This window comes from Pan paniscus, chromosome 1 (assembly GCF_029289425.2).
Source record: "Pan paniscus chromosome 1, NHGRI_mPanPan1-v2.0_pri, whole genome shotgun sequence".
NCBI classification, from domain to species: Eukaryota; Metazoa; Chordata; class Mammalia; order Primates; family Hominidae; genus Pan; species Pan paniscus.
This window is the reverse complement of record NC_073249.2, coordinates 199,889,165-199,998,673: the sequence shown is the minus strand read 5'-3', so window position 1 is coordinate 199,998,673 and position 109,509 is coordinate 199,889,165. Positions and strand designations below refer to the sequence as shown.

At 49.0% G+C, this 109,509-nt stretch overlaps 5 protein-coding genes and 1 long non-coding RNA gene across 9 annotated transcripts; 2 read left to right on the top strand and 4 right to left on the bottom strand.

Moving 5' to 3' along the window:
* Window positions 1-7,942: 7,942 nt before the first annotated feature.
* Window positions 7,943-18,933, bottom strand: GPN2 (GPN-loop GTPase 2). Its single transcript, XM_003809428.5, has 5 exons — window positions 18,261-18,933; window positions 17,540-17,696; window positions 14,547-14,707; window positions 12,731-12,861; window positions 7,943-8,314 (listed from the first exon to the last, which is right to left on the bottom strand). Exons 1-5 carry the CDS (start codon window positions 18,669-18,671, stop codon window positions 8,242-8,244), a joined length of 933 nt encoding a protein of 310 aa, XP_003809476.1. The 5' UTR covers window positions 18,672-18,933; the 3' UTR covers window positions 7,943-8,241.
* A 129-nt stretch (window positions 18,934-19,062) lies between these two features.
* GPATCH3 (G-patch domain containing 3) lies at window positions 19,063-29,171 on the bottom strand. The gene is made up of 7 exons (XM_003809427.6): window positions 28,576-29,171; window positions 25,883-26,307; window positions 22,810-22,984; window positions 21,964-22,023; window positions 21,245-21,366; window positions 20,986-21,113; window positions 19,063-19,801 (listed from the first exon to the last, which is right to left on the bottom strand). The coding sequence occupies exons 1-7, from the start codon at window positions 29,024-29,026 to the stop codon at window positions 19,585-19,587; spliced, it is 1,578 nt and encodes a 525-aa protein (XP_003809475.2). The 5' UTR covers window positions 29,027-29,171; the 3' UTR covers window positions 19,063-19,584.
* LOC134728507 (uncharacterized) lies at window positions 29,108-39,785 on the top strand. Its single transcript, XR_010108975.1, has 3 exons — window positions 29,108-29,305; window positions 30,859-30,943; window positions 39,678-39,785. It is a non-coding gene; the product is annotated as an uncharacterized LOC134728507 (long non-coding RNA).
* Window positions 39,786-40,212: 427 nt separating this feature from the next.
* NR0B2 (nuclear receptor subfamily 0 group B member 2) lies at window positions 40,213-42,673 on the bottom strand. Its single transcript, XM_003809429.5, has 2 exons — window positions 41,959-42,673; window positions 40,213-40,636 (listed from the first exon to the last, which is right to left on the bottom strand). The coding sequence occupies exons 1-2, from the start codon at window positions 42,488-42,490 to the stop codon at window positions 40,395-40,397; spliced, it is 774 nt and encodes a 257-aa protein (XP_003809477.1). The 5' UTR covers window positions 42,491-42,673; the 3' UTR covers window positions 40,213-40,394.
* A 5,084-nt stretch (window positions 42,674-47,757) lies between these two features.
* Window positions 47,758-73,397, top strand: NUDC (nuclear distribution C, dynein complex regulator). 2 transcript variants are annotated; one of them, XM_003809426.5, is made up of 9 exons: window positions 47,758-50,421; window positions 52,592-52,669; window positions 68,459-68,662; window positions 68,754-68,819; window positions 69,655-69,774; window positions 69,869-70,063; window positions 72,387-72,470; window positions 72,565-72,683; window positions 73,130-73,397. In XM_003809426.5, the coding sequence occupies exons 1-9, from the start codon at window positions 50,341-50,343 to the stop codon at window positions 73,179-73,181; spliced, it is 999 nt and encodes a 332-aa protein (XP_003809474.1). In that variant the 5' UTR covers window positions 47,758-50,340; the 3' UTR covers window positions 73,182-73,397. The 2 variants fall into 2 exon arrangements, with proteins under 2 accessions (XP_003809474.1, XP_034814971.1); XM_034959080.3 differs by lacking the exon at window positions 47,758-50,421 and adding an exon at window positions 50,930-50,984.
* A 3,339-nt stretch (window positions 73,398-76,736) lies between these two features.
* KDF1 (keratinocyte differentiation factor 1) lies at window positions 76,737-87,947 on the bottom strand. Of its 3 annotated transcripts, XM_063593748.1 has the most exons (5): window positions 87,539-87,947; window positions 80,799-80,900; window positions 78,336-79,406; window positions 77,676-77,750; window positions 76,737-77,145 (listed from the first exon to the last, which is right to left on the bottom strand). In XM_063593748.1, the coding sequence occupies exons 3-5, from the start codon at window positions 79,372-79,374 to the stop codon at window positions 77,063-77,065; spliced, it is 1,197 nt and encodes a 398-aa protein (XP_063449818.1). In that variant the 5' UTR covers window positions 79,375-79,406; window positions 80,799-80,900; window positions 87,539-87,947; the 3' UTR covers window positions 76,737-77,062. The 3 variants fall into 3 exon arrangements, with proteins under 3 accessions (XP_063449818.1, XP_003809473.1, XP_008959899.1); XM_003809425.6 differs by lacking the exon at window positions 80,799-80,900 and having other exon boundaries at window positions 87,480-87,947; XM_008961651.4 differs by lacking the exon at window positions 80,799-80,900.
* Window positions 87,948-109,509: the final 21,562 nt, after the last annotated feature.

Sequence of the window (109,509 nt, the reverse complement as noted above, 5' to 3'; positions counted from 1 at the left end):
ATTTTTTTTTTTTAGAGACGGGGTTTCACCATATTGATCAGGCTGGTCTCAACCTACTGACGTCAGGTGATCCGCCTGCCTCAGCCTCCCAAAGTGCTGCGATTACAGGCATGAGACCGCGCCCAGCCATTCCCATGATTTTTAAACTACAATAGCTGTTTTCAAACTGTGTTCAGGTGGTTTCCCAGAAGCTGCCATGGGGCAGGAGCCGAGTGGTCAGTTTCCCGTTTCTGTATACTTTGGCCAAAACAGCCACACATATGTCAGTTTCGTATATTAGAGTTTCACCAGTTAAAAAATATCTACATTTGGCCAGGTGCTGTGGCTCACACCTGTAATCCCAACACTTTGGGGGCCGAGGTATGTGGATCACCTGAAGTCAGGAGTTCGAGACCAGCCTGGCCAACATGGTGAAACCCCATCTTTACTAAAAAATTCAAAAAATGGCGGCCGGGCGCAGTGGCTCACACCTGCAATCCCAGCTACTTGGGAGGCTGAGGCAGGAGAATCCCCTGAACCCAGGAGGCGGAGGTTGTAGTGAGCCGAGATTGTGCCATTGCACTCCAGTCTGAGCAACGAGAGCAAAACTCCGTGTAAAAAAATAATAATAATACAAAAAATTAGCTGAGTGTGATGGTGGGCACCTGTAATCCCAGCTACTCGGGAGGCTGAGGCAGGAGAGTCGCTTGAACCCGAGAGGCAGAGGTTGCAGTGAGCCGAGATTGCACCATTGCACTCCAGCCTGGGCAACAAGAGCAAGACTCTGTCTCAAAACAAAACAAAACAAACAAAAAAACCCAAACTAACTACATTATGTTATGGTGCCCTGCTCCTATCTTAGACTTTCTAAGAATCAAGAAAGCCTTTTTCTGGCTGGGTGTGGTGGCTCACGCCTGTAATCCCAGCACTTTGGGAGGCTGAGGCGGGCAGATCACTTAAGGTTAGGAATTCGAGACCAGCATGGCCAACATGGTGAAATCCCATCTCTACTAAAAATACAAAAATTAGCTAGGCATGGTGGCATGCACCTGTAGTGCCAGCTACTTGGGAAGCTGAGGCAGGAGAATCTCTTGAACCAGAAGGCAGAGGTTGCAGTGAGCTGAGATTGCACCACTGTACTCCAGCCTGGGCAACAGAGCAAGACTCTTGTCTCCAAAAAATAAATAAAATTAAAAGAAAGCCGCCTTGCTCTCCTGTCAATCTAATTCCACCCTAGTCTCTGGCAGAAAATAATTGTCTTAAATGAGAAGACTGTGAGCTGGACCAATTTCCAGGCTCATTCACCAAGTTTAGGTTCTCTTAACCTGATTCCACTCTTAGTTCCTTTAAATTCGTCACCCTGTTCACAGGGTCCACCTCATCCCTGCTGTGTGGGGAGTGGAAAAGGCAGGTTTCTACAAGGAAGGTCCCCCTCCTCTCAGAATCCCCCTAGTCCCACCTACCGAGTCAGGAGCCAGGAATGTCTGTGGGGGCAGCAGACAGGTATGTCACTCTGGGGGTGTCAGAGGCTGATTCATCTCTCATCTCCACCCAATCTTCTTACAGCTCTCTGGGAAATTTAACCCTTTGTCTAGAAATAAAAGAGTAAGGGCCCGGCGTGGTGGCTCACGCCTGTAATCCCAGCACTTTGGGAGGCCGAGGTGGGCAGATCACGAGGTCAGGAGATCGAGACCATCCTGGTCAACATGGTGAAATCCTGTCTCTACTAAAAATACAAAAAAAAAAAAATTAGCTGGGTGTGGTAGCGGGCGCCTGTAGTCTCAGCTACTCGGGAGGCTGAGGCAGGAGAACGGCATGAACCTGGGAGACGGAGCTTGCAGTGAGCCGAGATCTCGCCACTGCACTACTCCAGCCTGGGCGACAGAGCAAGACTCCGTCTTGGAAAAAAAAAAAAGAAATAAAAGAGTAAAATCCAGGACTCTGGGCTGGGCACAGTGGCTCACGCCTGTAATCCCAGCACTTTGGGAGGCCGAGGCAGGTGGATCACGAGGTCAGGAGTTCAAGAACAACCTGGCCAAGATGGTGAAACCTGGTCTCTACTAAAAATACAAAAATTTGCCAGGTGTGGTGGCAGGTGCCTGTAATCCCAGCTACTAGGGAGGCTGAGGCAGGAGAATTGCTTGAATCTGGGAGGCAGAGGTTGCAGTGAGCTGAGATAGATAGCATCACAGCACTCCAGCCTGGGTGACACAGCACAACTTGGCCTAAAAAAAAAAAAAAAAAAAATCCAGGACTCGAAAAGCATCAAGTCTTCAAATCGGTGGGGCTAGATACAGCATATTATGGTATTAAAGAAATATTTGTTGAAAGAAGGAAGGCAGGGAGACATTCTCTCCCTTTTCTCCTCTAGAGTAAAGCTAATCTGAGATTTCCTTGTCTGACTGTAGAGAGGAATGACTTTTAGCTCAAAAAAAATTATGTGAAACTTTCATCTCAAAAAAGATTATGTGACCAGGTGAGGTGGCTCATGCCTGTAATCCCAGCACTTTGGGAGGCCAAGGCAGGCAGATTGCTGGAGCCCAGGAATTGGAGACTAGAATGGGCAACATAGCGAGACCCCGTCTCTACTAAAAAGAAATTATGTGACCTCTGAGATTACTGAGATTATATGATTTATGAGTTGAGGGAAATCTTAACCCATGTCCCAGTCTCCGTTCTTTGCTGTTTCTGTGACTCCACAATGTGGAGGCTCCAGGATTAAATATAGGAAGAACTTGGAGGTGACAATTCAGTGCAAAGGGAGGCACTAGGGGACATTCCTGGAAGCTACATTGACATGGCAAGCACACTGCATTAGACTTCACATTTGGCCGGGTGCTCATGCCTGTAATCCCAGCACTCTGGGAGGCTGAGGCAGGAGGATAGCTTGAGCTCAGGAGTTCGAGACCAGCCTGGGCAAGATGACGAAACCCCATCTCTACAAAAAATACAAAAATTAGTCAGGCATGGTGGCATGGGCCTACAGTCCCAGCTACACAGTAGGCTGAGGTGGGAGATGGCTTGAGCCTGGAAGGCGGAGGTTGCAGTGAGCTTGGGCAACAGTGCAAGATTCTGTCTCAAAAAAAAAAAAATTCACGTTTATTTGGCATGGCTGTGAAGGGGCCTCTCATGTCCCTCCTCCACAACTGCTTCAGAGTTTTAGAATGAGGAGAAAAAAACAACCTTCGCTGTGCATTCTCATCCAGAGCAATTTACCAATACTGTCTTTTTTTACTTTTTTTCACTCTTTTTTCCACCTCAATTGGCCCCTAAATCCCCACCCCATCTTGTCACAGCCCCTGTCTTGGCCCATCTAGACACCTGGGCTTCTGGGGCTGCCTGGAGTTAGCTCCCTGGCTGGAAAAGGTCACACTGGGCTTGAAATGAGGGACACAGGTTTCCACATCTTTAGCAGGCCTGATGCCATGGAGGTATGTGCTGCAACTCCTTCTAAACGGGACAAGAAAAGAGAGTGAATGGCCCAGATCAGGCTGGGTAAGTAAAGACTCAAAAGCCAGAGACAAGAGAAGAGAGAGAGGAGGGGACTAGTGTTTTGCTAGAGAATTTCCCTCTAGGATTCCGGGATAATTGGGCCTCTTCACTGCTTTCAAAATTGGCGAGGACCTTAATAGTGCTTGGGTGGGTCTGAAGCCACTCCCCTCCCCCCTCAGGATTCTTGAGAAAGGGACAGAGAATTCCTCAAATCGGCCTTCCCTTTCTCTTTCCCACAGATCCTAATGGGACCATACTTCCTAGATTCTCAGCCACCAGCGGGTGAGCATTTTGCTAATCCAGGCAGACTGGATGTGCTTCAGCTCTGTGGGCTTTAGGGCCTCACCCTCATGCCTAAGCCTCTTTGTCAGGCTGGAAACCTTTCCAATTACCTGTGGTCCCTGCTAAGTTCTTCCAATTCTACACTGTCTTCTAATTGTTGAGGTTCCCAGTTCAGAGCCAAGAAATGCATATAACCTAATGTCAGTGGTTAGTAGGGATGACCAGGAAGGTCCCTTCTAAGACACTCAGAGAGGGCTTCCTCCCTCCCGAAGTTGTAGAGAATTGTCAAGGGAGGTCTGGAGATGAGAAGAGCAATTTCAGACACTATCAGTGAGATGTAAAGTGGCACATTTTTTGGAAAGCATTTTGGCGACATGAATCCAGAACCTGGAATATGTCAGTTATTTCATTTCCAGGACTACCTCACAAGTTAAAAATCAGAGACTCAGACAATGATTTGGGTACGAGGATATTAATCACACTATTTACAAAAGTAAAAGTTGGTGATGACTTGTAGGCTAGTAGTAGGCTAACCACGGGAGTATGGATAGGTAAACAATGTTATAGCCAAACCATGGACTATTACCAAAGTGACATTAAAAAGGTTATTTACTTGATTGTTTGAGACAGGGTCTCACTCTGTTGCCCAAGCTAGAGTGCAGTGACACAATCATAGTTCACTGCAGCCTCCACCTCCTGGCTCAAGTGATCCTCCCACTTCAGCCTCCCAGAGTCCTGGAATTACAGGAATTGTATCTATTTTTTATTACATGGAATGGTGTTAACTGAAAAAGGCAGGATACAACACAATTATAAAATATCCCACTTATGTAAATGCAATATCCACCCCAGGTATAAAAATAAGGCTGAAAGAATACATAAAATATCTCCAGGTATTTACAGAGATGAGAAAAAAAGAGAATACACAAAATATACATTTGAATATAGAATTTATTTTTCTCTTAAACAGATGACCCCATAGAAAGTTTCCGTTATGGGATTCTGGGTGACTCATTTTCTCATTTTCGTTTTTTTTTTTTGAGATGTACTTTCCATCTTGTTACCCAGGCTGGAGTGCAATGGCGCGATCTCCGCTCACTGAAACTTCCGCCTCCCAGGTTCAAGCGATTCTCCTGCCTCAGTCTCCTAAGTAGCTGGAATTACAGGCGCATGCCACCATGCCCTGCTCATTTTTTTGTATTTTTAGCAGAGACAGGTTTTCACCATGTTGGTCAGGCTTGTCTTACACTCCTGACCTCAGGTGATCAGCCCGCCTTGGCCTCCCAAAGTGCTGGGATTACAGGCGTGAGCCACCGTGCTCGGCCTTCTCTTTCATTTTCTAAGTTTTTTACTTTCCTATATTTATTAGGAAATTTAAAAATAATCTTAAGGATGACTGCCACATGCCAGCCATAATGGAGGATTGTCTTTCTTCTACCCTAGACATTTCACACTGAACAGGCCTCACTTGGATCTCGGACATCTTCCTTTCTGCACTGTGCAGATCCCCTCAGTATATGCAGAGAACAGAAAATCATTTTGCTGCCAGTGGAAGGTAGACAGAAGCTACGTTTATTGGGGAAGAAAATACCCTTGCTGTCAAACCATGGCCTGAAAATAAAGGCCTTGGATTATTCCCACCCATCTCCACTCCATGGGTGCAGAGAATGCTGAGGGTGCTTGCATACGAGGCCATAAAGTTGTAAAGGATGCCTTCCGGCCCCCATTTGGTTTGTTTTGGTGAGAGCTGGGGCCTCTGTGAGTGGCAAGCATCAAAACCCACGACCACAGCCGTTGGTACTGCTTTCAAAAGCATAGCACCCACCCTAACGCCCTGATAAAGGATTTGTCCAGTAGCCTGGGCGTCAGGATTCCTGGGCTCTAGGCCCCACAGGTGATTCACAGCTAGCCCCAGGCTGTGCCTCCTGGCCTCAGTTTTCCTGGCTTGCTCTATTGGTACTTCCTACCTACTCTGTGGGGTGTTAATAGGGGTGAGGTGCTTTGAACTTCTCAGATGAAAGAGGCTGGGAAGCAGCACCCAGTTATTATCCCCTTTACAGCCAGGCGTGGGAGCTGAGGTTGCTTTCATACTGTTCCAGCCACAGTAGCCTCCTCATAGCCCCTCATTCATCTGCCTTTGGCTCTGGCTGCCACAACCAGAAAGCAAAGCAGTCAGTCCTATTTCAATGCTGTTTCAGAACAGATGTCCCTAAATTAATTTGCCAACTGCCCAAACCACTGGTGAACTATCTATGATTCAGTAATACTTTACAGGTGCCTAATTTCTTTCTCCTGATTGGCTGCAAAACCTGTGGGACAAGGGCTGTGACTTCTCACCAATAAATATACCAAAGGAGGGATACTCGCAATTTAGTCAGCAAAATGGGTTATGAGAAAGCCAGGCTGACCAAAGTTCAAACTTCTCATCTTTCTGCTTCCTCACTGTAACACGGGCAATGGCTTATTAATTCTCCCCATCCTGTCTATCTCTAATGAAGATTGTGTGTGTGGAAGCACTCTAAAATACCAAGCACTTCATATGTGTTAATAAGTCCAAATGTGGCCGGGTGCAGTGGCTCACGCCTGTAATCCCAGCACTTTGGGAGGCCAAGGCGGGTAAATCATGAGGTCAGTAGTTCAAGACCAGCCTGAACAACATGGTGAAACCCCGTCTTTACTAAAAATACAAAAATTAGCCAGGCATGTGGTGGGCGCCTGTAATCCCAGCTACTCGGGAGGCTGAGGCAGAGAATTGCTTGAACCTGGGAGGCGGAGGTTGCAGTGAGCCGAGATTGCGCCACTGGACTCCAGCCTGGGCGACAGAGAGAGACTTTGTCTCCAAAAAAAGAAAGTCCAAATACATGCAAATAAAACTTGGCATAACAGTCTTGCCCAAGCCATCAGTCCTGCCCCTTCTGCCACCAGGTTACAACTGCAAAAAATTAGGTTGGGGTGCCACCTACTGGTTGAAAAATATATGAACTGCATCCAGCCAGTTGCAAGAGCAAAGAAAAAACTTCCAAGCCCTCTTGATTTTTGCCACACTCTCATAGGAACTGCCATATTATATAATTAATATTTTTCTTTACACAACTTACTATTTTTTTTGAGACAGAGTCTTGCTCTGTCGCCCAGGTTGGAATGTAGGCACAATCTTGGCTCACTGCAACCTCTGCCTCCTGGGTTTTCAAGCAATTCTTCTGCCTCAGCCTCCCCAATACCTGGGATTATAGGCATGCAACACCATGCCCAGCTAATTTTTATGTTTTTAGTAGAGAGGGGTTTCACCATGTTGGCCAGGCTGGTCTCGAACTCCTGACCTCAGGTGATCCGCCCGCCTCAGCCTCCCAAAGTGCTGGGCTTACAGGCATGAGTCAACACGCCCAGCCTTGTATTTCATTTTTGAAGTACACCTTTTTTTTGAGACAAAGTCTCGCTCTGTCACCAGGCTGGAGTGCAGTGGTGCAATCTCAGCTCACTGTAACCTCTGACTCCTGGGTTCAAACGATTCTCCTGCCTCAGCCTCCCAAGTAGCTGGAACTACAGGCTCGCGCCACCTATGCCCAGCTAATTAAAAAAATTTTTTGGTAGAGATGGGGTTTCACCATGTTGGCCAGGATGGTCTCGATCTCTTGACCTTGGGATCCGCCTGCCTCGGCCTCCCAAAGTGCTGGGATTACAGGCGTGAGCCACCGCACCCGGCCTTGAAGTAAACTTTTAACCACTACTGTAAATGGAAAACTAGTTAACACTTGTCAACAATAGAATAAAACCATAAAACAAATACAGTGAATATAAAACATTAACAAAGTTCTAGTTAGGAAGTGTTGCCTGTGAAAGCTGAAGCTTGAGGCTCTGTTAAAACTGAAAATTGTGGGACATGGTGGCTCACACCTGTAGTCCCAGTTACTGAGGCGTCTGAGGCGGGAAGATCGCTTGAGCCCAGGAGTTTGAGTCCAGCCTGGGCCATATAGCAAGACCCCATCTTTTAAAAAACAAACCTCAGAACCAAAAACTGAAGATTAATAAAAACACATGACTGGAGACTGAATGTAAATCCTATGTGACTGAATGTGAATTATATGCTTTGGGGAAATACTGATTATTCCAAGGCTAGGTGACACTCCCTCATTCTTCCCCAAACCCCTGGGCCCGGAAGACTGAAGAAAAGTTTGGAAGTCACAAAAAGTAGAAAATAAACTCTTGTATTGTAGCACATTTCATCACAGCCTGACTAGGACCAGTGCTCGACTTTCTGGTGGCAGGGCCCAGAGCTCACGGACACCACTGACAGTATGGGGGGTGTTCTGCTTGGCACCATGTCTGGCTTTTTGGCCAGAAGTCCTTTGCAGAGCTGAATATCCCCTTGCCAGCCCGCCAGCTCTGGCTGGGAGGACTTGCTCTTGGGTCTGCAGCCTGCATCAGCAGGAGCCTCCACTTTCCCCAGTGCTGGATTATGCATCCTGCTCTCCAGGGTCCACCTTGTTGCTACAGCTGCATGGCTTCCTGCTCCACTGACTGGTTCGAGGGTGCCAGGTACTTCTCCTGGATGCCCAGTGTGCTGAGGAAGGGTGCGTCAAGGCTGATAGCATAGGCAGAGGATGGGGAGCTGGTCTGGGCAGGATCTGACTTCCGCTGATGCCTACACTCCAACCATGTCCATCCCTCTCTTCCTCATAATTATAGGGACCAATCAGGTATGAGAAGCCTCCAAAAACACCCAGACTCAAATGCTCCTCTATCTGCCTCTTCCACACACTGCTGCGGATCAAAGGACTGGAGAGTGCTAACCTTGCAATTTTGCGGTATGGCACATGCTCTGGAGCCAGACTAAGGGAGTTCAAATCCTGATGATGTCTGGGTCTGGGGTCTGACGAGGACATGGAGGTTAGCCATGGCTAGGTTGGCTATGTTAGGACACCACGGCTGTTGTACTATCAAATGGCTCCAAAGTAAGAAACAGATTCTACACCCACCAAAACCAAGGTTTGAACTGTTCTTCCAAAACATCCCGGGAGAGGGACCTTGGGCCTGTCGCCTCAATTATAAAAGGGGTTGAAATGAGAATTAAATGACCCTGCAAGTAAAGCACTTAGCCCACCAAATGATGTTCGAGTTACAGACCTTTCTTTTTCTTTTTTTTGAGATGGAGTCTCACTCTGTCACCAAGCTGGAGTGCAGTGGCGCGATCTCGGCTCACCGCAACCTCCAACTCCCTGGTTCAAGCAATTCTCCTGCCTCAGCCTCCAGAGTAGCTGGGACTACAGTACATGCCACCACACCCAGCTAATTTTTCTATTTTTAGTAGAGACAGGGTTTCACCATGTTGACAGAAATGGTCTCGATCTCCTGACCTCGTGATCCGCCCGCCTCGGCCTCCCAAAGTGCTGGGATCACAGGCGTAAGCCACCACGCCTGGCCAAAAATAAATTTTTATACTTTAAAAAAAAAAAGAGAGAGAGATGGGGTCTCACTATGTTACCCAGTCTGGTCTCAAACTCCTGGCCTTGAGCAATCCTCCCACCTTTAACTCCCAAAGTGTTGGAATTACAGGCATGAAGCCATTACACTTGGCCCATGCCATCTTATTTGCAACCCTTGAAACCTGTCTCAACTTTGAACCCCTATGCCTTTGCATATACTGTTCTCTTAACTTGAATTCCCTTTTCTTCTTCATTAGACTGGCTAACCCTCACCTTGAAATGACACAACTCACGTGTCATGCCTCCATAAAGCTTTCCTTACCCACCTACCCTTCAGCAAAGCTGACCACTCCCTTATTTGTATCAGTCCCTACTCTCTTACAGAGAGCTGCTGAATCTTAAGGGGGTTAGGGTCAGGGCAGAATCTAAAATCAGCACAAATGTATATGGTTAAAAATACTCTTTAAAATTCCTCAAATTATTTGTTAAATGCAGCATACATGGTTTTGTGAATAGAATCCTTTATATATACGAATACATAAAGTAACGTACAGATGCTCCTTGACTTATGATGGGGTTACATCCTGATAAACCCATCCTAAATCAAAAATATCTTAAGTCGAAAATGCATTTAATACACATAACCTACCACACATCATAGCTTAGTCTCGCCTACCTTAAATATTCTTAGAACACTTACGTTAGCTGCATTTGGGCAAAATTATCTAACACAAAGCCTATTTTACAATAAAGTATTGAATATCTCATGTAATTTATTGAATACTGTACTGAAAGTGAAAGAATGATTGATAGGTACCCAAAGTATGATTTCTACTGAATGCATATAGCTTTCACACCATCATAAAGTTGAGCCATCATAAGTTGGGAACCATCTGTACGGTGTACAAAATACTACATTATTTAAATTGCTTCTCCCAGCCTAGGCTGTATGGTGAAACCCCATCTCTACAAAAATTAGCTGGCCACAGTGGCACACGCCCATAGTCCTAGCTATTCAGGAGGCTGAGGTGGGAGGATCACTTGAGCCCAGGGAGGTCAAGGCTGCAGTGAGCTGAGATCGCGCCACTGCACTCCAGCCTGGGCAACAGAGTGAGACTCTGCCTCACAAAATAAACAAACATAAACTGCCCTTCCCAGCTGGGGACGATGGCTCATGCCTGTGATCCCAGCACTTTGGGAGGCTGAGGTGGGAGGGTAACGAGCCCAGGAGTTCAAGGTCGCAGTGAGCTATGATTGCATCACTGCACTCCAGCCTGGGCAAAGGAGCAAGACCCTGCCTCTAAGAAATAAATATAAAAGTTGCAGGCCGGGCATGGTGGCTCACGCCTATAATCCCAGCACTTTGGGAGGCCAAGGCAGGTGGATCACCTGAGTTCAGGAGTTCGAAACCAGCCTGGCCAACATGGTAAAACGCTGTCTCTACTAAAAATACAAAAAATTAGCTGAGCGTGGTGGTGGGCGCCTATTATCCCACTTACTCGGGAGGCTGAGGCAGGAGAATTGCTTGAACGTGGGAGATGGAGGTTGCAGTGAGTTGAGATTGCACCATTGCACTCCAACTGGGGCAACAAGATTGACAGTCCGTCTCCAAAAAAAAAAAAAAAAAAAGGGCCAGGTGTGGTGGAGCATGCCTGTAATCCCAGCTACTTAGGAGGCTGAGGGAGGAGAATCACTTGAACCCTGGAGTTGGAGATTGCATTCCAGCCTGGGCAACAACAGCAAAAGAAAGTCCTTCTTAAATTAAAAAAAAAAATTGCTCCTCCCCTCTTTTGCTGAGCACATGCAGTCCAATTGGCCTACATTAACTGCAGGTGTGACGCAGCTCCTTAGTACCTTCATCAGGGACTGCACACTCTACTGCCATCATTTATAAGTCATTCCTCCAACCCCCACCCCATGAGCTTTGTTTCCCACATATGGCTCGAGAAACATCAGTAAGTGTTGGCTGGAATTATTTTCCTCTATACCCTAAGACTCCTGAGTCCCCCTTGTCTCCAGCATGCTGCATAGATGCTGAATCTGTGAGAGCATCAGCCTAGAGGGCCTGGACTTTTCTGTCCTGCTTCACGCATGGCCTCTGTGACCTGATGGACACCTACCCATGACCTTGGCTCCAGCCTCATTAGTCACTAACCAAGCTCCAAAAGTCTGGCTGCCTCTTGGACAGCTCTGGATGTCCCATGGACCCCTGAACACAGCACATCTGCCAGCTCTTGTCCCTTTCATCCATGTGACAAACCTACTCCCTCCTCCTTTTCCTGCCTCAGTGATTAGTACAACCACCCACCGTCTAAGCCAGAGATCCGGGAAGCTAAGTTCTGCTCCAGCTCCATCTATCCCATTCAGTCACTGACTCTTACAGTCTATCTCCTTAGTATTTTTCCATTCTACACCTTTCTTTCTATTCTCACTACAAATCTTTCAACCCTTCTCACCTAGCAAGACTGTAAAACTCTTTTGCCCCCAATCACGTCCCTTAAATGCATTTTCCACAATTGCAGGGGCTTTTCTAAAATGTACATCTGATTGTGTCACATCCTGTTCAACAGTATTGCTTGAATACTTGCTCCCACTGCCCACCCATGAACTGAAGTCCACATTCCTTAGTAGGGCACTCAGGCCCCTCCCTCGGCAGCCCTGCCTGTACCCCTGCAACGCCCTTTCCTCTTCACATGCAACACACCAGGCAACTGGACTCCTGCATCTCTCCCGAATGACTAATGCCCTCTCATTTCTGGGCCTCTGTATTTGTTACTCCTATTGATCAATATCCTCTCTTGTCCTCAGTACAACCAACTCTGAAGCCAAGGGACCACCTTTGCACATGAGAGACAGTCATCAGGAAGCCCAACTGATCAATATGAAATCAGTCATCCACGGCTGGGCGCAGTGGCTCATGCCTGTAATCCCAGCACTTTGGGAGGCTGAGGCAGGTGGATCACCTGAGGTCAAGAGTTCCAGACCAGCCTGGCCAACATGGTGAAACCCCGTCTCTACTAAAAATATAAAAACTAACTGGGCACAGTGGCGCACACTAATCCCAGCTACTTGGGAGGCTGAGGCAGGAGAATTGCTTGAATATGGGAGGCAGAGGTTACACAGAGCCAAGATTGCGCCATTGTGCAATCCAGCCTGGGCAACAAGAGCGAAACTCCCTTTCAAAAAAAAAAAGAAAAAAGAAATTGGGTGGATCACAAGGTCAGGAGATCAAGACCATCCTGGCCAACACAGTGAAACCCCGTCTCTACTAAAAATACAAAAAATTAGCTGGGCGTGGTGGTGGGTGGCTGTAGTCCCAGCTACTCAGAAGGCTGGGGCAGGAGAGTGGCGTGAACCCGGAAGGCAGAGCTTGCAGTGAGCTGAGATCGTGCCACTGCACTCCAGCCTGGGCAACAGAGCAAGACTCCATCTCAAAAAAAAAAAAAAAAGAAAGAAATTGGTCATCCACAAGGTTGATGACTGCACCTCCTGTGGCCATTCTTGAGTCCCATGTCTCACCCTCTCTGCTATGGCCAGGAAGCTGGCAAGGATACGAAGAGAAATGGAAGTCGGCTCCCATTGCGGCAGACATCATGGCTTCCAGGCTTCGCTGCTCTTGGGCTCCGAAACAGTATCCATTGGCTTTATCCACAGCCTGCAGGACTCGCTGGATGCTCTCCTTGTCCTGAGCAGGGAGGAGAGAAACAGTTCTGTGAGTGAAACAGAAGTATGTAAAACTGCTTGCAATCTCTAAATACACCTTCCTCCATCTCGCCTCTGTACCTGTAGCTTTCTTGGCCTGGAGTAGTTCTACATGTCCCCAAAGGCTGGATAAATCTCATGTTTCCTGACCACCAACTCACTCAGATTAGAACAGATAAGCTCCCCTATGCATATCCACAGTCCCCTGGGTTTACACCTATTGTACATGGTATCCCTGCCATGTAATAAACGCCTATTAACTCACCTGCCTCCCCTACTCAACTAAACACCCCTTAGGGCCAGGTCATCTGTCGCAGTATTCCCAGTGCCTGGCACAGTACTTCTCTTAAGTAGACATCCAATGAATATGCATGTTTTAAATCTATAACTGGGCCAGGCACGGTGGTTCACGCCTGTAAAGCCCAGCACTTTGGGAGGCCAAGGCAGGTAGATCACTTAAGGTCAGGAGTTCGAGAGCAGCCTGGCCAACATGGTGAAACCCTGTCTCTACTAAAAATACAAAAATTAGTTGGGCATGGTGACGGATGCCTGTAATCCCAGTTACTTGGGAAGCTGAGGCAGGAGAATCGGTTGAACCCAGGAGGCAGAGGTTGCAGTGAGCCAAGATAACGCACTGCACTCCAGCCTGGGTGACAGAGTGAGACTCCGTCACAAAAAACAAAACAAAACAAAACAAAACTATAACTGTTTCCTCATCCACATACAGTGATAAGAACAATCTATATATCACATGGTGGGAAGGACAAAGCAAAATTATGTATGTGTAGTCCTTAGCACAGTGCCCAGCACAGAAAGCCATAAATAAGAGGTAATTGTTGTGATTGATATTATAGAGTTCATCTCCTCATATCAGAAAAGTGTGGCATTAGAAGGGAGGAGACAAGTTAGCTCAAGTCCACCCACTGCAGAAAGGAATCTAACATGCACCTGCGTCTCCCAGGTTATCTCTGCAGGGTAAAGGTGAGAGGCACAGGGGTTGGGTACCACTTTGCAAAGTCAACAGACAGTTGCCCAGTTGAAAGGGCTTAAGAGACTTGTCCCTGGTCCTGGTGAACTTTCTTGCTGATGACTTTCTGAACTCACCCATTTTCACAGAGGACAGAACATGTGAAGAGAGGATCCAGCAACACAAAATAGACAGGGCAAAAGTTTGGTCCACTCTCTTTACTGGAATTCTGCCCCTACAGCAGCCCCGGTCCTGAAACTAAGGTTACTCTCAGTGATACTCAACCCAGGGCAAAGACCACTCTTTTTTTTTTTTTTTTTTTTTTTGAGATGGAGTCTCACTCTGTCGCCCAGGCTGGAGAGCAATGGCGTGGTCTCGGCTCACTGCAAGCTCTGCCTCACGGGTTCACGCCATTCTCCTGCCTCAGCCTCCTGAGTAGCTGGGACTACAGGCACCCGCTACCACGCCCAGCTAATTTTTTGTATTTTTAGTAGAGACGGGGTTTCACTGGGTTAGCCAGGATGGTCTCGATCTCCTGACCTCATGATCTGCCCGCCTCGGCCTCCCAAAGTGCTAGGATTACAGGCTTGAGCCACCGCGCCCAGCCGGCAAAGACCATTCTTTAAGCCCTGAAAGCTTCCTGTACTTTTCGCTTGGTGAATCCCATGCACTGTCAAGAGTCCCATCTTAGCCCCTAGTACCTGGATGTTCAGAGGGATAAAGGAGACAAGGCTATAGTCTTCGATGAGCTGCACTAGCTTCTCATTGAGCTGGCGGTAGTGGCGGAAGAAAGGGTCAGAAGCCAGGTGGTCAAGCAGGTAGGAGAGGTCCAGAACCTCTGTGTAGTAGTCCAGGTTGAAGGCTAAAGAGAGAAACCAGTGTTCAGGAGCAATCAGTATCAGGCTAAAGACCTGAGGAGGAGGTTCCTTTTTCCTTTTTTCCTTTGTGCACTCATGCACTCAAATATTTCTTGACACAGTAAAATGAAGTTACTAAGAAAAAAAGCATTTGGTTTTACCTGCTGGCTCTGCTATTTACTAGCTATATAGGCAGGTACCTACTTCATAGGACTGTTATGAAAATTAAATGCTATAAACCCCAGTGTCTGGTACAGAGAAGTGCTTAATCAATAACCGCAAACAGGCTGGGCACGGTGGCTCATGCCTGTAATCCCAGCACTTTGGGAAGCCGAGGTGGGTGATTACCTGAGGTCAGGAGTTCAAGACCAGCCAACATGGTGAAACTCCATTTCTCCTAAAAATACAAAATTAGGCCAGGCGCGGTGGCTCAAGCCTGTAATCCCAGCACTTTGGGAGGTGGACGGATCACAAGGTCAGGAGATCGAGACCATCCTGGCTAACACGATGAAACACTGTTTCTACTAAAAATACAAAAAATTAGCCGGGCGTGGTGGCGGGTGCCTGTAGTCCCAGCTACTCAGGAGGCTGAGGCAGGAGAATGGCGTGAACCCAGGAGGGGGAGCTTGCAGTGAGCCGAGATCGCGCCACTGCACTCCAGCCTGGGCGACACAGCAAGACTCCGTCTCAAAAAAAAAGAAAAAAAAAATACAAAATTAGCCGGACGTGGTGGCACATGCCTGTAATCCCAGCTACATGGGAGGCTGAGGCAGGAGAATCGCTTGAATCCAGGAGGCGGAGGATGCAGTGAGCCGAGATTACACCATTGCACTCCAGCCTGGGCAACAAGAGCGAAACTCTGTCTCAAAAAAAAAAAAAAAAAAAAAAGTTGCAAATAATGATAACAAGTATGTACCAAGAACTGTGCATGGTCGTCCTCACCTCACAGAGCTCATAGTCAGGTCATACCCTCAGGACCTGGCACATACACTGCAAAGACTCTGTAAATGGTTAAACTGAATAAATGCTACATTCTAGCAGGGTAGCCTCCTGGGTAAATCACTTTCCTTTTCTTAACCAGTTATTTCTTAATGTAAAATAAGGACTAGATGATGCTGAGGTCCCTGATTCAGTTTTATAAATCATTTCTCACTAAAAGAAGTAAGTTGGACTTCCCCCTAGTGGCCTGTTTCTGCCCAGAAAACTTAAGTATCTGGGCTCCCTGGCAGCTCTATCCTAAAGTAAGCTGAGGACTCTACATCACTCCATGTCCAGACTAGAAGCTAAATGGCCTCCCTGGACAAGGTCCCGACACCTCCCTTTCCCAACAACCTCCCTATTGCTCATGTGCTGGTCATTTTATCTGTCTTCTCTAGGTTCCTTTGTTGCTAGAGATGCTATTTAGGGAACAATGTCCCCAGTTCAGGAGAGTACTAATTTTTTTTTTTTTTGAGACAGAGTCTTGCTCTGTCGCCCAGGCTGGAGTGCAGTGGCGTGATCTCAGCTCACTGCAAACTCCCTCTCCTGGGTTCACGCCATTCTCCTGCCTCAGCCTCCTGAGTAGCTGGGACTACAGGTGCCCGCCACCATGCCCAGCTAATTTTTTGTATTTTTAGTAGAGATGGGGTTTCACCGTGTTAGCCAGGATGTTCTCAATCTCCTGACCTCGTGATCCACCTGCCTCGGCCTCCCAAAGTGCTGGGATTACAGGCGTCAGCCACTGCGCCTGGCCTAATTTTTTTTTTTGAGACGGAGTTTCACTCTTATTGCCCAGGCTGGAGTGCAATGGCGAGATCTCGGCTCACTACAACCTCCGCCTCCCAGGTTCAAGCGATTCTCCTGCCTCAGCCTCCCGAGTAGCTGGGATTACAGGCATGCACCACCATGCCTGGCTACTTTTTTGTATTTTTAGTAGAGATGTGGTTTCTCCATGTTGGTCAAGCTGGTCTTGAACTCCTGACCTCAGGTGATCCGCCCACCTCGGCCTCCCAAACTGCTGGGATTACAGGCGTGAGCCACCACGCCCAGCCGAGAGTACTAATTTATCAAGAAAAAAAAGCTGGCCACTGGGACTCTAGCCAACTCCCCTGCCTCATACCAGCCTGCTTCTACCTCAATCTTCCCTATTTTGTCCCTGGCCTCCCACCCCTTCTCTGTCTCTCTGCCAGGTGAGAATATAGCCTCCTTCTGTGAGGACAGAAGGAGGCTGTCTAGGAGCCAGGAAGCAGACTCTCACCAGACACCAGATCGGCTTGTGTCTTGATCTTGGACTTACCAGCCTCCAGAACTGTGAGAAATAAATATTTATTGGCTAAGCCATCTGGTCTATGGTATTTTTGTGATGGCAGCACAAACTGACTAAGACAAGGCCTTTATTCCTACTAGTGCCTCTGCATAGAACAGTCCTCCCTTGGCTGGCTCCTTCTCACCATTCATCTCAGCTCAGATGCCACTGCCTCAGAGCAGAAGTGAGAAACTGAGGTCCAGAGAGATGAACTGACTTACCCAGACCACACGATGATTCAGTGGCAGATCCAGAATTTAAACTCATGCTTGTTTTACTCCAAAGCTCACTCACTTCACTCCCAAATATTCACTGTCGTATCACTTTAATTCCTTTGTAACACCTAACACCATCTGTAGCTCTCTTGTCTCCAAAATCTACAACGGTAACTAGCACAGAGTGGCACAAAATAAATGGGCAGGAGTTAGAACCTGCCTGTGGCTACTATCACCAGACCACGCAAGGCACCAGAGGCAGCTACCTTCAGCTGAGATGTCTGCTTCATTCTAGCCCAGCTGCTGCCCTGCTCTTCGCCTGGAACAGAAGCTCTTACCCAGCTTCCCATAATGCTCAATGAGGTCCATCTTGGAAAGGAGGTTGATGTGGGGCAGTTCCACGTGCAGCATGGTGGCCAGGGAGGTACACAGTACTGAAATGAACTTGGCAGGGTCTGTGCAGTAGTGAGAATCCACGAGGTGGACGGCAGTCAGCTGGGAGGGAATAGACAGGGTGAGAGTGGCCTGGAGAAACAGGGATCAGCATTCCCTCATGAGAATGAGGGCTTGAGGACAGAGGGGAAGCTTTCCCCATTAGTCTCCTGCCTCTGTTTCTTTCTAATAACCACCCTGGTTTCCTTCTCCCAGGAAATAGGAGTCATTTTTTTTTTCTTACAAGAGGTCTTGCACTGAGCCTCCCAGTGGGCAAGGGGTTTAAATCCCATGGCATCTGACTCCACTCTTTCATTTACTTTTGCCCACCAATTTACAACAATCTCCATGCCACTTTCGACATTAACCCCTTCCATACTTCCAAAATCGCCAAGTTGGCTACTAACACATCCATTTTACACGTGAGGAAACTGAGGTTCAGAGTGATGAACTGACTTATCAACACCACACAGCCAGTCAGTAGCAGAGCCAGATTCTGAACTCATGCCTGTTTTACTCCAAAGCGACTCAGCCCCTACCTCCCTGTGTGACATGGGGGCGTGGCGTCTGTCCTCCCTGTCTCAGTTACTCCATCCGCAAAATGGGCCTCCCCGCCCTGAGACGCACCCTGAGGTCCCACTGCGCCATTTGGGAGAAGATGCTGCGCAAGGCGCCGTGATGCGTGCAGAGCTCCACCTGGCCCGGGCAGTCGAAGAGGAAGTAGTGGCCGCGGAGGGGGTCGAGCTTGGCACGCAGCCAGTCCAGGTTGGCTTCCAGGTACTCCATGCAGTAGAGCAGGCCGCCGTTGGGCCCCAGGCGCAGCGCGTCCATCACGTCGCCCAGCCCCACCAGCTCGCCCACGTCCACGGCACACTCGTACGGCAGCCCCTCGTTGGCCGGGTCCAGGTTCACCACCGCCACGCGCCGGCCCAGCGCGCGCAGGAACTCACTCATGCCCAGGCAGTACGTGGTCTTCCCTGAGCCCGGCGGGCCGATCACCGCCTGCCCGAAGGCCGTGGTCGGAGCGGCCCCTGCCATTGGCGGCCCGCGGCCCGGAGCAGGTCAACTCACAGGGAAAACGGGGCAGGTAGCCGCGCCGGAGACGAGACTGAGGGCGAGGGTCCCAGTACGTATACCTCGTTGGCGGCCAGCGTCACTCGCCTCAGGCGGAACAGCTGGGACCGTGTCGCGCAAAAGGAGATAACAGGCCGGTACTAACTAGACTAACTCGACTTCCGGACAGCGTCGGAAACGGCGAGCCAACGAGAGGAAGTCCCGCCCTCACGGCGGGGACGAAGCTAGACGCCGAGGGGCGGGCGGCGCAGCCGCATTTCTCTCGCGGGTAGTGGGTCGAATGTGGGGTCTTTGCGGGAAAATCGCTCTCGGAATTTCTCTAACCTTCAGACTCGAATTAGAAAAGTAAGGGAGCTCCAGTAGTAAACGTCTTTATTCTTCCGTGACGTCGCACACCCAAGCCACCTCCCGCGGACTCTCTGCTGGCAGTCCCACCCAGTGAGGGTAGAGGCGGTGGAGGGCCCACCCAAGGCCGGCTCTTCCAAGCACCACAAATCCTCTCCTCGCCCAGGTCCCTTTCCCCCTTTCTGGCCTTCGTGGGGACACCTTCAGAGTCCCCAAGGAAGGCTGCGCTGATAGCCTCACTCAACCCAGCTTTTTAAAGTTCTGCAGGAGGCAAAGGGCAAGCCCAGAGATTAGGGTTAGAGACCAAAGACAAGCGGTCGTTACCCCTAATATCCAAGGGGAGGGGACGGGAGGGGGCTTTTTGTAGAACTGCCTCTGAGGTATAGAACCGGCAGGCAGGCAGGCTCGGAACAAAACACCCTGAACCAGCCACGAAGACTGCTGCTCCCAGACTCCTTTCTGCTTCAGTGGTAGATGAGGCCAGGGCAGAGGGTTTTCATCATGTAGCTATGAAAGGAAGCCCCCAACCCGGTCAGTCAGGCAATGAGGGGCTGTCTGAAGCACAACTGGAACCCCTCACAAAGGCCATGTCTGTCCGAAACTTCATGCTGGTGGGTGGCTGGCGGCGGAGCAGTGACTCCGTCTGGTCTTGGGGTAGAGGCTCATCATAGATGGTGGAGATGAGCCCCAAGCCATTTCTACGGGGCCTCTTCAGTTGCCCAAATGGCTGTAGCTTCTCTCCATGGTACCTGGATAAAAACGGGCTCTCAGTGAGAAGGCTGCTCTCAAACTCCAGTTAAAGGGGTTGGGAGAGGACGGGGAAGTAGTTACTACATATCTGGTTTGTCCAAAGACAGAGGCTTTAAATCTGGGTCTTTGTTCTCCAGCCCTCTTATCTATCCATTGACAGTGCCAGCAAGAAGGGGCCTCATATAAAATTTTCATTCTGTCACTACAGACTTCCTAATAGTAACCATCAAGTCCAAACTCCTCCAACAAACGGTATGAATGATCTTGTTAAGCCTTAGGGCTTAGTCTTTAAAAAAAAAAAAAAAAGTCAGATTTACTTTATTTATTTATTTATTTCTGAGATGGGGTCTCACTATGTCACCCAGGCTGGATTGTAATGGCGTGATCTCGGCTCACTGCAACCTCCACCTCCTGGGTTCAAGCGATTCTCCTGCCTCAGCCTCCAGAGTAGCTGGGACTACAGGCGCATGCCACCATGCCCAGCTAATTTTTTTTTTTTGTGACAGAGTCTTGCTCTGTCGCCCAGGCTAGAGTGCAGTGGCGCCATCTTGGCTCACTGCAACCTCTGCCTCCTGGGTTCAAGCGATTTTCCTGCCTCAGCCTCCTGAGTAGCGGGGATTACAGGCACCCATTACCGTGCCCAGCTAATTTTTTGTATTTTTAGTAGACACAGGGTTTCACCATCTTGATCAGGCTGGTCTGAAACTCCTGACCTCGTGATCCACCCGCCTCAGCCTCCCAAAGTGTTGGGATTACAGGCATGAGCCACCGCGCCCGGCTAATTTTTGTATTTTTAGTAGAGACGGGGATTTCACCATGTTGGCCAGGCTGGTCTCTAACTCCTGACCTCAAATGATCTGCCCACCTGGGCCTCCCAAAGTGTTGGGATTACAGGCGTGAGCTACCACGCCCGGACTTTTTATTTTTCTAACAGAGACAGTCTCATATGTTGCCGGCTGGTTTCAAACTGGGCTCAAGGAATCCTACCACTTCAGCCTCCCAAAGCGCTAGGATTACAGGCTTGAGCCACCGTGCCTGGCCCAGATCCACTTTTTCCTCTTAACTGTTTTGAATTTCATCCCGCACGAGTACCCAGCAGCCATGCCAAAACCAGTGGGAAGAGGGAAACCAGGGCATAGCTGAAAGGCTTGGGCCCCCAGGCAAGTCCCTCAGTCACACTTACCCCAATCCACGCTTGCATCTGGGGTGTTGGCCATCACTATCCAGGGCCTCAGGCACCCCTGAGCACCTGCAGCCCAGGCCCTGGCCCTCAGCCCAGCCCTGCCGCTCCATCACCTTCCGCCCAATGCCCTGCAGAGTGAAGGGACAAGACTCAAGAAATGGGGCTCTTGCTGGGAGCAGGGAGAATGGGGATGGGAGAAGGAATTAAAGTAGAGAAGGAAAAGAGAGGGGTCCATGGGGTGGGCACAGTGCTAACTCACCTTGGTGTGGCGCTCAAAGGTGCCCACCTGGCGTTCGATCACAGAGCCATCTTCCTGTCCATCTCGGAGTCTCTGTTCCAGACGCATTTGGACAGAGTCTCGGGCATCCTTGTCTCCACCATCTGAGGAAACAGAGCTCAGTTTATGGAAGCGTCCCTCTCAAAGAAGGGGGAAGAATCAGGTTTCTAGGACCCCCTCGTAAGATTGACTTATTCATTTTAATAGTGTTCTGTATCTCTCTCATTAGACTGGGAGCTCCCCAAAAGTAGGAACCATGGCTCTCCCCAATCATACAGATGAGAAGATTGTGGTGCAGAAAAGTAACAGAGCCAACAAATGACAAAGAGAGGATTAGAACCCAGGTCTTCCCTCCCCTACTTGGCTATTTCCCCCACCCGGGTCATTTCCTCTTCTAAAATCTAAACCCTTACTAGAGCCTGAGCTTCTGACAAGCCCACCCTACCAGGGCCTGACCATCAGACCCAGAGCCCCTGAGGGCTATCTATCCCTCCTCCTCCTCCAAGAAAGGATGAAGGCTCTGTCCAAAACTAGCACTTAATGTACACAACCAAAGATGTTTTAAGAGGAACCCTCTCAGTGGGCTACCCCAAGGGAACGGGAACGGTACCCTGTCTCAGCCTTTGCTAGCTCTGGTAAAGTGTCACTGCAAGGCCAGGGCACCTGTTTCACCTCTAGTATTGCCACTCCTTGCCCAGTACCTCTGTCATAGTACACACTCATGTCCACATCCCAGTCATCGGCTGTCTGTTCATCAAAATCTGTAGGGACAGAAAAGCATCCAACAGAGTGCATTAAGGACTCTCAGTTCTATTAAGAGTTAAACCTAGAGTTTTTTTGGCTTTTTTTTTTTTTCTTTTTTGAGACAGAATCTCATTCTGGAGTGCAGTGGCACGACGTTGGCTCACTCCAACCTCTGCCTCCCGGGTTCAAGTGATTCTCCTGCCTCAGCCTCCCAAGTAGCTGGGACTACAGGTGCGTGCCACCATACCCAGCTAATTTTTGTATTTTTCATAGAGACGAGGTTTCACCATGTTGGCCAGGACGGTCTCGATCTCTTGACCTCATGATCTGCCCGCCTCAGCCTCCCAAAGTGCTGGGATTACAGGCGTGAGCCACTGCACCCAGCGGGGCATTTGTTTGTTTTAGAGAAGGTCTCACTCTGTCCCCCAGGCTGGAGTAAAGTGGTGGGATCATAGCTCACTGCAACCTTGAACTCCTGGGCTCAAGTGATCCTCCTGCCTCAGTCTCTTAAGTAGTTCGGACTACAGGCATGAGCCACTGCACCCAGCTTGTTTGTATTTTAAGATCCTTCCTCTGGGAGGGTTATTCAGAATTTGTGGGGGGCGGGGCGGGGGGCATTTTCTCTCCATCTCACTGATCCCCACTCTTAAAAAGGATGATTGGTCTCTCGTATACAATAAAGGTCAGCCTGTTCCCTAGCCTTTTGTTTGGGCTCACCACTACAGAATCTACCGTGTGGAACAGGGAACCCCAAGAGAATGCAGCAGGGGTCACCCCTGCCTTTGCCTGGGTACCAGCATTACCTCCTTCTTCCTCCTGCCAGAACTGGGCATCAGTATAAAACACCAGGCCAGAGCCACCCTTCTCCCACTTGAGCTCAATCTCCTCCTCAAAGAGCTGCTCAGTGGTCCGCTCCTGCCCGGTCACGTCCTCATGCAGCGCTTCATGCCGTTCCCATTCCTCACCCCGGTCATCGTCCTAAAAGGCAGGGAGAGGTGATCTGCCTGAGCTTCCTGACCTCATGCCCCGAGGGAGGGAAGCTCAGGGCACAGGAGGCATGTGTGGCTAGCCTCAGCGCCATTCCTTCAGATTTCTCCAAGAAGCAGCACATATTTGGCCCCTGACCAACACATCTCCAGCCTGATAATTCTCAACAGTTTGCTCCTGTCCCCACAAGCCTGACTCACCTCTGCGCGTTTGGCCATGTTGTTCCCTGCCTGAAATACCCACTTTCCTCTCCCACACCCTTCTCTTCTCCACTTGATTAAATCCTCCTCATCCCTGAAGTCATACAGCCTACATGAAGCCCCCCACATTTAGGCCCACAGCTCTCACACCAGTCTCTGAACTCCCAATGCTAATCAGTACACACTGGTTAGGCCTTTTTATGTCATATCACAAAGAAAGAATGGACAATAACGCTTATTGTCTCTGGTGTGTCAGGCCCTTCCCATAGCTTAGCTCCTTTAACCACTGCAACAACCCTGTGACGTAAGTACCATTATTCCCATTCTACAGATGACAAAACCTAGGTTCAGGGGAGTAAAAATTTATTTGTCCAAAAGAGTACACTGAGGGAGCAGCAGAGCCAGCAATGCAAACCCAGGTGGCCACATCCAGGTGCAGCATCTCCAGATGCTGGTTCTTTCTCTTCAGGGAGATTTTAGGCTCTTTGAGGGCAGGAAATGGGTCTTAGAATGCCTTTGGAATCCCACACTAGCCCTTGGCTTGACGGGACTTGTGGAATGATAGAATGACTCCTAGCTTGAAACCCTGCAGGCCTTCAAGTGCTGAAGAAAAGTCAGGATGGGGCCAGACGCAGTGGCTCACGCCTGTAATCCCAGCACTTTGGGAGGCCAAGGTGGGAGGATCCCTTGAGCTCAGAGGTTCAAGACCAGTCTAGGCAACAAGTCAAAACCCTATCTCTACAAAAAATACAAAAATTAGCCAAGTGTGGTGATGTGTGAGTGTAGTCCTAGCTACTAGGGAAGCTGAGGTGAGAGGATGGCTTGAGCCCAGGGAGTTGGAGGTTGCAATGAGCCGAGATTGCACTACTGCATTCCAGCCAGGACAATAGAACCGGAGCCTGCTTAAAAAAAAAAAAAAAAAAAGGAAAGGAAGGAAGGAATGGGAGAGAAGAGGAGAGGGGAAGTCAGGATGGTACCACACTAAGGATGTGGTCCAGATGTCTTAGCAATCTTGGCTGGGAGCTTTTTTTTTTTGAGACAGAGTCTCACTCTATCGCCCAGGCTGGAGTGCAGTGGTGCGATCTCAGCTCACTGCAACCTCCACCTCCTGGCTTCAAGTGATTCTCCTGCCTCAGCCTCCCAGTAGCTAGGACTACAGGCACCACGCCTGGCTAATTTTTGTATTTTTAGTAAAGGCGGGGTTTCACCATGTTGGCCAGGCTGGTCTCGAACTCCTGACCTCAAATGATCCACCCATCTTGGCCTCCCAAAGTGCTGGGATTACAGGTGTGAGCCACTGCACCCAGCTGGCTGGAAGCTTTGAAACATGGGTGAATTACTTTTTACCCGGAGTACACATTTTTAAAAAAGTTTTCCCAACAAATCACACCTTACTTGATTTTATGGATGTGCAACCAAGTTTGGAGAAAGGAACCAAAGAAATGTCTATGTCACTAATGAAGTGAGAATGGAGGCTACTGTTCAATCTGCTGACTCTAGGTCAGAAAATAGAGATGACTGTTCAGCCACATTATGACAGCACGCACAGGTTAGAGAAGAGGCAAGAACTGGGTTCATATCCCAGCTCTACCTCTATTTCCTGAGATGATCTTAGACAAGTCACTGCACATGTCTTGGTCAGCACATTTTCATCTATAAAAATGAACTCTCCTTATCTGGTCTTTCATGTGGAATTTTTTTTTTTTTTTTCTCAGCTCACTGCAACCTCCGCCTCCCGGGTTCAAGAGCTTCTGTGCCTGGCTGGAAATAATTTTTAAAAAAGAAAAAATGGGCCTGGCGCAGTGGGTCATGCCTGTAATCCCAGCACTTTGGCAGGCCGAGGCAGGTGGGTCACGAGGTCAGGAGATTGAGACTATCCTGGTTAACATGGTGAAACCCCGTCTGTACTAAAAATACAAAAAAAAAAAAAAAAAAAAAAAAATTAGCCGGGTGTGGTGGCACATGCCTGAAGTCCCAGCTTACTCGGGAGGCTGAGGCAGGAGAATCACTTAAACCCAGGAGGTGGAGGTTGCAGTGAGCCGAGATCGCACCACTTCACTCCAGCCTGGGTGACACAGTGAGACTCTGTCTCAAAAAAAAAAAGAAAAAAATGAATAAAGAGGAACCATCCTGGCCAGGCGCAGTGGCTCACGCCTATAATCCCAGCACTTTGGGAGGCTGAGGCAGGCGGGTCACGAGGTCAGGAGATTGAGACCATCCTGGCTAACACAGTGAAACCCCGTCTCTACTAAAAATACAAAAAATTAGCCGGGTATGGTGGTGGCCGCCTGTAGTCCCAGCTACTTGGGAGGCTGAGGCAGGAGAATGGCGTGAACCCGGGAGGCGGAGCTTGCAGTGAGCCGAGATCGTGCCACTGCACTCCAGCCTGGACGACAGAGCAAGACTCCATCTCAAAAAAAAAAAAGGAACCATCCTTATATATCCCTTCCAAGGGAATGAAAAATAAGACCCACTTACGAATCTTCTGGTAAAAGCTCTGGACCATCTCCCTAGAGAAATACAGAAACACACATGCAAATATAGTTTTACATTCCTTCTTGGACTCCTTGGAACCCTCCTGAGGACCCCAGGTTAAGAACCCTTGTAATAGACAATTGAAGAGTGGTATTATTAATGCCTTCGGCCTCTTTCAGCTGCCAGCAAGGACAGGGTAGCACACTGTACTCACCTCATCTGAGTGAGACTCTTCTTCCTCTTCCTTCCCCACTTCTTCCTCAGGCTCTCCACAGGGGCTGGCTGGTATATCTGCCAGGTAGGTTCCTTGGGGTATTTCTTCACCCTCTGCTGTATACACAAGCTCTTCCTGCTCCACAGTCTCTGAGTCCTCATACTCAAAAGGCACATTGCCATAGCGCCGGGAGGAACCTGTCTTGGGGAACTGGAGCTGCAGCTGGGTGATGATCCGAGGGGGTAGGCGGCAGGCCCGGATCAACTCCAAAAAGACCCGCAGGGGAGTCCCCACATTCCCACTGGGCATCAGCACTGGTGGGTTCAGCTCTGGCAGTTGCTTCAGGTCAGCCAGGGTGAAGGCTTCATTCTCTGCCTTCCAACTCTGCAGTTCCTTCCGGGTCTTGAAGGGAAAGGATCCCAGATCTTGGAAAGGAGGGAGAATAGATCTTGAAACCCAGAAGCCTCCAGCAACACTTGAGCCAGAAATTGGCCAATGTTTAAATCTGTTACCCTTTCCCTAGTAAACATCTAGTAAATCCCTAGTAAAAATCTAGGCCGACACAGTGGCTCACGCTTGTGATCCCAGCACTTTGGGAGGCTGAGGCAGGAGGATTGCTTGAGCTCAGGAGTTCAAGACCAGCCTGGGCAAAATGGTGAGACCCTTATCTCTACAAAATATAAAAAAATTAGCTGGGAGTGGTGGTGCACCCTGTGATCCCAGCTCCTTGGGAGGCTGAAGCAGGAGGATTGCTTGAGCCTGGGAGGTGAGGCTGTAGTGAGCCGAGATTGCACCACTGCACTTCATCTCGGGCGACAGAGTACCCTGTCTCAAAAATAAATAAATAAATAATAAAATAAATCCATTAGCCTCATGCTGTTCCTCCCTCTCAAACTTCTCCAGGTCTTTTCATCTCTCCCCAAGCGGAACTACAGAACTACCTAGTAGTTTCATGTCACTTCTCATCACCTTGGCTGGGCATACAAGTTTCTTCCAGCTCTGGCTCCTGATGAACTTTTTTTTTCTTTTTTTTGAGACAGATTCTCACTCTGTCACCCAGACTGGCGTATGCAGTGGTGCGATCTCAGCTCACTGCAACCTCCGCCTCCCGGGTTCAAGTGATTCTCATACTTCAGCTTCCCAAGTAGCTGGGATTACAGGCATGTGCCACCATGCCTGGCTGATTTTTGTATTTCTAGTACAGACAGGGTTACGCCATGTTGTCCAGGCTGGTCCTGGCCTCAAGTGATATCTACCCACCTGATGACCTTTTGATTCTCGGCTGTCACCAACTCCCACCTCCTGCATGTCTTCATACGATGTGTTCCAGCCACACCAAACAATTTTTCTCCTAATTTCTTTTTTTCTTCTTTTTTTTTTTTTTGAGATGGGGTCTCGTTCTGTCACCCAGGCTGGAGTACAGTGGCGCGATCTTGACTCATTGCAACCTCCACCTCCTGGGCTCAAGTGATCCCCCCACCTCAACCTCACAAGTAGCTGGGACTACAGGCATGCGCCACCACAACCGGCTAATTTGTATTTTTGGTAGAGACAGGGTTTCACCATGTTGCCCAGGCTGGTATGGAACTCCTGAGCTCAAGAGATCCGCCCACCTGTGCCTCCCAAAGTGCTGGGATTACAGGCACGAGCCATTGCAACCCAGCCCACAATGAACAATTTAACATGCCCTGAAAGTTTTTCACGGGCTTTCAAAGCTGTGTCTTTGCAAACGCCATTTACCCTGAAACCCAGAAACACCATTCTCTCCTATCAACTCCTATTTATTTTTCAAGACCCAGATGGAAAGTCACATTTCATGATCCGTCTAGGAAGTTAGTTTCTCCCTTCTCTGTCATCTCACAGCACTTGGTGATAAACAGTATAGGCTCTGGAACAGATGCCTAGGTTTGTTGTAGCTCTGACACTAACTAACTCTGTAACCTCAGGCAAGTCACATAACTTCGGCTTCCCTCAGTTTCTTCACCTATGAAATGGGAGAAACAATAGCTCCTATCTCATAGGACTGTTGAGAGGGGTAAGAAAACAAAAGGCTTAGAACAGTGCCTACTAAATACACAGAGTACTCAGTGAATGCTAACAATTAGAATGACATCTCTGTGGCAATTACCTTTTTCCAAATCTCTTCCTTTGTGGATTCTGAGCACACACTATGTCCAACTGTTCTCTGCATACCCAGCTAGTCACACTAGGTCTAGCAATGTAAGCATTTGTTGAATGTGTGAACTGGAGGGCTCTGCACTGTCCTGTTTCCCCATCAAACTGATTTCCCATGAAAGTGGGAGCTGTCCAGAGAAAAGATTGTCTCTTCATTTGTATCTTACTGAAAGGACTGGGTAGGAAGCACAGAGAGAGCAGGAGAGAAAGACAGTAAGAGGGTTAGAGACTGGATTTCCTTTTTTCTTTCTGTGTTAGTGCAAAATCAACCCCTTGGATAGAAAAAGGGTCTCAAAAGGGACCTAACAAAATGAAGGCTCTTCCGAAAAAGCCTCTCCGGTTTATTTTTCTCCATGTATTGGACTAACTCCCTGCAAGTTGAGCCTGAGGCTCTGTCTAGAATATGAACTAAACTCATAGAGTCCTAACCAGAGGCCTGACTTATCCTCACCACTTCTCTGAAAAGGTGCCTCTGTTCCAGGCCCGTAGGCCCAGTCTATTAACTTTCTCACTCTTACCTGATGCCTCCGTAGGTAGCCGAAGTCTGCGGATGCGACAGCGACCCGGTAGCCAAGTCCCGTGAGAATCCAGCCACCGGCGGCCCGAGTACATGCGAATAAGCCTCTGAGCTTGAGCCAACCCCCTTACCGAGATGACGCAGCAGCAGGTGCGGGTCTGGATTGGAGTAGAGTCTCGAGTGGAGAGAGGCCGGACATCGGTGGCCGAAGTCTGAGAGAGAAGCTGGCCCTCAGCGGCTGGGTCGGTAGGAATTAGGGCAGAGTTAGGAGCGGCCTGCGGAGGGGCCCGCTCAGGCCGATGCCGGTAGTGGAAACAGAGGAAGCCACCGCCGCGCTCTTCTCGGAACTGGCTAAAGTAGCTCCGTAAATGGGCCGAGCGCAACACGGAGGGGATACCGCTCACTACCAGGTAAACTGTCGCCTCCTCCTCCGCCTCGCCGGGCACCGCCATCTTGGATTGTCACATGATCGGCTAGAACCAAGTCTCGCGAGAACACCGCGAGCAACGCTCCAGCGCCTGCGTCGCGAGATTGTGAAAATTCTAACTAGTCCTTTGGGGTTGGGGTTGTGGAACCCGGAGCTGGAAGATCCGAAGTCTTCTGTGTTCCTTTCCCACAGAGGGAAGCCGGCGATGATGGAAAAACTCACCTGGAAAATGAGGTCATAGAGTTCTTTCATAAAGCTCTCATGAGGACCAAATAAGAAGCCTGCGGGAGGGGTCATTTTTGAGGTATTTAGTTGTGGATATTGCACACCTAATCTCAACCTTCCTCAGTTCTGAACCTTTAGTCGTTCTTCCATTTATTTTTCCAAAATGTGTTGATGAACTCCCACAAATCGGTAAGAAAAAGATAACCCGGTAGAAAAATGGGCCGCAGATACTTCGCAAAAGAGGAAACGCAGGTCCAATTTACAATGAAAGTGCTATGAGTTGCTAGAGGCTTACGTTAAAGAAAAGATGCGCAACTCAATAATAAAAGAAATGCAGCGAGACCCACTTTGCATCCACTATGTTGGCAAACTTTAAGACCTTCAGTCGATGACAACATGGTGGAACTGGAGCTCTCATACACTGTTGGTGGAAATGTAAGTTGATACAACCACTTTGGGAAACAATTGGCGTTATCTAGTAAAAGCAAAGCTACGCATCATTTGACTCAGCACTTGTAGGTAATATTTTATTTATTTTTGAGTTGGGGTCTCGCTCTGTCGCCCAGGCTGGAGTGCTGGGACCACAGATGCAACCCACTATGCCTGGCTAATTTTTTAAACTATTTGTAGAGATGGGGTCTCACTGCATTGCCCAGGCTGATATTGAACTCCAGGGCTCAAGTGATCCACTGGCCTCAGCCTCCCAAAGTGTTAGGATTACAGGTGTGAGCCACGGTCCCCGGCTTTTTGTCTTTTTTTTTTTTTTTTTTTTTGAGATGGAGCCTCGCTCTGTCATCCAGGCTGGAATGCGATGGTGCGATCTCGGCTCACTGCAACCTCCGCCTCCCGGGTTCAAGCAATTCTCCTGTCTCAGCCTCCCGAGTAGCTGGGACTACAGGTGCGTGCCACCACGCCCGGCTAATTTTTATATTTTTAGTAGAGACGGGGTTTCACCATATTGGTCAGGCTGGTCTCGAACTCCTGACCTCAGGTGATCCACCCGCCTTGGCCTCCCAAAGTGCTGAGATTACAGATGTAAGCCACCGCACCCGGCCCTCTTTGTCCGTTTTTTAATTGGGTTATTTGATTACTATTGATTCATTGATTCATAATTCAGACAAAGTCTACACATTATACTGGGTGATAGGAGGAACCTGTAGATTGAGAGACCTCAAACAAAAGCAAAAAATAAAGGGCCAAGCTCAGTGGTTCACGCCTGTAATCCCAGCACTTTGGCAAGCTGGTGTAGGAGGATCCCTTGAGCTTAGAAGTTTGAGACCAGCCTGGCCAAGTTGGCAAGACCCTTGTCTAAACAATAAAAAAAATGACTGCACATGTTTATCAGAAGACTTACTGATAATGTTGACTTTTACCCAAGCCCTGTGATCCTGGAAAACTAAAGCTTAAGAAATGCCTTCCCACTGTTTTGTGTTCTGGAACACAGCATATTGCAAAAAAACATCCTTCCCCAAGTGAGTTAGGTAAGACTGGTGTATGCCCCTCTGGTTCACCAATGACAAAGCCAGACACAGACTCCATATTCCAAATCTCCTCATGAAAGCTTTGAGGAACTTCTTGTCCCCACTGATGAGTTGGAACAAACTTTGGTTAAAACTTCTCTCCTTCCCCCAGCTTCCCGAACTTTGGCTTACCCTCAGCTTGAGCCAGCGCACATCTCCTCCTTAACAGCCTCTCTTGAGAATAGGCTGGCTTCAAGGTAAAGCATTATCTGATCTACTGTCCCATCATGCCACTCCTGATCATCCCACTTCCTCCCACCCAGTTCTGCCCTGTTTACTCCTCTCTATGAGAGAAGAACCCTTTTTGCCTAACCCTTGAGTCACTTGCAGATATTATGGTCAGAGGGTCCTCCCTGCTGCAATATTCTTCCTCCTTCTATTGCAATAGTTCCTTTCTTCCCTTGTAATAATCCTTTCAAATAAAATCTCTCCTGGCAGGGTGTGGTAACTCACACCTGTAATCTTAGCACGTCGGGAGGTTGAGGTGGGAGGATCACTTGAGCCCAAGAGAGCAAGGCTGCAGTGCGCCATGATTGTGCCATGCATTCGGTGGGCAGCAGAATGAGAATCTGTCTCAAAAAAAAAAAAAAAAATTATAATGGCTGGGCGCAGTGGCTAATGCCTGTAATCCCAGCACTTTGGGAGGCTGAGGTGGGCGGATCACTTGAGGTCCGGAGTTCGAGACCAGCCTGGGCAACATGGTGAAACCCCGTCTCTACTAAAAATACAAAAATTAGCCACTCATGGTGGTATGCGCCTGTAATCTCAGCTCCTCAGGGAAGCTGAGGCACGAGAATCGCTTGAACCCAGGAGGCGGAGGTTGCAGTGAGCTGAGATCACACCACTGCACACTCCATCCTGGGCAATAGAGCGAGACTCTGTCTCAAAAAAAAAAAAAAAAATTATAATAAAATCTCTCCTTACCAAGCCTGGATTTGTTTTTTATTTCACAGTATATATAAATATTCATAGCTACAGTCTTTTTAAGTGCAAAAAGCTGGCTTTTTGTACTAATAATCTCAGGTAAAGCCAGTCAGAAAACACAGAATTGTTTTATTTATGCAAAGTTCCCAAAATGCAAACTAAAAAATATTCTTAGGGCTACATAAATAAATAAGCTTTAAAATCAGGAAGAAAAGCAAATAAATGATTAACATAAAATCCAGGGTAGTTGTTACCTTTGGAGGGAAATGATAGATTTAGAAAGGGACTTCAGAGTTCATTCTGTTATTCTTTATACTTTACACATATTTATTAATATTATTTTGTTTTACTCAATGTTTAAAATGTAAAAATATTAAAAGTGAAAATAACTCATTTCAGAAAGCAATAGTTACCTTGTAATAGCAAATATACAGCTATATGATGAATTTTAAAAATTGAAAAACGTGGCCAGGCATGGTGGCTCATGCTTATAATCCCATCGCTTTGAGAGGCCGAGGCAGAAGGATTGCTTGAGGCCAGGAGTTGGAGACCAGCCTGGGCAACATAGTGAGACCCTGTCTCTACAAAAAATAATAAAAATAAAAAATAAGCCGGGCGCGGTGGCTCACACCTGTAATTCCAGCACTTTGGGAGGCCGAGGTGGGTGGATCACAAGGTCAGGAGATTGAGACCATCCTGGCTAACACGGTGAAACCCCATCTCTACTAAAAATACAAAAAAATTAGCTGGGCGTGGTGGCGGGCACCTGTAGTCCTAGCTACTCGGGAGGCTGAGGCAGGAGAATGGTGTGAACCCGGGAGGCGGAGCTTGCAGTGAGCCGAGATCGCGCCACTGCACTCCAGCGGGTGACAGAGCAAGACTCCGTCTCAAAATAAATAAATAAATAAATAAATTAATTAATTAATTAATAAAAATACAAAAATAAAAATAACGAAGTCTTCTAATGAGTGAGAAATTGTAGATAGGACCATTATATCTAGGTTTAAACCCACATCATATCTGGATTTTATTTATTTTTTATTTTATTACATACTTTTTTTTTTTTTTTGTCACCCAGGCTGGAGTGCATGCAGTGATGCAATCTTGGCTCACTGCAACCTCTGCCTGCCGGGTTCAGGCCATTCTCCTGCCTCAGCCTCCTATCCTAAGTAACTGGGACTACAGGCAAGCACCACACCCAGCTAATTTTTGTATTTTTAGTAGAGATGGGGTTTCATCATGTTGACCAGGCTGATCTTGAACTCCTGGCCTCAAGTGATCCACCCAACTCATTATTACACACATATTTTTTAGAGATAGTGTCTCAGTCTGTCGCCTAGCCTAGAGTCCATTGGCGCAATCATAGCTCACTGCAGCCTTGAACTGCTGGCCTCAAGCCATCCCCCTGCCTCAGCCTCCCCAGTAGCTGGGATAACAGACTTGAAACACTGCACCTGGCTCACCCCTGACTTTTAAAGACACAAGTATAGTGTTTAAGAGCATGGGCCCTGAAGACAGATCATCTAAGTTCAAATCCTGATTCTGTCACTTATTAACTGTGTAACCTCGAGCACTTTACTTAATCTCTCTGTACCTCTACAGGAGAGTGAGAGATCACCTCCAACCCCCCTTAGCTCTTATGGGAATTCTTCTGCTGGATATAGAAACTAAGTTCACACATGGTAAATTAACAGGAGAAAATCATACATTATTATTATATAATTTTTTTTTTTTTCTGAGACAGAGTCTTGCTCTGTCGCCCAGGCAGATCTTGGCTCACTACAACCTCCGCCTCCTGGGTTCAAGTGATTCTCCTGCATCAGCCTCCTGAGTAGCTGGGCTTACAGGCATGCGCCACCACGCCCAGCTAATTTTTGTATTTTTAGTAGAGATGGGGTTTCACCATGTTGGCCAGGCTGATCTCGAACTCCTGACCCTTAGATGATCTGCCCACCTCGGCCTCCCAAAGTGCTGGGATTACAGGCGTGAGCGACTGAGCCTGGCCTATTATTATTATTATTATTATTATTTTTTTTTTTTTTTTTGAGACAGAGTCTCACTCTGTTGCCTAGGCTGGAGTGCAATGGCACAATCTCGGCTCACTGCAACCTCCGCCTCCTGGGTTCAGGCGATTCTCCTGCCTCAGCTTCCCAAGTAGCTGGGATTACAGGAACCTGCCAACACGCCTGGCTAATTTTTGTATTTTTAGTAGAGACGGGGTTTCACCATGCTGGCCAGGCTGGTCTCGAACTCCAGACCTCAGGTGATCCTCCCGCCTCAGCCTCCCAAAGTGTTGGGATTACAGGCGTGAGCCCAGCCACAAGATGCTTTTATACTTTTTAGACAACAATAAATTTGAGAAGTCACAGGACAAGGGACATCTGGCTAGGGGCAGTAAATTTCTAGGTGAGTGATGAGGATATATTTGAGGTGGAAGTGTAAAACTAGTGGAAGATAAGGGTTACTTTGAAAAGTATATTTATTCAGGTCCGTTGCAGCCCCGAGTTCCCAGTCTCTGGTAATCAGGGGTAATTTTTTGCCCTGGTATAGGGAGGGTATCCCTCACAGAGGAATCTTGATGGCTTGCTGCATGCAGGAAGAGGCAGGTCAGCTCACCCTTTCTGAAACTACAATTTCTCCAAGATTTTCAACCCAAAATGATCAAGATACCAGTTTGGCACATTGGCACATCCTTCACTCCTTGAGTTTCTTTGTCTATAAAATGGATGGAGGCCGGGCATAGTGGCTCATGCCTATAATCTCAGCACCTTGGGAGGTGGAGGTGGGTGGATCACCTGAGGTCAGGACTTTGAGACCAACCTGGCTAACATGGTGAAACCCCGCCTTTACTAAAAAATACATAAAAGGCCGAGCGCAGTGGCTCACGCCTGTAATCCCAGCACTTTGGGAGGGCGAGGCGGGCGGATCACCTGAGGTTGGGAGCTTGAGACCAGCCTGACCAAATGTAGAAACCCCGTCTCTACTAAAAATACACAATTAGCAGGGCGTGGTGGCGCATGCCTGTAATCCCAGCTACTTGGGAGGTTAGGCAGGAGAATCATTTGAATCTGGGAGGTGGAGGTTGCGGTGAGCTGAGATCGCGCCACTGAACTCCACCCTGGGCAAGAGAGTGAGACTCTGTCTCAATAAAAACGAAAAAATACAAAAAGCATTAGCTGGGTGTGGTGGCGCATGCCTGTAATCCCAGCTACTCGGGAGGCTGAGGCACGAGAACCGCTTGAACCCAGGAGGTTGCAGTGAGCTGAGATCGCACCACAGCACTCCACCCTGGGCAACAGAATGAGACTGTGTCTCAAAAAGAAAGATAAAGCGGTTGGAGATAATGATAGTACTTCCAGCACAGAGTTGTGAGAGTGAAATACCATAATCCAGGAAATGTGTTTAGAGCACAGCTCTCAATAAATGTTACGTGGGCCGGGCGTGGTGGCTCACACCCGTAATCCCAGCACTTTGGGAGGCCAAGGCAGGCGGATCATGAGGTCAGGAGATCAAGACCATCCTGGCTAACATGGTGAAACCCTGTCTCTACTAAAAATACAAAAAATTGGCCGGGCATGGTGGCGGGCGCCTGTAGTCCCAGCTACTCGGGAAGCTGAGGCAGGAGAATGGTGTGAACCCAGGAAGCGGAGCTTGCAGTGAGCCGAGATTGCACCACTGCACTCCAGCCTGGGCGAATGAGCAAGACTCCGTCTCAAAATAATAATAATAATAAAAATAAATAAATACATAAATAAATAAATGTTAATGTGGTTATAGTTTAGTAGCTACCCAGAGTGAGCACCCACAGCCTGGGGTTTCTTCTGGCCATACCCTGCCAGAAAGAGGAGGTCTCCTTTGTTAACTCTGATTCCCCTGAGATCTTAGCATTGTCACCTCTACCAGTTTCATTGGGATTTCCTTTCTTTGCTGTCTTGTTCTGTGAGGTGGTCCCTGTCATCTCTCCAGGCCCATTTCCTCCTACCCTGGGCCCCATACATCACTTGCAGTTAACTAAGCACCTCTTGCTCTCTGACATCTCTGTGCCTTTGCATATATCTGTTTGGAATGCCCATCCCTTGGGTTGCCTAGCAAAACCCTGTTCATTCTCTTTAGCTCAAACCAGTCACCACTTGGGTAAAGCATTTTTCCCACCTTCAGGCAGATTTAATCTCTCCTGTTGCCTGTTGTATGTACCCCTATCACAGCTCAGATCACTCTGCATTACAATTACTTACGTGTCTTCCTCTGCCACAGACAAGATGTTTCATGAGAGTAAGAAATGTATCTTATTTATTCTGTGCCCCCTACCCCAGCATCTAGCACAGGGGTTGGTACAAATGGAGGTTGAGAGACATTGAGTGATAGAATGAATTAATGGATGGATGGATAGTGGGTGTTGGCTTTTTGCCAGCATCACGGGTTCTAGGATATTTGAATGCCCCAAGGACAGGGTGGGGTTAATGGGGGACACAGCATGCGTCAGCTGTCTGACTACTTAATAGGCAGTCAACGATTTGGCTAATGAAGATAGAGATAATGATGACAATAAAATGGTACTCTAGGCTGACCCAGAGCCACAGCCACTCTCCTGCTTTCCAGTGAGTCATTCCTGGCTGGGCCTGAGGACAGGAATCATGGCTCAGAGGTAGATGGTCAGTCAACAGTGGCTGAGCTGGTTCCAGACGGCTTGATCCTGGCCATGACTCACTCCAGCTTGTGCAGCTGACAAGAACCCTCCAGAACTTCACAGGTTTGAGTACAAGTCTCAGCACAGGCCAGGTGCGGTGGCTCATGCCTGTAATCCCAGCACTTTGGAAGGCCAAGGCAGGTGGATCACCTGAGGTCAGGAGTTTGAGACTAGCCTGGCCAACATCGTGAAACTCTGTCTCTACTAAAAATACAAAAATTAGCCAGGCGTGGTGGTGGGTGCCTGTAATCCCAGCTACTCGGGAGGCTGAAGCAAGGGAATTGCTTGAACCCGGGAGGCGGAGGTTGCAGTGAGCCGAGATGGCGCCACTGCACTCCAGCCTGGGCAGCAAGAGTGAAACTCCATCTGAAAAAAAAAAAAAGTCTTAGCACAGACAGTGATCAGCCCAGACCTTAAGTTACATACGCCATCTGAGCCTGTTTCCTCCTCTTCCCTCACTGGCAATGAGACACAGATCCCAACCCAGGATGCTGATCATGGAGACATACTTCCCCACTTTTGGAAAGCCTACAGTCTCATGGAGAAAGCACGATTCCCCTTACCACATTGTACCGTAATTATCTCTTTAGTTTTGCCATATTTGTCTTTATGTTCTTTGCTCAAGGCAAGGAAATAGGGCACGGGGAATGACTCAAGAAACGCAGACAAGAAACAGAAGTGTAGCTCCCCAACCATGTGGATTGGTAGGGAAGAAATTTGAAAAGGATCAAGGTAGAGATTTTTCTTGTTGTTGTTTTTTTATTTGTTTTGAGACAGGGTCTTGCTCTGTCACCCAGGCTGGAGTGCAGTGATGCTCCCATGCTCACTGCAGCCTCCAACTCCCAGCTCAAGTGATCCTCCCACTTCAGCCTCTCGAGTGGCTGGGACTACAGACATAAGCCACCATACCTAGCTTACTTTATTTTATTTTACTATTATTTATTTATTTTTTGAGATGGAGTCTCACTTTGTCGCCCAGGCTGGAGTGCAGTGGTGCAATCTCGATTCACTGCAACCTCTGCCGCCTGGGTTCAAGTGATTTTCGTGCCTCGGCCTCCCGAGTAGCTGGGAGCCACCGCACCTGGCTAATTTTTGTTTTAGTAGAGACGGTGTTTCACCATCTTGGCCAGGCTGGTCTTGAACTCCGACCTCGTGATCCGCCTGGCCTTATTTTTTAATTTTTTTGAGACAGAGTTTCACTCTGTCGCCCAGGCTGGAGTGCAGTGGTGCGATCTCGGCTCACTGCAACCTCCACCTCCCGGGTTCAACTGATTCTCCTGTCTCAGCCTCCCAAGTAGCTGCGATTACAGGCGAGTGCTGCCATGCCTGGCTAATTTTTGTATTTTTAGTAGAGACAGGGTTTCACCATGTTGGCCAGGCTGGTCTTGAACTCCTAACCTCAGGTGATCCACCTGGCTTGGCCTCCAAAAGTGCTGGGATTACAGGTGTGAGCCACTGAGCCCGGCCCCTAGCTAATTTTATAATTTTTTGTAGAGGCAGGAGTCTCATTACATTGCCCAGGCTGATCTTGAACTCCTGGGCTCAAGCGATCCTATCACCTCAGCCTCCCAAAGTGCTGGGATTACAGGCATGAGCCATCAGTGGTGCCTGGCAAGGTAGAGTTAATAAGGGAAGCTGTTTGGATGATGGAAAAAATTAAATAAGTTGAGGGAAAAAGCCTAGGGTGGGGCATAGAGAGGAATGCTTCCTAACGGTTGTTCAGGGCCGGAGAAGGAGAAGGGTAAGAGGTGGGAAGACCCAGCTTGAGGATTCAGAGAGATGTGGCAATTAACTAATAGAGGCAGAAACTGGTAGGGCATAAAAGATGTAGAATGACCCTAAATCCCTGAATCTTCTGGATTTGGGTCCTATGTGGGAAACAGGGCTTCTGCTCTTGAAAGAGTGGTCTCATGCGTCTACAAGGTTACACGGGGTGGTATGTGCCAGAGGGATGGGGAGGGCAGGTCAGAGAGAGTCCTGGGGGCCTGAGGTCTGAGTTTGGGGCATCTGGTGGGAGGTGGGGGGATACAGGCCTTGTTCTGGGCCCTGAAGGATGCCTTTATTGGGGATTTGATTAGGTCCTGGTGGGGACAGTTGTTGAGCTGAGAGGAGGAGGGACATTGAAGTCACCAGGGGGAAAGAGGATGAATGGCTAGTTGGGGTCCCAAATGCCAGGCAGAGCAGTTTGGCCTGGGCTCACAGACTCCAAGAGGATCCTGAAGATGCACAGACACAGGTCTGCCTACTTAGGGGGCCACTTTTCCCTTTACTATGACGCAGGGAAGATGAACACACTCTGGCATGGGGGTGTCTCCCCACTGTGTGCCCCACCCTCAGGTGCAAGGGTGCGTGCTTCTGCTGTGTGACTGTGTGGGAGTCTGCAGTACATTGCTGAGTGACTGTATCTGGGCAGTGCTTTTCTGGGCTATAAGTGGGTGGTTGGAGAGTCTGTTTTATGGGTCTGTGTAGGTGTGCCTGAGTTGTACATCTTAGTATGTGTGTGTTGGGGGGTGTCCAAGTTGTGTTGTTTGTATTTGTGTGAGATCTCAGCTGTGTTTTTGTCTCTATCTGGTGTCTTACTTGTGAGTGAGAGGCTGGGTAAGGGACAGGGTTCCCCTTGCTGCTGGCACTGGGTCACCATAATGGGTACGAGGCTAATTAGCTATAGTCCTAACCTGGGGGGCTTAGAGAAAGGCCTGAATGATGACGCCTAGACTGTTATCCCCAAGTGAATGGCCTCTTATTGAGCAATCATTAACTTGGCCCCTGTGAGAAGAATCCAAACTGTTATGGTGAAGAGGGTGGGGACTGGTCAGGGCAGGACTTACTGCGGGTGAAAGGGGGAGGCCGGAAAATCCTATAGGCATGTGTGTTGTTATCACTCCTTCCTGCCCACCCTTCAGGTCACTCACCCTGACCCATGGCAACTGGGTCAAAATATTTAACAAACAGTGAGGCACAGATATTGACCAGTCAGAATAGACACAAGTCATATTCTGAATGGAGCAGTCAGGGAGGTCATGGCTATGCCAAGAGTTGCCTCTTTAGTTGCTAGACAGCGGGAATGTCTGGGAGGAGAATCCCAGGAGAGGGGCTGGGGCAGAGGGGCAGGGAAGGAAACTGGGGAGGCCTCAGGGCGGTGGCTGTGAGCCAAGTGTCATGGAAGGGTTTCAGACTTAAACAACTGATGTAGTCAAATCCTGGTGGTCCAGCTAAACCTTGGTCTGCCTTGGCCTTCAAGCAGTTGCCAGGCCAGCCCTGGGTACCCTTTTCCCTTCCCTTTGGGAAAATAATGGACCACTCTCTTTTGTCATCTGCAGGAATGGGGGAAGTGAATGATCTCAAACTACAGAAATGGCAGTGAACTTGTCTGTTTCAATTTGGGAGTGGGCTGCTTCCTGATTGGCTGTGATTGGGCTTTCACTGTGGTAAGAGGGCGCCTGAAGTGGGTAGGAGCCAGGGGAGCGGTTAGTGAAGGGTTTGGGAATGGGAGAGCAACCTCCTTCCCCTGAGGATAAAGACAATGAGGTGATGGGATTGTGAACTGATACTGTTCCCTGGAAAATTAGCTCCAGCAACCCTGTGGATTTTTTCCCTTGGGCTACCTCTGATAGCAGCAGGGTAGGCCCTGGAGGTGAGACAGTCCCTTCCATATGCACAAATGACAGTATCAGGCTCCAAGTGTTTCATACCTTTTATTACAAAAATCAATAACTTAATTCAGTTCTGTATAAAGTCGGTAGGACTTCTGGTCCAATAAGCAGCTTAAGCTTCCATTCCCATCCCAAGAAGGGACAGGAGTCTTGGCCCAGAGGCTGTGGGGACCACCAAAAGCCTCCCAGGCAGCTGGAGCACTGTGTCCAAACCAAGGAAGTCCAATGTGGGGTGTGGCTGAGTGAAGGGCTGTTCCTAAGGAGCCAAGTGCTGTCTATACAGCCTTGCCCCCTCCAGGAGCATTGGGTCACCTCTGGGGATGGCCAGGCTGAATCAGCACTGCCAGCCTCTGCCCACCTGATCTCTGCCTGGGCTGGAACAGGTCACCTGAGCAAAAGCATGTCCCCAAGAAGGCCAGCGATGTCAACATCTCCAATGATAGGGCGAAAGAAGAGGTCCCCAAGCAGGCTGGTCGGAATGGACTTGAGGGTGGAGGCCGTGAGGAGGACACGGGTCAGGCGGCCTTGGGCTGCTGGGCACCAGGGTTCCAGGACTTCACACAGCGCCCAGTGAGCCTCCTGCTGCAGGTGCCCAATGTGGGAGGCGGCTTGGAGGCCTGGCACATCTGTGGGCAGAGAGGGAGAAGAGGGCTGGTGAGCACCCTACTCCCAGCCACCAAAGGACAAGACTGGCCCAAGATCTGGGCCATCAGAGACACCCCTCTGCCTCCTTTGCTCGGCCTTTGAGGTCCCACTACTACCTCCTCCTTTAGAGGAGGTAATTTATTTATCAATTTTCAATGTATTCATCCATCCATTTATGAAGAGGCAGTGTGGAGTAATGGTTAAGAATTAGGCTTCCTGGGTATGAATCCCAGCACTGTCACTTATTAGCTGGGTGACCTTGGGCAAGTCACTTAATCTCTGGGCTTCAGTTTCTTTATCTGTAAAACGGGAATAATAATATTAATAGGACCTGTCTCCTAGGCTTTTATGAGATTTAAATGAACTAGTATATGTAAAACCCTTAGAATAGGGCCTAACATATGGTAAGTGTGATATGAGTATTTGCTACTATTATTACAATTAATTACTACGATTTATGCGTGCCACAAGGGACTCCTGGGGAACTCTCATCTCAGATGCTCTCCAGATTACAAACAGCACTGTCTCCATCTGCCGCTCTCCTGGCCGAATTCCATAAAGACTCCTTTCCTGTCCTCCCTACACCCCTTTCAGTCATCTCTTCTATGTGATCTTTCTGAACCCACAGAGGAGTTTTAGCTCTAGAGCTTCACCATGCAGCCTTCCTTTGAGGATGTGACTGAGACACAGCTGTGTCTGCCCACCCCATCTCCCCACAGCCTTCTGTAAAGGTCAGAGCAAATTTCTCAGGCAGAGTGGCAAGGGCCAGTCTCTGGAGTGAATAGACCTGAGTTGCCATCCTGGTCTGTCCCTACCTGGCTGTGTTACCTTTAGCTAGTCACTTAGCTTCTCTGTGCCTCTTCTGTGAGATGGCTATTTGATGAAAATGAGGACTGGCCAAGCACGGTGACTCACGCCTGTAATCCCAGCACTTTGGGAGGCCAAGGTGGGTGGATCACCTGAGGGGTTAGGAGTTCAAGACCAGCTTGATCAACATGGTGAAAGCCCATCTCTACTAAAAAGTACAAAAATTAGCCGGGAGTGGTGGCGGCCATCTGTAATCCCAGCTACTCGGGAGGCTGAGGCAGAGAAAATTGCTTGAACCCAGGAGGCAGAGGTTGCAGTGAGCCAAGATCGCACCACTGCACTCCAGACTGGGTGACAGAGTGAGACTCTGTCTCAGAAAAATAAAAAGAAAATGAGGACCCAATGAGATAACAGATATCAAACCCTTAGAAGCTACCTTCCCTGGCTGGCCCCTGCTTCGGCCTTGCCCCCCACCCAGGAGTGTCTGGGAGCTCACCGGGGTTGAAGAGGATGGTCCCTTTCAGGCAGGCATATTCCTTGGGGCTAAGCTCCAGGCTCCAGAAGGACTCCAGACAGCATTGAAGCCACTGCACCGCAGCCAGGGAGGGCTGGGGTCTGTCCGGCAGTTGGCCACTGCCTCCACTGCTGCTGGGCTCCTCCAGCAGAATCTTCTTGAGTATGCTGGGCACCGGGGCCTCAGCCACCTCAAAGGTCACAGCATCTTGGGCCAACCCAAGCAGGAAGAGGGGGCCCCAGCAACCCTGCAGCAGCCGCCGCTGGTCCTGGGGAGGCAGCTGCCAGAAGGATGGCAGGTTCCTGAGGAAGGCCACTGTCTTGGCCAGAACATCCAAGGCCTCCCGGCAGGTGCGATGAGGTGCACATAGCTGGACGGGCCGGTGCTGCCTACACAGGCAGCGGCTACGGGGTCGGGGGACAGCCCTGAGGCTGGAGCTCAGAAGTGCGTAGAGAATGGCGGGGCGGCTTGCAGCTCCCTGGCATGGGCAGGCCCCTGGTTGGCTGGTGCTCATGGTTAGGGATCTGCTCTCACTTCCAGCTCTCTGGCTCTCTGTTCTGCGCTGTGGGTGCTATTTATATTCCCAGTGGGTGGAACGGGGGGAATGGCCCAACAACCTTGACTCCAGAAGTCATGTTCATTGAAAAAAACACACAGACATTGCCCCTGGCAGGAATGGTGGGGAAGTGGTGGGGGAGGCGGCATTGGGAACCCCACGTGGCGCTGATATCACCTCAGTCAATGAAGTGGCCGGTGCAGGGCACAGGGCCACCTGCCGCTCACTCAGCTGCCCCTTATCAGATGACTCAAGTGGATAAACAAGGTCATTAACTCAGGCTGTACCAGGGCACCAAGGCCCCAGGTGCACAATCAGCAGGTGTCCCCATTGGTGCCCGCTCTTGTGTGCACAAAAGACTAGGGCTTTTGCTAAGCCAGGAAGCCAGCCCCAGTGCTGGGTGGGCCTTGAATGCAAGGCCCAACCTGGAAGTGCCTTATCACTAGCTTGTTTGCCTAACCTTGGGGCCCTGCTTCTGTTGTCAGCCAGAAGCAGGCTACAGGGAAGGGAGCCAGGACCCTGGGGGCTGGGAGGACTTTGCCCACTGTCCAGTCTAGGAGGCCTCCTCCTCTGATTCCAGTTCTGGGCCCCCTGCAGGAATAAGGTCCTTCAGAATCCTTATCCCCAGCCAGATTCCTACCACTCCTGAAAGGCCAGGTCTGCTGAGAACTCACAGAATTATAATAAAAGATAGTTGCCGGCCAGGCACGGTGGCTCATGCCTGTAATCCCAGCACTTTGGGAGGCTGAGGAAGGGGGATCATTTGAGGTCAGGAGTTCGAGACCAGCCTGGCCAACATGGCAAAATCCCGTCTCTACTAAAAATACAAAAATTAGCCGGGCATGGTGGCATGTGCCTGTAGTCCCAGCTACTCTAGAGGCTGAGGCAAAAGAATCACTCGAAACTGGGAGGCAGAGGTTACAGTGAGCTGAGATCATGCCACTGCTCTCCAGCCTGGGCAACAGAGCAAGATCCTGTCTCAAAAAATATATATATGTATATGTATATGTGTATATATATACATATATATATATATATATATGGTTGCCATTCTCTAAGCACTTATTATGTGTCAGGCCCTTCCCACTCTAATATTGGCAGCCTCTTCCTAAGGCTAGATTCTTACTTTATGAGACTAAAAAAGCTAAAGTGACTTGCCCAAGGTCATCCCACCAGGAAGACAAAGCCCAGATCTTGCCTGACTCCAAAGTCCTTGTTTGTTTCCCTGGACCCACTGGCCCAATTGCACAGCCAGAGCCTGAGATTCTCAGAGCTTGTGGCTAGCTGCCCCCACCTTGCTGCTGCCTGCTTTGCAGACGTTGCCCACTTGTGATCTGGGCAGAAATGTTGCTCTGCTGCCACGTGGCTCCTCTGTCCCGGGCATCTTTCTCAGATGGTGGAGCACAGGGGATGAGAGAAGGTGGAGAGGCCCTTGGTTGTGTCATGTTCCTGGACCTTGGCCAGTCCAGTGTGGCAAGCCTTCTGCTGCATGCTGTTGGGCAGCCTGGTGCCCTGGATGGGGAGAGAGAGGCTCTGGCATCACTAGCCCTGGCATCTGCTCCAGAATCCATCACTTTTCGGTTATGTGACTTGGGTTGATCCTTGAACCTCGATAAGCCTCCCTGGGACAATAATGCCTGGCTGTAGGGCTGCCATGGGGACAAAATGAGGTCCTGGTTGTTAAATTCCAAGTGGTTTCTGGCATACGGTAGGAGGATTTTTCTGCCCCTTTCCTCTGTGGAGCTGAGCACCAGTGGACAAACAGGCACACCTCTTTCATTTGATTATTATTCTTAATCCTTAAATTTATAAAGTTCCTTTCATGTCTTTAAATCTCACTGAATTCTCACAGTGTCCCCTTGAAGCAGACTCTGGAGTCAGACTGGCTGGGTTCAAATCCTGCTTCACTTAGCTGAGTGACCTTGGGCAAATCACTTTCTCTTTCTGTGCCTCAGTTTCCTCATTTTTAAAACGGTGACAAGAATGTCTGGAGGTGGATATTGGTTTTATGGGGCCTGAAGGTTACGATTTGGAGGACCCTCTTTAAGAATAGAATACACACTTGGTTACGGTGGCTCACGCCTGTAATCACAGCACTTTGGGAAGTTGAGGTGGGAGGATCACTTGAGGCTTCAGGAGTTCAAGATCAGCCTGGTCAACACAGTGAGACCTCATCTCTACCAAAAAAAAAAAATTAGCCAGTGTGGTGGGGCATATCTGTAGTCCCAACTACTTGAGAGGCTGAGGCAAGAGGATGGTTTGAGCCCAGGACTTCAAGGCTACAGTGAGTTATGACTGTGTTACTGCCCTCCTGCCTTGCTCTAGACAGAGCAAGACTCTGTCTAAAAAAAAACAAAAAAACCCCACACACAAAACCTCCCCTTAGACCCTGAATATTTATATTTATTTGATCAATGTGGTCAATGGGAACCCTTTCAAGCTGGTGTCTGTGTCATTTTGGCCTGCTTCCATAATTCCTGGAACACTTGCTTTCTGATATAGCAAGATATCAACTTTTCCAGCCCCTGGAATCAACCAATACTCCAAAGAGCTCTGATTCAATCTTTTAGTGGAAAATAATATTTAGAAAGCATGAAGTAGGCACTAGAATCATACTAAAAAACCAAGAACTGGCCGGGCACGGTGGCTCACACCTGTAATCTGGACTTTGGGGGCTGCAGTGGGTGAGCTGCTTGAGCCCAGGAGCTCAAGACCAGCTTGGAAACATGGTGAAACCCCATCTCTACAGAAAAATACAAAAATTAGCTAGGTAGGTAGTGCACACCTGTAGTTCCAGCTACTTGAAAGACTAAGGTGGGAGGATTCCTTGAATCCAGGAGGGCAAGGCTGCAGTGAGCTGTGATCATGCCACTGCACTCTAGCCTGGGCAACAGAGTGAGACCCTGACTAAAAATAGATAAATAAATAAAAATCAGGCGTGGTGGCTCACGCCTGTAATCCCCAGCACTTTGGGAGACCAAGGCAGGCAGAACACCTGAGGTCAGGAGTTCGAGACCATCCTGGCCAACATGGTGAAATCTTGTTTCTTCTAAAAATACAAAAATGAGTCAGACATGGTGGCATGCCCCTGTAGTCCCAGCTACTAGAGAGGCTGAAGCGGGAGGATAGCTTGAACCTGGGAGGCAGAGGTTGCAGGGAGCCAAGATAGTGCCACTGCACTCCAGACTGGGCAACGGAGTGAGACCCTGTCTCAAAATAATAATAATAATAATAGGGCTGGATGTGGGGGTTCACACCTGTAATCCCAGCACTTTGGGAGGCTGAGGCGGATGGATCACCTGAGGTCAGGAGTTCGAGACCAGCCTGGCCAACATGGCAAAACTCCATCTCTACTAAACATACAAAAATCAGCCGGGTATGGTGGTGCACACCTGTAGTCCCAGCTTTTCGGGAGGCTGAGGTAGGAGAATCGCTTGAACCCAGGAGGCAGAGGTTTCAGTGAGCTGAGATCATGCCACTGCAGCCTAGACTGGGTGAGACACAGTGAGACTCTTTCTAAAAATACTAATAATAAATAAAAATAAATAAATAAAAGAAACCATCTGGGCATGGTGGCTCACGCCTGTAATCTCAGCACTTTGGGAAGCTGAGGTGGCCGGATCACTTGAGGCCAGGAATTTGAGACCGGCCTGGCCAACATGGCAAAACTGTCTCTACTAAAAATACAAAAATTAGCCAGACATGGTGGTGCATACCTGTAATCCCAGCTACTTGGGAGGCTGAGGCAGGAGAATCGCTTGAACCTGGGAAGCGGAAGTTGCAGTGAGCCAAGATCCCACCACTGCACTCCAGCCTAGGCGACAAGAGTGAGACTGCGTCTCAAAAAAAAAAAAAAAAAAAGAAGAAACCAGAACTGTTCATTGTTATGAGGGTCACTACTCCCAGTCCTTCCTAGAGCTAATGAATGTGTACACACACACACACACACACACATTTACAATTATATTTATTTCTATAATTATACATACTAAACAACATGAATTCAGACTATCATCTCCAATTCCAAGCTCATATCATGGGGTTCATTCTAGTTTTTGCCCCTTGTGTATTTATACTTCCTGTCTTTCACACTGAGGAATCTGGTGTCCATTATTCTTGATTTATCTTTTTTTTTTTTTTTTTTTGAGACAGGGTCATGCTCTATCCCCCAGTTGCTGGAGTGCAGTGGAGTGATCTTGACTCACTGCAACCTCTGCCTCAGGGTTCAAGTGATTCTTTTTTTTTTTTTTTTTTTGAGACGGAGTCTCACTGTCACCCAGGCCCAGAGGCCCAATCTCGGCTCACTGCAACCTCCGCCTCCCGGGTTCAAACAATTCTCCTGCCTCAGCCTCCTGAGTAGCTGGGACTACAGGCGCCTGCCACCACGCCCAGCTGATTTTTCGTATTTTTTAGTAGAGATGGGGTTTTACCATTTTGGCCAGGCTGGTCTCGAACTCCTGACCTCATGATCTGCCCGCCTTGGCCTCCCAAAGTGCTGAGATTACAGGCATAAGCCACCGCACCCAGCTTTTTTTTTTTTTTTTTTTTTTTGAGATGGAGTTTTGCTCTTCTTGCCCAGGCTGGCATGCAATGGCACAATCTCGGCTCACTACAACTTCCACCTCCCAGATTCAAGAGATTCTCCTGCCTCGGCCTCCCAAGTAGCTGGGATTACAGGTTCCCACCACTATGCCTGGCTAAGTTTTTGTATTTTTAGTAGAGATGGGGTTTCACCATGTTAGGCAGGCTGGTCTCGAACTCCCGACCTCAGGTGATCCACCTGCCTCAGCCTCCCAAAGTGATAAGATTACAGGCGTGAGCCACTGCACCCGGCCTAAGTGATTCTTCTACCTCAGCCTCCCGTGTAGCTGGGATTACAGGCGCACACCACCACACCCAACTAATCTTTGTATTTTTAGTAGAGATGGGGTTTCACCATGTTGGCCGGGCTGCTCTTGAACTCTGGGCCTCAAGTGATCCACTTGCCTCGGCCTCCTAAAGTGCTGGGATTACAGGCATGAAATACCACATCCAGCTACTTTTTTTTTTTTCTTTGTTTGAGACAGGGTCTGGCTTTGTCACCCACGCTGAAGTGCAGTGGCGTGATCACAGCTCACTGCAGCCTTGACCTCCCAGGCTCAAGTGATTCTCCCATCTCAGCCTTCTGAGTAGCTGGGATTACAGGCTCCCACTGCCATGCCCCGCTAATTTTTTTTTTTTATACTTTAAGTTCTAGGGTACATGTGCACAATGTGCAGGTTTGTTACATATGTATACATGTGCCATGTTGGTGTGCTGCACCCATCAACTCGTTATTTAACTCCGCTAATTTTTAAATTGTTTTGTAGAGACAGGGTTTTGCTGTGTTGCTATGTTTTGCTAAGTGTTGGGATTACAGGCATGAGCCTCCGCAGTTGGCCTGGATCTGCTTCTTGTTCCACACATAAACTTGTTTCTTTCACTGCTCACATACTTCCAGTTGTCTTGGGAATCATTTATATTGGGATAAGACTTCTGATCCTGTACAGCAAGGGTCATGAGGTACAGCAAATGGTAGGAATATTCCTGGAAGCCCTTTCCACACACCAGGACAGCTCACAATGACTTAACTATACACAAAAGTGACTGCCAGCCACCCAGCTATATCCCACCAAATCAATCCAAACTGAGTGTATTTCCAACTCAACTTCACCTTAGCTGGATCACCAAATCCTCATGGCATCTCTGATATCACCTGATTCAAGGGAAAGTGAGATAGAGTGGGAAGAAATAGTAGTCTTAACCAATTGCAATTTTAGAATTTTGCTTTTGCACGTTAAAAGAAAAAAAAATATGTATTTGACGCTATGAAGACATTGCTGGGGTTGCTCCCAGTGCCTAGGATGGGCCCGTGCAAGTGCAAGGCCCTGCCCTCAAGAGCCCTCAGTCTGAGGGAGAAGACACAGATCAACTCCAGGAATCTCTAATCTAAAGGGAGAAGTCTCTAGTCTGAAGTGGGGAACACGCAATTCCAACCAAAAGAGAAACCTAAAGGAAAAAAGGAAAGAAGAAGGCGTCAACTGTGTCAAATGCACCTGAGAAGTTGAGTAAGATAATAGTGGTTCACTGGCTTTGGCAATATGTAGCACTGTAACCATATCAGAGCCTTTAAAAAATAGACTAGAATAGGCCGGGCGCAGTGGCTCATGCCTGTAATCCTAGCGCGTTGCGAGGCCGAGGCAGGTGGATCACTTGAGGTCAGGAGTTTGAAACGAGCCTGGCCAACATGGTGAAAACCCCTCTACTAAAAATACAAAAAAAAATTAGTTAGGCATAGTGGTGCCTGTAATCCCAGCTACTTGGGAGGCTGAGAATCACTTAAACCTGGGAGGCAGAGGTTGCAGTGAGCTGAGATCGTGTCACTGCACTCCAGCCTGGGCAACAGAGTGAGACTTGGTCTAAAAAAAAAAAAGAAGAATAGATAGACTAGAATATACTGTAGAGAGATGGAAGGTGAGGGAGTAGAAAAACAAGCAAACAAGTTTGCTGCAAATGAGAGCTGAAAATTGGAGAGGTAGCAGCAGAAGAAAGTGGGGCCATGGAATAATAATATAAAAACAGGGCTGGGCATGGTGGCTCACACCTGTAATCCCAGCACTTTGAGTGGCTGAGGCAGGAGGAGTGCTTGAGACCAGGAGTTTGAGACTTAGCCTGGGCAACACAGACTCCATCTCTACCAAAAAAAAACAAAAAACAAACAAACAAAAAAAAACAGCAGGGCGTGGTGATGTGAGCCTGTAGTCCCAGCTACTCTGGAGGCTGAAGTGGGGAGGATGGCTTGAGTCCAGGAGTTCAAGGCTGCCGTAAGCCATGATGGTGCCACTGCACTCCAGCTTGGGTGACAATGCAAGAACCCCATCTCTAAAAACACACAAAAAGATATTAAAGCGTGTTTGTAAATTGAAGGGAAGAAGAAAGATATTTGTGATGCAGAAGCTAAAAAAAGGGATAATTAACAGGGATAGAGTTCCTGAAAAGACTAAGATGATGAGATTCATTGCACAAGTGGAGGGATTAGCTTGGATGGCTGGGTCCTGTCCCCGCATTAACAGAAGTGAAAGTCAATTTCAGCACCTGTCATAATTTCCTGGGCCCAGTGCAAAATGAAAATGTGGGTCTCCTTATTCCAAAATTATTAAGAATTTCAAGACTATAACAGAAGGCCATGAAATCAAGCGTGGAGCCTTTCTAAGCCTGGGTGCTGTGCGACTGCAATTTGTACTCCCATGAAGCTGGCCCTAGTCAAGTACGCAATGAGGTCGATGAGGAGGAGGCTGTCCTGTGGTAAGTCCCTTCTAGGATTGGAAGAGATGAGTAAGGCTACTTTCAGCTTCACTGCTCTACAAGCTGGGGGGTCACTAGCAAGGGAGAGGAGCAAAACTTGTCCCTTTTTAACTTCCAACCCTGCCAGATTTGAGTCCAGGGCTTTCTAGAAGTCTCCACGGCATCGGGTGACCATAGCAACTCATGCCAAACTCTCCGGCCCACGGCTCCGCCTACCGCTTCGTGGACGCGCTTGTTGATTGGCTCCGAATGTCGACCAATGGTCGGCGAAGCGGGTTGCTTGCCGCACGGTCAATGGCCGCAAACCGGGAGGAAGGCGGGAAGAGAGGAGGTGGAGGCGGGCCTGGGCAGCCGCGCGCGTGCGTGTTTCCGGCTCCGCTGCGGAAGGCGGACGACTAGAGTCGTTGGGCCCGGCGCGACCCGCGGGAGCGTAGAGAGCGCGGGACTAGAGTGCAGAGCTCGGGACGTGGATCGGAGTCGGCGCGATGGGCGGAGAGCAGGAGGAGGAGCGGTTCGACGGCATGTTGCTGGCCATGGCTCAGCAGCACGAGGGCGGCGTGCAGGAGGTAACGGCCCGCGCGGCGTCGGCCCACCCGGCGGCCTTGGCCACGCTCCTTCCGCCCTTCTCTGCCTTCGAGGGCTGAGACCCACCCCAGCGGCTCGCGGGCTTCTGGGATGCCCCCACATTCTCACTGCGCCCAGCTTCCGGCCTGGCCACCTGCCAGCGGGTCTCACCCGGTTCGCATCAGTCCCGGGCCCCCGGCGCCCCTAAGTAGTAGCAAATTATCGCGTCCTTGAGCTTAGGATCCCCCTTTAGTTTCACATATGCCCCCACCCCCGTTTCCACTTTGATGGCGGCTTCCGAGGAGCATCCCTTAGTAAGAACCGTCGCAAATATCGTGATTTGGATCCACCAAGGCTTGGGGCGAGCCGTCGAATGTGTGTGGTAGGGGAGCGGGCTGATGTTAGCACGTGGTCTTGTTAGGCCTTGAATGGCGGAATAGGAGGCCTGTGTTCACGATTAGTTTCCACCACCTACCAACTTGGAACCTTTACATCTCTCCAAGCCTGAGTTTCCTTATCTGTGAGACAGCTGCGAATACCGGTTTCCGGAGAGTAGTTAAGAACCGTAAGTTCTCAGTAATAAGGCTTTTTCATTCAACAAATATTTGTCGTGTAATTGATGTGTGTCCCACACTCAACAATAAGGGCCAACTGTTACAGATTCTGGAGTTGGTTTTTTTGGAACAAACACAAAGTTAGAGGTAGAAAAGTCTGTCAGGATCAGAACTCTCATTCTCAGAGCCAGAGAAGTGGCAAGGATTTGCCTAGATCATGCAACATGGTTCTCACCTAGACAGGTCAATGTGCTTCCCAGAGTCCATGGCTGATTGTGTCTTACTGGAGGTAGGTTTCCATTGAACTTTCTATTCCTATGTAACCTAGGTGTCTGGTGACCAAGGACTTCTAAGCCCTTTGTGGTGGGGAGAGTGTTTCTCATTTGCAAGTGTGAAAAGCCTTCCTGTCTCCATTCCTCTAAACTGTTGGCACAAAACTGGATTTGGGAGCGAGTTCATTTTTGAGCAAATTGAAAAAGTGTCTAGAAGCAAGAATGGAAACCATTGAGATATGTTCTAGCATCAGATTTAATCAGATTTAGACCCACTCTTGGGCAAATAAAGGGTTTGTGTGTGCTGACCTTGAGTCACCACAAGATTGTTTCATTCAGCAAGAATTTTACTGAGCATGTACCTTTAGCCATATCTGGTGCCCAGCATTGCAGGTGGCAGACAGACTAAGCCATGGTTCATGGTTCCTATTTGTAAGGTGTTTACCCTCTGCCAGTGGGTCTCTTGCTCTGTGCCATACATTGCTAAAGGCCTCACCTCCATGACCTCATGATCCTCACCAGGTCCCTAGAAATAGGTACTGCATCTTATTCCTGTTGTACAGAGTTAAGAAACTTCTGCAAAGTCAAAAGGTAATATATGTCCATCTGATACTCAAACCGTTGGCTACACTTGTACTCCAGCCAGAATTAATCCATCTTATCCTCCTTTGAAGTGGCTTCATTTGCTCTCCTCCTTCTTGCTTTGAGCCAGTAACTTAGCCAGTGTCTTTTTTTTGTTTAGACAAGAGTTTCACTCTCACCCAGGCTGGAGTGCGGTGGCACGATCTTGGCTCACTGCAACCTCTGCTTCCCGGGTTCAAGCGATTCTCTGCCTCAGCCTCCCAAGTAGCTGGGATTACAGGTGCCTACCACCTGTAATCTAGCTAATTTTTGTGTTTTTAGTAGAGACGGGGTTTCACCATGTTGGCCAGGCTGGTCTTGAACTCCTGACCTCAAGTGACCCGCCCACCTGAGCCTCCTGAAGTACTGGGATTACAGGTGTGAGCCAGTGTCTTGATGGGCTTTTTACTTTCTGGAGAGGAAAGCTGGGCCCAGGCTTTTCATGCCCTGGATGCAGAGGAGTGTTCCATACGCTTAGGCTGCTTCTAGCATCACAAGGAAAGTGAAAGGCACACACACGCACACACACACAGGATATGAGAAATCTGCTTCATGGTGGAAGTGACTAAGAGAACCTGCTGGGGAGATAATCTCCTCAGTTGGGAAGCTCAGAGGAAAAATAGTCAAGTCCCAAGTTCCCTCCTAGACAAAACAAGTTGACTTGTGTGCAGTTGAAGGGCTCCCAAATGCAGCTCTACAACTTTAATCTTCTCCCCCTCTTTCAGCTTGTGAACACCTTCTTCAGCTTCCTTCGACGCAAAACAGACTTTTTCATTGGAGGAGAAGAAGGGATGGCAGAGAAGGTAAGTGTTGGAAACCACTGTCCTTTGGGCGGCTCTGTCTCTTCAGAAGAAAAGCTCACCTGGCCTTTCTTTGGCATAATAGTAACTTTCAGCAGAAGCGAAATGCCAAAGGTGAGGAATTGGGGAAGGGAAGGAAGCTGTCATTTCTTCAAGCTCCATTCCTTGCTCAGCCCTCTATCTACCTTATTTCCCATGACTTTTGCAGTTCTACAAGAGGGGCAGGTGTTAACTATCCCCATTGAGGAAATTGGCTCAAGAGAATTTTGCACCTTATCCAAAGTCTTGAGCTGAGCTGTGGGAGAACCAGGGTTGAAACCAGTCTGTTGTAAACCTGTCCTCTGCCCCGACACAGTGCCTCTCAGTTCCTTTTCCAATGAGGAGGTTTTATTTATTTATTTATTTTCTGAGACAGAGTCTTGCTTTGTCACCCAAGCTGAAGCGCAGTGGCGCAATGTCGGCTCACTGCAACTTTCGGCTCCCGGGTTCAAGCAGTTCTCCTGCCTCAGCCTCCCGAGTAAGTGGGATTACAGGCGCCTGCCACCACACCTGGCTAATTTTTGTATTTTGATAGAGACGAGGTTTCACCATATTGGCCAGGCTGGTCTCGAACTCCTGACCTCATGATCCACCCGCCTCGGCCTCCCAAAGTGCTGGGATTACAGGTATAAACCACTGTGCCTGGCCAGGAGGTTTTATTTTTACTTTTATTTATTTTATTTTATTTTATTTTTTGAAATGGAGTCTCATTCTGTTGCGCAGGCTGGAGTGCAGTGGCATAATGTAGGCTCACTGCAACCTCCGCCTCCTGGGTTTAAGTGATTCTTGTGCCTCAGCCTCCCAAGTAGCTGGGATTACAGGCAGGCGCTACCATGCCTGGCTAATTTTTGTATTTTTAGTAGAGATGAGGTTTCACCATGTTGGCCAGGCTGGTCTCGAACCCCTGACCTCAAGTGATCCACCCACCTCGGCCTTCTAAAGCGCTGGGAGTACAGGTGTGAGCCACTGCACCCGGCCTGAGGAGGTTTTAACTAATTACCTAGGAGATGAGACTGGGCAAATATTAGAAACTGATGCTTAGAAATAAATTTAGAAGGCCGGGCGCGGTGGCTCACGCCTGTAATCCCAGCACTTTGGGAGGCCGAGGCTGGCGGATCACGAGGTCAGGAGATCGAGACCATGCTGGCTAACACGGTGAAACCCCGTCTCTACTAAAAACACAAAAAATTAGCCAGGCGAGGTGGCGGGCGCCTGTAGTCCCGGCTACTCTGGAGGCTGAGGCAGGAGAATGGCGTGAACCCCGGGGGGCGGAGCTTGCAGTGAGCCGAGATCGCGCCACTGCACCCCAGCCTGGGCAACAGTGAGACTCCGTCTCAAAAAAAAAAAAAAAAGAAAGAAAGAAATTTAGAAATACTCAGAGGCATGTCTTCCCAGATGCTGTGACTCAGAGTTTAAGGATTTCTGTTTTGTAGTATTGATTCTGAGACGTTGAACTTCTTTCTGATTCCTTAAGGTTGTAATTATACTTTTGAAAATTGTTATATCATGAGGAATTTTTTTTTTTTTTTTTTTTTGAGACAGAGTTTCACTCTGTTGCCCAGGCTGCAGTGCAATGGCACGATCTCGGCTCACCACAACCTCCGCCTTGCGAGTTCAAGCAATTCTCCTGCCTCAGCCTCCCGAGTAGCTGGGATTACAGGCATGCACCACCACGCCTGGATAATATTTGTATTTTTAGTAGAGATGGGGTTTCACCATGTTGGCCAGGCTGGTCTTGAACTCCCAACCTCAGGTGATCCGCCTGCCTCGGCCTCCCAAAGTGCCGGGATTACAGGTGTGAGCCACCATGCCCAGCCTTTTTTTTTTTTTCTTTTTTTTTTTTGAGACGGAGTCCCGCTCTTTTCATCCAGGCTGGAGTACAATGGTGCGATCTTGGCTCACTGCAATGTCTGCCTCTTGGGTTCAAGCAATTATTGTGCTCAACCTCCTGAGTAGCTGAGATTACAGGCGTGAGCCACCACGCCCGACGCCATTATCTTTATAATAGACATAAACAAGAGACATAATAAGAAGGAGACGTAGACGTTCTTTGCAAACCGTTTTCTGTGGCTTCAGGATTCTAACAAGTTGGTAAACTCTTTAATGTGTCCTGAAGGTCTGAGGCCGCTCTGTCATAGACACATTACCTAAGAGTAGGAGTCCCAGGTTCTTGGTCTAGCTTTGTCACCTAGTCGAGTTCCCAGCAATGCTCTGGTTTTTTCCATCTTTCCATCTGTAAAATGGGAGAAAGTAGACCCCTTCTAGCTCAGATATTTTTTCTGTATTGTCACTAACACCTCTGGCCTTTCTGTGGGTCAGACTACCTGTAAAACCTCATGCCGCAAACTTACAAAAAAATACAAAAGCACTTTTAGTTTTTATAGCTTTTGGGACTAGTCATTTATTTTTTCTTTCTTTTTTTTTTTTTGACACGGAGTTTCATGCTTGTTGCCCAGTCTGGAGTGCAATGGCACGATCTCAGCCCACTGCAACTTCTGCCTCCCAGGTTGTAAGTGATTCTCCTGCCTCAGCCTCCTAAGTAGGTGGGATTACAGGCATGCACCACCATGCCTGGCTAATTTTGTATTTTTAGTAGAGACGGGTTTCACCATGTTGGTTAGGCTGTTCTCAAACTCCTGACCTCAGGTGATCCCCCAGCCTCAGCCTCCCAAAGTGCTGGGATTACAGGCGTGAGCCACTGCACCCGGCCTACTTTTTTCAATGAATGTTTATTGAACACTTAACACTTTGGATTATGTTAGGTGCTATATCAAACCTTTTGGGATTGCAGAGGTGAATACAGATTTGTTCTTTGTTTTCATGGATCTCACAGTGTAGCCAAAATAAAAAAAACAAGCAGTGAAAAAGTAGTGGGTGTTGGGGCAGAATCCCTGGGAACATAAAACTAACCTAGGTTCAGGGCTCAGAGAAGACTTTGTGAGGAAGTGACGCTTCAGATATGAAGGATGAATAGCTGTAAGAAGGGAGAGAGATGAACCGTGTGTGTGTGTGTGTGTGTGTGTGTGTGTGTGTGTGTGTGTGTGTGTGTCAGGGTCTTGCTCTGTTGTCCCAGCTGGAGCACAGTGGCTGTAAGAAGGGAGAGAGATGAACCGTGTGTGTGTGTGTGTGTGTGTGTGTGTGTGTGTGTCAGGGTCTTGCTCTGTTGTCCCAGCTGGAGCACAGTGGCGTGATCCAGCCGCCTTAGCCTCCCAAAGTGCTGGGACTACCTAATTTTTCTTTTTCTTTTTTTTTTTTTTTGAGACGGAATCTTGCTCTATGACCTAGGCAGGAGAGCAGTGGAGCGATCTCAGCTCACTGCAATCCCCGCCTCCCAGGTTCAAGCGATTCTTCTGCCTCAGCCTCCTGAGTAGCTGGGATTACAGGCGCCCGCCACTATGCCTGGCTAATTTTCGTATTTTTAGTAGAGCCGGGGTTTCACCATGTTGGTCAGGTTGGTCTCGAACTCCTGAGCTCGTGATCTGCCCGCTTTGGCCCCTCAAAGTGCTGGGATTACAGTCATGAGCCACCGCGCCCAGCCCCTAATTTTTCTTAACTGTAAGAGGGAGCAGTCCTTACCTTACAAGGATGTTACGAGGATTTAAAAAAAGGCAAAGACCACAGTCCACTTCAGAATCCCTTGGGGCCACATGTGTTTTGGTATTTAAAATTATTTGGATTTCAGAAAGGCAATACAGTGCATATAATGTGCATTACATACAATAATCTAATCCCAGGCCAGGAGCTGCATCCTGCAACAAAACACATTAATATTTCTGCAGAGATATATATATCAATATACATACCAAGTAGAAGAAATGAAGGCTGTAAATACCTCATGCCACGAACTTACAAAAAAATACAAAAGCACTTTAGTTTTTATAGCTTTTGGGGCTAGGAATTGTAGACTTGAATACAGCCATAGTGATCTAATCAATATGGTATTGATAGAAGAAGAGAAAAATGGACCAGTGAAGCAGAATAGAGAATCCTGAAATAAAGTCTAGCATTTATGAAGATTTAATGTGTCTACTGTGGTAATTCAGTTCAGTAGGCAAAGCATGATTTAATAAGTCATGCTGCTACATGAATTTTTTTTGGTTAAAAAAACAAAATTTGCCATCTGTCATACTCTATAAAAATACCAATAATAAAAATCCTGTAAGGAAAGCTAGGAAACTATAGTCTTATGTGGGGGAGACTTTTCAGCATTAGAAAACTGGAAGCTATAAAAGAAGAGATAGCTGTTTGCCTTTTCAGATGCTGAAACTTTGTAAATGGTAAAAGACATTTAAGTCAATTGAAGAACACCAGATTATGAGAAAATATGCAGTGCAGAGGAAAAATAACATTTAATTGTGAAGTTCATATTTAGGAACTCATAAATAAAAATTAGCCAGGCCTTGTGGCACATGCCTTTAGTCCCAACCACTCAGGAGGCTGAGGTAGGAGGATTGCTTGAGCCTGGGAGGTTGAGGCTTCAGTGAGCCGTGATTGTGTCACTACGCTGCAGTCTTGGTGACAGAGCAGGACTTTGTTTCCAAAACAAAACCCACAATGAGATACTATTTCACATCTGTTAGGATGGCATCCGTTAAAAGATAAAACAAAATAACAAGTGTTGACAAAGATAGGGAGAAACTGGAACCCTTGTACACTGTTGGTGGGAATGTCAAATGGTGCATCTGCTATGGAAAACGTTATGGCGGTTTCTCAAAAAGTTAAAGAATACAACTATCGTATGTTCTAGCAGTCATGCTTGTGGGTATATACCCAAAATAATTAGAAGGAGGATTTATTTGCACACCCATGTTCACAGCAGCCTTATTCATAACAGCCAAAAGGTGGAAGGAACCAAAGGCTCCATCAGCAGGTGAATGGATAAACAATGTGGTATAGACATACTCTGGGATGTTATTCTGCCTTAAAAGGGAAAGAAATCCTGTCCATTGCTACATGGATGTACCTTGGAGGACATCATGTTATATGAAATAAGCTGGTCACAAAAGGACAAATACAGTTGATCCTTTGTATCCGTGGGCTCTGCATCCATGAGCTTAACCAACCACTGATGGAAAATATTTGGAAAAAAAAGTTTTTTTAAATGACAGTACAATAATAAAAAAATATGAATTAAGCCCGACGTGGTGACGCACTCCTGTAATCCCAGCTACTTGGGTGGCTGAGATGGGAGGATGGCTTGAGCCCAGGAATTTGAGATCAGCCTGGGCAACATAGCAAGACCCCTTCTGAAAAAACAAAAACAAAAAACAAATTAAAAAAATACAATCTAATTACTTACATCCGTAGCAGTTACATTGTATTAGGTATTAGGTAATCTAGAGATGATTGAGAGTATACAGGAGCATGCATGTAGGTTATATGCAAATAAAATGCCATTTTATATAAGGGACTTGAGCATCCTCGGAAATTAGTGTTGGGGAGTGGTCCTGGAACAAATCGTCGTGGGTACGGTGGGACTACCCTATTGCATTCCACTTACATATAATTGAAGGCATATTTTTTGATGAGTAAATATTATGTGACTATCTAAAAGAAAAGTTACTGTTTAAAAACATAACTGTAGGGCCGGGCACAGTGGCTCATACCTGTAATCCCAGCACTTTGGGAAGCTGAGGTGGGTAGATCACCTGAGGTCAGGAGTTAGAGACCAGCCTGGCCAATATGGTGAAACCGTGTCCCTACTAAAAATACAAAAATTAGCTGGGCATGGTGGTAGGCGCCTGTAATCCCAGCTACTCGGGAGGCTGAGGCAGGAGAATCACTTGAACCCAGGAGGCGGAGGTTGCAGTGAGTCAAGATCGCACCACTGTACTCTACCCTGGGCAACAAGAGTGAAACTCCATCTCAAAAACAAAAACAACAACAACAACCACAACAAATGTAACTGTAATGGTATTACCTTCTCCAGAAAAGCATACCAATTCTTTAAATATTACCAGAGATCCACATCCAGTCAGGGTTCTGATTTCCCTCAATGCTCTCTTACTATTGTGTTTTGTTTTGTTTTGAGACAGGGTCTCGCTCTGCTGCCCAGCCTGGATGGTGTCCAGTAGTGCGATCATGATTCACTGCAGCCATGACCACTAGGCTCAGGTGGTCCTCTCACCTCAGCCTCCTGAGTAACTGGGAGTATAGGCGTGCCCCACCACACCCAGCTAATTTTTGTATTTTTTGTAGAGTGGGGGTTTCACCATCTTGCCCAAGCAGGTCTTGAATTTCTGATTCTGATCTCAAGCGACCTACCCGCCTTTGCGGCCGCCATTGTACCCAGCTCTTTTGTTTTTTAAAAAAATATGGGCTGAGATGGGGGGATCACTTGAGGCCCGGTGTTCAAGACCAGTCTGGTCCAACATAGAGCATATCTGTACAAAAAATAGAAAATCATAGCCAAGAGTGGTGGCACAAGCCTGTAGTCCCAGCTACTCTGCAGACCAAGGTGGGAGGATCTCTGGAGCCCAGGAGTTTGAGGCTGCAGTGACCCATGATAAACAGCACTGTAATCCATCCTGGGCAACAGAGCTAAACCCTGTCTCAAAAAAAAAAAAAAAAAAAAAATAGTGGGCTGGGCACGGTGGCTCACACCTGTAATCCCAGCACTTTGGAAGGCCGAGGTGGGCAGATCACCTGAGGTCAGGAGTTTGAGGCCAGCCTGGCCAAATGGTGAAACCTCGTCTCTACTAAAAATACAAAAATTAGCTGGGCATGGTGGCAGGGGCCTGTAATCCCAGCTACTCGAGAAGCTGAGGTGGGAGAATTGCTTGAACCTGGGAGACAGAGGTTGCAGTGAGCCGAGATCACGCCATTACACTCCAGCCTGGGCCACAGAGCGAGACTCTGTCTCAGAAAAAAAAGTGTGGTAAAAAGCACATCATAAAATTTACCTTCTTAACCTTTGTTTTGTTTTTGTTTGTTTGTTTGTTTGAGACGGAGTCTCGCTCTGTTGCCCAGCCTGGAGTGCAGTGGCGCCATCTTGGCTCACTGCAACCTCTGCCTCCCAGGTTCCAGCAGTTCTCCCACCTCAGCCTCCCGAGTAGCTGGGATTACAGGCGTGTGCCACCACCCCTGGCTAATTTTTGTATTTTTAGTAGAGATGGGGTTTTACCATGTTGGCCAGGCTGATCTCGAACTCCTGACCTCAGGTGATCTGCCTGCCTCACCCTCCCAAAGTGCTGGGATTACAGGCATGAACCACTGCGCCTGGCCTTTTTTTTTTTTTTTTTTTTTTCTTGAGGTAGAGTCTCGCTTTTTCGCCCAGGTTGGAGTGAAGTGGCACCATTTCGGCTCACTGCAACCTGTGCCTCCTGGGTTCAAGAGATTTCTCGTACCGGTTGGGCGCAGTGGCTCACACCTGCAATCCCAGCACTTTGGGAGGCCGAGGTGGGCGGATCATGAGGTCAGGAGATCAAGACTATCCTGGCCAACGCGGTGAAACCCTGTCTCTACTAAAAATACAAAAATTAGCCGGGCATGGTGGCACTCTCCTATAATCCCAGCTACTCGGGAGGCTAAGGGAGGAGAATCGCTTGAACCCAGGAGTCAGAGGTTGCAGTGAGCCAAGATCGCCACTGCACTCCAGCCTGGCGACAGAACGAGATTCCGTCTCAAAAAAAAAGAGATTTCTCCTGCCTCAGCCTCCCAAGTAGCTGGGACTACAGGTGCCCACCACCACGCCTGGCTAATTTTTGTATTTTTAGTAGAGACAGGGTTTCAGTAACATTGGCCAGGCTGGTCTCGAACTCTTGACCTTGTGATCCGCCCATCTTGGCCTCCTAAAATGTTGGGATTATAGGTGTGAGCCACCACGCTTGGCCCTTTTTTTTTTTTTTAAATTTTTATTTTATTTATTTATTTTTCTGAGACAGAGTCTCACTCTGTCACCCACTGGAGTGCAGTGGCATGATCACTACTTACCTTGACCTCCCCAAGGCTCAGGTGATCCTCCCACTTTAACCCCTTAAGTAGCTTGGACTCCAGTGCCATCATGCCCAGCTAATTTTTCTTTTTCTTTTTTTTTTTGAGACAGAGTCTCGCTCTGTTGCCCAGGCTGGAGTATAGTGGTGTGACCTTGGCTCACTGCAACCTCTGCCTTCCGGGTTCAAGCGATTCTCCTGCCTCAGCCTCCTGAGTAGCTGGGATTACAGGTGCGCACAACCATGCTGGGCTAATTATTGTATTTTTAGTAGAGATGAGGTTTCACCATGTCAGTCAAACCTGTCTTGAACTCCTGACCGCATGATCCTCCTGCCTCGACTTCCCAAAGTGCTGGGATTACAGGTGTGAGCCACTGCGCCCGGCCCCCAGCTAATTTTTCTATTTTTTTTGTAGAGATGAGGTTTTACCATGTTTCCCAGGCTGGTCTCTAACTCCAGGGCTCAAGTGATCTGCCTGACTCGGCCTCCCAAAGTTCTAGGATAACAGATGTGAGCCACTGTGCTGGCCCATGTTAACCATTTTTAAGTGTACAGTTCAGTAGTGTTAAGTGAACTTACACTAAGAAACATATTTGTAAGACCTCTTTGCATCTTAGGGAACTGAAACCCTGTACCCATTAAGCAACTTCGCTTTGTTCCCTCCCCTACCTCCTGGTAACTGCTGTTCTATTTTCTGTGTAGGTTGACTACTGTAGATACTTCATATAAATGGAATCATACAATATGTATCTCTTTGTGACTGGCTTATTTCGTTTAATGTAATGTCCACAGATTTATCCACATTGTAGCATGTGACAGGATTTCCATCCCCTTTAAGGCTGAATAATATTCCATTATATGTATATATCACAATTTTTTTTTTCTTTTTGAGAGAAGTCTTGCTGTGTTTCTTGCCCAGGCTGGAGTGCAGTGGCACGATCTTGGCTCACTGCAACCTCAGCCTCCCGAGTACCTGGGACTACAGGCACACGCCACCACGCCCGGCTAATTTTTGTATTTTTATTAGAGTCGGGGTTTTACCGTATTGGTCAGGCTGGTGTTGAACTCCTGACTTTGTGATCTGCCTGGCTCGGCCTCCCAAAGAGCTGGGATTACAGGCTTGACCACCGCGCCCGGCCACAATTTTTTTTTTTTTTAATCTATTCTTCTGCTGATGGACTTTTGGGTTGCTTTCACCCCTTGGTTATTGTGCATAGTACTTTTGTGAACATAGGTGCACAAATCTTTTGAGATTCTATTTTCAATTCTTGTAGGTGTTACTCGGCAGTGTAATCTATTGGATCATATGGTAGTTTTTGTTTTTGTTTTTGTTTTTTTTTTTAAGACAGTATTACTCTTGTTGCCCAGGCTGGAGTGCAATGATGCAATCTCGGCTCACTGCAACCTCTGCCTCCTGGGTTCAAGCGATTCTCCTGCCTCAGCCTCCCAAGTAGCTGGGATTACAGGTGCCTGCCACCACGCCTGGCTAATTTTTGTATTTTTAGTAGAGACAGGGTTTCACTGTGTTGGCCAACCTGGTCTCGAACTCCTGACGTCAGGTGTTCCGTGCCCCCTTGGCCTCCCAAAGTGTTGGGATTACAGGCGTGAGCCACCGTGCCCAGCCGCAAACCTCTTTTCTTTATAAATTACCCAGTCTAGGGTATTCCTTCATAGCAGCATGAGAACAGACTAATACAGAACCCTCATGTGCTATGGCCAGGAAAGAGGTTTAATTGACTCATAGTTCTGCATGGCTGAGGAAGCCTTAGGAAACTTACAGTCAGGGTGGAAGGTGAAGGGGAAGCAGGTACCACCTTTACAAGGTGGCAGGAAGAAGTGCCAGGCAAAGGCGGAAAAGCCCCTTGTAAAATCATCAGATCTCATGATAACTCACTATCAAGAAAGCAGCATGGGGGTAGCCACCCCCATGATTCAAATTACCCCCCACCAGGTCCTTCCCATGACGTGGGGATTATGGGAACTACAATTCAAGATGAGATTTGGGTGGGGACACAGAACTAGATGATATCATATATCATCTAGTCAAGACATTTGTCTTTTTTATTGGGTATTTGATTACGATTGTTTGATTCCTAATTCAAGTAAGGTTCACACTTTACACTGGGTGATAGAAACCTGTAGATTAAGAGACCTCAAACAAAGACAAAAACAAAAAATTAAGGGTCAGGCACAGTGGCTCAGGCCTGTAATCACAGCACTTTGGGAGGCTGAGGTGGTAGGATCACTTGAGCCCAGGAGTTGAAGACCAGCCTGGGTAATATAGTGAGACTCCATCTCTACAAAAAAAAAATGTTTTGTTTTTTTTTGACTTGGAGTCTCTGGTGCTGAGGCGGGAGTGCAGTGGCATGATATTGGCTCACTGCAGCCTCCGCCTCCTGAGTTCAAGCAGTTCTCCTGCCTCAGCCTCCCAAGTAGCTGGGATTACAGGCACCCACCACCACGCCCGGCTAATTAATATATATATATATATATATATATATATATATATATATATATATATATATTTTTTTTTTTTTTTTTTTTTTTTTTTTTTGAGATGGAGTTTTGCTGTTGTTGCCCAGGCTGGAGTACAGTGGCCTGATCTCGGGTCACCACAACCTCTGCCTCCTGGGTTCAAGCGATTCTCCTGCCTCAGCTTCCCAAGTAGCTGGGATTACAGGCATGCGCCACCACGCCCAGCTAATTTTTGTATTTTTAGTAGAGACAGGGTTTCTCCAAGTTGGTCAGGCTGGTCTTGAACTCCCGACCTCAGGTGATCCGCCTGCCTCGGCCTCCCAGAGTGCCTGGTTTACAGGTGTGAGCCACCGAGCCCAGCCTAATTTTTGTATTTTTAGTAGAGGCAGGGTTTCACCTTGTTGGCCAGGCTGGTCTCGAACTCCAGTGGTCTAAATCCTGACCTCAGGTGATCCACCCACCTTGGCCTCCCGAAGCGCTGGGATTACAGGCGTGAGTCACCCTACCTGGCCTACAAAAAAAAATTTTAAGATTTAAAAAATAAAACACAAGAGACCTCTTTTTTCCTTGCAATTTGTTTTTTGAATAAAGGGTCGTTTGTCCTGGCAAAGTTTCCCACAATCTGGATTTTGCGTATTGCATCCTAAGAATGGTTTTTACTCACAGCCGTTCTGACACCAAATGTGTGGGGTTTTTCCACCACTCGACGACCAGTTCTCCAGTTCTCTGGACACCAACTGGGTATCCTACAATTCAATTGAATTCTGACCGTAACTACCCAGAATTACTGCAGACTCCACAGGTTAAGGACTCAGTCCCATAAGACAGTGCCCACTTGACACACCAGTTGTAAGTTCCAAGTTGCCTCGTGTACTTCTGACCAACCAGCTGTAAACTGGGGTTTGCCATGACCACCTTTTCAGGTTTAATAATTTGCTAGAATGATTCAAAACTCAGGAAAGTGCTTTATTTACTGTTACTGGTTTATTATAAAAGACATAACTCAGGAACAGCCAAATAGCTGTGTAGGGCTAGGTATGGGGGTGGGGCCTGGAGCCTCCATACCCTCTCTGGGTGTGCCACCCTCCCGACACCTTGATGTGTTCACCACCCTAGAAACTCCAAACCCCATTGTTTAGGGGGGTTTCTGTTTTGAGACAGGTTCTCACTCTCACGCAGGTTGTAGTGCAGCGGCGCAATCTCGGCTCACTGTAACCTTCAGTTCACAGCAACCTCCGGCTCCCAGGCTCAAGCAGTCCTTCCATCTTAGCCTCCCGAGTAGCTGGGACTGCAGGCATATGCCACCGTGTCTGGCTAATATTTTCGTATTTTTGGTATAGACGGGGTCTCACCATGTTGCCCAGGCTGGTCTTAACCTCCTGAGCTCAAGCGATCTGCCCGCCTCGACCTTTCCAAAGTGCTGGGATTACCGGTATGAGCCACTGTACCCGGTAAACTTAAATTTATTTGCACAGATGTAGTTCCTCAGTGCACGTGCGCTAGCATTTTATTTATTTATTTTTATTTCTATTTATTTGTTTGTTTTTTTGAGACAGAGTCTTGCTCTGTCACCCAGGCTGGGGTGCAGTGATGTGATCATGGCTCACTGGAGTCTTGACCTCCCAGGCTCAAGCAATCCCCCTGCCTCAGTCTCTCGAGTAGCTGGAACTACAGGTACCATTACACTCAGCTAATTTTTGTATTTTTTATAGAGACAGGGTCTTCCTATGTTGCCCAGGCTGGTTTCAAACTCCTGGGCTCAAGTGATCTGTCTGCCTCTGCTTCCTAAAGTGCTGGGATTACAGATGGGAGCCCCCGTGCCCGACCTGGATTAGCATTTGAATAACAGCTATTTCATAAAATTCTTCTGCCTTCTGAAAAGTATTTGAGAAGGCTGGCATGGTGGCACATGCCTGTACTGTCCTGGGCCTCTTCTGGGGGAGAGTGACAGTCTTGGATTTAGAGCAGGCCCAGCCCTCCCCACCCTGGTTGGCTGTGGTTCCCAAAGATGTGTCCAGTGACCGAAGCTTGAATCGGTGACAGCCTCTGGGTAAGCTTCCACACCCCTGGGGTTATCTGTCTGAGGCTGGGCCTAAGTCAAGCTGATGGGAGGATGGGTCAGAGGCTGCTGTGATTGGCCTTGACTCTGCCTGGTGGTTTAGCTCTGCCCTTGCTTAACCTCCAGGAGCTAGGAAGGAAGTACAAATGGGATGTGACATGATTCAGTGGAGCCGGGAGAGGGGAGGGCCCTGCTCCCACCTCCTTTTGGCCACTGGTTGGCAAATGCCTTTAGTTCAAGGTCTCTCTGATTAGGGACTTAGGACCAAGGCCCTGTGGTGGAACAGCCTCTGCTGGTGTAATTATGACCTATTGTTTCTACTGACAGCAGAATGGCCTACCCTACCAGTTTAATTCGTGGTTTAGGGGGTACGTTTGGTGTTCTTTAACCTTGTAGAGTGTGGAGCTACTGTGGTGTGGCATGGGACAGGGGGTTTGGGCATAGCAGGAGAATTTGGCGTCAAATGGGTGAGAATCCACAGGGCATTTAGCAGAACCCCAGGTCTGGGGGCCCGTGGGTGACTTCTGTGACCTTGAGCCCCTGCAGAGCTTTCCCTGCAGTTCTGCCTTAGAGATGCTTGAAAGAGGGTTTATTGACCACTGATCACATGGCAAGTGCCCTGCAAGGCCTCTAGGGGTATGTGCGTATGTGTGCACATGCACACTGTGTATGGGTTGGCATTGAGTTGAGTGTCCTAAGGGTATGTTCCTGGCCAGAGGTGAAACTTTGACACTTGACTGGTCATGGAGGATGAATTGGTTTGCCAGGTGACCTGAGAATGGGGATGAGACATTCTAGGCAAAGAACAACACATGCCAAGATTGCTTTTATTTATTTTGAGACAGGGTCTCCCTCTGTTACCCAGGCTGGTGGCGCGATCTCTGCTCACTGCAACCTCAGCCTCCCAGGTAGCTGGGACTACTGGCGTGTGCCACCACACCGGGCTCATTTTTGGATTTTTAGTAGAGACAGGGTTTTACCATGTTGGCCAGGGTGGTCAAGAACTCCTGACCTCAGGTGATCTGCCCGCCTCAGCCTCAAGTGATCCACCTGCCTCATCTTCCCAAAGTGCTGGGATTACGGGCATGAGCCACCACACCTGGCCAAGACTGTTTTTAGAGATAATAACATAGACCAGGCATAATGGCTTACACTTGTAATCCCAGCACTTTGGGAAGATGAGGCAGGTCGATCACTTGACCCAGGAGTTTGAGACCAGCCTGGGCAACATGGCAAAACCTTGTCTCTACAAAAAAATACAAAAATTAGCCAGGCATGGTGGCATGTACTTATAGTCCCAGCCACTGGGGAGGCTGAAGTGGGAGGATCACCTTAGCCCAGGGAGGTCGAATGCATTCCAGCCTGGGTGAGTGAGACCATGTCTCAAAAATAATAATAATAATAACAAGATAGAGGCACAGAGACATGACCTCAGGGTCACGCAGGTAAGAGTAGACCAGGAACTCAAATCTAGGTGTGACTTTGAAGTATGCATGGAAATTGGCCAGGAGGGCTTGTTAAAAATACAGATTGCCTGGCCATACCCCAGAATTTCTGATCTGGTAGATCTGGAGTGGGGCTTAAGATTTAGTGTTTCTAACAGGTTCCAGGTGATGCTGATGCTGCAGGTCAGGGGAACCCTGTGATGTGGACCTCACTAGGCTCTTGATTTGTGCTGTCATACTCAATCCTCATGACGGATAAGGAAACAGGCTTAGAAAGAGTCAAAGTTGTTCACTTGTCTAAGGCCAGGAGCCAAATAATGACAGGTGGCAATAGTATGGGTGGAGGGTTGCCCTTGGGTAGCAGGGAGGCTGGCTAGCACATCCTGGAGTGGAAACCTCCTGGGAAGGTGTAGTGGAGAAAAAGGATTTGAAGTTGATAGCTTGCTGGCTGGAGAGAGGGTGAACAGGCTCTTCCTTCAAGAAAGCTCCCTGGCTTTGACCTGGTGCGGTAGCTCATACCTATAATCCCAGCACTTTGACCGGGCACGGTGGCTCACACCTATAATCCCAGCACTTTGACCGGGCACGGTGGCTCACACCTATAATCCCAGCACTTTGGGAGGCCGAGGCAGGCGGATCACTGGAGGTCAGGAGTTCGAGACCAGCCTGACCCACATGGAGAAACCCCATCTCTACTAAAAATACAAAATTAGCCAGGCGTGGTGGCACATGCCTATAATCCCAGCTACTCGGGAGGCTAAGGAAGGAGAATCACTTGAACCCGGGAGGCGGAGGTTGCAGTGAGCCAAGATCACGCCACTGCACTCCAGCCTGGGCAACAAGAGTGAAACTCCATCTCAAAAAAAAAAATTAAAAAAAAAAAAAAGCTCCCTGGCTTTCTGCTAACGTGGCCTTTTTGGGTGTGGTGTCAAGTCTTGCATAGCTGGACTGTGGTCTTGGAGACAGGATGCACTAAGAGTAAGAGTGATTAGTCAGAGGAGTGGGCCTGAGAACTCAGGAAAGGCTTGTGAGGGACTGAGGCTTGAGTTTTTACTTTAAACAGCGCCACTTTTTTTGTTTTGGTTTTTTTGAGACAGAGTCTCGCTTTGTCACCCATGCTGGAGTGCAGTGGCCTGATCTCGGCTCACTGCAACCTCCACCTCCCTAGTTCAAGCAATTCCCCTGCCTCAGCCTCCTGAGTAGCTGGGATTACAGGCGCACGCCACCGCGCCTGGCTAATTTTTTTGTATTGTTAGTGGAGACGGGGTTTCACCATGTTGGCCAGACTAGTCTCCAATTCCTTTATTTATTATTATTATTATTTTTTGAGATGGAGTCTTGCTCTGTCACCAGGCTGGAGTGCAGTGGCACGATCTCTGCTCACTGCAACCTCTGCCTCCCAGGTTCAAGCGATTCTCCCACTTCAGCTTCTCGAGTAGCTGGGATTACAGGCCCCCGCCACCATGCCCAGCTATTTTTTTATTTTTATTTTTTATTTTATTTTTGGTAGAGACAGGGTTTCACCATGTTGGCCAGGATGGTCTTGACCTTGTGATCCACCCTCCTCAGCCTCCCCAGGTGCTGGGATTACAGGTGTGAGCCAGCGCGCCCGGCCAAGCATCACTTTTTAAAACAGCCAGTTTATTGAGACAGGTGCTTTGCAGGTATTGTCATTACAACCCTATGAGATAGATGTATTTTCCTCATTTTGCAGATGAGGAAACCGAGTTTCTGGGTGCAGTGCTTTGCCCTTGCACCCAGCAGGTAGAGAGTGGGGCTGGACTCCAGGCTATGGGACACTGTCCCCTGCTCTGATGCCTCATGGCCTTTCTTCCCTCTCCAGCTTATCACACAGACTTTCAGCCACCACAATCAGCTGGCACAGAAGACCCGGCGGGAGAAGAGAGCCCGGCAGGAGGCCGAGCGGCGGGAGAAGGCGGAGCGGGCAGCCAGACTGGCCAAGGAAGCCAAGTCAGAGACCTCAGGGCCCCAGATCAAGGAGCTAACTGATGAAGAGGCAGAGAGGCTGCAGCTAGAGATTGACCAGGTGAAGGGTGGGCTTCCCTTCTCCACCCTTCAGATCCCCCCGGCACTGAGCAGTGGGGTCCTGTTGCCAACTGCTGTGCTCTTTGCCCCAGAAAAAGGATGCAGAGAATCATGAGGCCCAGCTCAAGAACGGCAGCCTTGACTCCCCAGGGAAGCAGGTGAGATGGACTGCAGGGACTTGGGATGAGCCAGGAGCTTGGAACTTACAGGAAATCTCCTGCCTACTGCTTTCTCTGGAATACCCTTCCTTATCCTATCCCCTCCCCTCCTGGCTTTGGGAATCTTCCCCATACTTTAAGATCACACTCAGAGACATTGAACCAAAGGATCCAGGTTAAAAAAATAAAAACCTGCCAGGCGCAGTGGTTCACACCTGTAATCCCAGCACTTTGGGAGGCCGAGGTGGGTAAATCACGAGGTCAGGAGTTCAAGACCAACTTGGCCAAGATGGTGAAACCCCATCTCTACTAAAAATACATAAATTAGCCAGGCATGGTGGTGGGTGCCCGTAATCCCAGCTACTCGGGAGGCTGAGGCAGAGAATTGCTTGAACCCGGGAGGCGGAGGTTGCCATGAGCCGAGATTGCGCCACTGCACTCCAGCCTGGGCGACAGAGCAAGACTCCTTCCCAAAAAAATAAAATAAAAACCGACTGACCTTAACCCATTTATGGCAAGAAAACCCAATAGCCAGAGAGGGCAGTGCCTATTACAGGTCCCATCTGAGGTTGGCTGGGTTCTGTGGGCCCAGCCATATCCTTTGTCACATGGTATAATAGTCTGAGCTCCTCTCAGACTGAGATCAGAACCAAGTTTTACCTGGTTCCCAGTGGACCAAGGCTTGGGGGTCTGCCCCTCTGTGGAGTGGGCAGGGACCAGGTCTGTTTTCTTTTGTGGCTGTATGCCCAGTGCTAGCCCTGGGCTTGGCCCAGTGAGGGTTCAATCTGTGTCTTGTCTGTCAAGTAAGTAGCTGAGTGTCCCTGATTGTAAGCAGGAGACTGAGGAAGATGAGGAGGAGGAAGATGAGAAGGACAAAGGAAAACTGAAGCCCAACCTAGGCAACGGGGCAGACCTGCCCAATTACCGCTGGACCCAGACCCTGTCGGAGCTGGACGTGAGTGTCAGGGACCAGAGGTAAAACTTAGGGGGCCAGCCTGGGGTACCAGCAGCACTTGGTGGCCTCTTCTGACTGCCTCTGCCCTATGCAGCTGGCGGTCCCTTTCTGTGTGAACTTCCGGCTGAAAGGGAAGGACGTGGTGGTGGACATCCAGCGGCGGCACCTCCGGGTGGGGCTCAAGGGGCAGCCAGCGATCATCGATGGGGAGCTCTACAATGAAGTGAAGGTGGAGGAGAGCTCGTGGCTCATTGAGGACGGCAAGGTGGTGACTGTGCATCTGGAGAAGGTATGTGAGGCCCAGCCCTTCTAGCCTGGGGTGTTGATGGAAGTAGAAGGGAGGATGTGTGCTTTTTTACTCAGGAGCCATGCTGGGGGCACTGTGGGATTATCTTAATCCCCATGACAACACTCTTTAAAGTAGATCTGTCTCTATTTTATTTTCTTAAAGACAAGGTCTCACTCTGTTGCCCAGGCTGGAGTGCAGTAACACCTTCTTAGCTCACTGCAGCCTTGAACTCTTGGGCCCAAGCAATTCTCTCGCCTCGTCCTCCTGAGTAGCTAAGACTACAGGTGTACACCACCACGCTCGGCGAATTTTTGTTAATAAATTTTTTTGTAGAGACTAGGGGGTCTCACTATATTTCCCAGGCTGGTTTTGAACTCCTGGCCTCAAGTGATCTTCACACCTTGGCCTCCCAAAGTGCTGAGATTACAGGCTTGAGTCAGGAAAAGAGCTCGTTGATTTACCCAAGCTCCTACCTCTGGGAAGGGGTGGAGTCAGAATTGAAAGTCTTAGTTTCTAAAGCCACTTCTTTTTCACTAGGTTTGTACATGCATTCAATTCATCAAATACTTGAACACCTACTCTGTGCCTGGTACTGTTCTTGTTCTAAGTGCTGGAAAGAGAACAGTGAACAAAACATAGGAAAATATGTGCCCTCAGGAAGCCTTCATTCTCAACCTCACTGCCTTTACAGAGAGGTAGGACACAGAGATCAGTAAATAAAGGTGGTCTGAAAAGGGCCAAGGGTCTGAGGAGAACTTCCCAGGGCACATAAGACCCTGTCACAGCCTGTCCGACTGGCACTGGCTGCCCTCACTCACTCACCCCTCCATGCCTCTGCACTTGCTTTGTCGCCCAGGCTGGAGTGCAGTGGCGCGATCTCGGCTCACTGCGAGCTCCGCCTCCTGGGTTCATGCCATTCTCCTGCTTCAGCCTCCAGTGTAGCTGGGACTACAGGCGCCCGCCACCATGCCTGTATTTTTTTTTTGTCTGTTTTGTTTTCTATTTTTTAGTAGAGACAGGGTTTCACCGTGTTAGCCAGGATGGTCTCGATCTCCTGACCTTGTGATCCGCCCACCTCGGCCTCCCAAAGTGCTGGGATTACAGGCGTGAGCCACCATGCCCAGCCCTTTCCCTGCCTTTTAAATTTATTTTTTATTTTTTGAGACAGGGTCTTGTTCTCACCCAGGCTAGAATGCAGTGGCGCAATCACGGCTTACTGCAGCCTTGACCTCCCGGGCTGAAACGACCCTCCCACCTCAGCTTCCTGAGTAACTGTGAGCGCCACCCTACCTGGCTAATTTTTAAATGTTTTTTGTAAAGACAGGGTCTCATGTTGCCCAGGCTGGTCTGAAACTCCTGGGCTCAAGGGATCTTCCTGCCTTGGCTTCCCAAAGTGTTGGGATTACAGGTAGGAGCCACTGCACCTGGCACTTCCCTGCTTAAAAACTTTTTCTGGCTGGGCGTGGTAGCTCATGCCTGTAATCCTAGCGCTTTGGGAGGCTGAGGTGGGCAGATCACGAGGTCAGGAGTTTGAGACCAGCCTGGCCAAGATGGCAAACCCCATCTCTAATAAAAATACAAAAAAATTAGCTGGGCATGGTGGTGGGCGCCTGTAATCCCAGCTACTTGGGAGTCTGAGGCAGGAGAATCGCTTGAACCCAGGAGGTGGAGGTTGCAGTGAGCTGACTGCACCACTGCACATGGTGGCTCACGCCTGTAATCCCAACACTTTGGGAGACTGAGGCAGGCAGATCATCTGAGGTCAGGAGTTTGAGACCAGCCTGGCCCAATATGGTGAAGCTCCGTCTCTACTAAAAATACAAAAATTAGCCAGGTGTGGTGGTGCATGCCTATAATCCCAGTTACTCGGGAGGCTGAGGCCGGAGAATTGCTTGAACCCAGGAGGCAGAGGTTGCAGTGAGCCGAGATGGTGCCACAGCACTCCAGCCTGGACAAGAAGAGCAAGACTCCATCTCAAAAAATACATATATTTATTTTCTTCCCATTTTAAATCTGGAATACTGCTTTGTGTCTTAAGACTCAGCCCGAGTGTCACTTTCAAACTTTTCTCCCTCCACCCTGGATGAATATCTCCCTTTCTGCTTTCTTCTTTCCCTTATCACACTGATTTGTAACTCTTTGCCTCTGTGTCTCCCTTAGCTGCAGGAAGGGCACAGTCTTGTACCTCTGGATCCAGTGTAGGCCTGCAAGGGTCTCAGGTGCAGGATGTGGATGGGAGAGAGTTTGGTTGTGAAAGGGTTAAGGGGTGATTCCTGGTGCACAGAGCAGGCCACCTCCCACCCTCTGGTTGTTCTCTTCACAGATCAATAAGATGGAGTGGTGGAGCCGCTTGGTGTCCAGTGACCCTGAGATCAACACCAAGAAGATTAACCCTGAGAATTCCAAGGTGAGCCCTGGCTGGTTGGGGGAGCTTCAGCAGGAAGGTGAGGGGCCTCGTTGTTTCCAGAGCTTCACCGATTCCTGTCACTGCCTGCCCTCAGCTGTCGGACCTGGACAGTGAGACTCGCAGCATGGTGGAAAAGATGATGTATGACCAGCGACAGAAGTCCATGGGGCTGCCAACTTCAGACGAACAGAAGAAACAGGAGATTCTGAAGAAGTGAGCAATTCAGAGACGGGGTTGGGGGACCGTGGGTGCCTGGGGGCTTAGACTTCGGTGACAGCAGTGAGTGGATCACTGCACTGCCTCAGGAGCTGCCCTGCCCCCTTTCCAGCCATGTTTATGGCTTTATGGCTTTGGCTTGCCTACTCTTGTCATTTGCTGAGGTCATCTTGAGGGCAAGGCCGGCTCATGGTGCATGATAGGAGGGAAAGGGTAACAGGCGGTCATTGCCACCTACAGGAAAACAATGCCAGTGTTGGTGCCTCAGCTTCCAGCCTCGGGACTCAAATGGGTCTCAGATACCCTGGGCCCTGCTCCTGCCCAGCCTGGCTTGGTGTTGCTGAGGTCTAAAGAGATTAGACTTGACACGGGGGTGCTGGGAGAAGGGACAGCTTTAGAAGAGAAGGATGAGCTGTTTCATCTTCTTGCTTCCCTTTCTCCAGGTTCATGGATCAACATCCGGAGATGGATTTTTCCAAGGCTAAATTCAACTAGCCCCTGTTTTTTCCTCCCTGAACTCTTGGGGCTGAGCTGCAACCACCCAACTTTCTTTCCCACTCTTCTCTGGGACTTGTGGGCCTCAGGGCTTGGGGCAGGCATGGGACTGGCCCAGGCACACAGGTCCCGGGGCATCAGGAGAAAGGCTGGGGCTTGGGACCTTGTCCTCCCCAGTTGGCCTACTGTTACACATTAAAACGATTTGCCCAGCTCCTTCTGTGTCCTCTCTTGCCTCTGGCCTTTCTCTGGGGCACAGGCCTCTTACGGCTGCTGCTGGGAACTGGGAGTTTGGCTTCTAGCCCAGATTCTGCCATGTGACCTAGGGCAAATCCTTGCCCCTCTCTGGGCCTCAGTTTCTCATTACTTAAAGATTAAAACAAGGCTTGGCCGGGTGTGATGGTTCACGCCTGTAATCCCAGCACTTTGGGAGGCTGAGGGGAGCAGATCACCTGATGTCAGGAGTTTGAGACCAGCTTGGCCAACATGGAGAAACCCAGTCTCTACTAAAAATACAAAAATTAGCCGGGTGTGGTGGTGCACACCTGTAATCCCAGCTACTCGGGAGGCTGAGGCAGGAGAATCGCTTGAACCCGGGTGGCGGAGGTTGCAGTGAGCCGAGATTGCACTACTTCACTCCAGCCTGGGTGACAGAGACTCCATCTCAATAAATAAATAAAACAAGGCTTTTAGTCTATGTATGTTTCTGAGCAAAGGTTGAGTTTTTCTGGCTACAGAGACCAGAACACATGTCAGATTCTCAAAGGGGCGCATGACCCAAAAAAGTTTTAAGACGGCTGGACTTGATCTGATTTTTACTTCCCACTGCAGTGGGTCTGCCCTCTAGCCGTGAATCAAGTATTCTTGAAACTAGAGACTATTGTGTCCCAGGGCAGAAGAGCAGCAAGGGCCAAGGTGACACTGCCTGGCTCAGGGGAGGGGTACCAGGAGGACAGCTCAGGCCTCAGATCTGGTGTGTGTGGTACAGGGACCTTACCAGGAGGACAGAGTAAAGTCCAGTGAGGCTCCATTGTTTGTATCTCTGACTTGGACCTCTGCAGATTCTAGGCCTTCTCAAAGCCAGCTCCCAGGGCTGAAGAGGTGCTCCCCTTTGCTCAGATCCAGCCCACAGAGCTGACCCCTGCCCCACTTTGGCTAGAGGGTGGAGGTCAGAATGCTTGGGCCACAGAGGTTATAGCAAGAATGTCTAGGTAGACTTGCTGTGAGTGCTTAGTTCTTTGGCTCCTAAATTTCTGGAACACAGATGTCTTTTTTAGAATTCGAGAATAGCTGGGCACAGTAGCTCACGCCTGTAATCCCAGCACTTTGGGAGGCCAAGGCGGGCAGATCACTTGACGTCAGGAGTTCGAAACCAGCCTGGCCAACATGGAGAAACTCCATCTCTGCCAAAAATATAAAAAGTTAGCTGGGTGTTGGCTGGGTGCAGTGGCCCAGGCCTGTAATCCCAGCACTTTGGGAGGCCGAGGTGGATGGACCACAAGGTCAGGAGATCGAGACCATCCTGGCTAACACGGTGAAACCCTGTCTCTACTAAAAATACAAAAAATTAGCCGGGTGTGGTGGCGGGTGCCTGTAGTCCCAGCTACTTGGGAGGCTGAGGCAGGAGAATGGTGTGAACCCAGGAGGTGGAGCTTGCAGTGAGCCGAGATCGCGCCACTGCACTCCAGCCTGAGCAACAGAGTGAGACTCCATCTCCAAAAAGAAAAAAAAAGCTGGGTGTGGTGGCACGTGCCTGTAATCACAGCTACTTGGGAGGCTGAGGCAGGCGAATCACTTGAACCTGGGAGGCTGAGGTTGTGGTGAGCCAAGATCGTGCCACTGCACTCCAGCCTGGGCAATAGAGCGAGACTCTTTGTCTCGGGGAAAAAAAAAAATTCAGAATAGCTTGTTAAAGATTTCAGAGAGGCTATGCAGTACATAGCTTTGTCTGTTTTCCAAACTTGCTAAACCTTTTTTTTTTTTCTGGGAATGCAAATAATGGTTTAAAAGGCTAGGTTTGGAAAATGGTGCTCTAGAGCTAAGGCTTGGTTCGTGGTGTCACTCTACCGCTCTGTACTCCTGTTCTGCCCCGTGGTCATTTTAATCTTTTGGAGGCCTTGACCCGGATGCGACAGCAGAGCCTGGAGTTAGAACTGAACCCTATGTTCATAGCCCTGAGAGATCATCCTGTTTCCCTTAGGAAACTGGACAAACAAGTACAATTTGTCTAGTAGTTACTTTCCAAAGGGTGCCTTTCGGAACAATAAAAAGGGCGGTGGGGGCAGCAGGTCAAATGGGAGCTGGAGTGGGGGGATCCTCAACACTTTCTAGCTTGTTTGTTAATTAAGAATGGGCTGGTGGGCCTGCCCCGGCCTCTCTGCTGAAAGAGGACCAGTAGATAAGCCTGTGTGTGAGGAGCAGCCAAGTAGGATCCTTCTGAACTCATCTGGGCTCTGCTACCTAATGAAGGGATTCTGCATCTGCCCCAGCAAGGCCAGAGCCACAGTTACTAACTGCTTGTCCCACTAAGTTCCTTGACCTCACTGTGAGCCCCACGTTTCCTCTCTGTGAAAGAATAATGTCCTTTCTCCAACGTTATTGGAGAGACCAAGAAGATACTGGTGAAAACCACAGTGCTGGCCAGGCGCGGTGGCTCACGCCTCTAATGCCGGCACTTTGGGAGGCCGAGGCGGGCGGATCACCTGAGGTCAGGAGTTCGAGACCAGCCTGACCAACATGGAGAAACCCTGTCTCTACTAAAAAATACAAAATTAGCTGTGCGTGGTGGCGCATGCCTGTAATCCCAACTGCTTGGGAGGCTAAGTTAGAAGAATCGCTTGAACCCGAGAGGCGGAGGTTGCGGTGAGCCAAGATTGCGCCATTGCACTCCAGCAGCTTGGGCAACAAGAGCAAAAACTCCATCTCAAAAAAAAAAAAAAAAAAAAAAACCCACAGTGCTCTGTTACTACCACAGAGAGAGTGGAAGGGGAGTAGCAGGTCCAAGGCTGGGTAGGGCCAACAAATGATCAGGGCTTTGGGGAAACTGTGGGCTGGGCAGAAGCAGGCCAGCCTGCAGGCAGTGGACTGGGAGAGCAGAGGCAGTTCGGACAGGCCTCCCTAGAAGAACCTCTCAAACAATGTCAGAAACCATTTATCCAACCTTTCTCAGGCACAGACTCTGTGCTTGGTTCTTTATCTCCTGGAACTCACAGTGAACCTGAAATGGGGGCAGCATTACTCCCATTTTATCCTTCCTACTTTAACTGCAGGGCACTAAGCCAGGCTGGACACATATCCTGTCTCCTGCTCTGGGCAGCAGTTAAGTGAGGCAGATGGGAGAGAAAGGACAGCCAAGATAAGCAGGCAGATACCAATTACCTTTCTACTTACAAACTATGGTCATGTTAAGATACAGAACATCAGCCAAGAACCAGAACCAACTCCTTAACATAACATAGAGTGGGCCCTGCCCACCCCCCAATACAATACATTTAAGATAAGCTTCTTTTAACTGTTGAATTACCCCAGGGAGGGAGAAGTTTGCATGATTGGTTAGGGTGGCAATAGGGGGATGGAGTCAGGGTTCACTCCCAGAAGGTAATGCCTAAGTCCTTACTTTCCATGATCAGGCCACCTGAAGACCATGAGCAGGAAGGAAGGGGCCCAGGCAGGGATCAGACCAGCTGGGGATGCAAGGAGATGTAGACCCCATGGCCCAGTGAAATGCACATGGTCCAGGAACCCAGTCAGCCAAGGCAGGAGGAGCCAGAGTGGGCACTGCTTCAGGTCTAAGCCTCTCCCACAGGGGTTCCTGGTCCCCCTCTTCATTCTGTAGGCCGTGCTTCTCCCAGAAAGGGTGTGGCAGCTGGGCCTGGCAGGGGTTAGCAGTACACCTGGAGCAAGGGTGCCCCCGACGAGTCTGTGTCGGTGCCCTGGAAGGATGAGTCATGGCTTGCTGGGTACCCTGGTAGGAAGGAGAGGAGAGGAGGAAACAGGCTCAGGGGAAGGAGCTCATCCAGATCCCACGACCAGGGAGAAGCCTGCTGAGAAGGAGCAGAGTGGGACTTGAGCCTGGGTCAGTCTGATCCTGGCTGGATGACCCACTCAGTTTATTGACCTCTCTGAGCCCTAGCCTCCCTTTCTGTAAAAGGATAATGATTCCACTCCCAGGGGGTTGTTGTCAAGGGCAAGAAGACCGCAACAGAACCACACGGGTGTCTTTCCAGCACCATGCTGGATGGCCCCCCACCCACTACTTTCCTAGTCATCTGGGCTTGAAGGTTGGGGTCTGATCACTTTCAGCTTGCCTGTTCTGGGCACCTGCACCCACTTTAAGCCAGCCTGCTAGATGGAGACAGGTCTGTGGCTGCTTAGGTCCCCGTCCCTTTTTGATGTCATCCTCATCACCCCAAGAGAAAGCTGGGAGAGCAGCAGGTGAGGGGCCCCTAGGGTAGTCCCCCACCCTCCACACTCCTCATTAGGTCAAGACCACACCTGGAGCTCCATAAGGCCTCAGCTTCCGGGCGATGGCATCTGCAGTCGTCTCCTGGGAGATCTGCACTGTCAGCTCTAGGGAGGGAACATGAGGCAAGCAGTGGTCATTAGCACGTTCTTTCAACCCTATTTCCTACTTCTGTTCCCAGCCCGATGAGGGAGGAGCCACTCACTCCTGGGCAGGGCTAGAAAAATAATGCTTAAAGACAGAGACATAGACAACGTGTGCATGCGCAGAGTGATGGATGAGTGGGAGTTTTGGTTAGCCCAGAACAGGTCAGAGGCCCAAGTTCATGTGGGTCCCTAGGTCCTGTTAACCAGACCAGGCCTAGAAGCTACTCTGGCAGGAGACAGCAGAGGAGAGGAGCCTTTTGGGTAAACTTGTTGAATGCAGAGGGAACCTTGTCCTTTCTGGGGACAGCAGCGATGGCCAGAGAGCTCTCCCAGGGTCTGCATGCTTCTCTCAGCCTTGCTCGGACCTCACCAGGAAGGGCCAGAGTGGGAGCTGGGGAGAGGGGATGCAAGAGTTGACAGAAAGGAGGAGGAAAGGCAGGGACTGGCTGAGGGGTAGACCCACAGTGACTAAAGACCCCATTCCAACCCTCCCCTGGCCAGAGCCTCCCCTACTCTGCCCCTCAGCCCCATGGGGCCCCCACCTACCATCCTGGCTGAGACCTGAGCCCACCATGGTCTCATGGCCACTGTCAGGGGCAGCAGCGGTTGGGGCAGCAGCCCGAGTTGAACGACCCTCCGAGGTCTGTGGGCGAGCACGGCTCTTTCGGGTACTAATGCGAATGATGCCGCGTACCAGGCGGCCCTCAGCATCCTGCTCATCCAGGTGGTAGTCCTGCGTGATGCTGCTGATAAGGTCCGAGATCTTACTGGTCTTCTCCAGGAACACAGTGTCTGATGTGCACTTGGCCAGCTCATCGATCTGGTGTACGCTGAACAGCTCTGTCAGCTTCTTGAAGATGAGCACATCAATTTCTCGGCTCGACATGGAGCCACTGCCCATCTCCGGCAGGTCCAGGTCCGACTCATGGAAAGAATAGTACTCCTCAGAGCCACGAGGACTACTGGCAAGGGTGCTGGGCAGGCTGTGTCGCATGGGTGGGGGATCGGCCAGTGGCTCCTTGCAGCAGGAGTCCGCATCAGGGGCTGGGGAGGTGGCCCTCGGGTAGGGATACACAGGGATGCCTTTGAGCTTAACATCAGGGTAGCTGAAGCTGCTGCCCATGGTTGACTTGAGCCGCTGGCCATCCCGCCGGCTGGGGGGTGCACGATCAGGGCTGGGGGGCACTCCATTGTGCTCCTTGGCCCAGTTGGCTTCGGCAGTCCCCTCAGTGGAGTCCTCAGTAGACAGGCAGGGGCTGCATCCCCGCACACAGGCTCCACAGCGCTGGAGGCAATCCCGGCAGCGGCGGAAGCAGAAGGCAGCCCGGCACCACTCCCACACCCAGGGTCGCCAGAGCAGGCAGCAGGTGGGGGACTCAGGGGCCGGCTCAGCAGAGCCAGAGATGAAGGTAATGCTCTCTGGCCCATGGTGGCCAGGGTCCTTGGGGTCTGGTCTACGGGTGCGGCGGCTTGGTGGGGGCTGAGGTGGTTTATCATATGTCTCCAGACATAGCTCTGTTGGCCGCTCCCAGGGTCCCAAGCGTGGAGGCCCAGATGCTGGGCGGGGGTGTCCAGGGCGGGGCATGGCTCATTGCATGGTTTGCAGCAGCCAGGCACCTGTGGGGGGAGAGGCCAGGAAGGAGTCAGGATCAGAGGTGAGGGACAAACTCCTGGGCTGACTTGAGCAGCTTCACATTTCTAGTTTCTGAGAGGCCTGGGATGTGGATGGACCCAAGTATGCCCAAAAACCCTTATCTCTTGTGGCCCTCCCTCCACAAAGAGAAAGTCTCTGTGGTCTAACCCAGATTTCAAAATTCCCTGTGACTTAGACCTATTGGGATGGCTATGAAAGGTTGAACTTTGGCTGGGCGCGGTGGCTCACGCCTGTAATCCCAGCACTTTGGGAGGCCGAGGCAGGCAGATCACCTGAGGTCAGGAGTTCGAGACCAACCTGACTAACATGGTGAAACTCCGTCTCTACTAAAAATACAAAAAAAATTAGCCAGGTGTAGTGGTGGGTGCCTGTAATCCCAGCTACTTGGGAGGCTGAGGCAGGAGAATCGCTTGAACCCGGGTGGCAGAGGTTGCAGTGAGCCAAGATCACGCCATTGCACTCCAGCCTGGGCAACAGGGCGAGACTGTGTCTCAAAAAAAAAAAAAAAGAAAAAGAAAAAAAGAAAGGTTGAACATCTTATCTGAAATGCTTGGGTCCAGAAATGTTTTGGATTCTGAATTGTGGATTGTATACATTATGCTTACCTGTTAAGCATTCCTCATCCAAAAATCTGAAATGCTCCAATGAGCATTTCCTTTAAGTATCATGCTGGTGCTCAACTTTCAGATTTTGGAGTGTTTTGGATTTTTGGATTAGGGATACTCAATCTCTCAATCTGTATTTAAAAATAATCTCCCTTCCCCCAGAAAATAATGAGTGTTGGCAATAATGTGGAAAAACTGGAACCCTTGTGCATTTCTGGTGGGAATGTAAAATGGTGCAGCTGCTATGGAAAACAGTATGGTGGTTCCTCCAAAAATTAAACATCGAATTACCACACGACCCAGCAATTCCACTTCTGGGTACATACCCAATCTAATTGAGAGCAGGGACTCAGATGTTTAGACAATGTTCACAGCAGCATTATTCACAATAGCCAAAAGGTGGAAACAATCCCAGTGTCTACCAATGGATGAATGACTAAACAAAATGTGGTATATACATACAATGGAATATTACTCAGCCTTAAAAAGGAAAGGAAATTCTTATACATGCTGCAACATGGATGAACCTTGAAGAACTTATGCTAAGTGAAATAAGCCAGACACAAAAGGACAAATAGCCCGGGTGCGGTGGCTCATGCCTGTAATCCCAGCAATTTGGGAGGCTGGGATGGGTGGATCACTTGAGCGCAGGAGTTCAAGACCAGCCTGGCCAACATGGTGAAAGCCCACCCCTACTGAAAATACAAAAATTAGCTGGGCGTGGTGGTGCACACCTGTAGTCCTAGTTACCTGGGGGACTGAGGTGGGAGGACCACTTGAGCCTTGGAGGTGGAGGTTGCAGTGAGCTGAGATCGTGCCATTGCACTCCAGCCTGGGCAACAAAGCCAGACCCTGTCTCAAAAAAAAAAAAAAAAAAAAGACAAATATTGTAAGATTCCACTTATATGACATCTCTAGAATAGTCAAATTCATAGAGACACAAAGTAGAATGGTAGTTGCCTGGTGCTGGGGGCAGAGGGGACTGGGGAGTTAGTGTTGAATGGGTAGGGAGTTTCAGCTGGGGGAGATGAAAAAGGTCTGGAGATGGATGGTGGCAATAGTTGTACAACAATGTGAATGTATTTAATGCCACAGGAATGATGCTTAAATATGGGAATGATGCTTAAATATGTTTTTTTTTTTTTTTTTTGAAATGGAGTCTCACTCCGTTACTGAGGCTGGAGTACAGTGGTACCATCTCGGCTCACTACAACCTCTGCCTCCTGGGTTCAAGTGATTCTCTTGCCTCAGCCTCCCAAGTAGCTGGGATTACAGGCACGTGCCACCACGCCCAGCTAATTTTTGTATTTTTAGTAGAGACAGGATTTCGCCATGTTGGCTAGGCTGGTCTCAAACTGCTGACCTCAGGTGATCTGCCCACCTCAGCCTCCCAAAGTGCTGAGATTACAGGCATGAGCCACTGCGCCTGGCCAAATGTGGTTTCTTTAAAAAAAGGTTAGGCCAGGCGCAGTGGCTAATGCCTGTAATCCCAGCACTTTGGGAGGCTGAGGTGGGCAGATCACCTGAGGTCAGGAGTTCGAGACCAGCCTGGCCAACATGGTGAACTCCTGTCTTTACTAAAAATACAAAAATTAGCTAGGTATGGTGATGGGCACGTGTAATCTCAGTTACTGAGGAGGCTGAGGCAGGAGAATCGCTTGAACTCAGGAGGCAGAAGTTGAAGTGAGCCGAGATGGCGCCATTGCACTCCAGCCTGGGTGACAGAGTGGCAAGACTCTGTCTTAAAAAAAAAAAAAAAAAAAAAAGGTTAATAAGTTACCTTTTTTTTTTTTGAGATGGAGTCTCGCTCTGTCACCCAGGCTGGAGAGCAATGGCGCATTCTCGGCTCACTGCAACCTCTGCCTCCCAGGTTCAAGCGATTCTCTTGCCTCAGCCTCGGAGTAGCTGGGATTACAGGCGTCCGCTACCACGCCCAGCTAATTTTTGCATTTTTAGTAGAGATGGGGTTTCGCCATGTTGGCCAGGCTGGTCTCGAACTCCTGACCTCAGGTGATCTGCCCACCTCAACCTCCCAAAGTGCTGGGATTACAGGCATGAGCCACTGCACCCAGCCTACTATGGTAACTTTTATAGCTATTTTACAGAAAGATCTCCTGGATCTCACTTTCTGTGAAGTGGTTTCCCCCAGTTTCTTCCTGCTGTTGGTAAGTTTTTCTTGTTGAGAGCCTCTGTGGCTGCTCAACAAATGCCTTTCCATAAGACTTGCTATGGAACCTGATCATTAATACCTTTTTCCCTCTCCTGGTCCTTCAAATCAGATATGGGAATTTACAAGGTCTGTCAATATTTCAGTCTTACTCACATTTGCCCTGCTAGCAACATTTAACACCAACCACTGTTGGTGTCCTTTGATTAGATAAAAAAGCTGAGCCACAAAATATGTCTTCTTTCCCATTCTGACCTGGTTGCTAGGAAACTCAGAGCTAGGACTTCCTTTACTTCATAAACACTGAGGCTGGCCCTGTGCTGGGTACCGTAGAACCAAAGATGAATGAATTATAGATCCTGTTCTTGATGATTCACATATGGTTTTGCAGGGAAAACAGATGCTTAAAAGTTTGTAAGATGAGGGCCGGGCACAGTGGCTCATGCCGGTAATCCCAGCACTTTGGGAGGCTGAGGCAGGTGGATCACGAGGTCAGGATTTCGAGACCAGCCTGACCAACATGGTGAAACCTGTCTCTACTAAAAATACAAAAATTAGCTGGGCGTGGTGGAGCATGCCTGTAATCCCAGCTACGCAGGAGGCTGAGGCAGGAGAATCGCTTGAACTTGGGAGGCGGAGGTTGCAGTGAGCCCAGATCGCACCACTGCACTCCAGCCTATGCAACAGAGTGAGACTCCATCTCAAACAAACAAACAAAGTTTGTAAGATGGAGCATGTAGGATATATGAAGCATCATGGGAGTAAATAACTCTGCCTGAGAGAGTCAAGGAAGATTATGCAGTAGTGTATTTGGGAAGGTCCTTGATCTCATGTAGGGGTTTGCCAGGCAGTAACTATCCTTAGCTTGGATTTTCTGAGACACTGATCCCTTATCCTTTTATTCCTGAATTAATGGCACTGGGGTCTTAAACCGGGGGTGTGTGAGGAACGTGGAACTGGGCATCGGGATATCTGTGTTTTAGTTCCAGTTCTGGCCCTAATCTAACCCCAGATTTGGCACTTGGGAAAATTAATGCCACCTCCCTAAAGAGGGCCATCATTATCTCTCACCCAAATACTGTCACAGCCGCCATTCTGGCCACTTCCATTCCCTCTTACTTGCTGTAGCAAGTAAAAACTTTAAAATGTTTAGAGGAACACAGCAGACACCACTTTAATCAAATGATCAAAGATAATATCACCATAATGGGATGAACTGACATCAAGTTCCTCCTGATACTATGTACTAAGGAGGATACAACTCACGAAGTATTCCTGTCAAAAATGCATAACCTGAATGTAATAATGAGGAAATAATAGACAGGCCCAAGTTGAGAAACATGACAACTAAATGCAGTGTGATCCTAGAAAGGATCCTGGATTGGGAGGAAAAAATTGGAAATTGGATAATGTGAATAACTGGTGAAATATGTTATTTGATAGTATTATATCAATGTTACATTTTCTGAATTTGATTACTGTGGTTATATAAGATAATGTTCTATTCTTAGGAAACATACACTGAAGCACTTGGGGATAAAGGGGCAGGATTATCTGCAACCTAATCTCAAATGGTTCAAACACAAAAGAACAAAAGTTATGTGTGTGTAGAGAAAGGGAAAGAGGGAATGTTGCCCATGGTAAATGGGGATGTGAAGGATACAGTTCTTTTATTTATTTTATTTTATTTTTAGAGATAAGGTCTCCCTCTGTCACCCAGATTGGAGTGCAGTGGTGCAACCCTAGCTCAATGAAGCCTCAAACAACAGGGCTCAAGTGATCCTCCTGCCTCAGCCACTTGAGTAGCTAGGACTATAGATGCATACCACCCTGCCCCACTAGTTTTTTGTTTTGTTTTGTTTTTTGGTAGAGATGGGATCTTGCTATGTTGCTCAGGTGGTCTTGAATTCCTGGCCTCAAGTGATCTCCTGCCCTGGCCTCCCAAAGTGCTGGGATTACAGGCATGAGCCTCTGTGCCTGGCCTAGGATACAGTTCTTTAACCATTCCTACAACTCTTTAACCTACTCTCCTGGCCTTACTCAGCACTCCTTCTCCAGGGACCTTCTGGAACCACTAGTCAGATGGGAGGCCCTCTCCCCATGGCCTTCTGCTGGGCGTCAGCTGGGTCAGCCTTGTACTGATTGAGGATAAGTCTATGTCCCCAAGGACCATGACCCTGAAGTGCAGGGACTGTGTGTAATTCTTTTCTGCCTCAGGGTCTGGAACAGGGTTTGGTACGCTAGGTGCCTCAGGGGACTGACAGATTTCAGGTTGCCTCAGGGTAGAACCAGCACCACTGGGTACAAAGAAAAAAAGACTTAGGCTCTACGTTGACCAGAGTATGGATGGGGGATAGGAGGTGAGGGGGAGAGTGAAATCCCATCTGCAAAGGTATCCCAACTAAAATTGTAACAGGTGATTTTAAATTCCCTTGCAATCTGAGCTAAGTGGTTAAAAATCTTTGCTTTAGTTTGAGAAATGTGGGGTATGGATTCACACATTCACGCAATTAACAGATATTTACTGAGGGCCCACTGTGTGCCACATGCTGGATTTATTATTATTATTATTATTATTATTATTTGAGACAGTCTTACTCTGTCACCAACGCTGGAGTGCATGGCACGATCTTGGCTCACTGCAACCTCTGCCTCCCAGGTGGAGGCAATTCTCATGCCTCAGCCTCCTGAGTAGCTGGAATTACAGGTGCGTGCCACCACACCCAGCTAATTTTTTTGTATTTTTAATAGAGATGGGGTTTCACCATGTTGGCCAGGCTGGTCTCGAACTCCTGACCTCAAGTGATCCACCTGCCTCAGCCTCCCAAAGTGCTGACATTACAGGCATAAGCCACCGCGCCCAGCCAGCTGTTCTAAATTCATTTTTTTTTTTCTTGAGATGGAGTCTCACTCTGTTGCCCAGGCTGGAGTGGAGTGCAGTGGCGTGGTCTTGGCTCACTGCAACCTCTGCCTCCCGGGTGCAAGCGATTCTCCTGCCTCAGCCTCCTGAGTGGCTGGGACTACAGGCGCGTGCCACGCCTGGCTAATTTTTTTTTTTTTTTGAGACGGAGTCTCGCTCTGTCGCCCAGGCTGGAGTGCAGTGGCGCGATCTCGGCTCACTGCAAGCTCCGCCTCCCGGGTTCACGCCATTCTCCTGCCTCAGCCTCCCGAGTAGCTGGGACTACAGGCGCCCGCTACCACGCCCGGCTAATTTTTTGTATTTTTAGTAGAGACGGGGTTTCACCGTGTTAGCCAGGATGGTCTCGATCTCCTGACCTCGTGATCCACCCGCCTCGGCCTCTCAAAGTACTGGGATTACAGGCGTGAGCCACCGCGCCTGGCCTAGCTGTTCTAAATTCTATGGATAAAGTGATAAAACAGACAAAATCCCTCAACCTCAGGAGTTTACAATCCAGTGAGAGTTGATTATTGATGGCTTACACTGTTCTAAGTACTTCAGACATAATAACCAATTAATTTTCACAACCCTCTTTGTAATATTATTACCTGTATTATTATACTAAAGCACAGACAGGTTAAATAAGTTGTCCAAAGCCATACATCTATCTGTACACAATTGGCCTGGCCCCAGACTCTTATCCACTACCCCATCCCATCTATTACTTGGGAGAAAAGAGGCAGTCAAAGCTGCCAGCTCCATGGACCAGCGTGTGCCCAGAGAGAGCCCATGTTGGGAGCCCTGTCTTCCAGGCTCAAGCCTTCAGGAGAGTGGACAGATCTACAGTTAACCATGCTGAGCTCGGAAGTACGTGGGGCTCCTGAGGATGGACTGGCTATTGTCTTCTCCCCAACCTCCAAAGCTTTAGGACTCTCTATTATTGATTAAATTAATCCAACGAGGTGCCCAGCGTTGTGATAAATGCTGAGAAAACAGCAGTGAATGGGCCAGAGGACTTTCACCTTATTTGACTCTCACAATTGCTCTGAAAATAAGTAGTATATGTCCATTTCACAGATCAGGAATCTGAAGCTCAGAAAGGTGAAGTGACTGGCCCAGAGACACCTAGCAAGAGAGGGCTGGAGCAAGATTTGCACTGTGGCCCGCCAGGCTCTGGAGCCTGCGTACTTTGTGTGTGCCACACATCTCCAGCGGTGGTGGGATGAGAAGAGAAGACCTGGGATAAGGACAATGCCTGCCTCAGTTCCCCCACTTCCCTCCAGCCATTGAACCCTCCTGAAGTCAAACTCAGGCAGTTTCTTCCAGGCTGTATCTCCCCGACCCTGCTGCTGCCACCGCCCCGCCACCACCCCGCCCAATCCTAGGAACCTGGTCACTTGGTTTAGTGAGGGGAGGCTCCCTGTCCCTATTGTGGCTTGAGGCAAGATTCTTAACCTCACTTTCCTCATCTTTAAATAAGGAGAGACTAGTATCTTCATGCCCCGCCAATCCCGTGAGATTTAAATGAAATATTGAGTGCAGGGGGCTTCCCGCAATGGCCTTGCCCATGGGAGGGGCTAGGTCACTAGGCGATCTAAGGCACCGCAAGGATGTTCCCGGGGGTCAGAGGGTCCCGGCCCGCCCTCCCTGGATTTCTCGTTGATGCTTTCCTCTTCCCCCTTAGTCCCGCGAACACACACACACACTCAAGGGTCTATGTATCGTCCCCTCCTCCTAGGGTCCCCAGGACAGGCCCGGCCGCACCAGCCTCTGCCCCCAGCCCAGTGCCAAGCCTCGGACACCCGGTCGGGGAGGACCACCCCAGTCCTGCTCGAGAAACAGCCGTCGGCTCAGTGCACCCTCGGCCTCCTGCCCCAAAGGTGCAGCCCGAGAGTCCCATATCCGCGGGCACCTAGTCCTGGGGACAAGGAAGAACCAGATCCTGGCACTGTCCCCCGGGCTACCACAGCCCCTACACCAACTGTGCCCTCGGGGCGAGCACTACCCTCTCCAGCTGCAAGGGCCCTACCCCGCGGGCGGACCCAGCCTCCCTCCCGTCCCGACGCTGTTCCTCGGGGTGAGCACCAGCGTTTGTCCCATCCCGACCCTGCCCCCCGGTGAGTGCGGCCCCCGCACCCAGCCAGTGCAGCCCTGAGGGCGAACGCGGCCCCTCACCCCATTCTGCGCGCCCAGCCCGGGCGCCCGCTCAGGCCGCTCCCCAGCCCGGCCCGCGCACCCCGGAAGTAGGAGGGTGGCCCCCGAGGAACCGGGCCCGGGACCCTCTCCTGTCCGGGCTCAGCTTCGGGGGGCTCCCGACACCGGCGCCGCCCTGGCTTGCGCCCCCCTGGGCCCACGCGGGGCTTACCTGTCCCGCCAGGTGAGCCGCCTCCGGCTCAGCCCCTCCCCCGCCCCCTCGCCGCTCACCTGGGGCGCAGGTGAGCGTCTCGCGGGAGCGCTGCACGGGCCGCCGCTAGGGACACACTTCCTGCCTCCGCGAAGCGCTACCGCGCACCTGGACCGAGGCCCCGCCCCGGGGCTCTGCAGAGCTGCGCGTCCCCGCTCGAGTGCTCGGCCCGTTCGGCCTAGTCCGGGTAGGTGAGGTGTGGCGGGGAGGGGTCGAGAGGCGCTGGGGCTCAGTCTCCTCTTCTGTTCAACAGGCTGGTGGTCCTGTCAGTCTCTGAGCACCTGTGGAACTTCTGCCCGGCCGTAAAGCTCCAATTCAAAGGGAAGCTCTCTTCTGGGAAGCTTTCCCTGATCCTGTCTGTTTTTCTGTTGGTTAGAACAGTCCCTGTACTCAGCACACTGTCGTTTTCTTGTCTTCTGTCTCCTCTTTTAGCCTCCTACCTTGCAGGGTTTGGTCTTGTTCCCCTGTGTTCCTGGTGCTCAGCACAGGTCCTGGCACATACTAGGTGTTCAACAAATATTTTCCACTGAATGAGGCCCTGGGCCCCAATTTCTCCCTTTGCCCTGAGGCAGAACTGGGAGCCTGGGCCGCTGATCAGTTTACCTTTTCTTTTGTTCAGAGAAATCTGCAGGTAAAGACAGGAACCTCAGCTCTGAGGCCCCGAGTAGGGTAGAGGAGGGGGACCGGATATGCAGCTCTGAAAGATACATCCAGGATCAGAAGTGGTGGCCAAAATGGGCCATGGTCACTACATCCAAAAAAGGTCTCTGCAAGAGGCAACACCATTGAATGTCAATAAGGCAAGGCTCAGACTATTCTGGGTTACTGTTCCCCTTAATATTAATAACAACTCAATAACTTAACAATAGCATTAATAAACAAGTGACTTGGCCGGGCGCAGTGGCTCATGCCTGTAATCCCAGCACTTTGGGAGGCCGAGGCGGGAGGATCACGAGGTGGGAGTTTGAGACCAGCCTGGCCAACATAGTGAAACCCAGTCTCTACTAAAAATACAAAAAATTAGGCTGGCGTGGTAGCAAGTGCCTGTAATCCCAGCTACTCGGGAGGCTGAGGCAGGAGAATGGCTTGAACCCAGCAGGCAGAGGTTGCAGTGAGCCGAGATCGCGCCATTGCACTCCAGCCTGGGCGACAGAGCGAGACTCTGTCTCAAATAAACAAAACAAACAAACAAACAAGTGACTTTTAGGGAGCATCTCCAGGAGCCATGCATGCCGAAGCCGTTAATCTGTGAAGTGGGTCAGGTGTTATCATATCCATTTTACAGTAAGAGGAAACTGAAGCTTAGAGAGGGGACATTGTTTGCTCAGGCAGTTGGCACAAACTGACTTTTGGCAAGGCACTTTCCTTCTCTAAACCTAATCTCTGGAGATAGTAGTACCTCTCTTTAACTGGGAGGATTAAAAGAGATCATGGATGCAACAGGAAGATATCACTGGGATGCATTAGGCATAGGTGTTCAATTTCCACCAGAGACCCTCCATCCCAGCGCCTCCCACCACATCTTGTCCACATTCCCTCCTGAGGAAAGTGCACATTGTATTCTTATTTGGAGCTCAGAGAATGAGTCACATCCTCACTTCACAGTCACATCTTGTGCAGTTGAACATCTGTGTACTCTAAAACCTAGCAAGTCCATTCCTATGGTACAGCCACAGTAAGCTCTTGTGCAATGCACCAGGAGAGAATGTATACAAGAATGTTACTAGAAACATTGTTTGTGGTAGCCCCAAACCGAAAACACGGAAATGCTACTGACAGGAGATAGAGAAATGTGGGATATTCATGCGAAGGAATTAATTATAGAGCAGTAGAAAATGAATGAAAAATAGCAACGTGGTTGGATCATGGTAATATAATATTGGGTTGAAAAAAGGCAAATCTCAGAAGACTACATATGGAATGACATCCTTTATATATGATTCAAAAATAACTAGAACTACTACATCTAAGCATAATATTTGGTTGAACCATATGAATTTGCTGTTATTTGACCTGTTTTGATCTAAAAGTAATGGCAAATTCATGTGCTTCAGCCTAATTTTTACGTGAAAAAAAACTAAGAAAAGAGCAGGGCGTTGGGTGCAATAGCCTGGGCCTGTAATCCCAGCTACTTGGGAGGCTGAGGCAAGAGAATCTCTTGAGCCAAGGAGTTCAAGACCAGCCTGGGCAACATAGCAAGACCCTATCTCAGAAAAGAAAAGAAATAAAAGAGCAAGGGAATGAGAAACACAAAGTTCAGAATAATGAATACCTGGGGGACTAGGCATGGTGGCTCATGCCTATAATCCCAGCACTTTGGGAAGCCAAGGATTTGGGAGGTTTGGTTGAGCCCAGGACTTCAAGACCAGCCTGGGCAACATAGAAGGACCTGTCTCTATGGAAGGAAAAAAAAAAAAAAAAAAAAAAAAAAAAAAAGGCTGGTCATGCATCTGTGGTCCCAGCTACTTGGGAGGCTGTGGCAGGAGGATTTCTTGAGCCCAGGAGGTCAAGGCTGCAGTGAACCATATTAACACCACTGCCCTGCCCTCCAGCCTGGAACACACCACAGACACACACACACACACACACACACACACACACACACACACACACACACAAAATTACCTGGGGGAGGATGCAGGGATCCTCCTATTAAATCTACCTGTGGGAGAGAAACCCATAGGTAGATTTAATTTTTAGCAATGTTCTGGTTTTTGTGAATAGTGGATTCAGGGGCTTTCATTTTATAATGAATGAATGAAAAAATAGAAGTTTATGCTCTAATGCTAAATAATTAAAGTTAATGTCACTTGCAAAGTTCTCAAGATACGCAAACACATGAGAGCCTACGGTCTTATTTATTTTATTTATTTATTTTTTTTTTGAGATGGAGTCTCGCTTTGTCACCAGGCTGGAGTGCAGTGGCACGATCTCGGCTCGCTGCAACCTCTGCCTCCCAGGTTCAAGCAGTTCTGCCTCAGCCTCCCAAGTAGCTGGGACTGCAGGTGTGCACCACCATGCCCAGCTAATTTCTGTATTTTTAGTAGAGACAGGGTTTCACCATGTTGGCCAGGATGGTCTCAATCTCTTGACCTCAATGATCCGCCAGCGTCGACCTCCCAAAGTGCTGGGATTACAGGCGTGAGCCACTGCGCCCGGCCTAGGTTCTTATTTAGTTTTTGTTGTTGTCGTTGTTGTTGCTGTTGTTTGAGACAGGGTCTCACTTTGTCACCCAGTCTGAAGTGCAGAGATGTGATCTTGGCTCACAGTAGCCTCCGCCTCCTGGGTTCAAGGAATCCTCCCACCTCAGCCTCCCGAGTAGCTGGGAGTATTAAGTATTATTTAGTTTTCTCCCCATTTATTTATTCATTCTTTTTTTAAAAAGAAAAAATTAAGGTATAATTTACCTATAGTAAAATTCACCCTTTTTAGTGTACAGTTTTGTGAGTTTTGAAAAATGCATACAATGGCACAACCGCCACAGCAATCAAGATATAGATCAGTTCCATCACCTCCCAGAAATTCCCCTGAACCCCTCTGTAGTCAGTTCCTCCCCTTGACTCCAGCCCTTAACAACCACTGATCTTTCTTCTGTTTCCATAGTTTTGCTTTTTCCAGAACTTTAGTTGTAGAAGTGCAGAATTGTTCTACAAAATTCTAATTCTGTGGTACCTAAAATGCTGTAGATTAATAAGAATATGATGACTGAAGCAGCTCAGAGCTACTTTCCTTGCCTAGAAAGAATAAAGGAAGGAAGGAAGGAAGGAAGGAAGGAAGGAAGGAAGGAAGGAAATAAATAAATATGATCTCTGAACCTCTGGCTACGCTTTCTGGTGAGTGTTTTGTGAAGAGTTTTGCAATAGGCACAAGGTAGCTGTTATTCTAATTATAGCCACACTGAAACCTCCCCTTTCTCTGCTCGTCTCCCTCCCTCACTCAAAGATACTGGGCCCTGTTCCGAAGGGTCCTTCGCATTGCCACGGTGCGTATTCAAAAAGTCTGTCAAAAATCAATGACACTCTTGGGCCAGGCACAGTGGCTCATGCCTGTAATCCTAGCACTTTGGGAGGCCGAGGCAGGTGGATCACTTGAGATCAGAAGTTCGAGACCAGCCTGGCCAACATGGTGAAACCCCGTCTCTACTGAAAATACAAAATTAGCCAGGCGTGGTAGTGGGCGCCTGTACTCCTAGCACTTTGGGAGGCCGAGGCTGGCAGATCACCTAAGATCGGGAGTTTGAGACCAGCCTGGCCAACATGGTGAAACCCTGTCTCTACTAAAAATACAAAAATTAGACAGGCATGGTGGCAGAAGCCTGTAATCGCAGCTACTCAGGAGGCTGAGGCAGGAGAATCGCTTGAACCTGGGAGGCGGAGGTTGCAATGAGCCAAGAACACGCCATTGCACTCCAGCCTAGGTGACAAGAGCAAAACTCTGTCTCAAAAAAAAAAAAAAACCAAAAAAAATCAATGACACTCTAGATACATACAAAAAATAATCAGAACAGGGCTTCAAACAGATACTTGTATGCCAGTGTTCATTGCAGCATTATTCACAATAGCCAAAAGGTAGAAACAACCCAACAGATGAATGGATGAACAAAATGTGATATATACGTACAAGGGAATATTATTCAGTCATAAAAACAATGAAGTTCTGACACATGCAACAACAGGTATGAATCTTGAAGACATTATGCTAAGTGAAATAAGCCAGACACAAAGGACAAATATTGTATGATTCTCACTTACATGAAATATCTAGAATAGTCGAATTAATAGAGACAGAAAGGTTAGCCATTATCAGGGGCTGGAGGGAGAGGGGAATGAGGAGTTACTGCTTAATGGGTACAGAGTCTCTGTTTGGAGTGATAAAAAAAAGTTTTGGAAATAGGTAGTTGTGATGGTTGCACAACACTGTGAATGTAATTAATGCCACTAAATTTATATTTTAAAATAGTTTAAATGGCAGATTTTATGTAGAAGTATTTTCCCACAATTAAAAACCAAACAATAATAAAAATACTAATAATTTTATTAATCAATTTAAGTAAATAAATTTTTATTAGTCAATTTAAGTAAATAAATAAAATTTTTAAAATAAATAAATAAATAAATAACAAAACAAGCCAGGCGCGGTGGCTCACCCTGTAATCTCAACACTTTGGGAGGCCGAGGTGGGCGGATCACCTGAGGCCAGGAGTTCGAGACCAGCCTGACTGACATGGTGAAACCCCGTCTCTGGTAAAAATACAAAAAAATTAGCCAGGCGTGGTGGCTCATGCCTGTAATCCCAGCTAATCGGGAGGCTGAGGCAGGAGAATAGCTTGAACCCAGGCGGCGGAGGTTGCAGTGAGATTGTGCCATTGCACTCCAGCCTGGACGCCAGAGCGAAAATCTGTCTCAAAATAAATAAGTAAATAAAAATAAACAAAAAAAACCCAACCCCCTCCCTACAAAACAAACAAACAAACAAAAAACAAACAAAAAATTGACACTCTTTGAAGCAAAACAGAGTACCTTATAGGTCCATCATTCAGCCGACAAAGGAGAGAGAGGTCTACTGGGGTGAGTTTTCCAGGTCACAACCTGCCTCTCCTGTGCACTTTCCTTTACACTTTACAAAACAAACACATTTTTTATTTGATCCATATTACAGCCCTATGAGGTTGGCAATGTCATATTCATTTTTATAAGTGGGGAAACTGAGGCCATCAAGGTTAGACCATTTGCTCAAGGCCACACTTCTAATGAGTAGTAAAGCTGGGTGGGAACCCCATCTTTCTGACTCCCCATACAATGTTCCTCACTGTGCCCTCCTCCAAGCCCTTACAGCTCTGTCTGGGTTTCTTTCTTTTTTTTGAGACAGAGTCTTGCTCTGTCTCCCAGGCTAGAGTGGAGTGGCGTGATCTTGGCTCACTGCAACCTCCGCCTCCCAGGTTCAAGTGATTCTCCTGCCTCAGCCTCCCTAGTAGCTAGGACTACAGGCATGTGCTGCCACACCTGGCTAATTTTTTGTATTTTTAGTAGAGACGGAGTTGCATCGAGTTAGCCAGGATGGTCTCAATCTCCCGACCTCGTGATCCACCCGCCTCAGCCTCCCAAAGTGCTGGGATTACAAGCATGAGCTACCGCACCCAGCGTGTCTGGGTTTCTTTCTAAGCAGAGTGGACAACTGCCTCTGTCATCAGCCTCTTGAGCTCAGTTTTTCCTTTTGGCCTTGACCTGGGGCCATTGTCCCAATCCCCTGCTTTCCCCATAGTTGCTCCACTCTGTTCAATTTTTACTTTTCTGATCACCCTTCTCAGCCACCGTTTAGGCTCCCAGGCTGGTGGTGACAGCTTGGTGGGAGGAGGGAAGTATCAAGGATGACGCTGGGCTTCTGGCTGTGTTACTGGATGAATGGAGATGACTGGGGAGGACCAGTTTGGGATGTAAGAATGCAAACGTAGTGTTAGACCTATTGAATTTGAGGGTCTGTAAGATAGCCCAGACATATCACCATTGTATCCATGGATGCCATTTTGGAGTGCTGTTTAGGAGCTGCAACACGTACAGCGCTGGGGCTGCGGAGGAGCCGTGGGTCAGGGGAATGTGGGCAGTGGTGTGTGGAGCCGGCTTCAGTGGACCTGCTTCCCTTCCTTCCCTGAGTATCTGCTGCTTGCCTCTGGTGTGCTTCTCCCATAAGGGCACTAGGGGACAGCACACAACAGTGGAAATTTCCAGAACTTCAGGGTCACAGGTTCTGACTTGGAATACTAGATGCTCAGCTGTGGTGTGAACTTAGCCTCTTTGGACCTCAGCATTTCCTTTTTTTTTTTTTTTTTTTCTTTTTTGAAACGGAGTCTCGCTCTGTTGCCCAGGCTGGAGTGCAATGGTGCGATCTTGGCTCACTGCAACCTCTGCCTCCTGGGTTCAAGCGATTCTCCTGCCTCAGCCTCTGGAGTAGCTGGGATTACAGGCACAGGCCACCACGTGCAGCTAATTTTTGTATTTTTAGTAGAGATGGGGTTTCACCATGTGACCGGGCTGGTCTCGAATTCCTGACCTCAGGTGATCCGCCCACCTCGGCCTCCTAAAGTGCTGGGATTATAGGCATGAGCCACCACGCCTGGCCTGGACCTCAGCATTTCTCATCCAAAATGGTTTTAACATGAGGTAAGATAACACAGTGGTTTAGAGTGTGAGTTCTGGAGCCACAGGATCTGAACTCGTGCCCCAGCTCATACACGTACTTGCTGTGTGTTCCTTTGGCCAAGTTATTGAACTCCTCTGTGCCTCAGACACCTCATCTGTAAAGTGTGGGTGATAGCTTCATGTGGTGATTACAACCGAGACCAGCACATGGTAAGTGCTAAACAGATGTTAGCTATTTTATATTAACCCCCTTCCTCACCTCCACACCCCACCCTCTGGCTCCCTGCCCCGCCATTCTGGGGCTGGGACTCTCAAAGGCAAGACCACTGCCTCTGAGAATAAGCTGAGCAAATTACTGGTATTGACCACGACTGCCTACAACATGTTAGGTTTATTATGTGCCTTATTCCATTTAATCCCCATAATAAGGCCAGCAGGGTGGCTCACACCTGCAATCCCAGCACTCTGAGTGGCCAAGACAGGAGGATCGTTTGAGCTAAGGAGTTCAGACCAGGCTGGGAAACAGCAAGACCTTGTCTCTGCCAAAAAAAAGGAAAGAAAAGAAATTAGCCAGTATGGTGATGCACGCCTGTGGTCCCAGCTACTCAGGAGGCTGAGGCAGGAGGATCACTTGAGCCTAGGAGGTCAAGGTTGCAGTGAGCAGTGATCATGCCATTGCACTCCAGCCTGGGTGACAGAGCAAGACCCTGTCCCCCAAGCGAAAAAAAAAAATCCTCACAATAACTCAGTAAACGGATCTCAAACTCCTGTTTTACAGCTAAGAAAACAGAGGCTCAGAGATTTAAACCACTTGCCCAGGGTCACATAGCTAGTAAGTGGCAGAGCCTAGAGCTGAGCCCAAGTTCATTCTGGTTCAGAGCCTGAGCTCTTTGCAGTGGCTCCTCTGGGCCCCCCAGAAACTGGGTCCTTAGAGGCCGGCTGCGGTGGCTCACACCTGTAATCCTAGCACTTTGGGAGGCCGAGGTGGGCGGATCACCTGAGGTCACGAGTTCGAGACCAGCCTAACCAACATGGAGAAACTCCATCTCTACTACAAATACAAAATTAGCTGGGCATGGTGGCTCATGCCTGTAATCCCAGCTACTTGGGAGGCTGAGGCAGGAGAATCGCTCGAACCTGGGAGGTGGAGGTTGCAGTGAGCCGAGATCACACCATTGCACTCCAGCCTGAGCAACAAGAGCGAGACTCCATCTCAAAAAACAAAACAAAACAAAACAAAAAAACTGTTACGCTTGTGGGGTGGGGGTGGCGGTGAAGGGGGTGAGGGGCAAGCGAACAGGGCTCTGTACTGTGTGAGAGCTGTGGAGAGAGGTGCAGGGGAAGCCCCCTGGAACTCCAGGCTGCACTGTTAGACGGGAGCCCCCAGGGATTCCTGGGGTTCTCTGGCTTGAGCCAGTGCTGCACCCCATTGGCTGGGCCTACAGGGAGCTGCAGGCTGAGGAACCCTATCTTGTGCCAGGTTGAGGCAGGATCTGCTGGTTGGTTCCAAGTCCCTAGTAAAAGTATTTTCCAGAGTCCTTGTGCTAAAGGAAGCTTCACCCAACCCCCTCAATTTGCCAATGAGAAAATGAGGTGCGAGAGGGGAACGAGCTTAGTTGAGGTCACATAGTGAGTAAGGGGTGGGCCTTGGTGAATATGGACCTCTGCTTCCTCACCTGCCTCTGTGTGGTGTCAGGTTAAACCTGGGTTCAGATCCTGCCTTTACTGCTTGGTGCTTTGTGAGCCTGGACAAGTGACTCAGACTCTCTGGGCTTTAGTTTCTACATCAGTGAAATGCATTTATTCATTCAGCCCTTCTCTTGGCTGCACCCTCATCCCCCACCATACTACTCCCTCACTGTTACACACACACACACACACACACACACACACACACACACACAGGCAAGGCTACACATGGCCAAGCTGAGGCTCCTGGTCACTCAGAGAGAGCACTGCAGCTCTGGCCACCGAACACCACCCCCTACTTTCTGCCCACCCCAGCCAATGTCACTTCCAAGAGCCAATGCCTCTTGGAAGCCTTCCTAGAGAGCCCCCAGCTAGAAGGCTGTCCCCTATGCTAAGTCAAGGCCATCTGGGTCCCTGAGTGATCTTGACCTCTCCTGCTGCTTTTCCTGCCTTCAGACTGAAGCTCCCAGTGGGCAAGGTCTGTTCTGATTCATCCCTGAGTCCCCAGCACCCAGCCAGGGCAGAGCCCAAAGGCTCTGGCTGGGAGTGTTTATGGAGGGGGTAAGTGAAGGAGGCCCCTCCAATTCTTCCCCTTTCTCAGGAGCCCGTGACCACCAGCTTTGCCTCCCAAACCATCGATGTGGGAGAAAGTGCCCTGGAGAGAGGGTCAAACAGACCTGGGATGGAATCCTGGCCCAGCCTTTTCCTAACTATGTGAACTTGGGAAATGACCTCACTTTTCCGAGCCTCGGTTTCCTCTTCTATAGATAGCATTCCTGAGGAGGAGACATTTAAGCTGAGAATGGAAAGACCTAGATGGAAAGACCGAGAGGAAGAGTGTTCCAGGCAGGGTGAACAGCTGGTGCAAAGGCCCTGAGGTTGGGATAAGCTCAGCATGTTAGAGGAACAGGAAGGAAGCCAGTGTTGTCCGAGTGCAGTGAGCAAGGGGGAGAGGGACTTCTTTTAATCTTTCTTTTTGAGACGGAGTCTCATGCTGTCACCCAGGCTGGAGTGCAGTGGTGCGATCTCGGCTCACTGCAACCTCCACCTCCTGGGTTCAAGTGATTCTCTTGCCTTGGCCTCCTGAGTAGCTGGAATTACAGGTGCGCACCGCCATGCCTGGCTAATTTTTGTGTTTGTAGTAGAGTAGGAGTTCATCATGTTGGTCAGGCTAGTCTCGAACTCTTGACCTCGTGATCTGCCCGCCTTGGCCTCCCAAAGTGCTGGGATTACAGATGTGAGCCACCATGCCTGCCCGGGACTTCTTTTAATCTAAGGGATATGGGAACTGACTGGAGGATGTTGAGCCAGGGAGTGGCCCTGGTTGCTGTATGGTGATTGCAGGAAGGCAATGCTTACGCGGGGAGTCCAGGTGAGAGATGATGGCACCTGGGGACATGGTGAGAAGTGGTCAGATCCATGAAATATTCCAGAGGCGGATCCCACAGGACTGGATGCAGAGGGTAAGGGAAGAGGGGACTTAGGGTATCCCTTATTTCAGTTACTTATTGCTGAGAAACAAACTATCCCCAAAACTTAGTGGCATAAAACAACAATGATATATTATTTCTAAAAATTCTGTGGCTTGGCTGGGGCTCAGCAGGGCAGTTCTGGTTCCGCCTGGCTGATGCATGTGGCTGGGAGCTTAGCTGAGACTGGATCACCCAAAACGGCTTGTCTTCCTCCACGGCCTCTCATCATTCAGAAGTCTAGCCGACCGTGTTTTAGCGTGGCAGCTGGCCTCCAAGAGGACAAGCCCCAGTGTGCAAATGCTTATCAAGCCTCTGCTTGCTTCATGCTTCTTGGTGTCCCGTTGCCAAAACAAGTCCTACAGCCAAGCCCAGAGTCAACATGGGAGGGGACCATACAAGACCATGGTTCATTGGAGGCCACCAGTGTAACAGTTTAGCACCACCCCCTACATTTGTGGTAGAAGGAAATGAATGAAATTCAAGGGTAGAGGGGAGTGGGTGGGGTTTGCCAGAGGTCATGGGGTGATGGTGCAGGGTCCTGCCCAGGACCTCCCAAATTAGACACAGGAGGACACTGGGCTTGGGAGAGTCAGCAGCAGTGGAGACACAAAGTCCCTGGCAGGTATGGTGAGGCAGGGTGGGGTGGGAGTGGGGGTGGGGAGGGGGCAGTAATTGAGGTAGGGAACCCAAGAGGTCTCCCTGAGCCCCTACTCCGTGCCTAGCCCTGGGCCAAGCACTGAGAGAACAGGACTCAGCGAGTGACCTTGGGGAGCCCACAGTGTGTCAGGACACAGACTATGCCCAGAGATGCCAACACAACGTGAGAGGCGACAGTTTAATGCTGCAGTGGAAGGTTATCCAGGGCTCGTTGGGTCCCAGGGGAGGGATTCCAGGAGTGCTTCTCAATTTGAGGAGGCGCTAGAAAATAGTTGTTGGTCAGACAAGGTGGTGCAGGGTGAGATACCAGCCACCTTCCATCCCTGGCAGCAATAGGTAAAAGCAGACACACAAGAGAAGACCATCTGAAGATAGGATTCTTCCCATTTTATGGATAAGCAAACTGAGGCTCTGAGTGAAGAAGTAACTCAACCCAGACCTGTCTCCCCACATCCTGGGCTTCTTTCCATCCTGTCCAATTCTTGCCTAAATCATAGCGAAGGTGAGGGAAGGGAGGGCTCTCTGCAGAGCTGGTGTGGGATGGGGAGGAGCTGCTGTGGGAGTGCCCCTCCCTCTGTCCTAGGCTTGTGCTACCTCCCTTAAGGACGTCTTTTCTTACTGTGGGCAGAACCCTGTGAGGAGACATCAAGGGAGCTGGTGCCATGGACTGGGGATGGGCAGACCCAGACTTGTCCCCAAGGAGCCCCCAATCTGAGGAGGGAACCCCAGCCTTGCCTTCAGGCCCCCCTCTGTGGAATCCAGGCCTCAGAGGCTCCCCGTCTGAGGGGGCAGGGAAACACTGGTCTGATCTCAGGAACCCCAAGTCTACAGGGATGAAGGGGAACTGTGTGAAGGTCAGAAGCCATAGGTCAGGGCCAGGGAGAGCATGGAGTATCTCAGGTTGGGTCTGAGCAGGGTTCCCTACCAAGTGGGGAAGGAGAGTCATTGCCAGGTTTAGCCCTTGGGGCTCAGGTTGGGGAATAGGAGGGAGGCTGGGAGCTCAGAGCCTGGTCTAGCTCAGCCTTGGTCTGAGTGACCTTGAGTTTCACCTACTCTTCTAGGCTGGTCCTGCGGGTCTCCAGGACTCTGCCAAGCAGAGCTGCAGCACGGGAGCTCAATGACACATAAGCCATCCCAGAGGAATATGAATGGTAGAAAAAAGGAAAATATACACGAGCCAGCTGAACTCTGGCCTTCTGCAGAAGGGAAAGGCAGCCCCACATTCGACCACATCCTGAGCCCTGCTGTTCCTTCCCCCAGCATGTCTGGGGGCAGGGGTGGGGGTGGCTGCTATGTCCTCAGAAATGGGACGAGGAGGATGGAAGGGATGGAGGCGGAAGGGGAGGTCCTGGTATCTGATGCGCTCACAGCAAAAAGCCTCTTTTCCTTGGAACTAGAGCCTGCTGTAGGGGGCTGGAAGCCAGCCTGAGAGCCTGGGTTCTCAGGAGGGGAGGAGACTGGGGGCAGGGCAGGCAGAATCTGGGAAAGAGAGGGGATGGAGACAGAGACCTAGAGAGTCAGAAGAGAAAGAAGGGAGAAAAAAGGCAGAAGCAGGTGTAGTGGGGATGAGTACTGGTGCACACATTTAGGTAGGCAAGAAACGGGCTATTTTTAAAAACACACTTAGAGCCCTCATTCTACCTGGCTGTTGCGAAATCCAGTCTCCATCACTGTTGGGCTCTCTTAACCTGTGACAGCCCCCAGAGTTTGGCCAAGGCCCAGAAATGTTACAGAACCAGATATGAACAAGACCCTTCAGCCGGGTCCGATGGCTCATGCCTGTAATCCCAGCACTTTGGGAGGCAGAAAGGGCAGATCACTTGAGGTTAGGAGTTCAAGACCAGCCTGGCCAATATGGTGAAACCCCATCTCTACTAAAAATACAAAAAGTAGCCGGGTGTGGTGGCGGGTGCCTGTAATCCCTCAGCTTGGGAGGCTGAGGCAGGAGAATGGCTTGAACCCGGGAGGTGGAGGTTGCAGTGAGCTGAGATTGCACCATTACACTCCAGCCTGAGCGTTGCAGCGAGACTCTGTCTCAAAAAAAAAAAAAAAAAAAAACACAAAACACAAAGATTAGCCGGGTGTGGTGGCATGCGCCTGTAGTCCCAGCTTCTCAGGAGGCTGAGACAGGAGAATTGCTTGAACCCAGGAGGTGGATGGAGGTTGCAGTGAGCCAAGATCTTACACCACTGCACTCCAGCCTGGGTGACAGAGTGAGACTCTGTCTCAAAAACAAAAAACAAAAAACAAAAACAAAGCCCTTCAGTCTGGTTACCAGGCTGCTCTGGTCACCTGACCCGCATTACCCCATCAGGTCAGGGACTGTGCCATTTGATGCCAGCTGTGCATGGAACATGCAATCTTTGCTGATCTGGGAGCCATGTGGGATCCCACCTTCTGAATGGCACTCATCCCCTTGAACTCAGACCCTGGATCCCTTCCCTGGAACTGGGGAACCTGAACTGCCATCCCTGCCTAAGAGGCTGGGGAAGGAGCTTCCCACTCTGGTCCCTGGGTTTGGAGACCTGTCCCTCAGCATCCTACAACCAAGCAGCTGGGACCAGCCTAGCAATCCCTCTTGGGCCTGGAAGCTTCAGGCCCAGCCAGAGAGCCTGCTAAGGTGGGGGTGGGAGGATCCCAGGATCCCCACCCCTGGGTGGTGGGGGGACAGCAGCCAGCCAGAGCTGGAGCTTCAATGTGCATGAGCAGGAGGGACCTGATCCAGAACTCAACGGCTGAGAAACTATTCAGTGCATGTTTATGATGTGTCTGCAGTGGGTCCTGGGCTACAAGACACCATGTGATCTGACCCTTACACATTTGTTTTTAAACTTTGTAATGTGAAATATCTCATACATTGAGAAGAATATATGTATGTGTGTGTATGTATACATGTGTGTATATGTGTATACATATATACATATAAAATATACATGTTTGTACATATATCTAGATAAAAGTATATGTATCATTTAAATATTAAAAATGTAATGAACAGGCTGGGCGCGGTGGCTCATGCCTGTGATCCCAGCACTTTGGGAGGCCGAGGCAGGCGGATCACGAGGTCAGGAGATCGAGACCATCCTGGCTAAAATGGTGAAACCCCATCTCTACTAAAAATACAAAAAATTAGCCGGGGGTGGTGGCGGGTGCCTGTAGTCCCAGCTACTCGGGAGGCTGAGGCAGGAGAATGGCGTGAACCTGGGAGACGGAGCTTGCAGTGAGCCGAGATTGCGCCACTGCACTCCAGCCTGGGTGATAGAGCAAGACTCAGTATCCAAAAAAAAAAAAAAAAAAAAATGTAATGAACATCCAGGCAGCCAGCACTAATTTAATGAGATTTTCCAGTACTTTTTTTTTTTTTTTTTTGAGACGGAGTCTCACTCTGTCGTCCGGGCTGGAGTGCAATGGCACAATCTTGGCTCGCTGCAACCTCCGCCTCCCGGGTTCAAGTGATTCTCCTGCCTCAGCCTCCCGAGAAGCTGGGACTACAGGCATGTACCACGCCTAGCTAATTTTTTGTATTTTTAGTAGAGATGGGGTTTCACCCTGTTAGCCAGGATGGTCTTGATCTCCTGACCTGGTGATCTGCCCGCCTCGGCCTCCCAAAGTGCTGGGATTACAGGCATGAGCCACCGAGCCGGTCACTTTTTTTTTTTTTTTGGAGACAGGGTCTCGTTCTGTCACCCAGGCGGGAGTGCAGTGGCACCATCTTGGCTCACCGCAACCTCCACCTCCAGGGTTCAAGCACTTCTCATGCCTCAGCCTCCTGAGTAGCTGGGACTACAGGTGTGTGCCACCACGCCCAGTTAATTTTTTGTATTTTTAGTAAAGACGGAGTTTCACCATGTCGGCCAGGCTGGTCTAGAACTCCTGACCTCAGGTGATCTGCCCACCTCAGCCTCCCAAAGTGCTGGGATTACAGGCATGAACCCCCACGCCTGGCCCTATTATCTTTTAAATCTCAGCAACAACTATAGTTAAGTCCCTTTCTTCAAGCCTAACATTGTTTATTTGTACCACCTCCCTTTCTTTGTCTTGATCAATTTTGCCGGGAGTTGCTCAGTATCGTTACTCTATCAGTTAGGAATTGGATTCAGCTGGAATCTAATCCGAGGCCAGCAGCTCACTGTTCTGTCATCCCGAGGGCCAGGCCCCTGCTTGTTCCTAAGGTTCTTGATGGCATTCACCAAATCTGAGTTTCTGACAGCAAGATGGAGAAAAGTAGAGAGAAAAGGGCAAAGGTTGTGGCTACTTGTTCTCACTGGCCGCTTAATATCAGCCCAAGGTTCAGCCCTTGGTCCTCTCCTCTCATCTCACGGTCATCTCATCCAGTTCAGTGCCAGCTATGTGATCATTCCAAATCCATATCTACAGCCCCATCCCCTGCCTTGAGCTCCAGAAACAATTTCAACTGCCCACTTGAAATCTCTGCTTGAATATCTAAAAGGCATTTCAAACTCAACATGTCTAAAATTGCACTCCCTAGAAAAGAAATCCAACACAATGCTGGAGCCCCAAATGGCCCCTTTCTTCTGAATGCTTTCTGATTGCAATGGTGATTGCAACTTGGCTTCCCCTCCCCCAAATAGAATACAACTCCTGGTACTGCATCATTCAATGGAACTCAACCTGTATTTTTTTTTTTTTTTTTTTAAGATGGAGTTTTGCTCTTGTTGCCCAGCTGGAGTACAATGGCACAATCTCTTGGCTCATCGCAACCTCCACCTCCCAGGTTCAAGCGATTCTCCTACCTCAGCCTCCCAAGTAGCTGGGATTACAGACATGTGCCACCACACCCGGCTAATTTTGTATTTTTAGTAGAGACGGGGTTTCTCCATGTTGGGCAGGCTGGTCTCGAACTCCTGACCTCAGGTGATCCGCCTGCCTCGGCCTCCCAAAGTGCTGGGATTATAGGCGTGAGCCACTGTGCCCAGCCAGGTGCATTAAAAAAGAAAAAAAAGAAAAAAGAAAGAAAGAAAGAAAGAAAATAGAAGCTGGGCATGGTAACTCACACCTGTAATGCCAGCACTTTGGGAGGCCGAGGTGGGCTGATCACCTGAGGTCAGGAGTTCAAGATCAGCCTGGCCAACATGGTGAAACCCCGTCTCTACTAAAAATACAAAAATTAGCCGGGCATGGTGGCATGCGCCTGTAGTCCCAGCTACTTGGGAGGCTGAGGCAGGAGAATCCCTGGAACCCGGGAGGCGGAGGTTGCAGTGAGCCAAGATGGCGCCACTGCACTCCAGCCTGGACAACAGAGTGAGACTCCATTTCAAAAAGAAAATAGAATGGCATAGAATAGATTGGCAAGGAAATATCAGTGTGCCCCACACATAATTGGGGTGAGTATGGCTTGTGAAACTTTTGTCTATATATTGGGTCCTGTTGTAAAATGCCAAATCATGAGCTGAAGTAAAAAAAATTTTTGACTGATCTAGGCTTCGGGGTTCAACAGGTGCCCTTGGGACAAATGCCAGCTATAAGGCTCATTTACTGAAGAGGAGTGGCCCTTTCTTATTATTTCTGTTAATTTTTTTCCCTTATTGCATAGTCAGTCCATTGTGGAGGCCAAAGCAACTCCACCTTGGATGCTAATCTGTCACGTTGACTTCTGATTAACCTTAGTTCCAGGAAGGCCTCTAAGATTTCCAGTTCTTTGTGTAAGCACAGGTACTTACCATAAATCCTGCCCTTAAGTCAACCTTAAAACAACCTTGATGTTTTCATACTTCAGTTGTCCTATACATCTCTTCAGAATCATGTCTACTCTTTCCCTGTGGTAGATAAGCCCTGGGTCAGGGGTAATGACACAGGGATCCACCATCACTGTCCCCCGAGAAACAGGCATAGCTTCTGTTTGTAAGTCCCTATTACATGTTTCTTTCTGAAAAACTGAATCTGTCAGCCTTTCTTTCTTTCTTTCTTTCTTTCTTTCTTTCTCTCTCTCTTTCTTTCCTTCTTTCTTTCCTTTTCTTTCTTTCTTTTTTTTTTTTTGAGATGGATTTTTGCTCTTGTTGCCCAGGCTGGAGTGCAATGGCGCAATCTTGGCTCACTGCAACCTCTGCCTCCCAGGTTCAAGCCATTCTCCTGCCTCAGTCTCCCTAGTAGCTGGGATTACAGGTGCCCACCACCACGCCCGGCTAATTTTTTGTATTTTTAGTAGAGATGGGGTTTCACTATGTTGGCCAAGCTGGTCTCAAACTCCTGACCTCAGGTGTTCCACCCACCTCAGCCTCCCAAAGTGCTGTGCCACCATGCCCGGCTCAGCCTTTTTCTTCAGCCTCTTAGCTTCTTCAGACTTTGAGGATAGGTTTGCATAGGCCTGCCCAGGACAGGACTTCAGGACATCATCAATGCCTTATAAAAGATAATTTTGGAACATATCTATATTTTTTTAAGTGCTATATATGAGGAAGGGTTTCTCTGCACCCCTCTTCTTCCATTTTGCTGGAAATGGAACTCTCTTCCTGTGGCTCTATCCCTTCTCATTCCGTCAGCACAGAGTGTTGTGTTCCTGCTTTAGGTGCTGACTGCATTCCACAAATGTGCCAAATTCTCTTCTGCAAAGTCTTTGCACTTTCTGTTCCTTCCCTCTGGGTTGCTCCTTCATGGCACTCCCTGGACTGGCTCCCTTGCATCCTTCAGAATTTATTGGCTCACTTAACTAAAAAGTCCAAGGGTAGAACTACCTTCAGGTACTCCTGGCATCAGGTGCTCAGGTGATTTTACCACTCATCTGGTTTCTCTGTTGCTGTGCTCTCCTGCCAGGCAGGCGCATCCTCAGGCAGGCACTTTTCCTGTGATGGCAAGATGGCTGCCTGCATCTCCATGTTTATAATCTATTTGGTCAAAAATTCTCAAGTGGCTGGGTGTGGTGGCTCATGCCTGTAATCCCAGCACTTTGGGAGGCTGAGGTGGGTGGATCATGAGGTCAGGAGCTCAAGACCAGCCTGGCCAAGATGGTGAAACCCCGTCTGTACTAAAAATATAAAAGTTATCCGGGCATGGTGGCGGGCGCCTGTCATTCTAGCTATTCAGGAGGATGAGGCAGGGAGTTGCTTGAACTCCATCTCAAAAAAAAAAAAAAAATTCTCAAATAAAGAGTTTCTCTTTCTCAACAGTTTCAGCAAACGTCCCAGTATTGAGTTTCATTGGGCAGGCCAGGGTCACAAGCCCATTCCTAAAGATGGGCCCATTCCTAAAGACAAAAAACATGCACTGAGGCTGGGTGTGGTGGCTCATGCCTGTAATCCCAGCACTTTGGGAGGCCGAGGCAGGCAGATCACCTGAGGTCAGGAGTTCGAGACCACCCTGACCAACATGGAGAAACCCTGTCTCTACTAAAAATACAAAATTAGTCGGGTGTGGTGGTACATGCCTGTAATCCCAGCTACTCGGGAGGCTGAGGCAGGAGAATCACTTGAACCTAGGAGGTGGAGGTTGAGGTGAGCCGAGATTGTGCACTCCAGCCTGGGCAACAAGAGCAAAACTCTGTCTCAAAAAAAAAACAAACAAAAAAAACCAACAAACATGCACTGAGCATGTAGGAGAGATGGTTCCCCACAAAATATAAAGTCACTGTTACCAAAAGTAGGACAAATGGATGCTTGGAAGGCAAAAGCCACAGCTGCCTACTCCATCATCCTCGACTTCCCTTTCTACTGTAGGTTTCCTTGGTTATTCCCTACACTTCACTGTTCACTTCCTTCATAGCGCATATGACCTTATTTGTGTAGACTCTATGGCCTTCCTCTCTTGCCCTGGCTTGAGAGTGCTCAGAGGGAAGGGTTCTTGCCTGTCTTGATGACTGCTACATCCCCAGCACTTGGAGCAGTGTCTGCACACAGTAAGTGCTTAATAAAGGCTTGTGGCAGGAATGAACTTGCTGGAGAGCCAGGCTCTCATGCTTTCTTTTTCCTTTCAACTTCTTTTATTATTATTATTATTTTTTTTTTTTGGAGAAAGGGGTCTTGCTCTGTCACCCTGCTAAAATGCAGTGGCACCATCATAGCCCACTGCAGTCCCAACCTCCCAGGCTCAAGCAATCCTCCTCCCTCAGCCTCCCTAATAGCTGGGGCTACAGGAGCGTGCCACCACACCCAGCTAATTAAAAAAAAAAAAAATTTCTTTTGGCCAGGCACGGTGATTCATGCCTGTAACCCCAGCACTTTGGGAGGCCGAGGCAGTGGATCACCTGAGGTCAAGAGTTCGAGACCAGCCTGGCTAACATGGTGAAACCCTGTTTCTACTAAAAATACAAAAAATTAGCCTGGCGTGGTGGCACGCGCCTGTAATCCCAGCTACTTGGGAGGCTGAGGCAGGATAATCACTTGAACTGGGGAGGCAAAGGTTGCAGTGAGCTGAGATCACGCCATTCTCCATCTCAAAAAAAAAAAAAAAAAAATTGTAGAGGCCGGGCACAGTGGCTCATGCCTGTAATCCCAGCACTTTGGGAGGCCAAGGCAGGCAGATTACTTGAGATCCAGAGTTCTAGACCAGCCTGGCCAACATGGTGAAACCCCGTCTCTACAAAAATACAAAAATTAGCCGGGCATGGCAGCATGCATCTATAATCCCAGGTGCTCAGGAGGCTGAGGCGGAATCACTTGAACCCAGGAGGCAGAGATTACAGGGAGCCAAGATTTCGCCACTGCATCCCAGCCTGGGCAGCAAAGTGAGACTTCGTCTCAAAAAAAAAAAATTCTCCTTTCGGCTCAGAGGAGGCCAAGGTGCAACTTTCTTTGGTCGTCCCAAATCCGGGTTCATCCGACACCAGCCGCCTCCCCAGTGCCATGGAAGTTTGACCCCAACGAGATCAAAGTCATATACCTGAGGTGCACCAGGAGTGAAGTTGGTGCCACTTCTGCGCTGGCCCCCAAGATCGGCCCCCTGGGTCTGTCTCCCAAAAAGGTTGGTGATGACATTGCCAAGGCAACGGGTGACTGGAAGGGCCTGAGGATTACAGTGAAACTGACCAGTCAGAACAGACAGGCCCAGATTGAGGTGGTGCCTTCTGCCTCTGCCCTGATCATCAAAGCCCTCAAGGAACCACCAAGAGACAGAAAGAAACAGAAAAACATTAAACATAGTGGGAATATCACGTTTGATGAAATCTTCAACATTGCTTGACAGATGCAGCACCAATCTTTTTTTTTGTTTTTTTGTTTTTGTTTTTTTGAGACGGAGTCTCACTCTGTCACCCAGGCTGGATTGCAGTGGCACGATCTCCCGTTCACTGCAAGCTCTGCCTCCTGGGTTCACGCCATTCTCCTGCCTCAGCCTCCCGAGTAGCTGGGACTACAGGCACCCGCCACCACGCCCGACTAATTTTTTATATTTTTAGTAGAGATGGGGTTTCACCGTGTTAGCCAGGATGGTCTCGATCTCCTGAACTCGTGATCCACCCGCCTCGGCCTCCCAAAGTGCTGGGATTACAGGCGTGAGCCACCGCGCCCGGCCCGCAGCACCAATCCTTAGCTAGAGAGTTCCCTGGAACCATTAAAGAGATCTCGGGGACTGCCCAGTCTGTGGGCTGTAATGTTGATGGCCGCCACCCTCATGACATCATAGATGACATCAACAGTGGTGCTGTGGAATGCCCAGCTAGTTAAGAAGCACAAAGGAAAATATTTTAATAAAGGATCATTTGACAACTGGTGAAAAAAAAATCATTTTTGTAGAGATAGGGTCTCACTTTGTTGCCCAGGCTAGTCTGGAATTCCTAGGCTCGAGCAATCCTCCTGCCTTGGCCTCCCAAAGTATGGGGATTACAGGTGTGAGCCACTGCTCCTGGGCCCAAAAATTCTTGACCTTGATTTCTCAGGCAGATCTGCTGTTTCTTGGTTTTCCCCATTTCAGACAAGGGTACCCTAATCCACCCTGCTGCTTCATCCACAAAGCCAGAGGGCATTCTCTCATCCCCACACTAATCCATGTATAAGTCCTTTCGTTCACCTCCAAATAAAACTCAAACCCATCCCCCATCCCAGCCCTTGCCAGCACGCCTGGCACCATTCCCTCTCAGCTGGGATTATGGCAGTAATCTGCTAACTGGTCTCCTTCATTCCCTTCTTGCTCCCTTTTAGTCCATTCATTTTACACAGCAAACAGCATGATCTTTTAAAAACAAATCAGATCATGTTGATCCCCAACTTAAACCATTTAAAGGCTTCCCCTGCAATTAGAGTAAAATCTGAAATCCTCACCCTGGCCTTCAGGCCCAAGCTGTGTCTCTACCTTAGTCCTCCTCACCTTCCTGCTGGCTCACCAGGCACTGCACACACTGATTTTTCTGCCTCAGGGCCTTTGCACTTCCTATTTCTTCTGCTGGGAAATCTCACTCCCCAATTCCACGTGCCTGGTTCCTGCTCATCTTTCAGGTCTCAGCTTAAATGTCACTAAAGGAGAACACTTAATATCTCCCTGACTCCCTTTTCTATCATGTCACTAGCTTATTCCTTGATCATGATTTCTAGGGAAGACCTCTGGAGGCACACTACCGGGGTGTTGAATCCTATTTCCACTGCTCCTTGACTATGTGACCTTAGCTATTTGCCTCTCTGTCCTTCAGTTTCCTCATCTGCAAAATATAGTACCCTATAGGATCAGTACCTGGCATAGAGGAAGCACTAAGTAAATATTTTAATTAAAAAACAAATTTTGGGCCAGGCGCGGTGGCTCACACCTGTAATCCCAGCACTTTGGGAGGCCGAGGCGGGCGGATCACAAGGTCAGGAGATCGAGACCACGGTGAAACCCGGTCTCTACAAAAAATACAAAAAATTAGCTGGGCGTGGTGGTGGGCGCCTGTAGTCCCAGCTACTCGGGAGGCTGAGGCAGGAGAATGACGCGAACCCGGGAGGCGGAGCTTGCAGTGAGCTGAGATTGCGCCACTGCACTCCAGCCTGGGTGACAGACGGAGACTCCATCTCAAAAAAAAATAAAAATAAAAATAAAAAATAAATAAAAATAAAAAATAAAAAATAAATTTTAGGCCAGGCATCATGGCTCATGCCTGTAAAAAAATTTTTTTAG

Excerpts from the sequence above, each read along its gene's own strand:
- GPN2 (XM_003809428.5), bottom strand. The coding sequence starts at position 18,671 with ATGGCAGGGGCCGCTCCGACCACGGCCTTCGGGCAGGCGGTGATCGGC. Across the intron at positions 17,697-18,260 it reads TGGCGCAGTGGGACCTCAGG|CTGACTGCCGTCCACCTCGT; the intron begins GTGCGTCTCAGG and ends ATTCCCTCCCAG. Across the intron at positions 14,708-17,539 it reads TGAGCATTATGGGAAGCTGG|CCTTCAACCTGGACTACTAC; the intron begins GTAAGAGCTTCT and ends TTCTCTCTTTAG.
- GPATCH3 (XM_003809427.6), bottom strand. The coding sequence starts at position 29,026 with ATGGCGGTGCCCGGCGAGGCGGAGGAGGAGGCGACAGTTTACCTGGTA. Across the intron at positions 26,308-28,575 it reads GCTACCTACGGAGGCATCAG|ATCTGGGATCCTTTCCCTTC; the intron begins GTAAGAGTGAGA and ends CTCCTTTCCAAG. Across the intron at positions 22,024-22,809 it reads CTGGCAGGAGGAAGAAGGAG|ATTTTGATGAACAGACAGCC; the intron begins GTAATGCTGGTA and ends CTGTCCCTACAG.
- NR0B2 (XM_003809429.5), bottom strand. The coding sequence starts at position 42,490 with ATGAGCACCAGCCAACCAGGGGCCTGCCCATGCCAGGGAGCTGCAAGC. Across the intron at positions 40,637-41,958 it reads GACCATCCTCTTCAACCCCG|ATGTGCCAGGCCTCCAAGCC; the intron begins GTGAGCTCCCAG and ends CTCTGCCCACAG.
- NUDC (XM_003809426.5), top strand. The coding sequence starts at position 50,341 with ATGGGCGGAGAGCAGGAGGAGGAGCGGTTCGACGGCATGTTGCTGGCC. Across the intron at positions 68,663-68,753 it reads TGCAGCTAGAGATTGACCAG|AAAAAGGATGCAGAGAATCA; the intron begins GTGAAGGGTGGG and ends TCTTTGCCCCAG. Across the intron at positions 72,471-72,564 it reads TTAACCCTGAGAATTCCAAG|CTGTCGGACCTGGACAGTGA; the intron begins GTGAGCCCTGGC and ends GCCTGCCCTCAG.
- KDF1 (XM_003809425.6), bottom strand. The coding sequence starts at position 79,374 with ATGCCCCGCCCTGGACACCCCCGCCCAGCATCTGGGCCTCCACGCTTG. Across the intron at positions 77,751-78,335 it reads CTCAGGTCTCAGCCAGGATG|AGCTGACAGTGCAGATCTCC; the intron begins GTAGGTGGGGGC and ends TTCCCTCCCTAG. Across the intron at positions 77,146-77,675 it reads GAGGCCTTATGGAGCTCCAG|GGTACCCAGCAAGCCATGAC; the intron begins GTGTGGTCTTGA and ends CCTTCCTACCAG.